We start from the raw sequence: 133,141 nt of genomic DNA on the forward strand, positions 1-133,141 counted from the left end.
AGTTCAACGGCATTACAAGTGATACAGTGAAAAGTATATAGATGACGCTAGGGGCCCGTGTCATGTTTCAGTCCCTGTTTACAACGCAAACCATCGTTCTTATTTTGAATTATGACAATCATGCAAAAGAGTACCATACTGTCAAATTTTCTATCTCTTTCATTTTGAGCGTGACGTCAATGATTAGTAATATTACTTTCAATATATTTAAAATTTAGATTTTAATGAGGCCATTTCGAACGGTGTTTATGATAGATATCATGTTGACAATCAATCTCCTGACCGTCTCGCTCATACCAATCCTATCCTATATTTGAACGAGTGCGACCGAAACAGTTGAGTATTATTGAAGATTTTTGAATGTCTAAAATCTTATTGGTACTTAGTTGTCGAAAACCCGCTTTTTCCATAAAGTGTTGGCGCGACGTCAAATGGGTGATAGGCGTACGAGCAAGTACGCGTTGGATGGTCGACTACTATGCGCAGCGGTTTTTACGCGTACTTACGGTGACACACAATCGAAAAAGGTGGTCGAGCCATAAGTACGCATACCTGCTCGTATCGTACGTTTATCACCCACTTCAGACTGCGTTTCGATCGGCGTTTAGCGTCAATGATTATCAGCTCGGCTTCATGGCTTTACGAACCTTAGCTCGGACCATCGAATATGAAACTTATAAACTTCTTTATACACAAGGGTATAAAGAAGTTTATAACCAGGTGCTCCATGACACCATTGCACCAATCTGTCGCCAGCACCACTACACTTCAACGGCCAAGTCACACAACATCCATACTAATATTATAAATGGGAAAGTGTGTGTGTCTGTTTGTTTGTCCATCTTTCACGGCAAAACGGAGCGACGTATTGACGTGATTTTTTAAGTGGAGATAGTTGACTGGATGGAAAGTGACATAGGCTACTTTTTGTCTCTTTTTATATCCCCCCACTTCCTTAGAATGGAGGATGGAAGTGTGTGGAAAGATTTTCGAATTTAACGCGAGCGAAGCCGCGGCAAAGGCTAGTTAACTATAATAATAAAGAAATCGCAGTAAGGAACTTTATGTAGATTTCATTACTTTTTAGAGATAAACAAGCAGCTCCATCGAGACGGCTATTTTTTACAGAATGTTTTTGGTGGGATATACATAGGCATAGGTATATAACACTAACAAGGTATCTATTGTCTTAGTCCGTTTTCACATTATCCGATCCGATATCGGATGTCGGAAGGATTTAAATGGAAAAAATCCAAGTCAGCGCCTGTAATGTATGGGGTATCAGTCCTACATCCGATATCGGATCGGATAATGTGAAAACGCATTTAGTCTCATTAATTATTACTTATATCAGAGTTTCACTAATTATTTCCTTTTATTCATTTATTATCTCAGTTTAGGTTTATACGAGTACCAAACGAGTATAGTATACGAGTAGAAAATATATTACCAAAACAATACAAACTATCATTAATTTATTATAAAAACGTAATCCAAAGTGCCACACCTGGCGGCCTAACTATCGGCGTTGTGTCCAAGACGAAGCCTGACCGACGAAGCTAGCAAGTCTCTCTACATGTTAGCTGAAATACTGTCAAACCATTCACTGTGATTACTCAGATTATTATTAAGCAAAATGATCTTCGAATGAACTTTCTGGACAATTGAGATGCATGGGCGCAGTCGAAACCAGCTCGCCCCTTCAGCCGTGTCCCGTTGAAAATCGGAAAGATTCTTTTCCTTAGCACATTAAATTTAATGTTTACAAATTGGATTCGCCTTCTGTCACCTAAACTGGTAATTTTATGTATGAGGTCATTGGTCATACAATTATTAATTTATACAGTTATTAATTCTGTATCTCTACTCGCATTGCTGCTGCGATTCTAAAATATTTAATATCCATATATTATGAATATTCAATAAATCATACAATGACATTTGTGATGTGACATGGATGTCAGATGTCACTGGATGTCACATCTGTTGGCACAATGATTGCGTTTTGTTGAACGTATTTGAGCTCAACATATAGGTTTATTATCACTAAGTATATTATATTAATGAACAACGAAACGGATGTGACATTTTCCTAGTCCACCAACGTCATCTAGTCATTTTATTTGGCAATAGTTAGACAACATGCGAACAAACTTAGCCAGCGAAGCGATCACAACTACGTAGTTGTGTGTTGTATTTTTTGGTCGGCCTCGACGTCGAGGCCGACCAAAAAATATAATTTGTAAAAATTATGTTTTGATCCAATATTTTGATATTAAAATAAAGTTTTTTGATAGTTATTCATAGTATAATATAAAAACAAGTAAACATATGTGTGAAAATATGTTTTTTTCCACTCCCGGGTTACGAAACAACGCCATCTAGTTTTAAAGCAAAAACTAAGCTTTTTTCAGGGGTACGCTTTTTTGTATGGGCTATATCAGTCTAGTATTAAATGGTCCTTGCTGGTGACTGAACAATTTTTACTATGGAACCAACCCCGAGTTCGGGATTTATTTATAAACTAGTATTAGGTGCTGCTCACACTTGATAGATCTTTTTTTTTTACATACCTATTGAAATATATTCATTCACTATAGAGTTAACAAATACTACAGATATTGTTTATTCGAATTGGCTTCCCACGCGCGCCTGATTTTAATCTAGCAAAATGATATGGATTTAAATTGGTTTTGATACTACTTACCGTGATTTGCGCACATCTCACCCACGGAGTGAAAGTCGTAGGTGGGAGTCATTTGTTGCACCAGCTAGCGTCAGGGATGTGGCGTTTAAAGTCGATTCGATCAGCCCAATTCGAACCACCATAGTCGATTTACATCAAAAATTGGCTCTACATACGGTATAGATCGGATATAGAGCAATTTTTTAACGTAGGTACATTCAGTGCCAAGCGACGCGCTGGTGGCCTAGCGGCAAGAGCGTGTGACTTTTAATCCGGAGGTCGCAGGTTCAAGCCCGGCTCGTGCCAATGAGTTTTTCGGAACTTATGGTTATGTGCAAAATGTCATTTGATATTGGCCAGTCGCTTTTCGGTGAAGGCAAACATCGCGAGGAAACCGGACTAATCCCAATAAGGCCTAGTTAATAGCCCTTCGAGTTGGAAGTTCAGATGGCAGTCGCTTTCGTAAAACTTGTGCCTACGCCAAATCTTGGGATTCGTTGTCAAAGCGGACCCCAGGCTCCCAAGAGCCGTGGCGAATGCCAGGATAACGCAAGGAGGATGATGATGATTCAGTGCCAGCGACGCTCTACGTGAATAGCCGATAATATAAAACACAGAATACATATTAGTACAATAATAGGGAGAAATCAGGATATGCATATGTGGCGATGAACGCCACGGGCAGAGAACCCGATATCGGGTCAGTGGCACTGAATTGAATGTGTTAAACATCGAACCAGACAAAGTTTTATCATCAACATCATCAATAATACATAAGAATTACTAATATGCGGACTACACCGTAGCACTTCGTTGTGAAGCTTTCCATTTAACATTTTGAACGCACTTTGGATAATTTATTAGATATACAGTGAAGCTTGATGTCGAGTGGAGCTTGTATTCGATAAGGGCCCATTTACACGGTGCGAGAAATAGAAACCAATTTTAGTTACATTGCGGACTTTTCAGGTTACAATGTGCTCACTACTCAGCACACTAATTAAAACTGGAATGCATCTAATAGGTAATTAAATCGCATTGCAAGTTCTCTAACCACGTATATGGTGGGGTCTACGCTAGCAAGGGTGAAATAAATGTAGGCAATATTATAAATAAAGAATATTTATTTTTCTATAAACACATTATTCCTTTTATATCTTCATTGGCTCACATCATATAAATCGCGGATCGCATTGGGCTTTCGTCAACGAAGTCGTGTGCGTGGATGGAAAAGAGTTCAGCGGAGAACCGCGGGGCGACGCGAGACGAACCGCCCAGCGCGCGCGGGTCCTTAGCTAAACATTTGTGCATTAGGTTTTTGGTATTATTTTAATCTCTAAATCACATTTGGACACTAATATACATGTATAACTACGTTCAACAAGTGTCAATATTGAGCAGTACGAGGTGGGCCGCGGATAGACGCGGCGCGCAGCCTGCGTCACGCGGGCCCGTAGACGCAGTCGCCGCGGCGAGCGGTGGCGGGCGTCTCCTCGCCGGGCAGCACGGCGGCGCGGCGCCACTGGTCGCGCACGCGCTCCACGTGCCTCAGCACGCGCACCACGTTCATGCCGGCCAGCTTGCGCACGTCCTCCTCGCTCCACGCCGGGTCGCGCAGCAGCTCGGCCAGCAGGTGCGGGTACCGCGACACGTCCTCCAGCCCCTCGGGCGGCGCGTCGATGCCGTCGTACCCCGCGCCCAGCCCCACGTGCTCGACGCCCGCCACGCTCCGCACGTGATTTATATGCGCCACGACGTCTTCCACTGTCGCTCGCTCACCACACGTCACCAGTTTCGCATAGAAATTAATCATAACCACTCCACCGTTCTCGGCGATTTTCCGCAGTAAATCATCTGGGACGTTTCTTGTCGAATTGCACAACGCTGCCGCTCCCGAGTGAGAAAACACAACAGGCGCTTTTGATGTCTCCAGAGCGTCTCGAGCTGTTTCTTCGCCCGCATGGGATAAATCGACGATCATACCCAGCCTATTCATTTCGCGTACTACAGCTTTACCGAATTCGGTAAGTCCACCTGATGTGCCAGCGGCTCGAGCCCACCGTGTATCGCACGTATGAGTTACGGTTAAATATCGAGCTCCGAGTTGATAAAAGGCGCGGAGAACAGCTAGAGAATCGCCAAGCGCGTGTCCGCCTTCTACACCAATTAAGGAAGCTATCCGTCCTTCTCGATGTGCTTCCAGCAATTCCGTGGCATCAGTAACAAGGGCGAGGTGAGCACCATTCATCTCCACAATGCGCTTGATGACATCCATCTGCTCGAGAGCGAGTTGCACAGCATCTCGATCTCGCGCACCGCACGGCACGTACGCCGACCAAAACTGAGCGCCGACCTGCCCGAGCCTCAGGCGCGGAATGTCCGTATGCGACCAGCGCGACCGCGCCCACGGCTCCAGGCCTTCAAGTCCAGCGCTTAAATTAAAATCACCAATTTTGTTATGCAAAAATTTCCGGACATTCCAAGCTAAGTCGTTATGACCGTCGACGAGTGGTGAGTCACGCAGCATACGACGTATGGTGGTCATTCTCTGCTCAGGAGTGGCACGGCCACCACCGCCCAGCGCGAGCGGTAGCGCCAAGGCGGCGCCGAGCGCGGCCAGCACCACCAGCGCCGCTAGCGCGATGCGCCAGCGCGGGCGCCGCGGCGTGGGCTTCTCGTCGGAGCTGCCCGAGGCCGAGGCGGAGAGCGAGTCCGGCGCCCAGCGCCCGCACCGCTCCGCGACGTCTGGTAACGGACCGGAGAATGTCATGCCCTCCGGAACTGCCGCCTGAAACAAACAAAAACATAATCATATCACTTTTCGTCGCGAGAAAACGCGAGATTTAATTAATTTAATTTGTGCGAATTAAGCAGACAGGGAGGCTCTTAATTTCTAACCTTGTATCATTTATCTTCATCAAGTCTTACAAATTGCTTAATTCTGTAGGCAGCTTTGTTAGCATATTACTATTTTACATACACGACTCATTATGGTTCTTGTGCTTTCGTTCCGCGGCACGGTTCCTGATTAAATGTAATCTCGCTTACGTACGTTGACAATGGGTTGGAATAACTGACATAAGTAATGATATGAAATAGGTATTTAAGGTACAGCGGGACAAATCCCGACTAGGGGGCAAATGTAAGTGATCCATTTTGTCCACGTTTTACAATGTTTTCATTGTTAAATAGAGCCTCTACCGGTTTATGTATGGTAGGCGTGTTCAGTGGATATATGTAGAACTCAACATCATAGGGTAATAATGGTAAAAATGGATTAGTTATAGTTGCCTGAAATTGCCAAAATCTGAATTAGTTCCAAGATAATTATAATATAATATTAATTTGTATATTTTCTAAATTAAAGAATTTAAAAAATATTAATATCGCTCGCAGACGTTTCTGCATGATAAAAACTGATTTGTATAATTAATTTACAAGTGAATCTTTTGTGTATTATGAGACAAAACAAAATTAGAGCTCCTGGTCGTGACCGTGTTTCGTGTACCCGTAGCCGAATCTCCGTTGCCGTGTTACTCGGCAACGGAGATCCGCTCCGTTTGCTCCGTGTGATTCGGCTACGTGTAATTAAGATACGTAGCTACGTGTACACGGAGATACATATCTTATTTATACGTAGATCGGATCCAGTCGTGACCGTGACGTTTAGTTAAGTGTAGATTTTATGCGTGTCACTAAGACCCCCGAATGTAATGCAAGGGGCGAGTTTTTAATTTCAGTTTCCATATTTTTGCATTTTAAATAAAGTTTTAAGAGTGATCAAAAATAATAAGATGCAAATATTATCATCATCATCATCATCATATCAGCCGAAAGACGTCCACTGCTGGACATAGGCCTCCCCCAAAGATTGCCACAATGACCTGTCCTGCGCCACCCGCATCCAGCGGACTCCTGCGACCTTCACCAGGTCATCAGTCCACCTTGTTGGGGGCCTACCCACGCTTCGCCTTCCGGTACGCGGTCGCCACTCGAGAACCTTTCCGCCCCAACGGCCATCGGTTCTACGTGCAAATATTATTTTGGAGGCAAAAATAATAGACCAGTACAAATTGTAAAAGATGTGTATCAAAAGAATTCGCGTATAATCAACATATAAAAAAATAGGTAAAATTCTAATTTTCATTCACATGACACAGACTATAATTAATCAACTTTTTTTTAAATAATCTAACATGTACAGTCAGCGTCTTATAGTTGGTAGTATCCGAAGTAGTCAAATAGTTTGTTATTTTTGCTTTCACTTAACTTCACAAACAATAGGAACACATGGTACTTAATAACAGGTAAATCCCAAAGCCTTGAAGGTAATTATTATCAATGGCCCGCAAACTATTGTTTGTTATCTTTATCTGCACGTGCAACTATTTCTTAGTATTTTCACCGACGAAAGACGGTTGTCCAGCCAGTAATAATATTTATGAACAGTGTATATTATTATTTCACTTAAAATACTTTTAAATTGTTGCATTGGTCTACCTGTAGCATTTCTTACTAGGGAGTAAATATTAATTAGAGATATTAATATATTTATTTGGATGGACTTTCATATTCATCGACATCCCCAAGTAGGTACCTAGTACCTACCTGAGGTGCGATTTTTGATTCTCATCGGGTGGCTTATTTCGTACTAAATAGTCATCGGCTGCATACAAAACAAGGCACCGGTGAGATTCAAAAATCCCACCAATACCACCTCTGGTTTTTTTGTACAAACTCATAATGTCTGGTTATCAGAGAACAGAATAATACCAATATGTAATTACTTAAAAAAACATCTGGAATCAAATCAATGCAAAGACCACGAGTATAACACATAATGCGAAGGGTCCGTTCGACACTTACAAGCTCTCTTTCAACAACCGAGCGGAGCGGAGCCGAAGCCGAGATTCGCGGGAACGTAGCCGAATCCAGAAACGGATACGTATCTTTGACGTGACCGTGTAGTACGGGATCTTAGCACCGCCGGTACTAAGGCTACGTAGCTACGGTTCCGCGTGTAACACGTATATCACAAGCCCTAAACAAAATATTGTTATATTTGGCACTCAGTGTTCGCTGAAACTGGTATTTCGGTAATCAATATCTGTCAAAACACGAAGTACCTAAACAACAATTGCTTCTCATTTCGGGTTTTTACCAATCGGCATGGGTAAAAACCTAAGATTTACCTTTGTAATAGGTTATTTAATAAGATCAAAAAATGCTACCTTTGCTATGAATAGCCCGCAGACCCGTAGCACCACTAACACCAGTACAATTCCAGTGATATAATTAATTAAAATTGATCCAGATTCCCTATCCCTATCACTCGCATGTCAAAAATAGCATTTCTCACAGGTTTTAGAATGACGATATAGAGCGCTCGATTTTTTTATAAATAGTACCCATATAACAATAATTTGCCCCATAACTCCCATAAGGTATACATAACGTAACCAGTTTCCCTTTTTACTCAATATGTCGGTAAAGTTAATGTTGAAACCATTGAAACCACTGATGTCATATATACCATAGATTAAGCAAACGTATCTAATTACCTAAAGCCTGACAAGATTTTATTTGACCCTGAAACAGTGTCGCTACAAACCGCTTTCTTATGGCAATAATGTACCGACGTCATATGTAATGGGGACATCGTATACTGGTTACCCGTTAATATTTATAGAAAATTCAAACATGGTTTTAGAGGATCAAAATTTAGTAAGCAAAATTTTAAGTCTACTGGCTACTTCGTTTCGCACAGCCTAAAATCCATGAATTTTGTACCTTAATCGAAGTTGTCGAGGTTTATTTTCTTTTTGCTTGGGACCTTGTTCTGTACTGGTGGCAATTATGGAACGACCTCCTTAATTCTATAAATATTTTTCACGGCAGAGCTACAGACACCTTAAAAAAGAACTAAAAATATATTAGCCTAAACGCGAAACCAACTAATCAATACAGGAGAACCGCACTATAAACCGTCAGTACCGGACGTGTCAACAACCGATTTCAGAACATTGGTATCGAAATGCTGTGAAATTCTTCATCCTTTTTTGTTGTGCGTAATTTATCACGTTCAGTATAATTATTTTCACTTTTATTATTATTATTTTGGGCAAAATCGCGACGAAACCGTTAGAAAATTAAAAATATTTACTTCTCGTTTACATCACTGACATTCGATGACTTTCGATGACGGGTGTCAAATAGCAATCCTTGCCAGTAAAAGAAATTAGTTCAGTTAAAAATCCACAACGCGGTGAGGGTCAAATAAAAACTTGTTAAGTAGGCTATACTTAGCGTGTCAAATGAACTCAGTAAAATCCTCTGAGTTGTCCGTCTTTAATCGCAGCTTGCAGCGTTCGGGCGTCAATGTTTGTAAGTTGAAGTCAACACAAACGTTAAAAATGCCTTGTTGCTGAGACATATTTAACATCACAGGCAAGGCAAGTGACAACTTCAGTACACAATCTGACACGCTCGGCCCCTATACAAATAAATGAACTTGTTTCTTCGATCTAAATCTAGTTCTGTTGTTGAAACCGTAACCCAACTGTACCGAAACCATGTCGTAACCGAAAGTAGAAGTTCGTTTGGTCATCACTGGTTCTCTATCCTCCACTGAAGCACCTATCTAATTACCTACGTCGGTACATAAGCCGGCTTTATTACGGGACCGGCGAGAAAAAATATACCCCAAAAAAGCAATATCACTCCCTCCATTCACGTTACAAAGCCAATGGAAAAGCAGCCTTATGCTACAAAAAGACAACATTGACTAGGAAGCCGATTTGAACATATTCTGCTCTTTGGTCTTGATAAGGAGCAACAAGAAAAATACCTATATAGAGGTAAATACAATAAAATACTCATTGCACACATCCATAAAAATAATAGATACAGGTTATTTTTTTAATGTAGAGGCGGTCTTTCTCGTTCAGAAGGGATCTCTATCAGACAACCATTAAGTAGAGAAAATTATTTAAAATTAGACCAGCAGGCGTAGCACACTAGTTCGATAAAAAGTTTATCACATCGGTGCATCCCTATCGCACTTACGTATATTTAATGCGAAAAGGACTGCTTGACGTTTTATCAATTTTATCATTTATCGGGCGCCCATCATGCTTGCCTGCAAGGACACATATAATATGAGGTACATTTTTAGATATTTATATATTAATTTAGAGGCGTTATAAAATTATGTTGACAATCAAGATAGTCATAATGATAATGATATTGGTAAGCGATCGAGATTTACTGGAAGGAATAACAGCATAAGATAAATATTTATTTGTAAATATTCATTTTAAGTTACTATATGTATAAATAAACAAATACCATTGACAACATTAAATAAAAAAAGATCAATCTGTTCCCTGTAATCATGAAAGAGCGGAATTCTTCATAGTAAAACTCAAACTGTCAAAGGGATTGACCTAACTGTTTTATCGACTTATCGATGTTACGGAATAATATCGCATTAGGTATCCATAATCAACTTAAAAGATTATTCTGTAACATTTGACCTTTTTGATAAGCAACTTGCATCTCCATATTAAAGTAAATCATGTCAGCGTTACATATGTCATTTATGTCACTTGAGTTTTCGTATAGAAAATTTAAAATAAAAGTATTTTCTGTTTTATTCTTTGCTATTATACTAAAATAGAGTGGCGGTCAGCTAATTAGGGACACCGTTAATTTGTTTGTTTGTATATCCAAAAGCCTGATTTCATTACTTTAACTTTGTTTCGTTAAGTGACAAATATTTATCGATAAGTCGATAAAACAGTTAGGTCATGCCCTTTGACAGTTTGATTTTTGCTATGAAGAATTCCGCTCTTAATCATCTCTACTTAAGTACATTAGCACATCTTTATCTACTATCTATGTCAATACCAATATCAACAAGAAATCAATACGAAACCAATTTAAAAAGTTCGAATGCCGCTTTAATCTCGCTTCTTAAGTCCACGCTTGAACATAAAAGGTATTGGAAAAAGTTGCAATTCTTATCAAGCGTGACAATAATTTACCGCGCGTTCAATTATGCAGAAGGCACAGCACGGGGTAGGAAGGTGGCGACAGGAGAGGGGGGGTGGGGGGGGGGGGAGCAGGGGCGAGCGGCCCGAATAGCCTCTGACCCATTTACAGAGGAACTGGCTCAGTCACTGGGACTTCAGTATCCTATTAGGCCCTCATTACACTGCTCATATTTTGTACTTAGTGACTATTAAATTATTCCGGGTGGGAATGTCACGTAAAAAGCGCTACGAGTGTCATAATGACGCACTTTGAAGTTTGGTATTATGCGAAGCAATCTTTTTTAATTCCTGGTTCATAATTTACGAGGGCTGAAATGTTGTTTGGAAGCGAATTAAAATCATACCGTAAATTTATCCGGTCATATTTTTTAATAATATTCACGTTTAATTTTATATTACGTACCTATTACCTACCGTCGTGCGGAAAATGTAATTACGACGCATTTCACGTCACAGGGATAAGATAAGATACCATCCTGTCAATATCAAAAGTAGCATTTTTTCTGAAAAAAAAAAATACAAATTTGGACACTGTCATATCGATATATAAGTTGTCAAATCTTATATGAGTATAAATCAAATCGGGCCTTGTACTCGTATCTACATACCTATTATTTTTAACCCCCGACGCAAAAACGAAGGGGTGTTATAAGTTTGACGTGTCTGTCTGTGTATGTCTGTCTGTCTGTCTGTCTGTCTGTTTGTCTGTCTGTCTGTCTGTGTGTGTGTCTGTCTGTGGCATCGTAGCTCTCGAACGGATGAACCGATTTTGATTTAGTTTTTTTTGTCTGAAAGCTGAGTTAGTCGGGAGTGTTCTTAGCCATGTTTCATGAAAATCGGTCCACTAGGTCGCTATCGGGAGTTTTTCAAAATTTTAATTTTGTGGTTAGGTTATATACTTTAGATTTGATTCATTAATAAACACAAAATTACATTTTTGAAAACACCCCCGACCGCGACATAGTGGACCGATTTTCATGAAACATGGCTAAGAACACTCCCGACTAATTCATCTTTCTAACATAAAAAACAAAATCTAAATCGGTTCATCCGTTTGGGAGCTACCATGCCACAGACAGACACACACACACAGACAGACAGACAGACAGACAGACACGTCAAACTTATAACACCCCGTCGTTCTTGCGTCGGGGGTTAAAAAACGGTTTCGTCACTTAGTTACTGTTACTGATGATCATCAAAATTCTAAGGATAGGTACTTCCTAAAGTCCAAGAAACCTGAAATGTAGTAAGTACCTATATAGGATTAGTACAGCTCACCTCGAAATCAAAAAATCCTTGTAGCTTTTCACCTATACGCGTTTCGCCGCGATCTCAAAATTTCTGAACAGTATTTTTTTCTTGTAGTATGATTTTTGGTCGCCAATTACAATGGTCTATAAAATTTACTTATACATATTTTATATTCCTGCCTTTCTTCACTGTAGTCGCTTTTCACCTCAATATATATTTGTTTGTTAATGCGTTATTAGATATCGTGATATTTCCTTCATTTATCGTAGTTTTTTTTTCAGATTTAAAATAAAAGTCTAAAGTCTATTCGAGAGAAACATACACTGAAATACAAACTAAGCTTCAAACGCTCTAATGATATCCAAAGTAACGTGTTTAAAATGTAGCGATTTTCAGAGGCAATATTGACTAAGAAAAGTGTAAACGGACCTAAGTTGATTGCGCTCGCGCCCGCTCGCCAGCATAGCAATGCCTTGACCTATAAACTTGTGCTGCTGCAGGGAAAATTTTATCAGGCACATATTGTGAGGAAAACTGCACATGAACGTAAGGCGAATAGGATTGTAAAGTCACCCTGTTATCGGTTTAAATATATCGATATTACTTATTTTATTTATGCGATACCTAATATGTAAACGTATTATTGTAGTGGAGGACAACGTACGTATATTTCCAAATAAACACTTATTCAGTAGGTAAGTCACAATTATTATTTTTTACTCAGCTTAGCATCTCAAACAATCATTCTTTGTTCCGAGCAATCAATGTAAACATTACACAATACATACCTACTTGGATTCTGGTTGACCCTTTTCCTCATTTTAAAAATAGAGTAGAAGCTTACGTTCTCGAGGCATCATTAAAAACATTTGCATTTACGTATGATAGAGGAAATTAGTAAATAGGTAGCTCATAGTATACAAGTGTCCTAAAACGTTTCGGTAAAACTCTCGATGTGCTTGTTCCTCTTCTGTAGATTTTTCATTGCTAAGTTACTATTTACGGGCATTAGAAGCGGTGCTAGTAATAATATAAAAAGCCGCGAAGACATTGGGTCGGGTATAATAGCAGTAAAGTTAGTAGTTAAGTACTGTATTGCGATATAGAGGCACGGACGTGCCGCGAGTACGGTACCGCGCCACTAACTTTTGATTTGGAATGCCTCGGGGCCACTGGACGTTTGAAGTTAATAACTGGGCTAACATGGGAACTTGCTTACTCTACTAATTCTACAATACGTACATATAAATTGAACATAAAATTGGTAGCAACAAAAAACATTACGGTTTCAATGTACTTTTTGTTGCGGAAATTTGAAAAGGAAACCAAAAAAAATAATTTTTAACCAAAATTTATGGGATAAAAGTGATATGAGTACAAATCCATTCGTTTTGGTGAAATAATGGACAAAATTTAATGAATGACTGTGTTTTTTTTATTCAATTTTATGCAATAAATATGCATTAAAACGGTTATAGCGTATAATAAATTACAAGTTTCGTTTACACATACATATTTTGATTAAAATGTATGCAAAATATGTACATTAAAACGGCTATAAGAAATTAAAATATTAGTTTATTTTATTATTGGAATAGATATTAAATTGATTCAGTGTAAACAGGTCCTAACCTTACCCACTACACGGGAACATGCTGGCACATAAGCAATATGTGGAGTCGGGTAGGTACACACTCGTAGCGCATAGCCGACAGAACTAGTACCTACACGGTGTCCGTGCTTTCACGTCGGGGCGACACAGACGTCGATGCCTGTCAGAATTAACCACACACTAGGGTTGCTCAAGCAACTAACGCTTTGGAGATCAGAATAGATACCGGATAGTATGTCATATATAGTTGACCGGGGAATATGATAGCTGAGTTTAAACAAGGTGATTTAATAATTCGAGATAGGCATTCATCCAAATACTAATATTATAAATGGGAAAGTGTGTGTGTCTGTTTGTTTGTCCGTCGTTCACGGCAAAACGGAGCGACGAATTGACGTGATTTTATAAGTGGAGTTAGTTGAAGGGATGGAGAAGTGACATGTTACTATTTGTCTCTTTGTGACCCCCCCCCCCACTTCTCAAAAATGGGGGGTGGAAGTTTGTATGAAGCATTCAGCAGTTTTCGAGTTTGGCAGTTTTAACGCGAGCGAAGCCGCGGCCAAAAGCTAGTAATTTATAAGAGAGCTTTAAAAGTACGACACGACTGGCCGCTTTGTCGGCTTAAGCTCCAAATTTTCGATGAAATTACTGACGTTTTCAAATAGATGACTCACTGCTTGTATGTAGAGTCAATATTTGAAATAGGTATGTAAACACACTTTAGAGAAAGAGTTATTAGAAGAATGAAAACTACAAAAGATACGTATAATGGATTTTAATTTTGTCCATAAATAAATCGACTTGGTATGCTAATTCCGCGCTCTGATGATCTGCTTTGTCGAGTGCGGAGTACAGGCATGACCGCGACGTTAATTGCCGTCGCGGTGATTAACGACTTCATACGAACTATAGTGTGCTTTTAGAATTGTAGTTCATGATTTAACAACATTGCGGTTAATAGCGTAATTTAAATTCACTAGGTCATTGTGTCATAATGCAATTTCCCTGTTCATCATCAACATTCACAAATAATTAAAATAACTGCAGTTTACTAAAATATGACCCAGTTGTCATAACTCGGTCAATATATTTGATGATGATGACTATTTTAAAATTTAAATGACACTACGCACAGTACAGCTGTCAAACATATCAAACAGCTCGTAAAATTATCTAATTATATCATTTATAAGTAAGGTAAGCTTTTGACATAATAATATTTTAAGTAGGTTAGCAACATCGGGAGACTCTGATTTGGCACGCGCAACTAGAACAATTGATGTTGATGCTTTGTACCCGATCGATGTTAATGTTGTTGTTTATGTTCGCCCAGACAGCTGCCTCCTGGAGCTGTGCGGTGACATAAATTCACCCTATGTTATCACCCGCGGGGAACAGCTGTCAAATCCGCTCAATGCTTATGAGATTATCTCGGTCGCTAACAATTAGGTAAGCAAATTAACAAAACCCTATCGGGAATCAACCTGCCGTAATTAAATGGCCAATATTTCTACGACGGACTTATGCAAGTAGAACAATATCCTAATAGCTCGCCCCTTCAACAAAACGAAAGTCGTATAATGGCATTTAGAATGGCTATACCGGTCCCATAAAGGGAGAGTTAAAGTGGTGAGCAGGTCCCGGGCGCTTCCAGGTCGGGCGAGGAAAGTTGTGAAAACATTGCGGCTCGCCGGGCGGAGGCAGCGGAGCGCAGGGGCGGGGCTGCATCGATTCGCTGCATGCCAGACACCGGGCTCAGCTCACGGCTGCTGCTGCCCCCACGGCCGGCATAATGTTGCGTGAAATTTGCGCCCCCATTGTTACCTTACAACTAGCCATCCGACCGCAGACGAGCGCTTTTATAGAACGCGGACCCCGATGCTCCATGGAGCGAACTCCTATTGATGTTGTGAATCACGCGGCGCGCCACGTAAAGGGAACTGTGTTTACGGCCTCTACATTTAAGCGTGGGAAACCCTTCATTATCTGCACTCGTACATTTTTCGACGAGGGCACACAGTTAATGGCTTTAGCAGCGCGCAATGAAGCTATAAATCACGTTTAATACCACGACTCATAAACGCCGCAGTCCCGAGCGGCCAGCGAGTACTGATACGAAACAGAAACAACAACAAAGTCCCAACCCTCCGACCCGAATTAAAAGTTATCAAAGTATTCGATATAATACCTTCTATATTACAGTTAAAAACCCGATACTTTATACTTTTACCGATAGGATGGATTTAAAAATAGTACATTGCATAGAAATATTCTGATAGCGAAAACATTTTCGTAAACTGCTATAAATAATTACTTTGAAAAATTGTGCTATAAAAAATCATTTTTAGGGTTCCGTACCAAAAAGGTACAAAAGGAACCCTTATGGCGACGCTCTGTCCGTCTGTCTGTCTGTCTGTCACATTTCTAAATATCTCGAGAACTACTTATGCTATCGACTTGAAATTTGGAATATATATGAACATCGTGAACCTTTACAATCTGAAAGTTTTTTTTATTTTATTTATTAATATTAACTATAGAAAATGGCCAAAATGAAAGGGGGGCAAACTATAAATGTAAAGTTACTAGGTCAAGTGGGGTATCCTTAGAAAGAGCTCAAACTGTACATATCAAAACAAAACTATTTTTTATATTTTTTAGTGTGGAAAAAAAAACGTTTTTTCAAGGACTATGTAAAAACACTAATATTATAAATGGGAAAGTGTGTGTGTCTGTGTGTTTGTCCGTCTTTCACGGCAAAACGGAGCGACGAATTGACGTAATTTTTTAAGTGGGGATAGTTGGAGGGTTGGAGAGTGACATAGGCTACTTTTTGTCTCTTTCTAACGCGAACGAAGCCGCGGGAAAAAGCTAGTTTAAAAATAAAGAGGTCACTTTGTGAACATATTAGTTTCATAACATTACAATCTTATTATATGGCGCAGTCGGTAGGATGCGGAGCTATCTCGTAGTGTAAAATAGAGTATTTTAATCCTTTAAATCAATACACTGATTCAAAGGGCCTGGCCGGACTGCCATGGTAAAATCGCCCCTGGCTAAATATGAAATATTGATATGCAGGATTATTCGTATTGTTACTACATGTACTACTACTGGATATTATGCCTCAAACTGTTTCCGTTTACGAAAAAAATTAAAAAAAAGAAATTTTGTTTTTTATTTTTTTCTTGAAAACCGCGTATCCGATTGACTTGTTCTTTGGATATTTTATAGATATATTAGGGATGCATCAATTTAAAAAAAATTAACTTCCTGACTTTTTGTTAAGTACATTTTTTTTTATTTATGTTTTAAATATTTTTTTTTACCACATACGAGTTAGCGACACCTACTATATTTTCATATAATAATCGCCATTTTATACCCTATTACATATATTTTTATCAAAAATATTAGTTTGGATCAAGAATGTCAAAATAAGTTATTTATATATTACTAGTATTACCCTTTAGTACTTTGCTTCTGGAAAGTGATGTATGAAAATTTTGGAATAATTAATGGAAGATTTTTTTTAAATTGGGATATGTAGATTATAGGCCGAAGTTATTTTTCATAAATCCTCCCCACCCCTCCCCCTCTGCGTCACCCCTCTACCCCACTTAAAGAGCCGAAAATGCGATTTTTCTCGATTTCTGACAAAACCAAAATTGCAGAAAGGAGCAACTTTCGTGACGGATTGCGCGAAAACTATAAGTGCTAGCACTAAAGTGTTTATGAGAGATTTGTAGTAAATTCATTAAGGATTACTTCGTTCCTACACGCTTTTTCTGTATCTTCATCGGTTTTGTCAGAAATCGAGAAAAATCGCATTTTCGGCTCTTTAAGGGGGGGTAGAGGAGTGACGCAGAGGGGGGAGGGGTGGGGAGGGTTGATGAAAAATAACTTCGGCCTATAATCTACATATCCCAATTTAAAAAAAATCTTCCATTAATTATGCCAAAATTTTCATACATCACTTTCCAGGAGCAACGTACTAAAGGGTAGTAATATATAAATAACTTATTTTGACATTGTTGATCCAAACTAATATTTTTGATAAAAATATATGTAATAGAGTATAAAATGGCGATTATTATATGAAAATATAGTAGGTGTCGCTAACTCGTATGTGGTAAAAAAAAAATATTTAAAACATAAATTTAAAAAAAAATGTACTTAACAAAAAGTCAGGAAGTTAATTTTTTTTTAATTGATGTATCCCTAATATATCTATAAAATATCCAAAGAACAAGTCAATCGGATACGCGGTTTTAAAGAAAAAAATAAAAAACAAAATTTCTTTTTTTTAATTTTTTTCGTAAACGGAAATAGTTTGAGGCATAATATCCAGTAGTAGTACATGTAGTAACAATACGAATAATCCTGCATATCAATATTTCATATTTAGCCAGGGGCGATTTTACCATGGCAGTTCGGCCAGGCCCTTTATTAGTGAATGGGTATTTAATATACGTACAGTTTTCACTTTAGGAATGTTGACTGCGTATCTGTCGTAATCCCTCGTAATTGAGTGTATTTTAGAGTAGCTTTACAAGGCCATATAATGTACTAAGATATCCCTAATCGGCGATGCACATACTCGCTCGTACTACATCTGTGTAGAATTTGAAGCGCGTAGATGATCCTGTTGGCGTGGCTGTTAGCGGCAAGCTGTAATAGTATACGAGTCAGTCCCCAAAAAGGATATACAAATTGAAGATCTGACAAAACAACAGTTTTTAAACAGTTTTCCTTATTATTTCGAAGCATGTAAAATATATTTTTATCAGTGCAGATTGGAATAAGTTAAGCGTATATTTTGCTTGTATGAATGTTTTAGATTCAATAGTACGTTCCGTATAGCCAGAGAATTAGAAAATAACAAAAGATTACACCTGGTGCCGATATTATACACGGTGAAACATGAAGAAACATATTCCTGGTTTTAACCTAAAATGTCATGTAAACTTTTCTGAATTTGGGGACTTTTCTACCCATAGATGTCAAAAAAGACAGGTAATAAATTGAAAAAGTAAAATAGAAGAAAATAATGATAGGGTTCTTTTTAAAGTGTCGATTTTACAAATAACATTTAATTTTCAAGTAAAACTACATAGGTACGTACTTACGAAAAAAATGTTTACCTAAACTCTTATAACATTTTTTCCTTTTTACACCGTGTATAATGGTTACATGTAGTTCTTCAAATTTAAATACTGCCAATAAAACTTTTCACTTTATGATATAACCTAAACCATCCCTTCTTAATTTGAATTGTATAGATTTTCGGGGCTAGCTCTGCGTCTATAAGCTTTACTAGCTATCTTATTGCCTTATTCCCGTCGTCTTAATATTGCGGAAATATGCTGTGATATAAAACGGTGGATCCAAGGATTATTTAATATTGGAAACATCTTATTTAGGTAGTGTTTTCCGTCTTACCTAACTTTACGTCAACTTGAATTGAGCAGAGTTGAACATTTTCTAACATTTTTATAATTTGTCATAGCAAATGCCATAAGTGGGTATTTATGGCAACTAATTGGTGAGGAAAATATTCTAGCCATCTGATCAGAAAAAGTTTAATATCTACGAATATTGAACTAAAGTGATTCGATAACTTGGGAACAATATAAAATGGGTACAAAGCTAGTCGCTCTCCATCACAGCGCACAGCAGGTCTTTTCCGGCTTGAAATATAAAACTGTCATAGCACTCGAAGGCAGAAACGACAGTATTTGATATTTGGGATTTGGAAGTATTGAGTGAGGTGGTAAAAGTATTGCAAATATGCTTGACTTGATATTATAGTGCCTTCTGTTAGCTCGATAGTGACTCATGAAATAAAACTATTGATTATATCGCGTAAGTATAATGCATTTACAAAACATCCCGACGTTTCGAACACTTTACAGCGTGCGAGGTCAACGGGTGTCTGAGAAAAAATTACAATGTACAAAAATTACCCGCATACGAGTAGGTAATTAATATTAATGAACCATAAGTTTCTAGGGTATCATCTACAATATTATGTTACACAACGAAGGCCCTAAAAATATCCGATACTACTACTTCCAGAGCCATAAAAACGTGTTTATGTGTGTGTTGAGTAAAACACTATTGCAGGCGACTGAACCTACAATAGTTATACTTATCATATCAGGCTTGTTAGAAAATTTTGATCAAACGGGAAGTAGATTCGATTGCCATCTTTAAAAAATGTACATATGAAGCCAATTCTGTGTAATCAGGTAACAGTTAGGTACGATGAAAGCCTAATGACGACATAATTGCTCGTTCAGACTTGAGTTCCCGCAGCAATATACCGCTTAAGGCAGCGGCGTCCCTTGGGCCCGCTTCATAAAGAATGTATCGTTATAGTCGTCCTTTTGTGGAAGATGCACCTCAACATTGATATATTGCTGACAGAGAGGGATTAGATTATCTTTGCTGCTCTGTAGAAAACAGAGATAAAGATACGGTAAATATGGTGAAATTATTGCGTTAAATACTTCCCTGTTCTACTTAACGCGGATTAAGATCTGTATGTTGTGAGCATAATAAAGGAAACGCAGATTATGACTGTTTATTGTTAAAACAACAAAATCACTTCCCCGCTTGGTTGTGGTGGCGAAATGAGCGTGTGAATATTTGGTAATATACTTACGAGTAAATATTATGAAGATTTAACTTAAGCTTTACTTAACTGACTACTGTTAGATACGTTGTTTTTTTCAAGGGGGCTTTTATAATCTGGTTTTTGGAAATGTAAAACCAACAACACTAAACAAAAAAACGTGTTCAAAACGCTGTTAGAAAACCGTAAGCCAACCTAATAATATTCCATTGACTTAAGTAATATACCTACGCTAGGGCTCCGGGCTATTTTAATATTGACACGGTACAACGTGGCTTTTTGGCAAACCTTTTTAGATGACCGATTTTTTCAACTAGGTCATCCCTTAAAATTAGATGGTCCACACTGCCCCCACTGATGAGCACACGGTTGCTTTAATGTTCAACAAAGATAGCTCAGATCGATAACTCGACAGGGCTCCGCTACATCTGAAAATGGCAGCCTGACAACCAAAAGAGAAAATTCCCATGTCAAGGACCGCTCGCCGGCCTGTGCACAAACAGACACGGCAATATTTGGCATCAAGTTTGCCCTGATACCTAAGTACCTTCCTACATCGAAAGAAACTCATAAAAAAGCTCCGAGGAAAATATTTGTTAAAGAAGGCGCACTGCGAGCACCGTTTACCCGCCGTGATTAAGGAAGAGATATCTAATGTTTTCCTTCCTCGCGTACCTACGAGAGTGCTTAAAGTTTCCTCTACACTAACTTAATTGATTGGAGTTCTAAAAAGCCCCCTGGCACTTTGACGTTATCTGCGTATTTTTTCGTAATTCAATTCACTTTGACATTAATCATTGTCAAATAGGCTTAAGTACTATTATTTTGGTCATCGTGTAGAGCTCCTGTACTTGTTATAATGTAATATGATATTTAGTAGATTTGACATTTATAGTATTTTTTCTACTCCCGTAGTGTTGTTATTCGTCATTTAGTGCATAGATCTTTAAAACCCTACATAAAAGATGCCAGCCCCCGGCCAGCGCCCCACGCACCCAAGCAAACGTTATAGCTCTTAAAGCATTGTTAGGAAGCCTTTAATGGATATAGCGTGGGTGCGCGGGTGCCGGCCGAAAGGCTAGCGGCGGCTCGGGGAGTGCAGGAAAAATACAGGAAATAGTGAGAATTTCACGAAAGTTACTCTAGAAAACTATTAAAAAGTAAGTGCATGGTCGTAGAAAAAGTATTAAGTATATGCAACGTTGTTTAACTGAGTTTTGAATTTGTGAATTTTCGGCTTCACCTCAAATTGTTACTCACGCCACTCGTAAAAGACCTCACTTAAACGCCAGTTGCATAAAATACTATAAATCAATAAAGTTTGCTATACCAAATTGAGCTGAGAATATATTAATAATGAGAATTTAACGGTATCATTCAAGTTTATCGATCTTTCGCTGTTTTTCTGTAATTACGAATTAAATAATCGTACCCACTAACCTTGACATTTAATTTGATTGATATAGAGATAGAGATAGCTCGAGATATTTATTTTGCTTCCAAGTACACAATTATTATGGTAACATGGACCCTAGTAGGGTATTGCAAAAACGGGTATTGCAAAAAAGTAGGGTATTGTTTTGCAATGTAATTCATATATTTTTTTATGTTTATGTTAAACTCATTTTATTGTTGTTAATTGTGATATTTTATGTGTGTACCATTTGTAAATTGTATCATACAAGTTGGTCGAAATAAAGTAATTTAATTTGCAAAATTTAGGTAAACATACCTTCGCAAGAAAAAAGTTAATCAGTGGTTTGTGTAGATCCACGCCCTAGGTCTGCACATATACCTACATAGATGTTGATTTTGGGTAAAAGCGACTCTAACTTTTATCTGTTTGCCTCCAGTTACATCACTAAACGAAAACTCGATTCATTTAACTGTTATCCCGAAACTTTTATCTTACCATAAGGTAGATTACGAAATGTCTTATGCCTCAACTTAGGAGGAGATAAAATAACAGAACAAAAAACAACCTAAAATATTTGCTGAAACTTCAATGTAAAATATTTACTTGTAAGCAACATAGAACACCAAACTTTGTAATAAATATACTTATTGGCAGTTATTAATTAATTCCTTTAATAACTTTCAGTAACCTGAAATAGTGTTACGGAGTGGCAGAAAGTACGACACGTGGCATGAATATAGCTTTAATTGACGTTTATAAGAATAAATAGAAATGGAATTAAGCCGAGGAGGTAATGTCGTCCCTCCCCCCCCCCCTCCTATTTCAAGCTGGTGTAAGGAATGTCTTATATTATCTATAATATATATGTTATCCGTACCTACTCCAGTTTTACTAAACAATTTCTTTTTCATTTTTTTATCATTTTCATTTTCATCTTCATTCATTTCAATTTCTTCTCGTCCCAAAAATAAACTTTTTCTTTTGCACTTCCCATATATCACACATTTAAATGTAGCCGTGCAAGCACGTATATATAGAAAGTCTAAGGGGTCCGGGTCATGAACTCAACCGGATAAAAAGAGGTCTCGAACGTTTAATTAATAATGATGCAAAAAAAAAGAGACTACTTCGTTATAAAACTATATTTAATCGTTTTCTTCTTAAAATTAGTTGATTGACAATATCATTAGCGTTATTATCGCGGCAGCTATTTCCCTATGGATAGACATAAGGGCTGGCCCCGTGAGGCGCTCTTGTCACGTCCTATTACGCAAAAATGTTTTTAACCTTTTTAAGGTTAAAAAACTTCTTTCAGTAGTTTCTGTTGATACTGGCAAAGTGGGCAGTATCAATGAGGCCTTATTCCTAAAGACGAGCGTTTTTTGCAAAATAGAACCTTTTTCATTCAAAATTATAAAGAAACTATAAATGATTATTAAAAAAATCATAATGTTCCTAAAAGTACATATCTTAAGCTAGAAAGTCAATTGGTACTACTTTAAAATATGTCTTTTTATACTTCCGAAAAATCAGTTTTTTCGGAAGACGTTTTCAAATTTCGTAGTGGAATAGCTCGTTTAGAATCGTGATTGTGCTGTTAAAAATGTTATTTGGGGTAATAAATGATCACAATCCTATTTGTTATATCCTGTACGAGTTAGCTAATACTTTGACATTTTAAGATTTACTTGAAATTGTGGATAAATAACCTTCCGTATCCTCCCCATTTTTTCGATAAAAAGAGGTTTACATTATGTATTTTTCCTGCGATTCCTGCATTTTTTGTAACTCTTAAATAATATTATCCTAAACTAGAACTTCTTATTGACCTATAAGAAAAAAATCATACATATAAGACATACCTTTCTGTCGATAGATATGTTTTTAAAACACCTAAAATTCGAATAAAAGACACTGTGCTAACGTTTCTTTTGCCCTATACACCCAGGTGTATAGGCGCCCAGTCCCGTAGCGAGTAAAGGGCGCTTAACCCGCCCGACTCATAAAATTTTCAATTCTAAAAAAAAAAAAAAAAAAAAAGACGAGCCCGCTCAGTCTGCGCCGAGCGCTCGAAGACAACGGACCTGCGTTTGATCGTCCGGCGCACCTAGCTTTCGTAAGCAGCGCGATAGTTCCGAGAAGTGCCGTAAACTGCGACTAAACAAATCTTGATCCTTTTTACACCTTATGCAATTTTAGCATTCGACATGCTTTTCATATGATTTTGGATTTTAAGTTATACGTGAAGTTTGTTGAGAGTTTGAATTATTATTATATTTTGGGACCAGGATGAGGTTCTGGTTCTCATGATGATGGAGTCAGGCAGAAGATGTTCAACAGAACTGCTATTCTACTTATCATAACTCCACCATGTTTGGGCTCATTAGATTTGGGCTGATGAGCACCATCGATCTAGATGAGGTCCAAGGTCTCATGATGGAGTCAGGAGGTGGTCAACAGAACTGCTATTCTCCTCATCATAACCCCATCATGTTTGGGCTCATTAGATTTGGGCTGACGAGCACCATCGAACTAGATGAGGTCCAAGGTCTCATGACGGGGTCAGGAGGTGGCCAACAGAACTGCTATTCTCCTCATCATAACCCCATCATGTTCGGGCTCATTAGATTTGGGCTGACGAGCACCATCGAACTAGATGAGGTCCAAGGTCTCATGATGGAGTCAGGAGGTGGTCAACAGAACTGCTATTCTCCTCATCATAACCCCATCATGTTTGGGCTCATTAGATTTGGGCTGACGAGCACTATCGAACTAGATGAGGTCCAGGGTCTCATGATGGAGTCAGGAGGTGGTCAACAGAACTGCTGCTATTCTCCTCATCATAACCCCATCATGTTTGGGCTCATTAGATTTGGGCTGACGAGCACCATCGAACTAGATGAGGTCCAAGGTCTCATGACGGGGTCAGGAGGTGGCCAACAGAACTGCTATTCTCCTCTTCATAACCCCATCATGTTCGGGCTCATTAGATTTGGGCTGACGAGCACCATCGAACTAGATGAGGTCCAAGGTCTCATGATGGAGTCAGGAGGTGGTCAACAGAACTGCTATTCTCCTCATCATAACCCCATCATGTTTGGGCTCATTAGATTTGGGCTGACGAGCACTATCGAACTAGATGAGGTCCAGGGTCTCATGATGGAGTCAGGAGGTGGTCAACAGAACTGCTGCTATTCTCCTCATCATAACCCCATCATGTTTGGGCTCATTAGATTTGGGCTGACGAGCACCATCGAACTAGATGAGGTCCAAGGTCTCATGACGGGGTCAGGAGGTGGCCAACAGAACTGCTATTCTCCTCATCATAACCCCATCATGTTTGAGCTCATTAGATTTGGGCTGACGAGCACCATCGAACTAGATGAGGTCCAGGGTCTCATGATGGAGTCAGGAGGTGGCCAACAGAACTGCTATTCTCCTCATCATAACCCCATCATGTTCGGGCTCATTAGATTTGGGCTGACGAGCACCATCGAACTAGACGAGGTCCAAGTTCTCATGATGGAGTCAGGAGGTGGTCAACAGAACTACTATTCTCCTCATCATAACCCCATCATGTTTGGGCTCATTATAAATATTATGTGGAAGGTCGTTAATAATAATAAATGTTTTATTAGGGTACCCCTACATGTAAAGAGGGGGCAGATATTTTTTTTTATCTACTACTTTTTTTTTATCTGTATTCATATACATTCAATAATTTTTTTTTAATCGGTCCAGTAACAACGGAGATATCGAGGAACAAACATAAAAAAATGAAAAAAATAAATAAACATACAGACGAATTGAGAACCTCGCCTCAAATCTCTCAGATTTGAGGCGACGGTTAAAAAGTGACACATCATGAGCAGTTCCAATGCACCAAATGTCACTGTTCTGGACGTAAGTGCATGCTGTTCTTATAAAAATATGAAAGTCACTATAACTGTGATAATTTCCGAAAATATTAATATTATCAAAAAACGATCTTAGTAAACCCTTATTCATTTTTAAATACCTATCCAAAAATATATCACACGTTGGGGTTGGAATGAAAAAAAAATCAGCTCCACTTTACATGTAGGGGGGGGGTACCCTAATAAAACATTTTTTTCCATTTTTTATTTTTGCACTTTGTTGACGTGATTGATATACATATTGTTACTAAATTTCAGCTTTCTAGTGCTTACGGTTACTGAGATTATCCGCGGACGGACGGACGGACGGACGGACGGACGGACGGACGGATGGACAGACAGACATGACGAAACTATAAGAGTTCCTAGTTGACTACGGAACCCTAAAAAACAGAAATCACTATTAAACTATTCTCTAATTTCAAGTTCCTAACTAAAATTTTCCTAATAAAAAAAAAACAAATTGATCCCGCTACAAACTTTCATCCCCTTTTTCCCTCTACTAGGGGTGTAAATTTTCATAATCGATTCTTATCTCTTCGAAATTTTGTTAATGCAATCTATATAAATTTCGACTTTCTAGCTTTCGTAGTTTCGGCTCAGCGGTGTTGGTTGTTGAATCAATCAATTAGGAAACCTGAATTTATATATGTACATGTAGATTAATACTATACTTTTACTACATTCATATACCTTATTTACTACTACCATACCATGAATATGAAATTAAATAAAGAGTCCCCATATAAAATTGAAAATTATGTTATTAGCAATTTAATTCAAAACTATCAAGATTATTCGTGTCTGCGTTGAAACGCGCGTTGAGTTGCCGGTGCTCGCGTACCGAGCGCCAACGCCATCTATCGATGGCCGTTTCGTGAAATTGATGAGCGCTCTAAGGAATAAGGGGTCTTAATAGCAACTTTCTTGTAGTATGGAGCGAGATGTAAATCAAACAGCTGATGGCGTATGACTGGTTTATTAACTATCGTGCATTTACCCAAGTACCCACATTATGTTTATAAGTATACCCACTACATCTTCCTTCTTATACAATGAATAAATACAGGTCTTTGACCTTTACTGTTAAACTCTCATGCAATGTACAAACTATCGTGTATTAAAATTAACATTACAATATAGTTTGATAATGACACTAAAGAATATGATAGAACATCTTTCATTATCTATTATCTTCTCCCTTCTTTAAAATTCGTATATTATCAATGGTACATATTTATTTCTAATTAGGTGGTATTATTTATACACATGTAGTACTTCTAGTACCTACTTCCATTAGTGTTCAGAAATGTTACAAATAAAATCAATTTTTTATGAAAAAAAAATACCCAATAAAGTGTAAAAGCAATGTTAGGGACACAATGAAATTAATACAATAGTTATAGTACTAAACCATTAAACAAATTATTGGATTTTATAGGTGTTTGACTGTGCTTATTCTTACAGAATAATGTTCATAAATTATTTTAATAAAAAGTGATTAGTATTAAACAGTATTTTTATCTATAGTATACCAAATTATATACCAGATATAATGAGCATATATTGATTGAAATTAAATATACACATAAATTAGACTATGAGACATAATGTAAAAAAAAATCTTTGACATACATAGGTACCTCACATTTATAAACATTAGGTACCTACAATGTAAAAAATTAATGAATTAATATCGCTGAGGCGGTTGTACCACTCTGCCACTTCGAGTTACATAATACCTATCAGCTGAAGTCGATGGTTGCAGGTGGGGCCTGGCGCTCGCGACGCCGGCTGTCGGTCCCCCAGCGCCCTGAAACTGGTCCCAGTCTAAATAACCTCGTGTACGGCCAGTGTTAGGTGGACTACGAGTCACTGATTCGCTGGTCGTATTTGGAATTGGAACCTTAATTATGTGCTGACGGTTCCTTCTATAAACTCCCCCGTCGTTAGTCCGTAGCCAGTATGAACGACCGTCTTGAGCTTGGTCAATTATTTGGGACTTTACCCACTCCTTATTTTGTTTCACGCGTACTGTATCATTAGGATTTAATTTTGGCAGGGCCCTTGTCCCGCGATCATAATCAGATTTATATTTATTTATTCTGGATGATCGTTCGTCTTTAAATAAACTACGATCAATTGCGCGGGGTGTCAATAACGCATCTGTTACAGGTAATCGTGTTTTTAAACTTCTACTCATTAATAATTGAGCTGGAGAGTAAGTTTCTCCTGTCACAGGAGAATTTCTGAAATTCAGAAGACTTAGGTACCAATCACCCCCAGTCTCATATGCTTTTATCATTAATCCCTTTATCGTGCGCACATTTCGCTCTGCGAGACCGTTAGATCTCGCGTACAATGGTGAACTGGTGACGTGAGCAAATTCCCATTGTTTACTAAACTCTTTAAATTCCATAGACGTAAATTGTGTCCCATTGTCGGTGACAAATTTTTCTGGTATCCCATGACGACTAAATATTTGTTTAAGTGATGTAATTACACTACCACTTTGTAAGTTACTTAAATAGCTGATTTCAACAAATTTAGAGAAATAATCTACCACCAGTAAAAACTGTTTGCCTCTAAACTCAAAAATGTCACCCGCAAGCACCTGCCACGGGCGCTCGGGCACCTCGTGCGGCTGCAGGGACTCGCGCGCGGGCGCCGCGCGGTGCCGCTGACACGTCTCGCACGCCAGCACGGCGCGCTGCACGTCCCGCGCCATGCCCGGCCACCACATCACGCCGCGCGCGCGCCGCTGACACTTGTCTACGCCCAGGTGTCCCTCATGAACTCGACGCACCATCTCTTTGCGCAACGATGCTGGTATCACAATTCTATCATTTCTAAATAAAATACCATTTACATCGTGAAGCTCACCATGCACTTCCCAGTAAGGCTTCACGATGTCCTTGACCTCTCTTTTGTTATCGGGCCACCCATTATGATAGTATTCGCAAATCGCCATCAATACGGGGTCTCTCATAGTCTCATCCTTTATTTTACCAAGCATTTCGGGTGTCGCCTCCACATTATTATATAACATGTTGACGTGTACAACCACATCTTTGCACACGTCACTATCGACGCCTGCCTCGCTAGGCGCTCTCGACAAAGTGTCCGCAATAAACATCTCCTTTCCGGGCTTGTAGCGGAGATCAATATTATAATGCTGCAATTTTAAAAGCATACGCTGCAGGCGCGCCGGTGTTTCATTGAGTGGTTTTTTCATGATAGCTTCCAGCGGCTTGTGGTCACTTTCAACAATAATAATACCATGCCCATAAATGTATTGGTGAAATCGAGTGCACCCAAAAACCACCGCAAGTAACTCCTTTTCTATCTGTGCCCAGCGCGTCTCCGCAGGCGTGAGCGTGCGCGCCGCATACGCAACGGGCCGCCCGCCCTGCATCAGACACGCGCCAAGGCCACGTGAACTTGCGTCTACCGATACACACACCGGTTTATGTGGTGTATAGTATGCTAATACTGGACTATTACTAATTTTTGACTTTAATTCTTCGAACGTTTTGTCATGAATATGGAGCCACTCAAATTGAACATTTTTTGCTAATAGACTGCGCAACGGAGCCGATATGTCTGAGTAGTGTGGAATAAATCTCGACAAATAATTAGTAACTCCTAGGAACCGCTCAAGGTCTTTTTTATCAGTTGGTTTCGGCAAGTTAATTATTGCTTTCACCCGACTATTGTCTGGTTTCATACCCTCAGTATTGAAACTGTGGCCTAGGAAAACAATTTCGGCCACTTTAAATACACATTTATTTTTATTAAATTTCACCCCATTTAGCGAAGCCCGTCTCATAACCTCTTGTAATCGATAATCGTGTTCCTGCTCAGTTTTTCCCCAGATCAAAAGGTCATCACAATAAACCTCTACCCCTTCCATTTTAAATATTTTTGACATCTCATTGTGAAAAATCTCAGGTGCGCAATTAATTCCGAACGGCATCCTAATATACCTAAATCTACCCTCAGGAGTTGAAAACGTACAAAGCTTAGAGCTTTCATCATCCAAACGTAACATCCAAAAGCCATTTTTTGCATCACATTTTGAGAAAAACTTGGCTCCCGCGAGATTACTAGTTATCTCTTCCAGAGTGGGAAGCAAAAAATGACTCCGTTTTACTGCTTTGTTTAAATGTTTAGGATCCAAACATATACGGAGTCTATTATCCGGTTTTTCCACTACCACTATGTTTGAGACCCAGTCCGTGGGCCCATCCTCCCTTACAATCACACCCAACTTGACCATATTATCGAGTTCTTCCTTTAAACGAGGACGCAGCTTTATTGGTATTTTCCGCGAACATGCAACCACCGGCGTTACAGCCTTATCTAATTCTATTTTACACACCGTTGGCAAACAACCTATACCTTCGAAAACTGACTCATCAATATTAACTGCACTAATTTTCAGACTACTATCACTGGTTGATACTTTCTTCAATAAAAAATTGCATTCTTGACATGCGTTTAATCGTAGTAAGTAATTAAATTACATGATTTTGGTTAAAATTAAGAAGGACGCAAGTACGTGCGAGCGCGTCAGTGTCGTATGCATTCTGGAGATGCAGCAATGGCCGTTGTCCTCTAAGAGGCGGGGAGGACATCCGAACAATCCCGAACATGCCCCCCGGCGTTGAAAGGGTTGACTTTCAACTCGTCGTCAGCTGTAGGCAACGGGCAGATGCGGTTGAAGCCACGGCGTATCACTCCTCTGGCGGTGTTGATATCCGCGACCCTGGCGATTCCGTCGCTTCCTGGATAAATCTCAGTGATGCGCCCCAGTCGCCATTTCATCGGCGGGAGTCCATCTTCTTTAATGAGGACTAATGACCCCTTTTTCAGTTGCTGGCCCTTTGAAGTGCGCCACTTGGTGCGTTGTTGAAGTTCGTTAATGTACTCTTTGTGCCACCTGGCCCAAAAGTGCTGGCGTAACTGCTCCAGCCGTTCAAAACGAGTGAGACGGTTTTGGTTCATGTCCACAAGCATAGGTGAAGGCAAAGCAGTCATCGGTCGTCCTACCAAAAAGTGCCCCGGAGTTAAAGGTCTCATGTCATGTGGGTCAGTTGATAATGGGGATAAGGGACGCGAATTAAGTATGGCCTCAATTTGGACTAAAACGGTATAAAGGTCTTCAAAAACTAAGTGTGCGTTCCCTAAAACCCGATGCAAATGGGCTTTTATACATTTTATATTGGCTTCCCATAAACCGGCCATATGAGCAGCGTAAGCAGGTATGAATTTGAAATCTATACGCTCATTAGACATTTCATCAGTTATGGAATTAGCATTATCATTGAGGAACTTATAAAGCTCATTTCGTGCTCCCACGAACTGAGTTCCGTTGTCGGAGTATAAGGTAGCAGGTTTAGATCGTCTAGCAATGAATCGACGCAGCGTAGCTAGAAAGGAGTCTTTGCATAAAGAACTGACGAGTTCAAGATGAACGCATTTGGTGGTGAAACAGATAAATATGACGATATACACCTTTTCTAACCTGCTTCCACGACCTCTCTTATTAAGTGCTAATATAGGACCAGCGTAATCCATTCCTGTAGTCTGGAATGGATAGCCAGGCTGAAGGCGCTGCTCAGGTAAATTACCCATCATCGGACGGGCTGCTTGTGCGTTAAGACGAAAGCAACGCTGGCAATTATGGACAATAGATCGAGCCAAATTACGGCCTCCGATAGGCCAAAATTCTTCATGAATTGAAGTCAGCAAATTTTGAGCTCCTGTGTGCATTAAACGTATATGTTCGAACCGAAATATTAGCTTAGTTAGAATATGTTTGGCTACGAGTAAGATAGGATATTTCTTTTCGAATGTGAAATTGCTGTTTTTAAGTCTACCACCTACTCTAAGTAGACCCTTTTCGTCAATAAATGGGCTCAAAGATAACAGTTTATTTTTTGGAGGTAATGCTTTACCCTTTACTAAAATATCATACTCATCAAATGATTCCATTTGGGACAATTTTATCAATGAATCGAGTGCACATTGTTTTTCAGACAAGGACAAAGTGCCTTTTACTTTAACTTTATTTTTGCAGTTGGCAATGAAACGTTGTACATATGCCATGATATTTTTAAGTTTACGCAGGCTCGAGAAACGTGCAAACGGAAACAATTCGTTTTGTTTGACAGTGACTGACGTCACATTTGATCGCACTTCTGGCAATTCCGATTGGCCCTGATCAAAAGACTTATTAGGCCACGAATCTTCAGATTCTAGCAAGAATTTGGGTCCACTGAACCAAAAGTCTAACTTGTCACTTTGTGCAGCACTGACACCTCTACTCAATAAATCCGCAGGGTTGCATGCAGTGGGCACATGACGCCAGAAATGTGATTTGGTCGTCTCTTGTATGTCGGCTACGCGATTTTTAACAAATGACTTTAGTCTGTTAGGCGGCGTTTTAAGCCAGCCTAAGACCACAGCTGAGTCTGTCCACAGAAAACAACTGTCTACGTGTAGCCGCGTGGTTCGCAGAACCTTTTCCAAGAGCTTAGCAGCCACCAAAGAGCCGCAAAGTTCAAGACGCGGGATCGTTACTGCCTTTATTGGCGCAACGCGCGTTTTGGAACACAGAAGACGAACCCTTACGTTACCGAACGAATCTACAGACCTAACGTAAACGCAAGCGCCATAGGCATCTTTCGATGCATCGCAAAAAACGTGTAGTTGTATGTTGTTTGCGTTTTCGCACATCACGTGCCGTGGTATCTTGAGTTTCTGCAGGTGGCTTAAGTCGAGTACAAACTTAAGCCAGGACTTGACGATGTCTGAAGGTAACGGGCTATCCCAACTCACTTTGAGTAACCAGAGCTTCTGGAGAATGACTTTCCCGACAATAATGAAAATACTTAATAGCCCAAGAGGGTCAAAAACTTGAGATATAGTGGATAGGATCACTCTCTTGGTGACATCTGGAGTGGGATCAGTCTTAATGTCGAATTGTAGAACATCGTCTGATGGAGACCAACTTAGGCCCAAAGTTTTCGATTGTTCGTGCTCGCTCAAATCAACGCTACTACTGTCAGTAGCATCGCTACATGTTGGAAGGTTCGATCGGAATTTTCTTAGATTAAAACAACCCGACGCCAGTTCCCTTGAAATCTGAGCACGAAGTTCTAAGAGACTCTCGGCAGTCTCTTGCCCCGTCAACAGATCGTCGACATAGCAGTCTTCACTAATGACCTTTCGCACCAGTTCATTATCACATTCGTCCGCAATTTGCTTAAGGCAACGAACAGACAAGAACGGGGCTGAGGCTGTGCCATATGTGACTGTGTTTAAAGCATACGTCTGGAGGGGCTTAGAAGGATCGTCACGCCAAATTATTTGCTGCAGGTGACGTTGATTTTCATTGACGAGCACCTGTCTGTACATTTTTTCAATGTCACCTGCCATGACATAGCGGTGTTGCCGAAATCGTAGAAGTATAGAAAGCAAGTCACTTTGTATTGTGGGCCCGACCATCTGGATGTCGTTAAAGGACAAGCCGGAGCTGGTCGGTGCACTTGCATTAAAAACGACCCGAAGCTTCGTCGTGGTGCTCTGCTCACGCAACACGCCATGATGTGGCGTGAAATACGAATTTTCATGAGGATTATTTATGTCACTTAACGTCATGTGACCTAATGATAAATATTCCTTCATGAAATTAACATACATGTGCCTTAATGTAGGCTGGTTCATCAGCCGGCGTTCTAGCGCTAAGAAACACGACTTGGCCCGTTCGAACGAATTGCCAAGTTCGGATTCATTGGCTTTCAGAGGAATCCCTACTGAGAATCTACCGTCTTCTTGGCGTGACATGTTTTCTTTAAAGTGTTGTTCACACAACTCTTCCTCAGTAGAATATATCTGTTCCTTAACGGCTGGAACTTCCTCGATTTGCCAGAACTTAGAAAGCTGATCTTGAATTTCATCGAATTTCGTGAAATTGCACAAAATTTTGGCGGACGTTCGGCGTCCTGTAGGCCCAGAAACGATATAACCGAACACCGTTTCTATAAGAAGTGGGCAACCTTTGCCTATCTTGATTTTATCTCTACCTATTAGATCCCAAAATATATCCACGCCAAGTAAAATGTCGTAACTTGACAGATTAAAGAATTCTGGGTCTGCTAATGTAATTCCCGAAGGGATATTTAGTGTGCTCACATTAAAGACTTCATCATGAGATGAAGATATGACTGGCGACACTAAGAATTTAATGCTTGCTTTGAATGAATTGATTCTGGACTGTATTATAGCTTCGCATTCCCTTTTTACCACAGAAACCTGGTCATGAAAGCCAGTTATTGTCGATTCGATATGCTCAGATTGCAGACCTAATGACTGGTAAAGTGACTCTGTCATGAAGCAAGATTCACTGCCTGAATCTAACATGGCCTTAACTTCATGAGGTCTACCATGAACATCTACAACCTGAATTAACGCTGTGGCAAGGAGAGCTCGACGATTCGAACTCGAAGATTGTTTGTTAATTGTTGACATGGTCGTGATAACGTCATTAGCCGCACTTGACTCTGCCTGAACTGCAGCAGGCTCAGCGCGCGGTGCCGGGGTGCTCGAAGCTGCCGTGATCGGCGCCGCACCGGAGGTGGCGCTCGACTCCCTATGCAATAAAGAATTGTGTTTGCTGCCGCACCGTCGGCACGGACCGAGTCTACATGCGCGTACATTATGACCTGCCCTTAAACAGTTGCTGCACAATTTCATCCGTCCTACAAACTGTTCCCTAGCATCAATTTCTAACTGAGCAAATTGGTTGCATAAATATAAGGGATGATCACCTCTACAGTGTGGACAGTTATATTTTTTAAAGGCAGGCTTCACAACTGCAGCTAAGCCACGAACATGTCTATTTGTAGCCTTCGATGACGAGTCTTGTTTATAATGACTTGCATTTTTGCTTAATTCGATAGTCTCTAATATGTCTGCCCTATTTTTAAGAAATTTTGTAAATATTTCTAATGTAATTTTTTCGTGTGTAACCTTGTGCTCCTCCCATTCGCGAAGTGTGAGAGAATCTAATTTTGTGCATATAATGTACACAATAAGTGTGTCCCAATTCGCTACTGGTTCGCCTAAAATCTGTAACGCGCGTAAGTTTTTATTGCATGAATCGACAACCCTACGTATTGATGACGCAGACTCCTTTTTTATGACCTCTTCATCAAAAATTGCCTTTACGTGGTTCTGCACTAATAGCCTAGTATTGTCAAAGCGTTCGCACAAAGATTTCCACGCCAAAGTATAATTAGAAGCAGAAAACTCTAACGCATGTATGATTTGAGCAGCGCCTCCCTCCAAGGAAGCCCGTAAATAATGGAATTTTTGAATGTCGCTAATGTTTTTATTCGAATGTATAAGAGAGGTATAAACGTCGCGGAATTCAAGCCAACTTTCGTAATCACCGCTGTATTTAGGTATTTGAATGGTGGGTAACTTAACCCCAGCAACGCCTTTATGTACCTGTTTCACCGACGCCACGTCATCATCACTCTCGCCAGCCGAAGAGTAGAAAGTTTCAGAAGCATTATTTGCACGTCTGCCGGACCTTTTATTACCTTTAAATGCGTTAGAAATCTCTTGGGCCCTGGCCAGCACAGCAAAATATTGAGATTCAAAATCTGACCTTTGAGTTGTTTGCGTCTGAACTTCTCCCTCCGTGAGAGACAGGCACTCGATGCCGGTCTGAACCTCCTCGAACTCCGCAAACATCGATTCAATGTTAGACATACGTAGTTTTAATTCCAAAACCTCAACTTCACTGCAAAGCAAAACATCCTTAAAAGCATCTACATACGTTACAAATTTCGTTAAACGACCTTTATAAACTCCCCGTTTTTTTACCAGCTCGGCTAATCGTGCCATTGTGTTTATAAGAAATAATTACGAATTTAGTGTTAATTATGAATTCAAATTTGTATTTATAAAGTTACAAGTTGTTACAATTATTAATATTTACTGACACTATGGTCCAATAGTACGTAAATTAACTTCAAAATTAATGAAATACCTAATTCGCAATAATAATTTAATATTTTATATACCAATATAAACAAATTGATGTTTAAATATAAGATAATTCCATATATTTGATCTAATTCGCACTAGTCGAACTAATCAAACCAATAAATTTATACGAAATAATAATTTAATATGAAATAAACCCATTTGCATTTCAATATGTACAATATTGAAAGAAAAGGCAAATATAATTGATTGAATATGTTAATTAATTGACACGAAACCAATAATTGAAGTAGGAAATTTCCGAGCATATGAAATTAAATAAATAAATTGAAAAAACGGGTATAAATATATCAGCTAACCAGAATGCAAGTAGGTACTCACTGCCTTTTGTACGAATTCCTTATCGCTGAGCGCCCGGCGGCCGCTCGGTTAAGATGAGTAATTAAGTAGTTATAATTTTTAAATTTGAACTTGAAATATTACGAAAACTGTTTGATCCTTAATGCGGTTTATTCTTGAATTCGATTAAGGGGACTTTAATCTACACGTTTAATAACAAAATAACCATAAAAAGGCAGCAATTTGGGCACAAAGTTAAAATACCTAAAGGGGCAAACAAAATGTATCGGACTCACTCTGACCGCTCGCTTGTTGCTAAGTGGATTTTCCTTGTAATCACTGGCTCACTTTACACCGTCACGTCACCGATTCTGGGGCAATCCATAAAGAGATCTTCTTCTTAATGCTTAATGATGTGGCAGAAGATCCTGGTGGCTCCAAATCTTAAGGCATGACGTCCGGGTCGACAGGATCAGAAATTATGGTTGATACTTTCTTCAATAAAAAATTGCATTCTTGACATGCGTTTAATCGTAGTAAGTAATTAAATTACATGATTTTGGTTAAAATTAAGAAGGACGCAAGTACGTGCGAGCGCGTCAGTGTCGTATGCATTCTGGAGATGCAGCAATGGCCGTTGTCCTCTAAGAGGCGGGGAGGACATCCGAACAATCCCGAACAATCACTCTTAGTCGAATCACTAGTTCGGGCTATAAGATTCAAATTAATACATGTCTTCAACCCTAGCAAATTATTACAATTTACTCGCAAAACATAAACCTTTTGTATTATTTTCCTGTTATTACATACCAAGGACGCATTAAAATAACCTGCTAACGGTAAACTTTGTTTGTCGATTTGTCTTAGTACAGTGTTACATTGCCTTAAATTTTGCGTATTAAAACCTGCCTTTATGTATGCATTTAATGACATTACCGTAACGGCCGCGCCACTGTCCAATTTAAAATTGATATCCACCCCGTCTACATTAATCATTTCAATCCACGACTCGGTACACTCGGCCGCATCAATATCAATATTGTACAAAATAAGCTCACCAAAGTCCTCGCTTACGTCACCGTCCTCGTCACCGCCATCACCGCTGACCATCTCACGGACCTGCGGCTGCACAGGTCGCACACGACAGCACTTCGCGAAATGTCCAACCTTATCGCACCGATAACACGAAATTCCCGACGCCGGACACCGGTCACTAACACTATGCCTTAAATCACATTTGTTGCATACATTATTGAAGTAGTACTGTCGTGACGCCTGACGTTGAGACGCTCCGCGCCCCTGTCCGCCACGGGCGCCGCGGCCGCCGCGCCACCGGCCCCGCGCCGCGGGCGCACCCGCCGCTCGCGCGCCATCGCGCCACAAGCGCTCAATCGCGCCACCGCCGCTTGTCGCGGGCTGCACGCTGCAGCCTACCGCTTGCTGACCCGCTCGTTCTGCCGCTCGACACCAAGTCACCGCCTCTTCTAAACCTAACGACGTTTTCGCCAGCAGCTTTTCCTTCATTTGTACGTCTTTTAAACCACGTATAAGTTGCGTTAATATTAGGCTATTTTTCAAACTGTCAAAACTACAATTTTTGCTTTTCACTTTTAACACCCCTAAAAACTTATCAAAAGTCATGTCATTTTGATACGTCTCAAAAAACATATGTGTTTCATAATTGACGTTTTTTAGAGGATCACAATAATCACTAAATTTTTTGCACAAAACGTCATAACTAGATTTTTCCGATTCGGCAACATCTAACTCCTCATAGATTTCCCGGCCATATTTTCCTATGACATGCATAAATAATGCGCATTTCTCTGCGTCGGTAACCGATGCCTTGTCTGAGGCAATCAAGAAATAGTCAAACGACATTTTCCATTCACGCCAATTGGTAGCCATATTGCCTTCCTGTTGCAACGGCGCTGGCTGCTGAATTGCCGCGTACACGCCGACCTTTTTGTCACCCATTCTTATATACTTTACTCGACGTTAGTCTCGCAAACAATAAATACACAATATAATCACTTTTATGCACCAAAACACACTTTAAAACCACACCTGACACCATGTAGTATGGAGCGAGATGTAAATCAAACAGCTGATGGCGTATGACTGGTTTATTAACTATCGTGCATTTACCCAAGTACCCACATTATGTTTATAAGTATACCCACTACGAAGGAAAGAAATTTGGATCACACTGGTCGATGGCCCCAATAGCAGGTCTAGGTTTTTTTTTCAGGCTCCAGGCTTTCAGCACCAATGACTCGGATCTAACTCGGATATCAAATGTTCCAAGTAAGGATAATATACGTTTCGCCGGTAGTACATCTCCGAACATTATTGCGATGGGTTCGGCGACCAGTTGTACGAGGTGCCACTAGTTCACCGCCAGGGGGCCGATTTTTGAGTCTCACTTTCACTAAAAGTGATGAATTTAAAGAACATGTCAAACAATTTTCGAAACAGTTTAAATTAGATTGTCATACCGCTAAACGTAATTATTTAAGCAAGAAAATTAAAAGTAGTTCCGATATAATTAAAGCAACGTGGAAAGTAATTAACGTGGAGACTGGTCGATCAAAGCAAAGAACAAATGAACTGAAATTAAAAATTGATGGCAAAATTGTAGATTCCAATTTAGAAGTAGCAACAGAATTTGAAAAGTTCTTCACTGATATACCAGTTTCCACAACTAGGCACTTAAATTCATCACCTGCATCTGCCGTTACATTGTTAGAAGATAATGTCACAGAATGTAGTAGAGACCTTGTATTTGAACATGTTAGTACCTCAGATATAATTAAGGCATTTCAATCAATTAATGTTAAAAAACTTGTGACCTTTGGGGAGTCTCTGTCCATGGTGTTAAATCTTTAATAGAAATTGTAGCGCCTGACTTGGTAGTTATCTTTAATAACAGTGTTGATTGTGGTGAGTTTCCTGATCTTATGAAACACAGTAAAATCATTCCATTATTTAAATCTGGTAGCACATCCGACCCCACTAATTTTAGACCGATATCAGTGTTACCGACATTCAGCAAAATTTTTGAAAAGTTAGTGTTATTTCAGCTATTGCAACATTTTAACATCAATAATCTAATGCACAATAAACAATTTGGTTTTACACGGGGTCGCTCAACAACCGACGCTGGTGTTGAGCTAATCAAACAGATTTTCGATGCCTGGGAGGAGTCACAGGATGCCTTGGGTATCTTCTGTGATTTATCTAAGGCTTTCGATTGCGTCTGTCATGAAACACTGATCAGGAAATTGCACTACTATGGAGTGAGAGGATCGGCACTGAATTTAGTCAAATCTTACTTACACGATAGAATACAAAGGGTCGACGTGAATGGACAGCGCTCACCGGGGTCACTAGTCTCTATGGGTGTACCGCAGGGATCAATATTGGGGCCTTTCCTGTTCCTTATCTACATTATTGACCTGCCATATCTTGTAAAGACCCACCATGATATAGTATTGTTTGCAGATGATACTTCCCTTATTTTCAAAGTCAAACGTCAGCAACAAACTTGTGAAAATGTAAACAATGCTATTTCCGAAGTAGTTAATTGGTTTAGTGTTAATAACTTATTGTTAAATGAGAAAAAGACTAAATGTATTAAGTTTGTAACGAGTAATGCTAAAAATGAACAAGCAAGTGTCGTTGTGAAGGATGAGGAATTGGAACTGGTAGATAGTACAGTTTTTCTTGGCATAACTTTAGATTCTAAACTTCAGTGGGGTCCCCATATTGCTACCCTCTCGAATAGACTGAGCTCTGCAGCATTTGCAGTGAGCAAGATCCGTCAGTTAACAGACGTGGAAACAGCTCGATTAGTTTATTTTAGTTACTTTCACAGCATTATGTCATATGGTATTTTACTATGGGGCAGTGCTTCAGAGATAAATACCATATTTGTTCTGCAGAAGAGGGCTATTCGAGCAATATACAAAATGAACCATAGAGACTCACTTAGAGATAAGTTTAAGGACATTAATATAATGACAGTGCATTGTCAATATATTTATGAGAATATTATGTATGTACATAAAAACATTTGTAAATTTAAGAAAAACTGTGATGTACATAATATAAACACTAGAAATAAGCATAAGCTTGCAGTGCCCTTCACTCGGCTCCATAAAATTAAAAAATCATCACTGAACTGTCTTTTAATCGATTTAAACATTATGTAAAGCGTATACTGATCTCTAAAGCCTACTATAGCACACAAGACTACATGAATGATGAAACACTGTGGGATACAAGTATTGCTGAAAACCATTAATTATATAGCTTATTAATGATGATATTGATAATTCAATGTATTTTTACACAATTTTTTTGACATTTAGAATTTATTCTAGAAGTTTTTATACTAGTATTTTTTTATACAATTTAGATTGATATCATTTTATTAAATCAATGTAGTTTTAAAACAATATTGTTTATTGCACCAATAAATTGCTCTGATATTTAGAATAAGATGAATATTGTACACTGTTGACAATTTAAAAGTGCTTATTGTAAGCCTATTTGAATAAAGAATATTTTGATTGATTGATTGAATACTGGTTGAAAACGGTGAATTGCCTATTATTTTCAGTGACAATTTTCTGAATTCGAACGCCGTGAGACTCAAAAATCGGCCCCCTGGGCATAAATTTTCGGCGCACTTGGGAAGAAGATTCACTACGTAATAGCAGGGGCGGCTCACTCTGCGATTCTATCGCCGCGCTACAAGTACATGCTGGCGGCCGCGAGTTCGCGGCCTACTCAGGGGTGGCGCGCGTTCTCACGGAACGCACGCTCACACTTTTTATTGTTACTTTACGTCGCGAGTTTTTACTAAGGTTTATATGCGATGTCGGCGTGTTGAATGGCTAATAATGCTTAGTTAAATGTCATCATGAATAAATAAGACAATTTCACACATCTACTAATGATTAAGTCCCACGGAAAAGTTCAATAAGTCTTGTGATGTTAGGGATTAAACAAAAATATATAAATACTGTATATTATATACCAAGAGAAAATTATATACCTAAGAATTAAATATGATATAGTATAACATTTTATCTGATTGTTAATTCGTTTTAATCTATAGGCAACCCTATCCTCCGTAGCTGCGCACGTGCGGCTCGTTTCTTTGTTAGAATTTTGTAGGCATAAAGGCGGCATTTCGTGAACATCAGAGTAGTGGGTCTTCTGTACTTGTACTATTATATATTCTGTGGTAATAGGAAAAAGTCGCGAGCGTAGCGAGCGCGAAATTTTTTTCATAGTAATGCCGTAATTTGAAGATTAACGCAATACAAAATTTATGGATTTCATCAGACAGAGTGCGAAAGGGACAAATGGTTGAACTTTCGTAGTCGAACCCTAGTATAGTTACGTGTGGCTGAACGTGGATATCATGTACATAAAATAACAAACAAAATGGGGCACTATAGTGGCCAAGTCAGGAAAGCAGATTCGGAATTTGTCCTAACTAAAAGAGCAGATAATTATAAATAGTAAGTGCGATTTTTTTTCCTATTGACTCGATTAATTAAGACAACCCGCCAGCGGCGAATCCGCGAACTTTCAAGCTTTTATCGTCTGCACTCTGCAGAGCTGCGGTCTTTGACACATTTTGGGGTATTTTGATTTCACAGGGCGCCTATGTTCATCACTATTATTTTTATAATAATGCTTAAGAGTTAATTAAGAGATTAACTGCGGACTCGATCGTCACCGTCGGGACGCCCATTTCGGTATTTTGTCACTAAGTGATCTGAGTGCTTTGAAATTCGCTCACCATCTGCTGCGACTCACAAAATTGCGCCTCCCTGAGACGTTTTGCGTCTTTGGCTTTATGAGGAACTCCGCTTTGGACTATCGGGTAGACTCATATACCCGATTTTGCATTTGTATAGCGACGTAACTTTGCCATTCGCCGCACAATGTGGTTCGTCAAGGGCTAGAATCCTCCCTTTACGGCGCCCTAGCAACAGCGCCCTTATGAATGGCAATATGGTGCAACTTTTCACTTAATCTGAATTACAAATCTAGATTTTTAATAGGTGGATTAATTTCCGAATCCTCTGGCCATTTTGTGATATGTGCGCGCCCACGCAACGTATAATTTTTTGTATGGATTTTTCCACATTCTCGATTTTGGCGCCCCCTTACCATGTGGCGCCTAGAGCGGCCGCTCCACTCGCTCTACCCTTAATCCGGCCCTGCCTAAGGGGGGGGTTTGAACCCCCTGAACCCCCCCCTTATATACGTCCTTGTAGCCGTGGACGGATCTCTAAATCATTATGTATGAGTCCCGAGACGAGCGGCTTGATGTTTCACAAGACGTTAAAGTGTTTCTGCGGACGGTCAAATCTTCGGTAAGGTTGTTTTTTAAGACTAGGTTTTTTTCTAAAGTAGGTAGTTATTATTTTTTACTGCAATGGTAAGGCTCCTAATATGATAAAATGATAATGCATACTCTGATTCACTTTTGGAAGATCAAAGTTACATTACTTTTGTAATGTAGGTACACAATTTTAAACTTTCAGGAACCTCAATCATGTGCTATATTTCAAAGACATGACATGACTTAGGAAAAATATTAGTATTGTGGTTATTAGTTATTACCCATGTTTTCCTTATACTTCATGAATAGTTATTTGTTATACAAGGTGGCAAAGTTGTATTTTAACGCCGAGTGTGGAATTGAAAGACGAGCAAGTGAAAGGATTCTATAGTTGAACCACGAGCGAAGCGAGTGGTTCGAGAATAGAATCCTGAACTTGCGAGTTTTTTAACACACGAGAAGTAAAATACATTTGCACCCGAGTGTAACACAAAACTTTTCCCCTCACTATAGCGAGGAAACTACAACGCAAAAATTGCGTTTATCACTGCTTCCAGTAGTTCCGCAGGTGGTAAATCATCTTTATAACTGTATTCACCTACTTTTATCATTTTTAAACCAGTTAATTTGACTTTATTCAAGGTCAAATTACTTTACCCACTAGTGGATAAAATGCGTTTTTACCCGCTGGTATTAAAGGACAAAACACGTGTTTCCGAGCTAGTGAGGGGAAAAGTATTTATCTATGAAAGTATACATACTCATGTCGTCTCCTAGTACTCAACTGTTAAAGTAGTCCCAAACATTTCAAATTTTATTTACTTTTAATCAACATAAATATGATTCAAAGTGAATCAATAACATGACCATATTCGTATTTTACGAGTATTAAGTTTTCATTCGGCCTCGATACGTTCCATTTCATATTTCTCAGCTAGTAACCAATTCAAATCGGAGCTATTGAGTGAGCTCACACTCCCACCTCTATAAAACCAAATAGCCGATAGAGATAAAGTGCAAGCGATCAAATGAAACGGTAGTCAGAATAAATAGTGAATAGAGGGTACAAACGAAGGCGGGCATGAAAGGAGGTAAAGGTATCAATTTTTGACGAGGAAAATAAGAAAGGTCGATACAATCTCGACGGTGGAAATGCGCTTTCAATGCTCAGCCAGTTCTGACACATGAATCACGCGATATTTATTTTCAATTTACAGAGTGGGGCCTGTAACAAAAGCAAAAAATTAAACTGTAGGCTATTCTCCTTATACTGATCAACATTTGTTCAGCGACTTTTAAAAATAACTTGTATTTTGATTTTTATCACCCTTGAAAGTTTTTTCTAAGAGGTAATGTATTGCGAATTCTGTTAAGTGTAAAGTGTGACTGACAACGTCAATGACAACAATAATGGCGTCCATTGAAGCTAATATTTATTTTGTATGAAAAGTTAGAAAATTAGAGACTTCATGATTTTGTAAAGTCGCTAAACAAATGTTGGTCAGTTTAAGGAGTACAGCCTACAGTTTAATTTTTTGCTTTTGTTACAGGCCCCACCCTGTATATGTAGTGAATGGGTTTTATAACGTTTCGTAACAGTTTTGTGTACCTATAATAACATTTTCATCACATTTTTCTGTTTAAAGGTATCATTGCGTCTACGTGTACTGAAGCATAATGTACTATTTTAGTCCCAAGGGAATAATGGATTTAGTTTTAAAAATTAATACAATCCGTACAATACTTCAGGCAAAGGATGTTTCAATCTGCCAAGGATTTTTATTGCACAACCAAAATTTTACTATTAAGCTATAAAATATATTATACGGTATGAAATATGAATTTTATTTATGTTTTACAATTATTTCAGTGTGTTTTGCATTGATTTCGTAAAATTTAACTCAGATAAATTGTTATAATTTACAATCTGACAATATGCTCTCTACTCGCGCTTGACCGCGTGCGTACGCGAGGCACCCACCGTTGCCTAGCAACGGAGAGTACAACAGATATTTAAATGAAATAAGTACAATTTTACTTTAATTATATGATTTATATACTTTTTTGAACGTTGCATTTAATTTATATGCAGTATTTTCGTGTTTGTTTTCGTTCAAAAAGTGTTTGTTATCAAAAACAATGGATTTAATATGAATAATCTGATGTAGATCAAGATACACTACTGGTCGCAACGCCGCCGGTTGAAGGTTTTGCCTTATGACTGTTTCCTCTGTATTTTTCTCTCAAATGTGATGAAAAACATTGTGTGTAACTCGGGGAGTATGAATATTACTAACTCGAGTCTTTAAATCGCTCCGGCAAGCCGTCGCGATTTAACTTACTCTCGTTAGTAATATTCAACTTCCTGCCCTTGTTGCACAATGTACTATACTGGTCTCCTATCATATTCGTAGTTAAATACTCTCCTACGATGCAGAAATCTCGAAATCACATCTGGTTCCGACTTTTTAAATTTAAAGGATACTAGCTTTTACCCGCAGCTTCGCTCGGGTTAAATTCGCAATTTTGAAATGCTCCATACAAACTTCCACCCCCCATTTTAGGGGTTAGAAAGAAACAAAAGTAGCCTATGTCACTCTCCATCGCTTCAACTATCTCCAATTAAAAAATCACGTCAATTCGTTGCTCCGTTTTGCCGTGAAAGACGGACAAACAAACAGACACACACACACTTTCCCATTTATAATATTAGTATGGATTTCACCAATAAAAATACCTCTCATGTGTACAGAGTGCGCACTACCTACTTCCCGTGGTTATTGTAAAAGTCGATTGTCGGAGGATTGTAGAAGTCGACCGTTTGTGGTATCGGCGATGGGCTAGTAACCTATCACTACAATATCACAATTTTGGTTCCTTTCAACGGTGTTAATTGATAAGAGTTTACACTTGAGTAGTAAATGTGTACCTACTAAAGCAGTTTCGTATGCTTTGCCTACTTCTTTTGTATGTATGTATATATGTAACATTATCTAGGTAAACGAACCTTATTGTCGATGACGCTTATGGCGTTATGAGCGACGTTCGTGTACAAATACGACGCCGCGTGACGTAAGCGCCATCGACAATAAGGTCTCTTTACCCAGATAACGTCACATATGTGTGACTATAGAATAAGTCTGGAATTAATATTAACATTCCAAGCTTGTCTCATTGTGCTAAAGTAATAATCCATCAACGAGTAGACTACAGCGAGTTAGTCGCTCCGCTCTAAAATATTACCTGCGCACAGTAAATTGTCACACAAAGCGCAGTGTATCGCGCACTCTCACGCCATCGCCATCGCCACTGCAGCCGTTTATGCACGTTTTATCACCTTGTCACATTAGTTTCGCGGCCCGCATTATATCACCCGGGAATTTCCTTAATATCCCGAAAATGTGTTGAAAATGCTTTTAGTGCTATAAAATTGAGTGCCAGCTGAATTGAGATGTAAAGAGCAACGCGTCCTGGAATGAGCTCTCGTGTGAGAAATTTTATTGCTCGGCCTAACAGTCCCGAATAAAACGCCGGCTAAAGGGAGACTCATGTTTCAATACGGACTAAACGAGTGTCAGTTAACTTTTCTCACACAGTCATTAATATGTGCAATACAAGCATGTCGGTCATTTTTCCTCATAAAAATTATGTAAGGTGCATTAGGGTAATTCCGAATGACAGAAATGCTCTGGTAATTCCGAAAGGGGAATCTTGATATGATGGAAATAATGGTGATTTTTGTGCGACTTTCGAAATTAGACGACTTTCGGAATTACCCTAATGCACCTTATTTTAACTAGAAGTAAGGATGTGAAAAATTGTCCGCCAAAACATCTTAAATAGGCTTTTGCAGTACCTAGATTATTTAATAACAATTTTGAAATTACCGTGTGGTGACGGGTTAAGGATTTCACCACCCCCTTTCTTCCCGTGGATGTCGTAGAAGTCGCTGTGGGATTTGGCGTAGGCGAGAGGCTGGCAACCTGTCACTGCAAATGTCACAATTTGGATTTCTTTCAACCCCTTTTTGACAAGAGTGGCACTGAAACTTAGTAGTTCATGTGCTCTGCCTACCCCTTTATGGGATACAGGCGTGATTATATGTATGGATGTATGTAATTTTGAAATCACTTATCCAACATGTCATGCTTAAAATGACAGATAAATAAGATTTCTGACTTTGTTTTATGAAGGGTTGGGTTCCTAAAGCACAGCACCGTCTGTTTTTAAAATCTCGTGATTACTTTTATCGTAAAATATTTTTTTCTATTCTGCAGCGAATTTAGGTTAAATCAACGGTTCCTATTTGTGCATTTAGCGAGTCAGTCATGGGGGAAACGTGACACAGAGGCTGATTGATTTATGTTCATACATCTATATCGACTGGCTGCGAATACGGGCAGGGGTCTACGGGTGTGCGTAGATTTTTGTGGATTTATTGGGGTACCTACTTATACCTATGACTGGAATTGTCTACTTGCGAAATATGCCCAAATTGCCCAATATACTGTAACTATTAACTAAAAGAGCCCAAATTCACTTTCCATTCCATGTATGTTCTTATTTTCTTTACATATACTAAGAGAGAAAGAGGCAGGATCCAGTGCCGGCCCGTGCGCGCGATCAGAGTAGAGCAAGTTTGAGTTTCAGCGCTCAAAGTAAAAGTTATCCATTATTTATTAAATATTAAATTATACACAAAACCATATAAACTAGTAATACCTAAAACAATAACATGAAAACTAAAGTAAACCTATGAATAAAATTAAACCTATAAATAAAACTAAATAACAAACTAAAACTTACCTACAAAAATACCCCTGTTATAAAAAGAAAACCCCTTCTAATAGGTCGGACTGCGGCATGGACCCCATGACGCTGGCGGCGTTTCCTCTTTGTATCGCCAGTGAGATACGTTGACAGAGGTACGCGCCAGCCCTGGGGTCCCCTGTGGTGTCGACCAGCCGTGCCTTCGGTTTCCAAGTGCTTTGAACTTTTCTCATCATCACGCTTACGCTCCTTTGACTCATACAAAATTGCGCCTCTCTTTACGATTTTGGCGCCCCTTTACCATTTGGCGCCTAGAGCGGCCGCTCCACTCGCTTTACCCTTAATCCGGCCCTGACAGGATCCATCGAAAAAAAAAATAGATTATTTTAACAATTACAAATTTAAATTGGCGGATATTAAGCCAGTTGTATCAGGCCAGAATATAGCAGCTAAATCAGACTACGACTTTAAAAATGTTTAAAAATATATTCAGTAAAATACGTGGCATACGTGCATTTTATAAATATAATACTTATAAATTTCGAACACTCATACTCGTAACTTAAAACTTGTAAATAATGGAAGTTTGAGGAAAACAGACCGAAGGAACCGAAAAAGAATACAATTGTCGTAGCAGTTCGACGTCTACGGCGTAGCAGCGGCGTAGCACTTCCGCGACTACATATGGCAGCTCGTAGCACTCCCGCCGAGGGCTAAAAATGGGCTCCATTCTCGTACCCCAATTCGATTGGATTCAATTTATTATTTTGAATTGGTCGACCTTATTATTATTTCTTGATTTGTTTACCTATAGTTAGTTCGAAATTTCAGTTATTTTTGATTAGTAGATATTTAGAAATTATCAATTATGTATTGTAATAATAAATTATTCCTTTATATTTAGTTGCTTTGTAGGCCTAAAAATAAGAATTCCTTTGGCAGGATTGGTCCTAAGGACTTAAGGATGGACTTAACTAAGAATGTTTGATATATTTTTAGGGGGTGAATCCCAAGCATTCTTTGATTTATCATTAAAGCTAGTTTTGTATCGCTGTCGTAAAGTTGAGGATGCTGAATTCATTCTTGGGATAATAAAAATATGTTAAATTTATAAAAATAACTTTTTTTAAATCTTTTTTACGCTTACGCTCACGCTACTCTAAAATTTTATAAAAATATACTTTAGTGCCTAGCAGTGGCGGCGCGTGAATATATTTGGAAGGCAACACAGAGCAAAAAATAAAAACCGGCCAAGAGCGTGTCGGGTCACGCTCAGTGTAGGGTTCCGTAGTTTTCCGTATTTTTCACAAAAACTACTGAACCTATCAAGTTCAAAACAATCTTCCTAGAAAGTCTTTATAAAGTTCTACTTTTATGATTTTTTTCATATTTTTTAAACATATGGTTCAAAAGTTAGACGCCTTTAACTACCTTTTTTTTCCTTTAGGAGCGATTATTTCCGAAAATATTAATATTATCAAAAAACGATCTTAGTAAACCCTTATTCATTTTTAAATACCTATCCAACAATATATCACACGTTGGGGTTGGAATGAAAAAAAAATATCAGCCCCCACTTTACATGTAGGGGGGGTACCCTAACAAAACATTTCTTTTCCATTTTTTATTTTTGCACTTTGTTGGCGTGATTGATATACATATTGGTATCAAATTTCAGCTTTCTAGTGCCTACGGTTACTGAGATTATCCGCGGACGGACGGACGGACGGACGGACAGGCAGACATGCCGAAACTATAAGGGTTCCTAGTTGACTACGGAACCCTAAAAAACGCAACCTACCTATATTAGGTACCTTAGGCGCCTATCCAAGTGCATTTATCATACAGTCCGCTATGAAAGCGCTTAAAAAAGCCATCTCTCCGCTTATAACTTATATTTACTCGCGTGACATTTCTTTATTTCGAATGTTTGCGTCGAAAAACGTGTTGATTCATTTAGTAAGTAATCTATTATACAACAGTCAAAATGAATTAACGTTGCCATTACTAAACAAACCAAAGAAAGTCCTAACTATCTCTTAAAAACAGGTAGTATCTAACCTTGAAACTCTGGCTTGCACTGTCACTAAAACACGACACCGAAACACTCCAAATCATTTAAATTTCACTGATATATTGCACGTAATGAGCAAGTTAATAAAAAAACTGAGAGAATAACACAAAACATTTGAAAGCACACGAAGCCTCGGTAACAAGCGGGACGCAAGTGTTGCAGTGATATTATTCCATTTTCACCCACGAATTTAAAAACCTTTTCATACAAACAAAGTATATCTGATGAAGAAACGTTCATTACCACATTACTAAACTTATATTAAATAAGATTCTCGGTTTTTTAATAGAAACTATCAATATTTAAAGGCTTTTATTTAAAACAAATATATGTGCGATAACAAAATAAAATTTTACCCATTAATACATTTTTTTTTTTTTTTAAATACATTTATAATTTTAGTATGGCAATATTTAGCATGCAATTATTACACTGTAATATCAATCTTATTTGTTTCACTCGAAGCTTTAAATTCAAATGAACAAGTGCGAGCCATCGAATGTTGTGCGCTTGGCTGTCTATGTGTTCCCAAATGGCGGTCACCCTTCTCTGTCATCTCAATCCTGCTATGAGTAGAGTAAAAGAGATAGTTGCGCCCAAATTACGTACATAGGAGTTCGCGATAGACAAACACTCACACGCGCGGACTTTGTGAATGTGTATGTGCGTGTTTTCAAATATAAACCTTATAACGCATTGTTTACGGTTTGTATTCAAATGAATAACTCGATTAGAAGCCGAGTTGCTTTGGAGTTTAGTTGAGCGACTTGAGCGGGCTGTTTTTATCAGCGTGTGCGTGATTTTTGTATCTGTGTGGAGTGACCATGAATGAATATGAAAGCTTAGGCATAAGTAGCTTCACTTCGCGTTCGCGCGCCCGATAATTTTAGGTACATATTTGAATTTAAGCAAATGGTGATATTATTTGTGAGGCAATACGTAATGTTTTAATTATAACTATTATAAGTATATTTTTTTATTTCAATGGTGGTTTGTAACTTTGGTATTTGTTGCGGAACATCTAGGGCAACTCGGTGGGAATTGGATTGTATGAGCGCGCCGCCACTGGTGCCTAGGATTAAGGTTTTTAATAAGCAGGTGGAAATTTGTATGGATGATCAATAACGGCTGAACTGATTTAGATGGTTATTGAGTTTTATTGGCGAGGAAAATATCCCTTTAAAATTGAAAAGAAAGGTACAGGTTTGTATGGGTAAATAATTAATAAATGAACCAATTTAGAAGAAAATGTACGTCACCATCTTAAATTGACTTATAAATGCCACGACTTGATTTAGGGACTAATTTAAATAGTTATCACCTTAAACACCGTTGACCATAAACCCCCACAACACCAAACGCTTTAGCCAAATAGCAGACCACAGCGTGACATCACATGTCATTCTAACCAATCCAATTTCAACTGCATCCTAGTAATTTGAGAATGTAGCCCTTGAACTCGGAATGCGGTTTACACGCTTTTAGCACTTGCGAAACTGAGATGTAGGGCGTTAGCCAATGAGCTATTTTAATGGCCGCCCTACATTCACGACATATGGCATTGTGAGTAGACGGCTGTAAGCACAAGTTCATTTATTTTTATAGGGGCCTGGCGTGTCACATTTTATACTGACATTGTTTCTTACCTGCAGGCCTAACACATGATGGCCGCGAGAGTATGTCGCCGCGAGATAGACTACCTGTCCTTATGTCATTAATACAATTAGACAAAGACGTGTCATCTATCTCGCGGCGACATACTCCCGCGGCCATCATGTGCTAGGCCTACTGTGATAGGAAATGTGTCTTGAGTGTTTTTGCAATTGATTATCACGTAACGAGGCATTTTTTATGTTTTCAAAATTTGACGCCCTAAGTGCGTTTTCACATTATCCGATCCGATATCGGATGTCGGAAGGATTTCAATGGAAAAAATCCAAGATGGCGCCTGTAATGTATGGGATATCGGTCCGACATCCGATATCGGATCGGATAATGTGAAAACGCACTAAAGCTACAAGCTGTGAGCAACAGACGGACTAGCTGTAAGTTCACATTTTTGACACATGACAGCGTCCACAAAACGTAAATTGGCGCGACCTAATGAAATTTTAAATAAAATCCTGTAATAATATTTTAAAACGTCAAGTACTTAAAAACAATATATCGCTTACTTTAAACATAATCTAACACATGTTACATTTTTGAGGATCTTCTTTACTGAGTATTTTACGATATTAATTTATCACGCAGGATTGACTTATTATGTCATTTCTTTGTCATCTTTCATTTTTATTTTTAAACTAGTGCTGTGGCAGAGTCTGTCACAGGTCTGTCATTTCGATTCAAATGACATTTCAGTAAGTTGATAGAAATCGTATATAATAAGTATTTATCGAAGCAATTCTAACAAACATAATCACAATTAGTTCGCGTTAGATTAGTACCTTTAGACCTCCCACATGGCTATAATTATGCTCTCTTTATCGTCAAAGATCAGCTCACATTCAAAACATAATAATTTTCAAAATATTCAATTGAATTTAAGACTGCTGAAGGATTTTCACAGAAGTGGAAATAATTTAAAACATAGCACGTTATTCTGCACTAATAACCCAGCAACCAAATAGCCATTTAGCTTCTTAACTTATTAACAAGACGCCCCCTCAGCAAACTCGCTGCTAATTCTAAGTAAGTATCCCTGTTTATTTAATTACACACGAGACAGTTGAAATGAGTAACGCCTAACGGGAAACGTTTTCGGCTCATTTATTATGTGGTGTCATTAACGAGCAGCCAACTTGGACAGGGACAATCGGTAAATTATTATAAGTAGCTCTGGCTACTAGGTACAGTCGAGCTCACGAACATCTTTACGACCCAAAATCACAACACCTTATAAAACAAAGTCTCCCGTCGCGTCTGTCTGTGTGCCTGTGTGTGTGTGTATATGTGTTCGCGATAAACTCAAAACTACTGAATGGATTTTCGTACAATGTTCACCTATGAATAGAATGGATCTTGAGAAAGATTTAAAAAGCTTTTAAGCTTTTTAGGGTTCCGTAGTCAACTAGGAACCCTTATAGTTTCGCCATGTCTGTCTGTCCGTCCGTCCGTCCGTCCGTCCGTCCGTCCGTCCGTCCGCGGATAATCTCAGTAACCGTTAACACTAGAAAGCTGAAATTTGGTACCAATATGTATATCAATCACGCCAACAAAGTGCAAAAATAAAAATTGGAAAAAAATGTTTTATTAGGGTAAATAAAAACCCCCCCTACATGTAAATTGGGGACTGATATTTTTTTTCATTCCAACCCCAACGTGTTATATATTGTTGGATGAATAAAAATGAATAAGGGTTTACTAAAACCGTTTTTTGATAATATTAATATTTTCGGAAATAATCGCTCCTAAAGGAAAAAAAAGTGTGTCCCCCCCCTCTAACTTTTGAACCATATGTTTAAAAAATATGGAAAAAATCACAAAAGTAAAACTTTATAAAGACTTTCTAGGAAAATTGTTTTGAACTTGATAGGTTCAGTAGTTTTTGAGAAAAATACGGAAAACTACGGAACCCTACACTGAGCGTGGCCCGACACGCTCTTGGCCGGTTTTTTATCTTGTCTACGATAAAGTCCGAGATGGCGTTAGTCTATCTTTTACGGATAACTCATCATTTTCATAGACATATACCTACTAGACGTGTGCGCCGATCACAAAACGATCGGCGGCGGCGTTTACCAAAAAATCGGCGGCGGCGGCGTATTTTCGGCGTGAAATCGGCGTTACCTTGATTTTATATTTCTTATTTAAAAATCGTTTATTTGTTATTATTCTTTAATTTTTTATCAATACAGGTGTACTATGTATACTTTTATATTAATTATGAGTTTAAATAACACATGTAAATAAACACGGGATAGGAAAAATAACTTATTAAATACCTTTTTGACCAATTTTGGCTTCAATTAAAGGATTCCTTCTCTAAATGATCATGAATCTACAAGCGACTCTTTATTTCATCATCATCATTTCAGCCATTAATCGCCCACTGCTGAGCATAGGCCTCCCTTCGTGTACGCAACTTATCCCGGTCCTGGGCTAATCTCATCCAGAAGTGCTCTGCAGTTTTTCGAATGTCACCCACCCAAAGAGCCAACGGATGCCAGGTGCTTCTTACATCCGATAGCGGCCACCATTCGGTCAACATTTTGGTCCAGCTGCCATCACTCTGCCTGGCAACATGCCCCGCCCAATTCCATTTGTGGTTTGGAAATGACGTCACCCACGTCCCGCACCTTGGTGCGGCGTCGGATCTCGATATTCCTCACTCGATCTTGAAGCTTAATGCCGAGTATGGTGTGCTCCATCGCTCTCTGTGCTACCCGTATCTTATGCACAGCATTTTTAATGAGCGTCCATGTCTCGGCACTGTATGTCATGGTGGGCAGGACACACTGGTTAAAGAGACGAGTATTCAAGCATTGTGGAATTTGTGGAACATATAAACGTATTGTTTGACCGTCTCCAGATTTTCGGCTCCAACCGGTATGATAGAATTCGAATCTCCAGTGATGTTCGACATAACCTTGGTCTTGGACATATTCATCTTGAGACCTACCTTTAAAGAAGCATGGAATAGACTTTGGAGATCATCCAGGGACTCGGCAAACAAAACAATATCGTCGGCGAATCTTAAGTGAGACAAGAAGATACCATGGATGTTGATACCGGTTCTGCCCCATTCAAGCATTTTTATGACATCTTCCAGGAATGCCGTAAAAAGCTTGGGTGAAATATTGTCTCCTTGTCGCACGCCCCTTTTGATGGGAATCGGTTCGCTTGTTTTATGGAGACGAACTTGCATGGTTGCCGAGCTGTATAGCTCCTGAAGCCGATCAACATAGCGCGCATCTACAGAACAGCGATGAAGAGCGTCAAATACGGCCCAATGCTCGACACTGTCGAAAGCCTTCTCATAATCGACGAAGGCCATGCACAAGGGCCGATTGTATTCGTGACATTTTTCCATCAACTGTTTTGCCGCGTGAAAGTGATCAACTGTTGAATATCCGCTTCGGAAGCCAGCCTGCTCGGGTGGCTGGCATTCGTCGACTTTGTATTCGTTGACTTGTAAATTGGGCCTCTCAATTACGTTTACCATTGGCGGGAGCGCTGTGAGAGGATTCATCAAAATAACAGCGACTATCTGATTTGCAGCATGTTAGTAGCTGGGTGATGTTATTATATAATTATTATAACCCTAAGGGCTATCAGCAATCCAGCATGAATGCAGTCTGAACTGAACATTTAATTTCAACCTTTATGCTTGTAGGAGTTGTAGGTTATTGTAGGTATATGCCAGAAAGCTGCTGAACCATGCTAATCTCTAAAATGGGTGATAGACGTACGAGCAAGTACGCGTATTTAAAGATTTCAAAAGGGTCGGATCGTGTACGACTGACACACAATCTATAAAGGTCCTCGCGCCATAAGTACACGTACTTGCTCGTACGTCTATCACCCGCTTTATAATACCTATAAAAAAAAGAAAGTCACAACCTTACAACAAAGCTGATTTTTATGAGGTTGGGACTGCGCTGAAAAAGAGGTCGTTACATCGGTGACCTCTTAGAAGCACACAACTTCAGCACAATTACAAGAATTCTATCGTTATCACTGTCGAGGGAAAAAGAGCTTTACTGAACTATGCTGAACGTCCGGCATATAATTCTTGGCGATTTGAGTTGGACGCAGACAGTTTATTAGTTAGGAAATGCGGTTCTGTTTTTGCGTCTTGGACCACTGAATAATTTTCCATGTGCTATACCTACGATACGTACAGGAAATGTTTGCCGAATGCACTTAGATCGACAGGCCAAAGTAGCAACTGAATGGTTACCGCAGCTTAGCCGGGGCAGAGGCAGACCAAAAAAGGAGATAGCAGGACGACATGACTGGCAGGAGCGGGCATCAAATCGTGATGAGGGGAGGGAGGAAGAAGAGGCGTTTGCCCAGCAGTGGGACACATATTAGGCTACTTAAAAACACGATACGACCAAATGAGTTTGGCATTTGTCACTGATTGAAATCACAGAGAATGGAATGAAAAGATTCATTTCCTGCAGAACCAGATCTGCAACGAAATTAGGATCATGCAAAATGAAGCAAACCTGGGTTACCTGGGGGAGTAAGCTGCAGAAAACAAACGCCTGCTATTCAATCAGCTGATTTACAGTCTTACACACAGCGGCTATAAGCAATTTGCCGCCGCGGTGGTGGGCAATAGGTATTTTAGAACGGGCAATATTTCAAGGAACCATGAAACCTTGAATATATTACACACCCAAATAAAAATACAGTAGAAGATCCAACAGGGAAAGTTCTTGGCTCTCCACATATAATATTCTCGTAGATACTGGATACTATAAACAATTGTATCAAGTCCTATGCCAGGTCAAAGTCATCACAAATCTCCCCACATATCCGGTTTTGCTTGCCATTATAACTTCATATTTCGGCGGTTCCTCATCTTTCTTAGTGCTCAATATAGGATATTTTAATAAAAGTAAAGTATATATATTGGAAATTGTAACAAATATTGCATGAAAGGTCCAAAAACGTAATCGAATACGAATAGTTTGAGCAGTTTATTAACCATCAAGGTCACGCCGATTTATAATCGGCGGCGGCGGCGTGGTCAAAATCGCCGGCGGCGGCGGCGCGCCGGCGCGGCGCACACGTCTAATACCTACACGGCTTTATTGTCACTGTCTTAGAGACCTGTAATTAATTATATATTTAGTATTTATTTTGGTGAAGATGTTTGTGAACTCGACCGTATCTAGTTTAAGTCGGGGAATAAAATACACGATGTAATCAGCATCTGTTTACGCTAATATTAAAAGTGATAAAGCGATATGAATAAATTTGAGTTAAGGCGAGGCGTAAAATTAATCTAAACACGGGCGCTGTATTATTCACTGCCTCGCGCTGCTCCGTGATGAGCTCTTAACGTACCGACGACATTTGTAATGGAAAGATGAACCTTCTTTGAAAAAATGTGTATTTTGTATTGTATATTAGATACCACCTCCAACGCACCTCCAACACCTCTGGTGTTTCGGGTGTCCATGGGCGGCGGTGATCGCTTACCATCAGGCGACCTGTCTGCTCGTTTGCCTCCTATCCCATAAAAAAAAACTATCTGTGATCATTTCTTGCGTACAGTCGACCAAAAATGTGGTTTACCACCTTACAGTTGAGGTTCGTTAGAACGTCATGAGACAAAAAGGTCTATTTCCCCTTGCAATAATATGATGTCAGTGACAATTGCTCTCTCTATATATGATACTTATGTCATGCCATGTGTCAAGTCAACCTTAGCGATCGTTAGAGCTCGCAGAAACTTTTGTCAAAAGTGGTAGATCACTTTCTTGGCCGACTGTACCTAACCCTGTATAGCCGATGGTGTTGAATATGACATTTAAAAAATTTATTGATTCAACATCTAATGTACCTTCATCTATCTATCTAATGTACCTTCCTAATATTAAAAAATAGACGCAAAAGTTACCAACGTGTACCTACATCATAGAGACGTTTACGAGTGTTTTTAACAGTAAAGTGAAACGCTTCACCATTTTACTGGGACCTCTCAACATAAGTGGACCTAAAGTCGTCACGAGGTCCAATTAAACTGGCCCATTAAGGGCAGGTGCGAACGTCGTAAGTGTCGGTACCTAACGCATAACGTGAACCTCATTTTTTCAAAAAGCTGATGTAATTATTCTTCCTACCTTTGCCGCACTTTTGCGGTATTAGGTATGCATACGAGTAAGTAGTTAAAACAGAGAGAGAAAATCGCCTATTGAAAGCTAGTCCCTACGTAGGTACCTACTTGTGGTCATAAGGTTATATGAATTTGCTAACTACTTATAATTTGCGGGACCAAATTTTCTATACATGGTCACAATGTTCATAACTATTCCAAATTTCAAGTCAATAGCATAAGTAGTTCTCGAAATATTTAGTAATGTGACAGACAGACAGACGGACAGAGCGGCACCATAAGGGTTCCTTTTGTACGGAACCCTAAAAAGAATAAATAAAAATATCGTATTAGGTCCTTTTTTACCAGGCTGTGTTATACAGGTGCTGGTAACAGGTAGGTAAGATACTTAGTTAGATATTTACGCCTTTTTAGATATTTTTTATTACAATAATTCAAATGCAATAGGTAAATACTCATTTCGTAAAAATATTGTTGCTCCTATTTTATTTTGCTAATAGAATCCTTATTTTTATTTTGATACGGCTCTACAGAGTGGGGCCTGTAACAAAGGCGAAGAATTGAACTCTAGGCTATTCTCCTTATACTGATCAACATTTGTTCGGCGACTTTTAAAAATAACTTGTATTTTGATTTTTATCACCCTTGAAAGTTTTTTCTAAGAGGTAATGTATTGCGAATTCTGTTAAGTCTAAAGTGTGACAGACAACGTCAATGACAACAATAATGGCGTACATTGAAGCTAATATTTATTTTGTATGAAAAATTAAAAATTTAAAGACTTCAAAATTTTTAAAAGTCACTGAACAAATGTTGATCAGTATAAGGAGAATAGCCTACAGTTCAATTCTTCGCCTTTGTTACAGGCCCCACTCTGTATAGCCATTAATCTAAGTATATTTCACATCCCAGATACTAACGTTAATTATTCGAGTACCAATTGACTACCTATATACACAGTATACACACTACACAACCATCCTGATTTTATGATTCCGAAATAATTGATTGGAAAAATTAGAAGAATGGAAATATCAGTGTATGAATATCAAAACAAGTGTAAGAAATCTGAAATACTTATATTACCCTGTTATTGACCTGACACCTACCTACTGTACTCATATGCAGTAAAGCAACGCAGTCAGTACGGCACCTATACACCCGAGTTCATTGACATGTAGTTATTTAGTATTCAACAGCTCCGCATGTTTATTAAATACATAAAATATGCTTTATTGAGAAGTTTCATGTTAATAGAGACTAAATTTAATTTGGAAAAAGAATATGGATAAAGTAAGAATGTATACTGAATTAATTATTAGTAATATTTACATTAAATGGTTAGGTACTCAAAAAGAAGGGTCTATTTACATAATATGGATAGGTCTTGGAATTACGAATGGGTGAAGAATGAATGAAGAGTATGTAACTCTACTTAATTTAAAGAAGGTCTTTAGGACATATGAATCATGCCAAAAAACAAAGAAACATGTAATTGTTAGTGAGCGAGATGGATGCGTACAGTAAAAACAAGACAGCGTGAAGACGGCCCCTATCGGGCCGCTGCAGGTGGTGGCATGCGGACGGTGAGCACATCGAGCACACGTACGTGGGCGTGCGGCGAGGTGATCGCGCGGCACAGGCAGGCGTGCGCCGCCGGCGCCACCTGGTAGTCCATATAGTTCCCGTAGCCCATGTGGTCGCACGTGCACGAGCAGTTCTCGATGTGGTGCCGCAGCTCCAGCTCCACTTCCCAGGGAGGCTCCATGAGGCCTCCGCGCGCCGCGAATGCGGACCCGGGCCGGGCGCGGGCCGCACCTGCGCGCCGGCACCTGCCCCGCCGCCCGCCGCCCGGCGCCACACAGCATACACGACCACTAGCGGAGGCTCGCGCGGGCCTCGGGCGAGCGCCGGGCCCGGCCACCGGCGGCCACGGAGCGCGGAGGCGCGGCGCGCGCGGCTAGTCGGGGGCGGCGCGCATAGCGGAGCGGCCGGCTGCCGGCAGGGGAATGCCGCGAGCCCGGCCGAACGCCGAGTCCGCGCGCCCGGGCGGCCCGGCCGCGCCGGCGCCCCGAGCTCCACGTGACAGCCCCGCGCGCCGCGACCAGCCCCGGGCCCTCCGCAATGCCTCGCGGCCTGCGACCTGCGGCCCGAGACACCGCCACCGCCGCCGCCGTCACAGTCGTCGTCACCTATACAAACACCGCAACATTTATTTACCGACACATCGAATTGAGCATCATACCATACAAAACATATATTATGTAAATGCGAGTAATAAACTTTAACGAGCAACGCACAACTGTTCTGTTTGTATTACGTTTAATGATGATCTGTTATCATCACGTTATACTTGTAATGTTTGTAAAACATGTGTCTTTATTGTTTAATTATTAGTATGAACACATATCGCAAGGCAAATACATTTTTTTACATTTTTAGGGTTGCGTACCAAAAAGGTACAAAAGGAACCCTTATGGCGACGCTCTGTCCGTCTGTCTGTCTGTCTGTCACGTTTCTAAATATCTCGAGAACTACTTATGCTATAGGAATAGTTATGAACATTGTTAACCTCACACAATTAAGTTAACAAATGGAAAGTATTTTTTTTTTATTTATTAATATTAATTACAGAAAATGGCCTAATGAAAGGGGGGCAAACTGTAAATTTCAAGTAACTAGGTCAAGTGGGGTATCGTTAGAAAGAGCTCAAACTGTACATATCAAAACTATTTTTTATAATTTTTTGGTTGTGGAAAAAAAATGTTTTTTGAAGGAAAATGTAAAAAAAACCGTTTTATTTTATAAAAAACCTTTCAGATTTACATTTTCAATTTCAACGCCCTTGCGGGTCCCAGATTTCTATACATTTTCGGTAACAAAAAAGGAAGGTTTAATACAATCTACATGGGACATTTTGGGAAACCTAGTGGATCTTGCTCAGCATCATGGACTCTATCAGCCTACCAATTTTTATCAAAATCGGAGACGTGATCCAAATGTACAAACTTAACGGGAATTGCACATCCCATAAAAATCATCTTCCATACTAGCTCGCGCGCATTAGTTTACTCAATTTGCCGATAGATGTCACTGTACGTTGAACGCTCATTTCCTACATCGCGTTTTTCCTGATATAATAAGGTCGGTTTAGGAGCGTCCTTGCGACATGTCGTAAGTCGTAAACTATTGAAGTCGAAGTCTTGATTTTATTTGGACGTTGTCTAACAATAAAATTGTATATTAAAATATTACTTGTTATGTGGGAAATTGAGTTCTATGAATTTTTAGGATTCAACTATTGAAAGTTTGTACGGAACCCTCGGTGAGCGAGCCCGACTCGCACTTGACCGATTTTTTTTTATTACATTTATTGTATTAGTGTAGGTACCTACTTACTTAAAATATCCATAATCTAATCCAGGGTTTTCGAGATGTTACGAACAAATTACAAACTTTTTCTTATAAAAGCTCGTAAATTTTCATTTCTGTTATGAAAATACACCGATTGATATCTCTAGAGTATAAACTTCCGGGTTGGGAAGATATCATTCATTTATCCCTCAAAGATTTATGTGAATAGGCTGTAATATTGTAACGACATTATTTCCCAGTTTATGTTAGGGAATGACGAGAATCCGCATCGGGAGCTTTCCCCAGTTTTGCGTAAAAAATCTGTCTTCGTTCGTTGTATGTAGGTATATAGTAATAACGTCAACACATTTTATTGGTCAATAGTGGATTTTCTGTGACGGCAATGGTTTACGAATAGTATCATCTCGACTCGAGTGCAAAAATAGGAAATTAAAGCAACGAGTGTACTTAAAGGAAAGGGCATAAATATGTAATACTTATGTAGGCAATTTATTTAAACTTTGTACTTTCCCACAATACACGTGCAAAACTGTGAATGGATGTTCAGCGATTTGAAATTTATAATAATGTCTTCTTCAAAAACGTAACGTAAATTTTACCTACTCGTATATATCGTACCAAGAGCTAATACTTTGACGTATCTTACTTAACATTATCTTATAAAGTTCAAATCGGGCGTTAAGTAGGTATATTACAGTAATTGGCATGTGTGAGCCGATTCGATCTTATTTAGAAGATCGCTCAAATTGATTACTGATGCCACGTAATCAACGTAGTCGTGCGTGGCATGCGCCAGAATCATCAAGTTAATCGGCAACACCGTAACAAATCCGTAATAAAATCCGTAAATGCAAGCTCACTAAACCACTAGGTAACTCTTTAAGATTAGCTTAAGTACTTAGCTGTTTATCCTACAAACGAAAACTCTCTTCTAATCAAAAATCAATGTGACCACATTTACACTACAATCCAAAGTTAAATGCAAATGCCGTGCTGCGGTTTAGTTGCCAAGCCGAGGCGATTTACGACGACTTACCTAACTAGTCCGGAGACACACAAGTTACGAATACCTAGCGACTTGGATCAGATCCCGGCATTACGTAGGTATAAGGGGCGGGTACGTTCCGAAACTAGGGTTTGAGATCCGGATATCCGGATATCCGAATTATCCGGATATCCGTTGAATTTGAGATCCGGATCCGAGATCTCATAGGATCCGGATAAAACGGATAATACGGATCCGTTAAATATGGGTGCCAGAAAGAATTTTCGAATGAAATTTATGAATTATTTCCTGTATTCTGTCGCCTTAAATGTTTATTCACATTTATATGGTTCCCCGCGACACAGGCACAGCCTAGTGCGAGGACCCCTGGAAATGTAGAAACCTAACTCTGTTAATAAACTTTCTTTTCTTTTTTCTTTTATAATAATTCAAATACTCCAGAATATCAAGCTAGGTTAGGTTTGGTACATTACGCCATGCGATGAATGCATAAAACTATATGTTAACAAACTAAACCAAATGAGCAGTAAACCTTTTTTTAAAACTGCTTTCGTTTCTAACTGGATGCATCCCGCAGGAATAACGATAAATTATTATTTTTCTATAACGCAGAAACGTTTGCCATGGATGTTTTTAAGCTTAATGATGAATTAGAGATCATGGAAGTAATTTATATAATTATATGCGTAATTATTTTATAAGCTGGATCCAGATTTTTTCAATTTTTTTTGTATTTAATAAGATGGGAGGCAAATTAGCAGACAGGTCGCCTGATGGTAAGCGTTCACTCCCTCCTGTGGACACCAAAACACCAGAAGGATTGGAGGTGAGCTGCCAGCCTTAGAGCTTCACTGAAAAGCGACTGGCAAATATCAAATGACATTTTGCACATAAGTTCTGAAAAACTATTGAAAATGGTACATGATAACTAAATATAATTATATTATTTTATCTTTTTTCCTATATTTGCAATTACGCGTGGATGTATTTATTGGCTGTGATTACGGATAGACTCCCCAGTAAAACGGGGGTATTAGTGAACAACACTAAATTACCCTGCATTAGCTTATGTATGTTAAACAAAACTATTGGCCTACTGTTTAATGTTATATGCTGTACTGTACAATGGGAGTGACATTAATTGTGTCGCTTAACTTCAAACGGGTAAATCCATTCTGCTTTTTTTGTATAATCATCCTTAAAACCGAAACAATTTACGCGAGTTTGAAGTTAAACGACATAATTGTATGTTAAAAGTTCGTCTAAAAAGTTAATGAAGCAATAATAGCCTATATTTATGTCGTTTTGTGAGTTTAAATTATTCTATTTCGGTAACAACAGCTTTGATTTGACGAAACCCCTATAAAAAGTGACCTTTTCAACACGGATCCGTTTTATCCGAAATATCCGGATATCCGGATCCGGCAAATCTTAAGATCCGAAATATCCGGATCCGAAAAATCTGCGGATATTGCAAACCCTATCCGAAACTAACGCACAGGTTGAAGCAATATCCGGCAATGTGGAGTTGTGTACCTCTAGGTACAGTGACAACCAAAACATGTAGATAGTGACAACAAAAGGAACCAAATATATTGCAAGGCACCTTTGTTACCATAGCTTTAAGGTCTATTTGGTGGCTAATGATAATTATATTGATGGCGAATGAAATGAATCCTTTTCTTAGTTGCAAAATCAACATACCCTAACACAGAAACGTAGAGTTTTTACAAACTTTTGATTTTGTGCATAACCTCGCCGTTAAACTTTGATTTGGCGAAATTGTAGTAGTAAGCATCTTTGTAGTGTTATAAGAAATAAATAAAAAAAAAATGTCCATTAAGAACAACTTAGATAAAAGATATCGCGAAAAAATCTTTAAAATCGAGGTTCCGCTCTCGACTATTTCCTCCTTCAAAACTTAATCAATCGGAACGAAATTTGAGAATCTGAATAACAATGAAATAATCTGTGTCAGACCGTTTAGTTTCTTTGGGTAATTGTTACCAATCTTGAGTATCACACCTTTTTTTGCGCCATAATGAAAAAGGCCGTTTTTGGAAATTTTTGATGGGCGTCTTTAAAAATAAGAATATCAAAAAAATCAAAACGGTCCGACGCAGATAAAAATAATAATAATCTGCGTTGAAAAAATCATTGCTCTATCTTCAAAAACCAGGGAGGAAATAGTCGAGAGCGTTTGTATGGAGAATTGACCCCTCCTGTATCGTCTTAAGTAAATTCCACAAACGTCATTTCGGTCACTTTAAAAAAGATAATAAATATTATACGAATTTTAAATAAAAGAGCCCCCTTTTCGTGATCGTTATAACTATTCTATCAGAAAAATATAGTATTTGCCTATCTTCTAAAAACTTTACCTACCCAATTGTGTTCAGGGTTCTTAGCATTGTTTCAATCAGTAGTATTATACAGGGTGTCCCAAGACATGAAGGGAAAGTACCTTAAATATTGTATATCCCTATATAATTTATTTAATATTTTGATGAAAGAAGACTTTATTTTATTTTTAAAAGAGACATTCTGCATTTTGAGATTTTCTAAAAATACTTAGTTGATTGGTAATGTTTTAAAGTATAGGTAAGAACTTTTCATTTGTTATTTTTCTGTCTACTAAGATGTTATTAATTAACTATGTACAAATCAAATCAGCATATGTAGGTAAATGATATCAATGCTCTGTATGCAGGTAAGGAAATACTTGCTAAAATCGATTTTAAATCAATAGGTAGGTACCAGTGGCGGGGCGTGAAAATTTTCGTTGGTAAAGCCGGAGGGGTTTTTGGAATCTGTTTTGTATGGACTTCTACAGATACTAGAAAATTTTAGGGAACCCGTTGGGAATCGAGTTGTATCGACGCTCCGCCACTGGTAGGTACTCGTATAAGGTACGAGGACAGGTACCTACAAGTAATTTGATAAACTAAAACAAATACCTAATTTAAAGTTAAGTAGATTTTGTTCTTAGTAACTAAACGTTAACTTCGAGCTTTGGTTAGATCAGAGGTCACCATGCGCCTAATAACAAAGGCATGCCAAATAAATACGAGATCGATAGCTATAATTGCCAAATATATATCAAGTTTGAGTGGTCGGTCTACTCTCAACGCTAGAGACCGATTGTGTGTGAAGCAACGTTTGACGTTCATTGCGCGATGACACGCACTCTCCCCCATACATGATTAGGCCGCATGAAACGTATGCAAAAATGTGAATATAAGCAATGTAGAACGAGCTGCGGTATTTCAATAAACAAGAGCAGAGTAGCTCTAAGAGGAGGGATGGAGCAAAGAGGCTGGATGCGTGCGCACCCCGAGACTCGAAGCGCGCGGCAGTCGGCATGCGGCGAGCGCGGAGTGTCACGGGGCCCTTGCGGAGGGCCCACCCTGCCTCAGGGGCCACCTGGAACGTCCAGGTACACACTGAACCGTTTCATGTCTGCTAGCATGTAAATCCACACTTCCACCTGAAATCCTTTCCAAACTACTCTAACGAAGTCTAATGTTACAAATGCAAACCTGCTCTCAGGAGATCCTTTGTTGTCAATTTAATTTTCTTAAGTGAGGTATATTTTCAGCGAAGTTTTGAATGTTTCTTGTGAAAATGGTAATGAAAGTGATTTTTATTTTGCTAAACACGTCAAATTATCCACCTACTTAAAAAAAAAGCATTATACATATATGTCTGCAATATTTGACTAATTCGATATAGGGTACAGTAACTACCTATTACTCGTAGGCCTAGTTTGATTATAGAATTTGCTCGAGGAGGTACTTATCAACTAAGGTACTTAGAGTTGTTGTAGGTACACGTAAGCATAAACATCCTAAGTAAAAACAATTCTGCATGTAAACTTTCAAGTCTAAAATCCACGCATAACACCGAAGACCCAAGAGCTTCTAGCTCATTAAGTTGTTTGAGTAGCTCATCATCAAACCGACACTGACTCAACAGTTGTCCTAAACTTGTTGCGCACGCAGTTCTTGAATACGTTAAGATATCATCGAGGATGAATGGAAATGCTGTCGTTTTGTGTTCGATTCATAAACAAGTACCTATCTAAAGCCTATTCGCTGCGTCCCTGGTACCTATTTTAAGCCATTCAAACTTACTGTTTAATTCTGTTTAACAGTAAGACATTTCAAAAAGTATTTAAGATTAATCATCTTCATGTCATAAAATTGTCTGCTTATTCATATACACATCTTGTATTTTATTGGAATACAAAGAAAAAATTAAATGCAATGTGTAATTTAGAGATGGGCCGAATATTCGGTAAATATTCGGTATTCGGCATATTCGGCAAGTTTTTCAATGTTCGTATTCGGCCGAATAATTCGGTTGCTTTGCCGAATATTTACCGAATAAACAAAGTAAAAAAATAATGAATATCTTACGTATTCCTTTGGATAATAAGGTCTTATTTTAGTAGCTTTCTAAGGAACTACTAAAAAGAAATAATTGCCTATGCGTCAAAATACAAATACAAAGTTGAAAAACCCGTAGTTTAAGAGTTGAGAAGAGTTTAGAGTTGTTTTGACTAAGTTTTAGTTAAATCCACTAAATCGTAACAATAACAACATATGTAGTTCTACTAACATATGTAACCATCATCAATAATTTAATAGTTATTTCTTAACATCCGCTTTCTAAATATGGCGTAACCGAATATTCGGCCGAATGTTCGGTTCGGTAAGAGCTGAACCGAATGTTCGGCCGAATATTCGTATTCGGCAAAGTACAGCATATTCGGCCCATCTCTAGTGTAATTAGAGCAGAGCTAAATAACTGTATACATATTGGTGACTACAGTACGCAGTAAAAGAAAAACATCTTTTTAGGGTTCCGTAGTCAACTAGGAACCCTTATAGTTTCGCCATGTCTGTCTGTCCGTCCGTCCGTCCGTCCGTCCGTCCGTCCGTCCGTCCGTCCGCGGATAATCTCAGTAACCGTAAGCACTAGAAAGCTGAAATTTGGTACCAATATGTATATCAATCACGCCAACAAAGTGCAAGAATAAAAAATGGATTTTTTTTTTATTAGGGTACCCCCCCCTACATGTGAAGTGGGGGCTGATATTTTTTTCATTCCAACTCCAACGTGTGATATATTGTTGGATAGGTATTTAAAAATGAATAAGGGTTTACTAAGATCGTTTTTTGATAATATTAATATTTTCGGAAATAATCGCTTCTAAAGGAAAAAAAAGGTGCGTCCCCCACCCCCCTCTAACTTTTGAACCATATGTTTAAAAAATATGAAAAAAATCACAAAAGTAGAACTTTATAAAGACTTTCTAGGAAAATTGTTTTCAACTTGATAGGTTCAGTAGTTTTTGAGAAAAATACGAAAAACTACGGAACCCTACACTGAGCGTGGCCCGACACGCTCTTGGCCGGTTTTTGTTTATGAATGATGTGCCTTTCCCCCATTTCACAGCCTTTAGAGGTTAAAATAATGCCTAAGATTCTTAAAAATGTTGTTCGTGTGTGTGTGGATTGAGTGAGCACCTTACGAAAATAAAAAAAAATATGCTGATCATTTAGTAAAAGTTCTAAAACAATTGTAAAACGAATCTCTGAATTTGTAAAAAGATAAATCAAAAGATACAGCCATTAACATGTGCTCACTCAGTTCTCACAAACTACCAACGAAAACAGTGAATATATTCATTTAACATATAATATTTATATACTAACATTTAGTAAAAAATAGGCCAACCTACCTCTATAAATATTAGATCACCTAGTGACGTATTAAATTTTTTACAAATAGTTTCTTATGCTCACTCAATCCACACACTTTTGAAAAGCCGAATTTTGATGAAAAACATAAGATTTAGACCGCTATTATATGTGTATAGTTTAGTAAAAGTGAAATGGGAATTTGTAAAATACAAAACGAACCACTAACGTGTCAGGTTTTTTATAATAAATTTTTGTAAGTGCTCACTCAGTCCACACGTTTTGAGAAAGTTAAAAATGTAAATATCTTACGATTTGTAGCACCTAAGACACTCGAAAGTACTTCAACATTTAGTAAAAATTTTTACTAAATATCCACCATCTAATATTTTATATTCGTTGTCTGGTTTTAAAGATAATCAGACATAACTTTTCTCATACAAATGTATCAAGTACGGTGACCACACTATGTCGGCTCCTGATTTTCCCCACCTTCCCATTGTCATATTGAGATTGGGGAGTTTCGTTCAATTTTGATAATAGTTTACCGGATTTGTAAGTGGGAGCGAGAAAAGAATAACTATTTCTCGCTCCTACTTACAAATCCGGTACGCTCATCTGTTAGCGCGATTAGATTACCAGGTTCTGGTTTCTTACTAGTGAAGTATTATATTCTTTGTTTCTTACCAATTATTATTCATGTCCTTTTTAATGCATGCATGTCGATATGGTTATTATCCTGACGTCGATAAAAATTACACAATACACATCATCACTAGGCCAAGAACATAACCTAAAAACAGTTTGCAGATGGAGAATTAATATGGTATTAGTTTAATATTATCAAAATTGAACGAACGAAACTCCCCAATCTCAATATGACAATGGGAAGGTGGGGAAAATCAGGAGCCGACATAGTGTGGTCACCCTACTTGATACATTTGTATGAGAAAAGTTATGTCTGAATATCTTTAAAACCAGACAACGAATATAAAATATTAGATGGTGGATATTTAGTAAAAATTTTTACTAAATGTTGAAGTACTTTCGAGTGTCTTAGGTGCTACAAATCGTAAGATATTTACATTTTTAACTTTCTCAAAACGTGTGGACTGAGTGAGCACTTACAAAAATTTATTATAAAAAAACCTGACACGTTAGTGGTTCGTTTTGTATTTTACAAATTCCCATTTCACTTTTACTAAACTATACACATATAATAGCGGTCTAAATCTTATGTTTTTCATCAAAATTCGGCTTTTCAAAAGTGTGTGGATTGAGTGAGCATAAGAAACTATTTGTAAAAAATTTAATACGTCACTAGGTGATCTAATATTTATAGAGGTAGGTTGGCCTATTTTTTACTAAATGTTAGTATATAAATATTATATGTTAAATGAATATATTCACTGTTTTCGTTGGTAGTTTGTGAGAACTGAGTGAGCACATGTTAATGGCTGTATCTTTTGATTTATCTTTTTACAAATTCAGAGATTCGTTTTACAATTGTTTTAGAACTTTTACTAAATGATCAGCATATTTTTTTTTATTTTCGTAAGGTGCTCACTCAATCCACACACACACACATGTTGTTCTACTGTTCAGTTGTTTTTTATTTAAGTACGTTTGATTTTCATGAATCATTAGTATACTATTTTCTAACCAAATATTTTTGCAATAACTTAAAAGCAAAGTCTTCTTTAAATAGCTTAAAAGCAAGTTTAACATCTACTTTTTTTAGGTGGTCCGCGGTAAAATGAGCTCGCAGTGTCTATGGCACGCGTGTCGCGCGCTTTCCGCGGGGCTGCTGTTGATGCTGCTTGGTGCAGCCATGGCCGTCATAGGTAAGACTCTTTGATCACAATGGTGATATGGCAATTCGAGCCTCTTTGTAATGGTTACATCGCCGAACACCTCTACCGACGTAGTTTTCGGGAATATCAAAATTGTGGGCCTTTTTAAGCACTGGTCCCACCAAGAGAAAGCGAGCGATTTGTAGCTCATAGCAGGGGTGGCTCACTCCGCGATTCTATCGCTGCGCTACAAGTACATCCTGGCGGCCGCGATTTCGCGGCCTACTCAGGGGTGGCGCGCGTTCTCAAGGAATGCACGTTCGCGCTTTCTACTGTTACTTTACGTCGCGAGTTTTTTTAAGGTTCAGATGCGATGTACGCGTGTGGAATAGCTAATAATACTTAGTTAAATAGAAAAATAAATACCATAGGACATTCTTCCACAGATCTACTACTGATTAAGTCCCACGGAAAGTTCAATAAGGCTTGTAATGTTAGAACTTGAACAATAATATATGAAGACAGTATTTATGCCTAGAAAGTACCCAAGACTTGAATATAATAGTATAACATTTTATGTGAGTGTTAATTCGTTTTAATCCATAGGTAAAACCCTATCGCCGGACGCCGCGGCTCGTTTCTTTGTAAGAATTTTGTAGGTATTTAAAGGCAATACGAGAACATCAAAGCAGTGGGCCTTCTGTACTTGTACTATTCATAATTCATAATTCTTTATTTGCGATAGATATAGTGTTTACAGATCTTAGTCAAACATATAGTTTCATATATCTAGACTTAAATAAGTCATGCAAATTTTACATTTTTTAGCTTACTTGCTAATACTAACTACTTAACTTAAAGCTACTTACTTACATTATTAAAATATTCGGTGGTAATACTATAAAAACATTTCTGGACTAGCCAACTAAATAGTTGTCCCCTAAATTTTTTGACTGGCAGATCTCTTAACGGCTCTGGTAAATGATTAAATATCTTAATACACACCGCATAACAATTTATTCTGTGCTCATAGCTCGGCTACGAGCTATAACAGCCTATAACTCGACCGCGCTGTCATCGCATATCTTTTAATAACACGGGAGCGACTATCTTTTGTTCGTTTTTATAGCCGGTTACTCGCTTTTGATGGGACCAGTGCCTAAGACCCACTAGAATGTCACTCAGTATAACTCGATATACATACCAAATAAAAAGTACCACATTGTCGCAAGTCATGAGAACAAAATGTGCTCTTATCTTTATACGAATTTCCTTTGGCTTGAGAATTGCAACCATGTCACATAATTATCATTGTTTACGTCAGGCTGTAAAAATAAGCGATCTGCAATATGAGCCTAAGTCCGTTTTCACATTATCCGATCCGATATCGGATGTTGGAAGGATTTCAAGATGGCGCCTGTAATGTATGGGATATCGGTCCGCCATCCGATATCGGATCAGATAATGTGAAAACGCACTAATGGTCACGGTAACGAGGCACTTTTTATATGAGCCACATTTTTCTGAGCATCCTGGAAAAGTTTAATAACACGATATGAATGACCTGAAAAGCTCCTATTTAGTTAATGGTGGTTCTCCAACCGTCGGCCCTACGAGTAAAAAATACGTTATCATTAATTAGTTTGACACGATGCAACTGAGGGAAACAAAATAAGAAATTCGTCTAGAAATAAGATTTTTTAGTTACTATTACATAATACTCTTTGTTTAAGAGATATTAAAACAAATTACGAATAGTTACGCGATCGTGAAATTTCCCGTTTCAAGTTTAGCCTAATCTTTCGTTTATTTATATTATTCCAGCTTCCCGCGCCCTTTTGATCATTTCGTTTTATAAGATACATATGTAAGCAATGAATCCTATAGTAGTAGACTGCAATACTCATAAACAAACTAGCACATTCTAACTATTAACCGCACCGCGTTCACAAATTAGACAGACAACCGGAATCGCAACACTTCGGCGTTGTCCCACAAACGTGACGAGGGGGTACTTCCTGCCGGTGAGCGGGTTCCGGCGCTGACACTTCCGGCTTGCTGCTTCCGCCCGCCATGATGCACACATACGAGCGTTTTAATTAGTAATGCGTCGTGATAGCTGGAGTTATGTTTGCTTCATCTCGACGCGCGGATGACGTTTTAATTACGATTTGCATATATGATTATTGTAGGTCAACACGTTAACCGCAGTATCAAATGGAAATAATAAGACATTAAATTGTTGATTCTAATTTACTGTAGATATGTGACGTAATATTGCGTAAAAAAAAATTGAAGTAATCTTTTTTATTTTTCATTCTCTTTGCACTGCGACCAACGAAAATGGTCTCAAGGGTTAACCCTTCATTTTATATGGACTTTGACAGATGACAGACCACTAACCCTGAGTTAAGTGGTTGGTGCAAGTGGGCCTTAGTAGTAGTAGTAGTAGTAAGTCTCGATGAAATATCAAAAATACTCCAAATTACTTCATAAATATCCTATGATTAGTGTTTTTAATAAAGTCTAATGGTGGATACCTATTATTTGTTATAGGGTACTACGCTGACACACTGTCCGTAGATCAAGAGGTTCGCGGCAACGCCACCATATCAGTAAAGGACGAGGCGAGGGGCTTCCATCTCAACAATCTATCGTACGCCGGGCCCATCGTCATGGGGTTCGGAGGTCAGTATCATGTTACAAGGTTCCATGCTGACACAATGTCTGTGGTCTCTGTAGACCAGGTGAGTGGCAACCGAAGGACTCGGCAGTCAGCATAATTCAGTGCCTAAAGTGTCGTTTCTTCAAACACAAACGTTACTTTTCACAGACCGACTATGATAATACTTGTCTACGAAGTGCTACGACGCCGTAGCACTCGTAGCACGTAGCGCGTAGTCGCATACTTAAACATTATAATAATATTTTATTAACGCATTTCTAGCTCCAGGCACACATTACTACTGTAATAAACAATACGTTACCGCAATAAATGCGTAGCGTTAAGGTAGAAATACCTGTAAGGTACAGGGGGGGGGGGGGGGGAATCCCGACTGGGGGGCAAATGTACAAACAGATCTATTTCTTCCATGTTTTTAATGTTTGCATTATTAAATAGAGTATCCACCGGTTAGGTATGGTAGGTAGGCGTGTTCAGTGGATACGAGTACATAACATTTAACATTTATTTACTCAAAGAAAATTACACAGTATGACAGTATATAAAACTAGCACCGTGAATTCTAATAAACATTACAACAAGTAACAACAAATTAAATATTAAACAGCAAAATTAAACATAACATAACATACTAAATATACTAAATAACAGATGAATGCCTAGCATCCAATCTCACACAAAACCTCAGGCATTCGTCACGTATAAACGCCCATCTGCTCGCAAGAATATCAACGTTAGGAGCCACGTCCAAAAACTCATTCACCATTTGTAGAGCACGAACAAGCGGTGACTTGCGGCGAGACACGGTCCATGCAGCCGGCACCGCCAGTAAGGGGTACCTACGTTCACAAAAGGCATATTTCGTCACAGGGGGAACAAATAGACGTACCAGCTAGGATACTAAAACCGGGCAATCTGAATCCCCCTTCAAAATACCACATGCAACAGACATCAGCACGAAATTACGCCTAACTTCTAACGAGAAGAAACCCAACGTCCCCAAAAGGAATTTTGTAGGGTACAAGAATGGGAATAATATCCGTACATTTTTTTTATAAAAGACACGTAAAAATGTTTTTTGGATTTTTTCGAGCAGCAAGATATAGGACGCTTCATGGGGATTCCAAACGGCTGAGGCTGCCTCTAGCTTACTTACATGTAGAACTCAACATCATAGTGTATAATAATGGAAAAAAAATATTAGTTACAATTGCCCCCCAGTCGAAATTTGCCCCGCTGTACCTTACAATATGAATATATGTCATATTTACGAAGTGTGAATCACACAATAGAAACACTAGTCAAATCTAAGGCATTGTTCGCAAAGATGCCTATCTATTGTCGCGAATGCATACTTGTATTGTGTTGTTATTTTAGTAACCAGGTCAACGTACGGTCGAGGTAGGGAGAATACTTTTGTTGTGAGGAGGATAAACTACGCTAACAATTTCTTCACTTTCGAATTCAAATCTGAATTTGACTTTATCGGGGGTTGATAAATAACACATTTAATTCTTACCCAATCCTATGACTAAATACGTACCGTCAACCGAAGTGAAAAGGGATGGATAGCCTAGGTGAACGGATCAAAACTTAAATAACATAGATTTAACGGACAATTTCTTAAATGATACCGACAGATAACAATAGACAGATAAGAAGAGATCAGTAGTTACGTTATAATTTGTGACGTTATTTGGGTAAAAATACCTTATTGTCGGTGGCGCTTACGTCCCTCGGCGTCGTATTTGTATACGAACATCGCCCTTAACGTCGTAAGCGCCATCGACAATAAGGTCCCTTTTCCCAGATAACGTCACATTACTGTAAGAAATTATTAAGAATCTGTCGGGTAAATCATATTTTAAGCACTGTTATTCACCCCAGCCGACTCTATTCAGCACGGTATCTGAATATTATATGAATCTTGTTTTTAATTGTACCTACATAGACATAGACATGTGGGATTCCCTGCTAATATTATGAAATCAGTCACTTCATAATAACTCACTGATATTGTCGGCAGGTTTCATAGTAGTGGCAGCATGCGTGATGACGTTCGAGGCCCGCGACAGCGCGGCGAAGGTGACGCCGGCGCGGCCGCAGGCGCTGCCCCGGCCCGTGCCGCGGCGCGGCCCGTGTGCGCCCGCGCGCATCGACCATCTCGGCGTTTACCGCCTGCCACACGTGCTGCCGCTACCGCACTCCCTACCCCTCGCACCCGTCTTCAGGCATCGCCCGCCGCATTCCGCTAGGTACGGCACTTTGATCATTGCAGCGTAATCTTTTTTCCTATAGAACATATTTATTATCTTTGAATTAAAGGTACCATAAGCTTTTCCGTTCTATAGAATAAATGGAAATCACCCAGCAAATTACGGTATTCGCTTTTTCTCAACGTCTGTGTATAAAATGCGTAAAAAATACTTCTTTATTCATCATCACGAGGTGTTTGTACAAAACAAGTGCCTAAACAGCGAACTGCGCAATTTATACATAGACTTACAAAGCAAATTTGCTACAGTCCATAATCATGGAGAGACCCAAACTTTTGTTGCTCATCCGTAATATCCGTATTGAAGTCAGCAGCAAACTCATGCCTGTCCAAAGATCTGAATGTATTGACTAATTTCTTAACCTCTCGTATGCTTAGGAGCAGATCTGCTCCATATTGTTTCAACTTTAACATGTAGTTATTATGACTAATATATTAATGACAATTTTTTGACAGACGCATACGAAAGGTTAATATTAAAATATTTCTAACGGGCTTAACATGATTTACCTAACCCAACGTCTAAATATACTAAGTACCTATACCTACGTGAACACGTCAAAACTGACAAAATACATACAGATCTTCGTTCCTTTCCTGCTCCGTACCACGTAGAGCATATAACCCGTCATAGTAGGTAGCGTGTATGTGGCACAGAACCGCCGAGAAAAAGGGGCGTGCCCGGTTCGGGTCGGCGCCGGACCTGCGCGGCGGCGGCGCGCGCGCCGTTCCCATCTCGGCGCTGCGCCGGCCGCTGCGCCGGTACGCGCTGTCCGTCGACGAGCCGCCGCACTCCGCCGTCAGGTACCTTCCATTTTATTGTAACTATCTGCCACACGTTTGTCTCCAAACCGCGGTGGTTGAAAGTTCAAATCAAATTCAGTTGTTCAAATTATATTATTACACTGTCCAGCACAGGTACTTTTAACCGACTCGTTCTCGACCCATATTTGAGTAACAGAAAGATTGATAATGTTTATAATACCTATAAACAAAATAAATATTATTTGCTGATATTTTCAGTGGGTTACCTGGTTACAATCCTATTAGCACAAGATTAGCATTTGATACGTACTAATACTGCAATAATGTTATAATTGATTAAATATTCATATCTGCATGGACTTCTCCTAACCCTCATCCTCCATTTCTCTTTATTTAGGCTTTGTAAAAATTTAAGCAATTCACTCCCTGACTCTAAATGGCTTTGTGAAAGAAATTTTGAACACAGATTTATTTTGCGAGCCACTACACTACGTTTTGAATAGCACATTATGTAAAATGTAAAAAAAAAAAAACATGGGTCCGTGTCAGGGTGTGAATCGCATTCTACGCATTTTCCATGCATCTCTTGCTTATAGCTTTAATTAGATGCTACCTGTGCCTACGTCATATTTTGCTATGCAACTTTCAAGTTTCAGTAAAAAATAATTACTTAAGTAGGCATACACCGACATTTGAATAAATGAAACTGTAAAACTTACAAAGATACTTAGCATGTGAGTGTTAATAAACATTATAGAAGCACAGTGCATGTAAGTTTATGAGTGCTGGGTATCTAAATTCTCTTTACGTTCTGGTAAAAATATATAAGATTTTTAATTAAAAAAAAAAACGCATTTAGCATATCAAAATACGGAAAAAGAAGTAGATCCGACTGATACAACACGGTACTGTAGACGCAAAATACTAAAATTGGTAAATTTTCTGTAGTTACGTTAATTGTAGCTATTAATGTGTGAATACATTGATTAGTGCGAGCGCCGCGGAGTCAGAGTGCGGGTCGCAGTCGTCGCTTGCGCTGGACCTGCACGCGAGCGGCGCGTGCGCCGGCGTGACGCTGCGCGTGCGCGACAACACGCGCCGCCGCCCGCTCGCGCGGCAACAGCGCCTGCGGGAGGACGCCGGTCACAGTGAGTCTATGTGTTATGAATTATGAAGAATAACTAGTAAGAGTAAGGCCGTTTTCACATTATCCGATCCGATATCGGATGTAGGAAGAATGTAAAATGTAAGATTTATGCGCTTCCAGGTCTTTATTTATGTATTTAATAGATCATTATTATTAAAAAACGATATAATACGCAAAAATTGCGGATTTAATGCAGATGGCACTCTCCTACAACAGTTTTTGTCCGAGGCACCATCGAACTGCCGATATCGGCAGGACGCTTCCGACATTTTTGGCATGCCGGACCCCCCCGCCAGCTGTCGGCCGATAATAGTTGTGTGTGTGCGTATATAATGTAGGTATACGTTTGTAGTAGTGTGCGTGACAAAAATGGCGTCTATTAAACAGCTGCTGTTAATGATGAATTTCTGTTGAAAAAAAAAAAAAGATTGTAATTCATCGGTCCGAATTGCGGATACTAATTTTTTCATCTTTTGGTAGATATAGTTAAATGTAAAATTACAAATATTTATTTTACTTGCCACTCTTGAGTATTTTTATGCTCGTTATTTTAATTTTACAATAAAATATTTGAAATTATAGTGCTTATAATTATTAAATATAAAACATTTTAAAAATATTTTTTGATACAAAATCATTCTTCATTGATTTGGAACAATGCGTTTTATCGGACCGACATCCGACACTATCGGAAGCGCTTATCGGATGTAGGATGTCGGTCCGACACCCGATATCGGATCGGATAATGTGAAAACGGCCTAAGGCTCTGTCAGACTTCAACCACTGTTATTACAAGACCTGATACCGTGATACAATAAATTAGAAATATTTTTTGCACAAACCTGGCAGGCAAGCATGGCCTCGCGATAAAACATCAGACCGTCCCTATCATACTTACAAATAGTGCCAGATGTTTTATCATTTATCACGCGACCAATTTTTGTACGCCGTATACCTACACACCATAATTGTGAATATAAAATTCTTAGGACTACACATCACTCAGGTGTTGATTTCACAAGATGCCAGAAAATGTTGTTGGTGCTCAAAATGTGCATGAACCTGCTGAAAAAAATGTATTTTGATATTGTTACAGCTCCGGGAGAAAGTGCTCTAAATGTCAACGTGTTAGAAGATCCATTAACAAAGTAAGATTTTTTCTCAGAAAGAAAAAACACGAATAACATATACTTATGTATTAAGTAATAATTAATACATAAGTACAGTAGAGTCCGGCGGTACAGCGGACCCTGGCGCTAGGCCGGGAAAACGCTAGGTTGAAGAAGACAGTAGAGTCCGGTTATAACGACGCTCAAGGGACCGCTAATATTACGTCGTACTAACCGCACGTTGTACAAAACTAACTTTCTTTTTTTTTGTTTAACTTACCTACATCACTATTACTAATACATTTCAATGAATAGGTTTATTTAGATGGCATTATAAGACTTTGTTTTCTATCGTGAGTTGTTTGGTCAGAACAAGTCATTTTAGGTACGCGTGCTCACTCATCACCGGCAATTACTATTATCATAAATCGTAATAATAAAAAGTCATATTCCTCGGACCTAGAGTTACCTGAGAATTCCGGCAATTGAACTTTGATAATAAATAAATAAATATATGTATGTATGTAAGTGACCGGTCTGGCTCAGTCGGTAGTGACCCTGCCTGCTGAGCCGCGGTCCTGGGTTCGAATCCCGGTAAGGACATTTATTTGTGTGATGGGCACAGATATTTTTTCCTGAGTCATGGATGTTTTCTATGTATATAAAATTATGTATTTATCTATTTAAGTATGTATATCATCGCTTAGCACCCATAATACAAGCTTTGCTTAGTTTGGAGCTAAGTTGATCTGTGTAAGGTGTCCCCATCAATGTTAATATTAAGTAAAGAATAAAGCTAGTTTATACGCAATAGAAAAATAAAAAGTGTGTTTTAATTAGCTTATAAGATTAGACCCGAGGCGAACCAATAGTGAAAACTATTAAAACCACTGCTCCAAAAATTCACATGGCCACAATTTCATGTTGCTACTTGTATAAGTAGGCAAGACAGGGGGCTGTGCGCGGGGCGGAAATAGCTTTGTTTCCTCAATTTACTCCGGCCAAGTGCGAGTCGGGCTCGCGCACAAAGGGTTCCGTAGCAGCAAATATAATAAACCAATAACTTAACCAAAATTACAGTTAAATCAACCTATCTCAAAAACTATAAGAGATACTTTGATCAAACCAAAAATCGTTGAAAGAGTTAATTAGCATGCATCACCTCTATTTTTTTTAGAATTTTATACCCCGTAGTTATAAAAATAGAGGGGGGGGGACATACTTTTTACGACTTTGAGAGCTGATATCTCAAAAACCGTTCACTTTAAGAAAAATGTTTTTTAGAAAACTTTATATCATTTTAAAAGACCTTTCCATTGATACCCCACACGGGTATGTACATCGAAAAAAAAAATTTTCATCCCTCAGTTACATGTATGGGGGCCCCACCCCCAATTCTTTTTTTTTTACTATTTAGTGTCATAATTTTGTAGCGGTTCATACAACACATATTCCCATCAAATTTCATCACTGTAGTACTTATAGTTTCCGAGTAAATCGGCTGTGACAGACGGACAGACGGACAGACGGACAGACGGACAGACGGACATGACGAAACTATAAGGGTTCCGTTTTTGCCATTTTGGCTACGGAACCCTAAAAACGTCGTCGCACGTCGTTGTAACCGGACTGGATTTTGTGTAAAATTACGTCGTAGAAAGCGGTTGGTCGTTAAAACCGGAGTCGTTATAAACGGATGTACTTTCATACTATCACATATGAAAACCATACGAAGTAAACATCCGTGCTTACATCGTTGTAAGCGGTCGGGCGTTATATGCGAAGTCGTACTAACCGGACTCTACTGTATTTGATAACAATTTTTACATATTATAACCCGCAAATAATCAATTCATATGGTATCCATTATTTCAGAATGAATGAATCGGAGGAAATTAGTGAACCTGACGTTACTCGCCTGTCAGTGGAAGTGGAGACCCGGGCGAGCAGCGCGCCGCTGCCTTCGCAGCCGTCGCCACCGCCGTCGCCGCGGCTCGTGGTGACGCCGTGCCCGCTGTCGCCCGGCGACACCACCATCACCATCGAGCCCGAGGCCGAGCCCCCGCCCGACCAATGAGACCTGACCCCGTCTCGCAGCGCCGAGACCGTCGACACCTCTGACACTACCGCCTCGAGCGAACCTTGTTGATATTTTTTTAAGAGTTATACAATCATTTAAACTTTATTGTACTTACATCATTTACACGGTTTTCGATGTGCCCCTACGATGTGAAGGCAGATTTTCTATTGCATAGAGGTGTGTTTGTGGCTGTTTACGACTGTTGAATGTTGATAGCGGCGGGAGGACCGCCGCGCCGGTGCGTCGCCGCTGCCTGTGTACGTAGAATTGTGTGTTAGTTTCAGAAACCTACAGTAGAAACTCGTACATTGGCTGTTTTACATTAAGACTACTTGGTAATATATTAAAAATAGTAATAACCCTGATGTGAAACAATTTAACATGGATATATTGTTATGTATGTACGAGTATAACGTACACGATTATCACGATACATTTATATAGGTACTTCATTTCATCATAAAGTTAATTTTATGAGGTCTTTTATTATTGTCGTCTTATTAGCAATATACTTAGTAAATATGCTATTAATTTTACTGATTGACATCATTTTTACTTAGATAAAATACTGATAATTAAATATATATTATAAAAAGACTGATAAGCGAATTTCATAAATATCAAAGCTAATAAAACATATTAAAATGATAAAAATTTCATTACCAACATAATAACATTATACTAAACTAATTCCCAATGAATCTAAATATAATGAAATATTCGCGAGTCAAGGTATAATATAGATTTCTTTTTTCAGTTTTCAGGGGCCTACTGCGTCAACTGCTTTAATTTTGCTGAATAAGGGCCAGTTGCATCAACCACATTTGACAGACACATCATCGTCACGCAGCAGACGTCTATGGAACTTCCCATACAATAAAATTTAACGAACGCTTTAACGGCGACAGACGGTTTGGTGCAACCGACCCTAAATCTTATTAAAATGTGATAATACGATTGTTAATCGTAGATAGGAGTGGATACGGTAGTAAACTTGATTTGAAGTTTTATATAAATATTTACACGTAATGAGATCTTGTTCATAGGTTGACACCGTAGTAATCTAAGAATAATATTTTAGCCTGGCTGTCATCGTCACCTAACCTGTCTTTCGTCGGGCTTATTATTTATTACGTACCTACTTATATTTTTATACGTAGGTACATAATACATAGTTACCTCCGGTCAACCTTAATTTCATCAAGAGTAAATACCTATTAATTGTTTTATTAGGTTCCTACCTAGTTCACAAACCATTCATGTTGTTAAAATATTACTTACCTACTTTATTGCTATTTTTTACGAATATGTAAGTTGTTGGATCTTTGAAAAGGATCTTCATGTTGCTTTGGTGACAATTAGTGTATGATGTGTTAAGAGTCTAAAGTACGCTCAATTGACATGTAAAACAACGACAATTACAATATAATATATTTTTAAAAGTATATATTTATCCAATGTAAGTCGAAAACAGAATAGCGGCTTACAACCCTCGATGTCTCTAATTTTCTTCATAACGAGCATTAACTATTCATGAATTTTCAGACACAGTTATTGTATGTATAATAATCATAAATATCATAATAGACGTGTGTACCTACCCTAAATCTTTCACAGCTTTTCCCTAAGAGCCACTGGCACCACCCGCTTAACTACCTTGCCCACTAACCTTGAGTTAAGCGGGTGGTGCAAGTGGCCCTAAGCGTAGTTGCCATTTTGTGAAGATAACTAATCCAGGGGAACTAAGAAGAAAAACAAACTATTGCCAATGTCCTTTCTATAAAATCTTTCGTCCAATATTTCTAAATTAGGCTAGAAGAAAATATAATCTGTGTGGTAGTGGTTATTAATAACACAATATTTATTCACCCAAAATTCAAATTGAAATCGGATTCTAACTGTAGTAATTGTTTACCGAGACTTCGCATATGGCCTATGAAATTGATGTTATGGGAATTATGGGATTAATACTTGGGGTGATGTTGAATATTCCGTATGCCGGGTATGCATTACTTACATAAATAAAACCTTAATCTTCGGAGTTTTTACAAAGTATACTGGATTGTTTAGGAAGCTAGTATGTACATGAAAACGTAATTAGACGTAGTTAAATAATTCTATGTGTTAATTAAATGTTGTCTACCCTAACGACGGAGGTCGTTATCTGACTGATCAGCCAATTCGTAAATTGGTCACTTTTATACAACTTAGAATGTTTTGTATCGATGGTAATTGTACAAAAGTCTTACGTATAGGAAACTGTAATATGTACTCAATCCAAATGGTTGTTGTGATGTCTATTAAAATTGTTGAATATATACATTTGATTTATTTATATTATTGACATGAACATAATTATAAAAGAAACTAAAACTATATTATTTAAATTTATTATAAGGTCGCAACGCTTACGAAAGTCGCATAAAAATCACCATTATTTCCATCATATCAAGATTCCCCTTTCGGAATTACCAGAACATTTCTATCATTCGGAATTACCCTAATGCACCTTACTTCCTTAATTGTGTTACTTGAGTAAGTACTTGAAATGGTGCCTACGTACTTCCCTACAAAATTATTTTGCAAAAAAATATAACAAAGACTTAAAAATAATATTATAATGATACCTGCTTAACGAGTTCTGTTCAGATTCTTTTTGTTGTTTGTGATTAATTAATATTTTCAAGAAATAAAGAAATATTGGCGCTTTTCCTTAGTTTTGAAAAGTTTCCGGAGTTCGGACGATCGTGACGATATCCTAAGTAGAAATTAACTTTTTCTATATGATTCATTATAAGTAGTAGGTACATACATGATTTGTGCTAAATACGGCTTCAGTTCAGAAGCTCTAATCTTTGATTTCGTTCGAATCGTCGCCTTTTCAGCACAAATCTGTGTCAGTGTCGCGCAAAACCTCAGTTAATCCGGTTGCGTGGATAATCTGTGAATCCGTTGCAATCCCATTAGTTGTTGATATAAAAGTTGAATGCGCATCAGATCGGCAGCAGTCAGTCAGTGGGGTCTGAGGACTACCGAGGGCTGCTCACAGGATGATTGCGACACAAGCCATGGACAACCAGACGGAGAGGAGTGAATACGGCGCGTACTTCGCGCCGCTTAGGTAATAGACATCAACGAGCCACTCATGTGCATAATATTATCATGATTTTTATTAATAAATAATTGGCATCAAAATTTGCTGATGTCGTGATGTCTCCGCCACATTTTAACCGAAACTTGACAGGTAAACTACTTAATTTGCGCTATCCTGGGGTTCTTCACGGTTCATGGAAGCCCTCAATCTGCTCGACAGCAAATCCCAAGAATTTTCGTCAGCACTTAGTCTTGACGATAGTTACTGTTATCAGCGTGCGTAGCCGAATGGCATTTCTCCGACGCCAAACGAAAAGGAAACGCCGCGCCAGTTAGTCTGGCTCTGTCGCGCCAATACGCACGAGCGATAGAGATAGATATCTATCTACTAGCGTTTCGTTTCGTGAGCGTTTCGTGAGCATTTGTGCCATTCGACAACGCACCCTGACCTTACTTAATATGTTAAGCTTAGCCTTGTTTCCTCCTCCTTCACCTTTCTCCTTCACAGAAAATCGAAAATCGTCAAAACAGAATTTCGGTGTATTCATAAAATTGTCTTGACCGTCCCTCGGGTCCAGGTCAAACGGCATCGACGGCGTCGAGATGCTCGGCGCCGGGCTGACGGGCGCGGACCTGGCCGCGGTGCCCGAGCACTGGCTCTCGTACCCCGCGCCCCCCGCCGCCGCACACACCGCGCTCTGCCTGCTCTACATCTTCCTCACCGCCGCTGCTCTCATTGGGAACGGTCTCGTCATCTTCATATTCTCCACGTAAGTACGCTATCTCCCTCTGTCTCTTTTTCTCGCTCTCTCGGGCGCCAAACTGGCCGCAGTGCCAAAAAAACCGATGCTTCTGATATGTAATTAATTGCTTGTTTTAAGTACTCCTCTAGGTAGGTATACATATATGTAGGTAATACTCAGCGTTAAATTAGCTAAAATTACACTTATATCAGCACCTACCTAAAGAGTGCTAACTAGAAAATGTTTTTTCCCCTCACTAGCTCGGAAACACGTGTTTTGTCCTTTAATACCAGCGGGTAAAAACGCATTTTATCCACTAGTGGGCAAAGTAATTTGACCTTGAATAAAGTCAAATTAACTGCTTTAAAATTGATAAAAGTGGGTGAATCTAGTAATAAAGATGATTTACCACCTGTGGAACTACTGGAAGCAGTGATAAACGCATTTTTAGCGTTGTAGTTTCCTCGCTATAGTGAGGGGAAAAGTTTTGTGTTACACTCGGGTGCAAATGTATTTTACTTCTCGTGTGTTAAAAAACTCACAAGTTCAGGATTCTATTCTCGAAGCACTCGCTTCGCTCGTGGTTCAACTATAGAATCCTTTCACTTGCTCGTTTTTCAATTCCACACTCGGCGTTAAAATACAACTTTGCCCCCTTGTATAACAAATAACTATTACTAGCTCATTACATTCCAATTACCATCTTTTTGTTTTCAGAACGAAAAGTCTTCGCACGCCCAGCAACCTTTTGATATTACAGCTGTCGATATTCGACTTCATAATGATGGCGAAAGCACCTATATTCATTTACAACAGTGCCATGAGAGGCTTCGCGCTAGGGGAGCTCGGGTGCCAAATATTTGCTCTAATGGGCGCCTACAGTGGAATCGGGGCTTCAATGACCAACGCTGTCATCGCCTTCGATAGGTAAGAAAATGTGTTTAATAATTTCTGTTACTAATTAGAATCACGTTCAGTGACATCACACTGTTATTCTCTATATTATTATTTATTTATTATTTATTAACCAGGCAGGCAATTGTAACAACTGATAGTTGCCTGTATCCAACTGTTCTTCCTACATCCGATATCGGATCGGATAATGTGAAAACGGCCTTAATATGTGTTCTTTAAATTTTTAAATACCTAGTTATCTAGTCGGTTCTTAAACTGGTTGACATTCAGTGCTGAGGTCACGTCTTATGGTAATTTGTTCCATGTTTTGACCAAGCAGTTGCTGAGAAAATGTTTGCGCGGGTTGTTTTTAGACAGTTCAGCTATTACGAGTAGTTTGTACTGGTGACCTCGCAGACGGGTATTATTGTTGCGCTTACATGTACAGGTCTTGAAACTGTAGAGTCGTGTTCAGATATGTTTTTGTACGTATATGTAATTATGTAACTAAACTGACTTCGTTGTTCAGTCATATTCCAGGATTGTTGAGCCATGTAGGGTTCTGGCTAAATTGGATAATGCATATTATAAGTATTGAACAACCAATGTAAGTAGAACCCTAAATTACTCAGCAATCCCGGAACGTGGTGGTTCAATGACTCGTTTGCTAGAATGGAGACCTGCGTCTAGTGAATTGATTGCATCTAGTGATTGTTTTGCAGACATTCAACCATAACACGACCTTTAGACGGCCGTCTATCGAAAGGGAAGGTGCTTCTGCTGATGGCGTTGGTTTGGATCTACTGCACGCCATGGGCTCTACTGCCGCTGCTTAAAATCTGGGGCCGATTTGTGCCAGGTAGATACCTATTTTCTTAACTGCTTAATTATACCTAGCAATACTAAGGTGCAACTAACAACTTAACAAATTTATTCAACATTTATAAAACTAACTGCCGTACTCGAAGAATGCTTCTAAGATATTAGTAAGATTTCACTGCGATATGAATCTGTCAGACTGTCAGTGTCAAAAATGTTCGAGTTTGGATATCGAAACGTCAATACGTTTCTTTAAACAAAAACCTTGTTATGACACTGAATTATCCGATCCATATCGTATACAGATCCAAAATTTTGCAAAACTTTAGTTCAAATTGAGCCGTGAGGTTGGTAAGCTGCGAATTGCTTGAAAGCTTAGCTGCGTGCTTCTTTTCTGCAAGAAACGGGCAAAAAGATTAATCTAATACATACAATTAAAATTATAATCCTAGTCTTTCTATGAAACGTCTATGGATCTGACTTAAGTAGGTAGTAGAAATTTAATGAAGACGTAATTTTTTAATTGCACTTACCTACATACTTGCTTGCAGAGGGCTACCTAACGTCCTGCACGTTCGACTACCTGACCAACACATTTGACACGAAGCTGTTTGTGGGCTGCATTTTCACATGCAGCTATGTATTCCCCATGTCTGCCATCGTCTACTTCTACAGTGGCATTGTCAAGCAAGTCTTCGCGCATGAGGCTGCTTTAAGGTACCTATGTCACTATGAAGCCAATCTATAATTAGTGAGAAAATATTAACATTACACTTTGTCTAATTTATTATGATGTGTTGTATTTTATTTTTCCCCGCACCAACCTATCGCTGCAATGTCACAATTTCGTTTTCTTTAGACTACCCCATAAATGCTAAGAGTGGCACTAAAACTTGATCAGTTTCATATACTCTGCTTACCCGTTTTGGGTATATACAGACATCCATAATATGGATATATTATATACTTTATACTTTATATACTTATACATACTAATATTATAAATGGGAAAGTGTGTGTGTCTGTTTGTGTGTCCGCCTTTCACGGCAAAACGGAGCGACGTATTGACGTGATTTTTTAAGTGGAGATAGTTGAAGGGATGGAGAGTGACATAGGCTACTTTTTGCCTCTTTCTAACCCCCCACTTTCCTAAAATCAGGGGTGAAAGTTTGTATGGAGTATTCCGCAATTTTAGAATTTAACGCGAGTGGATCCGCGGGCAAAAGCTAGTTAGTTTATAAATGTATGTTATTTCAGAGCACAGGCCAAGAAGATGAACGTAGAATCCCTGCGATCGAACCAGCAAGCTAACGCCGAGTCCGCCGAAATCCGGATAGCCAAAGCTGCCCTCACAGTGTGCTTCCTCTTCGTCGCCTCGTGGACGCCGTACGGCATCATGTCGCTTATCGGCGCGTTCGGGAACCAAGACTTGCTGACACCTGGGGTAAGACATTTCTAATTCAAAGCCTGAACTCTAATGCTATGCAGCGGTTAAGTGTTCTAAATTTACTACACCCGTATGACGTTTTAGAAGACATCTAATTAGGCAAAGAGGATCGAGTATTATAGAGAGTTACTGTCAAAGTAAAATGTGTAATCACAGTGCATAGACTGCCGTCTCTCGACACAGGCTTGAAACTTTTGTTCCTCAGTTTTGACAATTTGGCCCATATTGTTAGCTTGATATGTGTTAAAATGTCAAATATTAATATTAGCGCCATCTAGCCGAGCGTTCCCCAAAGGTGTAACGCCATCTAGGCCACCGTACCTTTTTCTCTAGGGCTTTGAGGTACGTTTTTTTCTTAGACTTTATCCGTCTATACGGAGTTACATAATATGTCTTTGAATTAGGTAAATAAATCAAACAAATAAAACATGATAAAACTAATACTACTACTTAAAACTAAATACCTAACCTACTTATAAATAAAATTGGCCTAAATCGCCGTCAATGGTCAAGGTACTCAGAAGGCTGGCAGCATTTCCACGCTGTATAGCGATACTTATACGTTGCGCGAAATACTGGCCAGCCCTCTCGTCGCCTGAGGTCTCTATTAGGCCTGATTTAGACGGCGTGCAAACTCGCATGCGATTTTGGTTACATTGCGGGATGTTGAGGTTACAAACAATTTTGCACAGCCATCAAATACCGCAATGTAATAAAACTCGTATGCGAGTTCTCGTACCATCTAAATGGGCCCTTAGGCGAGACGACAAATCTTTATTCAAAAGACGGGCAATGGGCCCCCATGGCCCCAAGGTCTCAACGCCAAACGCCGCAAATATGTAGCTGGTTCCTAGGGTATTATATTTGCGGCGTTTGATGCTTTCGGCTGAGGATGCCGCAACGCCAGCATCAACGCTGGTGACCGGGAGCACTTACATAGTTACTGATACCAAAGAGTATGGAGATTAGAAATATAAGGAGCGAAAGCTTTAACACTTTCGCAACCAGGCTAATTTCGAACAATACCCCAGAAACCGACAGTACCCGATAGTCGGGCAAGCGGCGGACGCTCAGGGCTGTGCCAAGTAACTTTCGTATACGTGCATAAAATGAAAGAGTGCGTAGCACAATGTCGAAAATCAAATGTTCTAAGTACGAAATTCCGAAAGACATGACATCGAAAATCAAAATTGCTAATGTACGAAATTCCTAAATTCAACAGTGAAGTTAACTCCTCTTCGCGTAATTGTGGCTGAGAGTTGTGCTCATCAACTACTGCATCCTCGCCGAATATATTTATTAAGTCTCGCTCAATGTCATCAGGACCACGAGCATTCGCCATCGTCGTAGTAGAAACAACCAAATTAATTATCAATTCCAATCAGAGGCAAAACCACAAAGTCCAGTAAGAAAGCAGAAGTCACAGTTGTCCAGAAACAAGCCGATAGTCGTCAAAATAAAAATTAACACAACACAACAACGTCCAAAGCACATCACAAACCATTACGGAATGGCTCGGATTGCAAATTTTACACCGTGACCGGTGTGAAAAACCCGAGTCGCAAACTTCAAATAGATAAGGGATGGTAAACAACATCTTGTAACTAAACCTCCGCTCACCTTTACTTATTTACTTACTTACTTGACTAACCATTAGTATAACTAACCCCCCTTTAAATATACCCCGTAAATTTGGACTTGTGATCGTCTAGCGTGAATAAGTAGAACCCTTCGATGTGAACCGCGATAACCCAGATCCTTTAATGAGTATCAGCTGTATTTTTGACTAATATTAAAATTTTATTTATTTATATTTTAAAGAAGAATAAAGGTTATTGTAGCACAATAATATAGTGTTATAGAAGAGTATTTTATCAGATTTAGGCCTAGAAAGTTATGAGTGAGAAAATTAATGACGTAATGAAGAAATTTTTAGAAAAGAAGTTAGTGAGTGAAACTTACATGAAATAAATATTAAAAAATATTTTAGAAAACATCGGCTACGCTCTATTTTCGATTCCGGTTTGGGGTGAGAACTTGCGATACCGTCTGGAATCCTTAGGCCCAATCAAACCACATTATCGGGCATCCTAAGCAAGTAAGCCTGAAGGGCTATCTATCTACAAACTAACCCCTTTTTTATTTTGTTTCTTTTCACTAGCTAAACCCCCCTTTTCCCCAATACTGCTAATAGACCATAACTTCTCGATCCTTCTAATGTATCATCAAGGCTCCGAGTAGTTGCTACCACTGAGAACGAAGTAAATAAGTCTAGTAACTCCTTGAAGCTTTTGACTTGTCATCAGTGGACGGCGCTCGCATGCCACTGGGCCCTATAACAAACCTATGCTTTTTATTCCAAAGTATAGTTTGTTTCCCTAACCAACTTGATAGAATTTACCTTGAAAAACTAGTTAGCAACACTCACTGGCTCGATGCTACATGAAGAATCAGAAATTGCTACCACAATTATTAATTTCACTCAAATAAATTAAGTAATAAGAGATTTTATAAATTACCAGTTTTACCACATATTTTAAGATAGTAAACACCACATTTAAAGTCCATTTAAACCATATAAATAGTAGTAGTTAAATTATTTCTCCACAATACACATTGACCAATTATAATTTAAGACCAATCATAACAGAACTCTACTTTCATAGAAATAGTGTGTGACTTTACCCTATTCCTATCGTTTTCCCTATTCTAGCATATCTGAAACACAGACCGTCACTTACCATAGATCTTGTGTTCAAAATATGCACAAGTGTATCCCTACCATAAGCTGTACAGTTCAGCCAGCGAAGCTGAGATAGGCAACCTATAGGCTTGTGTTCTTATCCCCCCCTCTGCTTTTGCCCGCGGGCTAGGGTAGCAGAGAGTAGATCGCCCTATCCGTGTATATATCCAGTATTCTAGGACACACCAGTACCAGCCACATGAGAGACCCAGCTGCGATCAACTTTACTTAGATGTGGATCGATCACAACCGAAATCCCCAGCGACCAACGCCAGCATGGACCAGAACACCGAGTAAATAAATATATATATATATAGGACCCCAGCCTCAAATACTGCCGACTTCTGTGAGCAAGGATTACTCCTAATGTCTTTCGTCAATCGTGAAAGTCCTCACTTCCATCTAACAGTTGGACTCTTTGAGACCGGTGAGAAAATACGCTTTTGTAAGTATAAAAAAAGCGCCCAAGCCCTCCACTTGGAACAAAAAGACCCCTAAACGCCTCTTATTTGACACCGTAAGGGAAGAAGCGCCTAGCCGGACAACAGTCTGTCACAAACAATGATCTGGCTTATAACTTTCACAAAATAACCCCATAGAAAATTACTAAATTCAATTTTACTGACCAACTAAACAAACGAATGAAGTTTCCTTTACGTGCTATAATCTAAGCTTAGTTTTGCAAGAATTACTCCCTACAAAACCAAACACAGACTTATCTCCAAGCACCAGCCATACATCGACCCAGTCTTTGTATTGCTTGACGGCACTCATGAAACAAAGCACAGAAAACTTCACTATACACATCAATTTAAATGTAACACCACACTATAAATAGAACACTAAAATAACCCCACAACTGACAGTAAAGCAATTCCACTACAGGTCTAAGTTCAACTGTACGACGATATTGTCCCCGCACAATCAAACAGAGACACAATTTCAAAGTTTACAATCACTTAGAATAATTTCCAAGTAAAAACAAACAGAGAAATAATAGCAGAACAACTTCACTCACCAGTATAACACACGAAAGCCAGAGACACTGTTAGTCTTGTAGATATTTTAAGAATGACGCGCGTCGGCTCGCTCCGACCCTTTTATAGATTCTAATTGAGACATAATTGGGACACAACTGGGACATAACTGGGACATACTTGGGACATAATTGGGACTTGGGACATAACTGGGACATACTTGGGACATAATTGGGACACAACTGGGACATAATTGGGACTTGGGACATACTTGGGACATAATTGGGACACAACTGGGACATACCTGGGACATAACAGGGACATACTTGGGACATGATTGGGACTTGGGACATAACTGGGACAGACTTGGGACATAATTGGGACACAACTGGGACATAACTGGGACATACCTGGGACATAACTGGGACATACTTGGGACATAATTGGGACTTGGGACATAACTGGGACATAATTGGGACACAACTGGGACATACCTGGGACTTGGGACATAATTGGGACATACCTGGGACATAATTGGGACTTGGGACATAACTGGGACTTGGGACATAACTGGGACATAATTGGGACACAACTGGGACATACCTGGGACTTGGGACATAATTGGGACATACCTGGGACATAATTGGGACTTGGGACATAATTGGGACACAACTGGGACATACCTGGGACATAATTGGGACTTGGGACATAATTGGGACTCATATAAGAAAAAGATCATAAGTGCTTTGTTTACTAAGTCATATGCCCTACGCAATAAAGTTCACGATCATCACGCGGATGTTTGCTTATTAACACGTGCAGATTGCAGCTGTTTTAGAGAGAGACAGAGCTATTGGTATTGATACCTATGTAGTCCAATAGTGGAGTGTGCCGTAAATATTTTTACGTAAATATTAATTTGTGAAAGACTGTTTAAATCAATTTAGTAAGTGACTTCGCAATGAAAGATCTCATTTGTTACTTAAATGATATACTCAAGGAGTATAATAATCAATATTAGTGATTATTACCTCTCTGACTTGTAATTGGAACCAAGACGCAATATCGGAACGCCATACGTTTGACAGATCAGATTGTTAGTGTCAACAATCCATCCATGTGAATATAGTTTGTAAATAAGTTTTTTCCAATAAGTTGTGCATCGAATTATAGTGATTTCTATGACTGATGACGTAACTAAACATGTGATTAACCATCACAGATATTATTTGTTAAAATATTCAATGAAATCCCGAAGGAAATATGCACCAAAAAGTTGGTCAAGGAAAAGTTGATTCGCCGTAAGTTTTATATGTTATAACGAGTCCATTTCCTCGTCACAGACGCTTGTTCTGTTACAATCTCCAGGGTTAAGTGTATGATCACAGTAACTACATTCTTTTGTCAAAGAAATTGCGACCTTATGGTATGTGTACTAGCGTACTAATTATCGTAACTATTCAAAGCTACTTGTTACGTTTTGCTTCCACGCAGTTGCAGTGCAGTGCTGTTTTATGACTGACCTATTGTCTTTTTCTGAGAACTGCCGCTTAGAAATTAGAAAGTTGCATTAGGTTCTTAGTTGAATTTCTTGGTTTATTTTTCTCCGAATTTTGTTTCACTAAAATCATCCTATGAGTACCTACTCTATCACTGTTAAATATTCGTAAACACAAATTAGGTTGTACGATTTACGAAAATTCTAACTCCTATTGATACATACCCGTGTATGCGATTTAACGTAACCAACTAATAAGAATTATTATTTTGTAATCGCATTAGGTAAAGTAAATAAAAATACAAAGTGAATTAATAAATATAATAATCAACTGTACTAACTTTTCGACCACATAAGTACATTATAAATATTATAATCAGAAGACAGTCAGTGGCAGCCCTGAGGTAGCGAAGATGCAAAGCTTGCCCGACTATCGGGTACGTTGGCGTCGCGTGAAGGTTTATAGCTCTTGCTCGACTATCGGGTATGCCGGCATCTGAGTAAAGTTTACGAGTACCCGATTGTCGGGTACGCGGTGTCCAATGTGTTAAGTATCAGATGTGCATATATAAAATCATAGATAGGTGGCGCTGCAATCGCTGCTGCATAAGGGTTTGACAATCTCTTAGCCTTCTCGGTAGTGACCCCGCCTACGGAGCAAGAGGTCCCGGGTTCAAATCCTGATGATACCTTTTTTATTTTTTTCTACTAATATTTTTCTTGAATTATTTTATTTTTTTCTTGTCCAAAAATATTTTATTTTGTTACAACTTTTCGAAATTTCATTCGCAAGACTTACAACATTACCTAAGAATCCTAAGATGGGGCAAACAATGTAAAAGGGCTTAAGTTAACATTTGTATGAATAAAACAATTAATAAATACAAATAAAATACACAAAAAGAAAATTAATGTATAAAAAAAAACAAAAAGCAAAAAGATCACTGTCAGAATCGAACCCATGAACATCTGCGTACGAAGCCAGCGCACTACCACGGGACTACGTCTTGACTTGCTCAGTCTGACGAAATCAGCCTAGAGAAAAGAACGTCTAAATGTCATGTCACATCGCTGATCATTGAGCGAGACATGCGCTCCAAGCGGAGAGATTTGTAACTGCAATTACAAGGCCTCAGCCGGTCATTTTTGCGATTGTTGTACTTCGACAGATGTTCCTCCTTTATACCTCTATTCTCCCTGCCAAAGAGGATAGAGTATTAAAGAGAATTACTGTCAAAGTAAAATATGTAATCACAGTGCATAGACTGCCATCTCTCGACACAGGCTTAAAACTTTTGAACCTCAGTAATGACAATTACTTATCTCAATTACATCTAGTTATATTTGCTGATACCAAAGACCTATATAACTTCGTAAAGACCGATAAAGTCTAAGAAAAAAACGTACCCCAAAACCATACAGAAAAAGGTACGGTGAGCTAGATGGCGATACACCTTTGGGGTACGCTCGACTAGATAGCGCTAATATTAATGTTTGACATTTTAAAACATATCAAGCTAAGAATATGGGCCAAATTGTCAAAACTGAGGTTCAAAAGTTTTAAGCCGGTGTCGAGAGATGGCAGTCTATGCACTGTGATTACACATTTTACTTTGACAGTCATTCTCTATAATACTTGATCCTCTTTGCTGATACTTACTCATTCTCCCACTGTAGGTACATAATCTTGCAGATATTTAATATCATGAAACAATGATTACACTATTACTGCATACCTAAATTATGTCCTTTAATATCCTAATTTAATTTAGGCAATATTTTTTACCAAATTACAGGTGACAATGATTCCCGCTGTGGCGTGTAAAGCTGTCGCGTGCATAGATCCCTGGGTTTACGCCATCAGCCATCCAAAATACAGGTATGTATAATATGTTTTCTAACACTATGTGATCAGCCACATATTACGTCACAGTATAATTGGGGGGTCATACTGCTTTAGTTATACTTCCGTGGGTCATACTAAATGTGACAATCCATATACATGGTGAACAGGGGTTCAAAAAATCGAAATTTTGTGCGACTTAATATGTGGATAGCCCCTAGGATTGGTTTATAAAAACAAATTAATATACCTATTATTTTATTAATATTATAAATTGAATGCGAAAGTTACTCTGTCTATCATGTAACTGTATGACTTTTATTAATACCACTCGGTGGTGAACAAGCATACAGCCTGCCTGATATGATAGTAAACGGTCACCTACCCGGTCTACAACTCCGAGTCCGAGGTGTTAAATGCGCATTGACGACCCTTTAAAAACCTATATTTATTTTGTTTTCGTACAGGCAAGAACTCCAGCGCCGCATGCCTTGGCTACAAATCAACGAGCCCGACGACACGGCGTCCACGGCCACCACGAACACTTCTGCACCACCTCCTGCTTCTGCTTAGCCTAATTAAGAAATAATCTACTTGATAAAGATGAGATAACATTTTCGTTTAATCGTCTGACCGCGGTCTTTACACCAGGGGTTTCCAAAAAGCATATCGCGGTCCAGAACCGGAGCGCTGTCCTATTTAATGAGGACCGCGTTTTGATGTGCTGCCGCGCCGTCCGGGTCGCGGTGGTAATTTTTTTAATCGGACCCCTTTATACCTCTTAATCGGGGACCCCTACCTTACATTATAACCTGTTGCTCGAATAGCGCAAAAAGTTTATAATATAAATCATAGTTTGATTTTGTACATAAGTAAATCATAACTATTTTCTACACATGATTTGAAGAAAAAATCAAACAGGCTACTTATTTAATAATTTACATAGGTACCTAAGTAGTTAATAGAAACATTCGAAACCTTATTTATTTAACCTAATTTTTTTTTTCGGAATGGTAGAGCATTTAAGTGACCCTGGCTAACACCGATGGATAACTGATTATAATGACTATAGCGATTTTAAAAGGACTTCGAAAGGAAAACGTATGTGCCTATAATTAAAAAATGTGTATCATTATTTTAGTATTTGCAAACTTGCCACAGATTGTGCCAGTAATCTAAGTTTATTAATAAATACATATATTTGAGGTACAATGTGGTAAAAATGTGGTTTCATTTAATATATAAATCTAACATTATTTAGGTTTTGATGTGCCAAGAGAGGAAAATGGGAACTACTGTAACTAAATCTCCGCTCACCTTACTTATTTACTTACTTACTTGACTAACCAACAGTATAGTTAACCCCCCTTTAAATATACCCTATAAATTTGGCCTTGTGATCGTCTAGCGTGAATAAGTAGAACCCTTCGATGTGAACCGCGATAACCTAGATCCTTTAATGAGTATCAGCTGTATTTTTGACTAATATTTAAAATTTTATTTATTTATATTTTAAAGAAAAATAAAGATTATTGTAGCCTAAAAATATAGTGTTATAGAAGAGTATTTTATCAGATTTAGGCCTAGAAAGTTATGAGTAAGAAAATTAATGACGTAATGGGGAAATTTTTAGTATAGAAGTTAGTGAGTGAAATATACATGAAATAAATATTAAAAAATATTTTGGTAATCATCGGCTACGCTCTATTTTCGATTCCGGTTTGGGGTGAGAACTTGCGATACCGTCTGGAATCCTTAGGCCCAATAAAAACCACATTATCGGGCATCCTAAGCAAGTAAGCCTGAAGGGCTATCTATCTAAAAACTAACCCCCTTTTTGTTTTGTTTCTTTTTCCCTAGCTAAACCCCCCTTTTCCCCAATACTGCTAATAGACCATAACTTCTCGATCTTTCTAATGTTTTAACGAAACACCGAGCAGTCAAACTTTTCTAAGCTTTTGACTTTCCATCAGTGGACGGCGCTCGCATGCCACTGGGCCCTATAACAAACCTATACTTTTTATTCCAAAGAATAGTTTGTTTCCCTAACCAACTTGATAGAATTTACCTTGAAAAACCAGTTAGCAACACTAAGTGTCCCGCAGCCACACCGAAAAATCAGAAATTGCTACCACAATTATTAATTTCACTCAGATAAATTAAGTAATAAGATATTTTATAAATTACCAGTTTTACCACATATTTTAAAATAGTAAACACCACATTTAAAGTCAATTTAAACCATATATATAGTAGTAGTTAAATTATTTCTCCACAATACACGTTGACCAATTATATTCCAAGACCAATCATAAAAGAACTCTACTTTCATAGAAATAGTGTGTGACTTTACCCTAGTCCTATCGTTTTCCCTACTCTAGCATATCTGAAACAAAGACCATCACTTACCATTGATCTAATGTTCAGAATATGCACAAGTGTATCCCTACTATAAGCTGTACAGTTCAGCCAGCGAAGCTGAGATAAGCAACCTATAGGCTTGTGTTGGTCAGACCCCCCCCCCCCTCTGCTTTTGCCCGCAGGCTAGGGTAGCAGAGAGTAGATCGCCCTATCCGTGTATATATCCAGTATTCTAGGACACACCAGTACCATCCAAATGAGAGACCCAGCTGCGATCAACTTTACTTAGATGTGGATCGATCACAACCGAAATCCCCAGCGACCAACGCCAGCATGGACTAGAGCACCGAGTAAATAAATATAAATATATATAGGACCCCAGCCTCAAATACTGCCGACTTCAGTGAGCAAGGATTACTCCTAATGTCTTTCGTCAATCGTAAAAGTCCTCACTTCCATCTAACAGTTGGACTCTTTGAGACCGGTGAGAAAATACGCTTTTGTAAGTATAAAAAATCGTCCAAGCCTCCACTTGGAACAAAAAGACCCCTAAACGCCTTATGTTTAACAGCCGCAAGGTATAAAGCGCTTAGCCGGACAACAGTCTGTCACAAACAATGATCTGGCTTATAACTTTCACAAAATAACCCCATAGAAAATTACTAAATTCAATTTTACTGACTAACTAAACAAACGAGTGAAGTTTTCTTTACGTGCTATAATCTAAGCTTAGTTTTGCAAGAATTACTCCCTACAAAACCAAACACAGACTTATCTCCAAGCACCAGCCATACATCGACCCAGTCTTTGTATTGCTTGACGGCACTCAAGAAACAAAGCACAAAAAACTTCACTATACACATTAATTTAAATGTAACACTACACTATAAATAGAACACTAAAATAACCCCACAACTGACGGTAAAGCAATTCCACCACAGGTCTAAATTCAACTGTACGACGATATTGTCCCCGCACAATCAAACAGAGACACAATTTCAAAGTTTACAATCACTTAGAATAATTTCCAAGTAAAAACAAACAGAGAAATAATAGCAGAACAACTTCACTCACCAGTATAACACACAAAAGCCAGAGACACTGTTAGTCTTGTGGATATTTTAAGAATGCCCCGCGTCAGCTCGCTCCGACCCTTTTATAGCCTTTAATCCAGACATAATACGGACTGCAGACGTTTTGCAGACATAAGTTTTCTGTTATATGGTGAAACTCTATTACTATTAGTAGCGAGCCAAGCCAATATACAGTGCATGTACACCTGTATAGGTAGAATCTTGGAGATTCGAATATAAAATATTGTACCTAACACCTAATAATGTAAACCCAATATTCACATGCAAATAAATCATTCATTCATTCATTCATTCATTCATTCATTCATACCGCGGACTGCAGATGTTTTGCAGACACAATGCAGATGTTTTACAGACATAACGCGGACTGCAGACGTTTTGCAGACACAATACAGATGTTTTGCAGACATAACGCGGACTGCAGACGTTTTGCAGACCCAATGCAGACGTTTTACAGACATAACGCGGACTGCAGACGTTTTGCAGACACAATACAGACGTTTTGCAGACATAACGCGGACTGCAGACGTTTTGCAGACACAATATCGACAGAAAGCCATTAACTTGCGCACATAAGAAAAAGATCATAACTGTTTTGTTTACTAAGCCGTATGCCTTAGGCATTATTGTCCAAGACAGCTCAGCACGTACGTTTTTGCTTCTCAATAGTAACACCTGCATGACTGCACGTGTTTTAGAGAGAGACAGAGCTATTGATATTGATGCCTATCTAGTTCAATAGTGGAGCATTCCGTAAATCGATAAATATTTTTACGTAAATATTATTTTGTGAAAGATTGTTTAAATCAATTTAATAAGTAACTTCGCAATAAAAGATTACATTTGTTCCTAATTATTACATTGAATGATATATTCAGGAAGTATAATAATCAATATTAGTGATTATTACCTATCTGACTTGTAATTGGAACCAAGACGCAATATCGGAACGCCATTCGTCTGACAGAGCAGATTGTTAATGTCAACAATCCATCCATGTGAATATAGTTTGTAAATAAGCTTTTTCCAATAAGTTGTTCAACGAATAATAGTGAATTTTATGAGTGGTGACGTAACTAAACATGTGATAAACCATCACAGATATTATTTGTTAAAATATTCAATGAAATCCCGAAGGAAATATGCACCAAAAAGTTAGCCAAGAAAAAGTTGATTTGCCGTAAGTCTTATATGTAATAACGAGTCCATTTCCTCGTCATAGACGCTTGTTCTGTTACACTACGACGGAGAGAACATGTATTAAATCAACGAGCTTTAACCCCTGGTTCACTATACTTAAATCATTGCAAACTACTCATAAAATAACCCATTTCAAGGAAATAGTACTTAACGATACAAGTGCGGAAAAGAGGAAGTACGAAACAATAACGAAACGTGGCGATAAATCTAATTAACTACATGAGTAACGAATTACCTCTTATGTCGGTTTATTGCCACTCGTTTCGTACTTCCTCTTTTTCGCATTTGTATCGAAATTACTATTATTCTGATGCAAAAAAGGGCCACTTGCACCAACCACGTAACTCAGGGTTAGTGGGCTGTCATCTGTCAAATTCCATACACAATGGTGGGTTAACCCTCCATTTTCGTTGGTGCAAGTAACCCTAATAGTACTAAAACACGACCACACGATCCACATCAAAGAATATAATAATACTCACTAGATCCACACACTATCCCTTAGAGAAAAAACTCGTTCTCTCTCTCACTTACATGAAAAGTTTCATGATCAAGGTGCGGTGCGGTCGTGTGTTAGCTACTTAATGTCTCTAATTACATTACAAAATATTAATTAGAGTAAAAGAGGAACATTAACCAAATTCAATTATTTTTTAATTTACAGCACAATCGAGGTCGAGAATAAGAAAAAGAAACCGGCCAAGAGCGTGTCGGGCCACGCTCAGTGTAGGGTTCCGTAGTTTTCCGTATTTTTCTCAAAAACTACTGAACCTATCAAGTTCAAAACAATTTTCCTAGAAAGTATTTATAAAGTTCAACTTTTGTGATTTTTTTCATATTTTTTAAACATATGGTTCAAAAGTTAGAGGGGGGGGGACGCACTTTTTTTTCCTTTAGGAGCAATTATTTCCGAAAATATTAATATTATCAAAAAACGATCTTAGTAAACCCTTATTCATTTTTAAATACCTATCCAACAATATATCACACGTTGGGGTTGGAATGAAAAAAAATATCAGCCCCCACTTTACATGTAGGGGGGGTACCCTAATAAAACATTTTTTTCCATTTTTTATTTTTGCACTTTGTTGGCGTGATTGATGTACATATTGGTACCAAATTTCAGCTTTCTAGTGCTAACGGTTACTGAGATTATCCGCGGACGGACGGACGGACGGACGGACGGACAGACAGACATGGCGAAACTATAAGGGTTCCTAGTTGACTACGGAACCCTAAAAATCTTTCTCTCGCTCGCTCACGTATCGAAGAATGTTGGTTTGGTTGGCGCTGACTGTTCATGTGTTAGCACTCGCTCGTTAGCGCTATTCTATTCTGAACGCAAACTGTCAATGTCACTTGTCAACACATGAACTCAGTGTACAATTACAATAGCGTAAATACGCTGTTTGTGATGGGTTCTATGAATATTAACAAAATATTATAAACCTGTGGTTTATGCCATCTAAATTCTTGATAAACATAATAATAAGATTACTCTGTCAATATGGATAAGCTGACAGTGATATCAGGGACTCTGTTTATGGCAGCTGATGTGTTTGCAATAGTTAGCCTTGCCATGCCAGACTGGATAATTACTGATGTTGGAGGTAAAAAATTGATATTCACATTGTACTTTGCGTCTACAATAACAGTAACCTTGGAGGTTGGAACTATCATTTTGCTATGTGTTATTTCTTAGTTGATTCTTATTGGAAATTATAATCAACAATTTTTTACAGGGGATACTCGACTGGGGCTCATGTGGTCCTGTATTACTCTATATAACAGGCCACAAGTATGCTTCACTCCAGACCTACAACCTGAATGGCTTCTAGCCCTCATTTGCATCTTTATTGGATGTATATGCATTACAACAACTGTGATACTCTTGGCATCAAGTCACTTTGACCGTAATGTTATCCCATATGCAAGATGGGTCGGCTTTGCTGCAAGTAAGTATATGTTTATTATATATCTTTGTACTTCTCTTCAGAAAATATATGACTTTAAATCCTAAATGTGAAAAGATATTAATTTACCAGCCTAATTTTGATTTGTTTTCTGGTCTAAACTCAACATGTACTTTGTCATGACCACCCTTTTAATTTCAACTTTTTGGATTTTTGACAATTACATCAGAATTTTTTGACAGTACTTGAAAGGTTTGATAAGCTTTTAGCATTTACCATCATGAACTGAGTTATGACCAGTATAGTAAATTCCATGTATCCTTATAAATATATACATAATACTTGAACTGTCTTTACTTTCAGTGGTAGTTTTCTGCTTGGCTGCAGTAATATTTCCAATGGGATTTCATGTTGATGAGATCGGAGGCCAGCCATACCAACTACCAAACAGCCATCAAGTGGGAATATCTTACATATTATTTGTTCTCTCTCTGTGGATAACAGTAATATCAGAGCTCTTTGCTGGCAAAGTGTGTCTGCCCCATTTCTAAGCATATATCAGTGTTAATAATGGTAATTACATTCCAATTACTTTTGAAGGCCTCTTTAAGTGGCTCATTTTTGCAGCATTTACACTATGTTAGTTAATGTGGCTGCCACACTTATCACAGACAAGTCTAAGTTTCCAAGTAGACAATACTGTTTGCTTGTTATAACTAGACTGTGATGATACAATGTGAAAACTTGCTGCTCCATAGAGAAAGGCTAAAGATGTAGGTATACATTAATAACTTACCACAAGTACCATGCTGAAACATATACTAGACAAAGATTGAAGTAGCAGTGTGAGCTAGGAGCAGCTAATTCCAAAACACTATTCGACCATTATATGAGTGTATGAGATCTGACTTTCAGTATTGAGATCTGATTATAATAGTTTTAATTTTATGTATGACTCTAGCAGTAGGTGTTAATGTTTTTGTATTATATTGAAAATGTAATTATGTTTGAATAATTACCTAAAGTAAAACCTACTTAGCTTGTAAATTATGAATAATTGGTAATGGGGTAGGTAATGATAAATAGGCTTATCTATTGACAAGTAAATCTTGTCACCAAAAAAGGCGGCAAATTTGGAAAATGTAGGGGCAAAGGCACGTAGAGAATTTGATTTTCGCGCCTTTCTGTTAGAGACAAGATTTGCTTATCTGTCTATAAATACCAAACCAACCAACACATTACAACTGATGCAGTTTTGAAATGCTAATGAATTTTGCTAAATTTTTTGTATCAAATACTTCAGGCTTCATCATAGGCAAGATACTGGTTTGGTGTCATCCATTAATCCAAGGTTTTGGAATTCCTCCTCCAATATCACACAAGGAGAAGGCTCCTGAATATGTACTATCTCACTGTGCATGAGACTTTTCTTCAAAATCAGCTTGATTTGACTACCTAACATAATTTCTATTTAAAGAATCCGCTCCCTTATCGCAAGTATTGAATGCGATGCTCAATACAGCCCGTGTGTGTGAGAACTGTGTCGCGAGCTTATGGACGTTTACCTTTATGGCCGCTGTACACATGGGGCCAATGGTTGGGCCAACCCGTGGAGCAGCCCCTTGGCCGAGATAAGAGTTGCTGTTTACACATTGGTGAACCAATCACTTGGCATTGGCCCTTTATGAAAGATGGACGTAGAATGGAAAAGGCTAGGTAATTCTAGGTCATTTACGTTGTCAGCAAAATTTAATTAATATAATAATAACCTCGTGATAAAATTAAATTATCTGAAATATTAAACATTTTTTGAATATTCTGATAAACACATTTATCTTTTTTAGGCAGTACATTAAACAATTGCAAGGGTGTTGTATTTCCTAAAACCAACACTATTATTGGCATAGATATACTTATTATTTTCGTAAATCTTTCACTACTGTCCTCTCTGACGGCTGACGACAAACTGAATGGGGCGCCAAAGTGTGAACGCAGTTGGCCATTGGCGCCAAGATCCTTTGATGTGTGGACAAAAAACCGACACCAGTCGGTTGGCCGGCCAGCGCTGGCGCCAACTGCCATCGTACGGCCAAGTTTAGTAGCCCTTTACACGCTTGGCCAAGGGGTTGGTCTAACCGTTGGCCCCATCATTTGTTAGTCGTATACCTCGAAATCAAAAAATCCTTGTAGCTTTTCACCTATTCGCGTTTTGCCGCGGTAGCGTATTTTGTTGTAGCGTGTAATATCGGTGGTATATTTTGGGGCCGTCCATAAATTACGTCATTCTAAATTAGGGGGGGGGGGTTTGGTCTGCGGATGACGGTAAATGATTGATGGGGGGGGGGGTGTTTCGAAATTGACGTCATTCTTATTTATAGTTTATTTTTCACGTACAAAAAGATTATTTCTAAAAAGAAATTTCTTCCAGCACACCTAGTAAGTGAGACTGCAAATGTGAGAGGCGGCTAAGGCGCATACAATACTAAAATAACTCATAATAAACATACATAAGTAATGCAACATAGATGTACACAAATACAGTAATAACTACAGATAAAATACTCTAACAATAATATTACATATAATACTAGCTGCCCGCCCCGGCTTCGCCCGTGGTACTTAAATGTATTATACATATAAACCTTCTTTAAGAATCAGTCTATCTATTTAAAAAAACCGCATCAAAATCCGTTGCGTAGTTTTAAAGATCTAAGCATACATAGGGACAGACAGCGAAAGCGACTTTGTTTTATACTATGTATTTATATTATATTATAAGTAGTTATATTATATCAATGATTATTGCCAAAGTAAAAATAATCAAAGATGATTCTATAACCAAGTGTTTTAATCATATAATACCCTATTTTTCTCAAATCTGCAATGTTTTATTTTGTCAAACTGGTAATGACGTCAATTTTGGGAGAAGGGGGGGGGGGTCATTAAGATATGACGATAGGATGATTATAGGGGGGGGGGGGGGGTCTAAAATCTGAAAAAATCGATGACGTAATTTATGGACAGCCCCTTTGGCACTCGCATATATTTTTAATAGATTTTTACAACGGTAGCAAATTTTGATGTAGCATTATTATTTATTATCAATAGCCTATTTAGTTAACCGCATTTATTTTCAATAGATTTTTATAACAATAGCAGATTTTTATGTAGCGTTTATCACTAATAGCCTATTCAGTTAGCCGCCAATATTTTTAGTCGTCGCGTTTTACCTGGTCAATGGACATATATCAACATCCACAGTTGCATTAGTAATATTTTATTAGTAATATATTTTGGTAATATCAGTGATATGCACAACGAGGCTATTTAACCATGAGAGAAACTACAAATGCGAAAAAATGCATTTACAAATAATTGATAATTTTTAAGAAAAAAAAAACCGCCGCCTTTGGGGTTCTGGTGAAAGCTACTTGCGAATGTTGGATTATGTAGAAATGTGTAGGTATTTTTTTTAAACTGCTTTTAATGCTTTAATTATTTGATGGCAACGAAAATCAATATACGTATACCGTTAAGGTTTGAGGAGTTTCCTGAATTCCTCATGAATCCGATTATAAGAAATCGAAGCTTGACAAAATTTGACTAGACAACTCAATATGCTTAACAAACATAACTAAATAAATGTTACTGTTCTGAACTTAAATGCATACTGTTCTTATAAAAATACCAAAGTCACTATAAGTGTGGCGTTCAAATTTGAGGAGTTCCGTTCTGACCATCATCAGCACATCCACTGCACCAAATGTCACTGTTCTGGACGTAAGGGCATGCTGTTCTTATAAAAATACCAAAGTCACTATAAGCGTGCCGTTCAGATTTGAGGAGTTCCGTTCTGACCATCATCAGCAGTTCCACTGCACCAAATGTCACTGTTCCGTACGTAAATGTATGCTGTTCCTTTAAAAACACAAAAATCACCATATGTATGCCTTTCAGATTTGAGGAGTTCCCTCGATTTCTCCAGGATCCCATCATCAGAACTGGGTTCTGAGAAAAATGGGACCAATCTAATCTGTATGCATATACTATCAATCAAAAATAATATTTCAAAATGGGTCCAGTAACGACGGAGATATCGAGGAACAAACATTAAAAAAATAAAAACATACAGACGAATTGAGAACCCCTTCCTTTGAGATTTGAGGCGGCGGTTAACAAAACTATCTAATAACGCATTACAAACAAATATTTATTGAGGTGAAAAACGACTACGGTGAAGCAAGGCGAGAAAATAAATAGTGTGATACTATACAGCACGACCCCGGATGATTTTATTAATTCTGATGCGGTACAAATTCACGAAAAAAAATGTACTTTTTTGTACTGACGTTTAAAAAAAATGTACCCTTATGATTTTGGAGTTTCGACATAGGGCCCGTGGTCGTGCTAGGTAGGTACTCCCTGGCACGACCACACTATATTTAATGAGATTTTAAATTTCTGTTGCAGTACAAATTCACGAAAAAAAATGTACTTTTTTGTACTTACCTTTTAAAAAAAAATACCCTCATGGTTTCGGAGTTTTGACATGGGGTGTGGTCGTGCTAGATAGGTGGTACTTCATGGCACGACCACACTATATTTATGTTTAATTTGATGGTGAAATGAATACTAAACAAGTGTTTTGAAATTGTACTATGTAAATTACTTCAAAAACTTAGTGCGGTCGTGCCAGGGAGTACCTATCTAGCACGACCACAACCCATGTCGAAACTCCGAAACCATGAGGGTACTTTTTATAAAAAGGTAAGTACAGAAAAGTACATTTTTTTTCGTGAATTTGTACCACTACAGAAATTAAAAAAATCATTAAATATAGTGTGGTCGTGCCAGGAAGTACCACCTATCTAGCACAACCACACCCCATGTCAAAACTCCGAAACCATGAGGGTATTTTTTTTTTAAAAGGTAAGTACAAAAAAGTACATTTTTTTTCGTGAATTTGTACTGCAACAGAAATTTAAAATCTCATTAAATATAGTGTGGTCGTGCCAGGGAGTACCTACCTAGCACGACCACGGGCCCTATGTCGAAACTCCAAAATCATAAGGGTACATTTTTTTTAAACGTCAGTACAAAAAAGTACATTTTTTTTCGTGAATTTGTACCGCATCAGAATTAATAAAATCATCCGTGGTCGTGCTGTATAGTATCACACAATAAATATACTATATATTTTATACACCATTGTAATTGGCGACCAAAAATAATACTACAAGAAAAAAATCCTGTTCAGAGATTTTGAGATCGCGGCGAAACGCGAATAGGTGAAAGCAGCTACAAGGATTTTTGATTTCGAGGTATACGACTAACAAATGGCCCCATGTGTACAGCGGCCTTTAAATTGAATACCTACGTTTTTTTAAACCTTGCATAATCGGGTTACCTGAAAAACTTGTTAAATCGCTCATAACGGCTCATAGTCTATGTTAGCAACGATTTTGATAGCTCTGTTGAGTTAGGTAAACATTTATAATTCCACTAGCTTTTGCCCACGGCTTCGCACACGTTAGAAAGAGACAAAACGTACCCTATGTCACTCTCCATCCCTTCAACTATCTCCACTTAAAAAATCACGTCAATTCGTCGCTCCGTTTGGCCGTATAAGACGGACAAACAAACAGACACACACACTTTCCCATTTCTAATATTAAGTATGGATTCTACGATGTTTGGTATAAAATAATTATTGTACTGGGTAAGGCTGTCATAATCGCTGCCAACTTAGCTTAACCACTCCGATGTCTCCGATGAGAAAATCACCGCATGAGTTGCGTTCTCACGCGCGTCTTCTGGACGCAAGCGAGACCATAATTCATCACGTATGATATAATATCTGCCATGCGGGTGGTAATATTTGCTGCCATTTTTAGGCAGTAATAATTGTATTGTCTTTGTGTCTGTTGATGGCCGATGGTAATATCCGCAATATCATGAAACATGATAAGCATTCTCAGGGTCGACGCGTGGCTCCAGTTTCAGGACAATAATTTGCGCTTCGGGCATTATCTTTTATTTTATTGGTTGAATGTAACCAACAAAACATTTACAGGAACTTTACGATCGGCCACCGACATATATATATATTTACACGAGAGCGATACGGTCTTAACCGGTATTTCCTGGAAAAACCTGAACTGGTCCGTAGGTACCTCGATAGATCTGGCCATCTTTGGTATTTTTGTCTAATGATGCTCCCGATGGCGCACTGTCCCTGACACACCATGTTATATAATATTTATAGCAGCCCAGTGTGGGAGCACCATTAGATAGGTTTTTGTTCCGTCCCACTGGAAGGTTAAGAACTATTGCACTAGTTACATAAGCTGTACTAATAATTTATAGTTAAAAAATAAAATACTATTTAAAACGAATCATGTATTATAAACACATAAATATGACGACAATCAGATTTCATGCATTGTATTATTTTTACAAAAAAAAATCAAAAGTGGAATGGAGCATAAAAATTTACATTATTTACAAAAAACTTGAGGACAAAACAATACAACACATAGTCCTTGTATTATTAACATGAAAAGTCTTTGCTTTTAAAAGTCACTCATCAGCACTGTATTGTTTGCATTCAGACACCAAAACTTCCCGGGAACAACAATATCTTGAATCTTCGTAGCGATGTGTAGGTCCTTGTCTTCAATCTTGAGATCTCTGCTGTATAACTGTATATGTATGAGTTGTTTTGCCGCCTCATCCTAGTAAAGCTGATCAAAATTAAGGTGAATAACATGATTCAGGATTACATCCGCCGTGCTGAACTCCTTCGCCAGGTAGTGGGTATGGACTACATCACCACGCAGGAGCACGCTATCAGTACAGGACGGCTATCAAAAACAAAATGTTATATACTCGCTACAGTTTGAAAGCTAGACTTGCAATCTATTTGAGTCTGATCGCAGTCAGTGTAAATGAGAGAAAATTGATTCAAGAACTCAAAGGCCTTTGAACTCGACTCAAACGCCAGCTCCCGAACGATGAAATCCACAGGAACACTTTGTCTGTAGCTGCACATATAAGAAAACATAAATTTAACAACAAACCAGCTTGGCTGGCGAGTTCGAAGTAATGGTTTTTTATATGAAATGTAACGGATACAGTGGCGAGGCTTTGACAGTCCTTTTCCACTGAGATGGCGATGAAAGGAGATGAAGAATCATCTAATAGCATCGGTTGTAATCCACAGCTCTTCTCCACTCTGCTGGATCCCAACCAATGACATGAGTTGATATCTCTCATTCTCGCTTGTCTCCCGCCTCAGTGCAAAGGCGACCGTCATCGAGTAACCAGTATAATAAACTATGTAATCATCACGGGGTTTTAGAAAAAAGATTATCAATATTGTCATCATCATAATTATAATGAACAGCTGGTCTTTGCTTGAACCATGCCACTATACCCATTGACGTGACATACATTTACAGTTAAATAACACATCGTGGGGCATCTTCTACTTCCAGATAGCGTATCACGTACCTAAATGATTAAGCAACGCATAAGTTTTGTAGTACGGTACATAAAAAGGTTTGATCAAACAAGAGGGTTTCTAGTTACCTCGAAAAGATGTGAGCGTCAGGACCCCTGGTGAGCGTCAGGACCCCTAGACCACTACAGATATTTGATGTTTAGTACATACTAAAATTTAGTACCTATTGATGCTATTTGGTACCTGAGTACATATATTTGGTACCTCCACTGATATCGAAAAATCGAGCGAATGGAAAATGGAAATGGAAAACTAGTGTAATTACACTAATTACTTTTATATTTCGACTATATTAATGCCACTAGTCAGTAGTAGAGATGATGTGCGAGTGCCTAAAACTAAATTCCTATTTAAGTTGACGCGCGCAGGAGGGCAGGCGGATTTGCCTCTATACTTTTGACAGGCGCTATATACTTTAACGGCACGGCCGGGCTCACAACTTTAAATTCCGTCATAACTTTTTTCTGGTACGCCAAAAAAATTTGAAAAAAATATATTGACAGGTAGTAAATATTGACTAAGATATCAATTAGTAGTGTTGTCTAGAACTATGTAAACCAAAAATGGTCCAGACATCCTGACGTCAGAATGTCTGGCCACTTTATTCGCTCGATTTTTCGATATCAGTGGAGGTACCAAATAGTATCAAATAGGTACTAAATTTTAGTATGTACTAAACAACAAATATCTGTAGTGGTCCAGGGGTCCTGACGCTCACCGAAAAGATAGTGATTGAAAGTACTCAACTAGCCGTTCCCATAAAAACCGGCCAAGTGCGAGTCGGGCTCGCGCACAAAGGGTTCCGTAGCAGCAAATATAATAAACTTATTATGTCAATTTATACACCTGCCAAAATTACAGTTAAATCAACCTATCTCAAAAACTATAAGAGATACTTTGATCAAACCAAAAATCGTTGAAAGAGTTAATTAGCATGCATCACCTCTATTTTTTTTAGAATTTTATACCCCGTAGTTATAAAAATAGAGGGGGGGGGACATACTTTTTACGACTTTGAGAGCTGATATCTCAAAAACCGTTCACTTTAAGAAAAATGTTTTTTAGAAAACTTTATATCATTTTAAAAGACCTTTCCATTGATACCCCACACGGGTATGTACATCGAAAAAAAATTTTCATCCCTCAGTTACATGTATGGGGGCCCCACCCCCAATTCTTTTTTTTACTATTTAGTGTCATAATTTTGTAGCGGTTCATACAACACATATTCCCATCAAATTTCATCACTGTAGTACTTATAGTTTCCGAGTAAATCGGCTGTGACAGACGGACAGACGGACAGACGGACAGACGGACAGACGGACATGACGAAACTATAAGGGTTCCGTTTTTGCCATTTTGGCTACGGAACCCTAAAAAAGGGTTTATTTATAACTGGTGGGAATAAATAAGACAGTCTCGAGAAACTATAAGCAGATATTATCAACGCATTATCTGCCAAGCATCGAAATCTTGCCGCAGCCGACACCTATGAAATCCAATAGTCAAACGCTATATATCATCTCAAAAACCCTCAGAGGATACCGAACCGTTCTATGGAATCTGTGTAGGTACCGCTCCACGGCGTATTATTCAACCGTAGGTATAGGTATGTCTACAGTTGTATTGTCTTTATTTCCGTTCACGAAGGTAATCCCCTCATCTACTTTAAAACAGTAAACCGTTTGTACAGTGAACAAGGAGTGGGCATTCGTGAATCATTTAGCAAAACAAAGATTTTTAGTTACCTAGAGTTGTGATGTTCTTGATAACCGTGTAGGTTTTGTATGAGGAATGCCCATAGTAAACAAAGAACAGCACAATTCTACTTTTTCTAGCATTCAGTAAGAAACCCTTTACGTTACTAAGCAATAACGTGAAAAGGTTTTGTCTTTAATACATTTTTAAGATAATAAAACACCATAACCCGTCCGGTTCAGTCTGTGCATAAAATAGGTACCATAAATACAATAAATTTCCACTTAATTAATCAATGTTTTCATATCTATGGTACTTTTCTATCATTTCAGCATGGACTGAAAGACAAGTAACGTGGTTTTATTTATCTTAATTTCGAATACCTAAAAGTATAGATGATAAGACGATGGAATCTTCAAAATCCAGAATATAATAGATTATTCATGCTGCAAATATATAAAAGAGCGTTGGAAGATCCAACCAAAAATAATAAAATTGATGAGTCATCATGCATATGATGTTATGTAACTTATGTAGTATCTTGTCATATACCTATCCCGTCAAACAAAAATCTACATCTGCAGGGTTAGCACATGATTGCCGCGAGAGTATGTCGCCGCGAGATAGACTACCCGTCCTTATGTCATTAATACAGTTAGAAGAAGACGTGTCATCTATCTCGCGGCGACATACTCTCGCGGCCATCATGTGCTAGGCCTGCTGATTACCTATTCCCATTTACACCTAATGCTCAATCAAACTGATCGAACATCAATGGTCGCAGTTTACAATATCAAAATGTGGTAAATTTTAAGAAAAATAGGTATTTTAAGCATAGCAACTGTATTAGCAAACGACGTACATAGTATATCTTTCAAGCGCGGATCCAGCTTCGTGCCCAGGGGGTCACGTGGTAAAGGCCCGGGGCCCCAGGGGAGGGTCACGTGGTCTATTTGTATGGCCAACTTAGGCTCCAGGGGGGGGTCATGACCCCCATGACCCCCCCCCCCCGGATCCGCGCATGATATCTTTGCAACACTGGCATTTCAAATATTATAAACTGAAAATACTTGTATTATATTATTACGGCAACATTTGTGAAAACTGAGTCTATCATCTCTATTTCTTTTTTATCATACTTTATTTCGAGATTGTTGTTACAAAAATAGTTTACTCGAAAGCTGTCCATTAAAATATGTAATTGAAATGGCTGCGTTATACAAACTTGATGAACCTTTCAGGTTCCGGTTTGGTTCGGATAATACGTATTGTATGGGCAAAGTTGCTGGTAAAATCTTGGTCATGTTTATTGAAAATAGATCAGGATAAATTTGATGCATGTTTTACCAATGAAAAGTGCTAAATGAGCAATTAATTTAAAATCAATATACATGACATGATACCTATGAAGTACATATTATGTTTATTAGTAAGTATCATTTATTCTTAACTTATATTCTTAACAAAGCAAGTCTAATAAGACAATTTAGTTTTGACATCCCAAGATGTATGATGATGAGGATGATTGATGTTACTATTAGTACAGCATACCGTCAACTGCAGGGAAAAGTGAGTCTCCCCCTACATAGAATTTTGCGTGCAAAGATACTAAGCAAATATATTACCCACTACTGACTGTAGGCAGTCTACAGACGAAGGCTCTGTAGGTATAGGTGCGTTCAAAACGAGCGAATTAGAATATATGAGATTATTTAATATACAAGCTAGCAAAACCAAAACTTGTTTCTAATTTAACTGTTACAGAATGCGGTGTCAGTGTTTGATCACACTATGATGATAAATTACTAAATGGTGATGAGAGAAGCATTTAGAAAAAAAGGGCGTACATATGGCCATTTCCTCAACAGATTTGTGTTCTGACTAAGACCTAATGAAATAAAGTTCATGGGACAGATTCATATTCAGCTGACATATTTCATCAAATTAGTTCATTGCTGATTCATAGAGAGTAGTATTAGGTACTAACAATTACAGATGTAGCGCAGAAGATATTCCTTCGTATTTTTTCGGAAACATTCATATTTTGTCATGCTAGTTCAGACAGTACTGAAATAGCACGACACGTTTGTACGTTTCCGTAAGAATACGAAGGAAAATCTTTTCGCACTACTTATGTACTTCAGATCTCTTATTTGAAATATTACTATAAACACTTTTTTAGAAATGCTCTGATAAGTTTTAGGTCATGTCATATGCAGGGCCGGATTGAGAGTAGAGCGAGTGGAGCGGCGGCTCTAGGCGCCGAATGGTAAGGGGGGCGCCAAAATCGTCATTACGTGGGCGCACACATAGCCTAAATTGGCGGGAGGAGCCGGGATCGAATTTTATTTAGCTGTTTAAAGTCTAGATTTGTGATTCTGATTAAGTATCTGAAAAGTTGCACCACAATACCAAAATGTACAACAATCATAAGGTGGGAGCTGTTGCTAGGGCGCCGTGAAAGATGATTTTAATAGCTTTTGACGAACCACATTGTTGCGAGGCCGAGCGACAAAGACGCCGCTATCCAACCTACAGCGGAGACAATCCAAAGCGGAGTCCACCTTAAAGCCAGAGGCGCAAAACGTCTCGGAGAGGTGCAATTTTGTATGAATCAAAGGAGCGTAAGCGTGATGATGAACGAACTTTAATCACTAGGAAACCGAAGTGCACATGGCAAACCACCAATGCCCATTATGGCATCCCGACGCTGACTACCGAGTTACTGTGGCCTAATTAACTGTTATAAAAATTAAACTGATGACGAAATAAAAGGCCTATAAATCGGGAATGTAAGCACACTGAAGTCTAAATTCCCCAAAATATGCCAAAGGCCGAACAACATGAGAGCATAATTAAAATATTTAATTCCAAGCTTTGCAGTTTTGCAACTGCAATCGAACTTCTCGATTTTTCAATGTCTGTCCAAGTTGGCCTTTGCCGCGATTAGGTTTTGTCTCCCATGTCTTGCCTTGGCCCTGAAATGAAGCTCAATTCCGACTGTTATCAGTTTCGCAGGAAAGCTTTAGCCTCGCGTAGGTACGTGTGGCCTATGAAAGACAGGGGCTTCCCATCCCAGGGGTAGATCCCAGATCCCCATCAATAATAGAAAAAAATTTCGCGCTCGCATCGCTCGCGTTAATATAACCATTTTAATTAATTAAATGTTTGTGAGGTGTCAGACGGATAAAGCGAATCTATAATGATGGCGTTTTGGCTTCGGACCCCAAAAAAGTTTAAACAAGGGGGCGCCAAAACTGTACCTCGCTCTACCCTGATCGAGTGCGCGGGCCGGCGCTGGTCATATGACACACAATACATAAATAAATATTTAACCATGCAAGGATAGAAAAATAAGCAGAGATATCCCACCTGTTACCACAAAGTTGTTGCCGCTAGTATCAATTCCCTGCAATATCCACCATTTCACTTTGATGGCAATGGTAAAACTATCTCTGCTGTTACAAGCAGCAACACTTTGGTGGCAACATGTGCAAATAATACACTGAAAATGAAATGATAGTGCAACCACACCAACCAAAATATTTAAAATATACGATAAAACATACGACTTGATGATGTATTTGAGATACTGCTTCCTTTCTCTCTCCACAAACCAGTCCATGAGGTACCCAGCCATCAGAGGTGCTGTTTTGTACAGTAGGAAGAACTTGTGTAGGTTTCCAGTGGCCCATGCACATCTGGTTTCTAATGCATGTTTAATACATTCGTGCACCCTGTCCTCCTTTGAGAGAAACTGGAATATTGTAGTTAAATCTGCAACAAAAAGTTTAGACAATGTAATTTTTTTATGATTTATACATTTTAACTTCTATAAAGAGTCACAGATTGTAAGTCACTAACCTAATGTGTTCTTAGTGAAAATGTAATACAATATCCTGTATGCTGTGAATTCAGCAGCATTATTTCTACAGTTTGGTAATTCACTGTAGAGCATTTTAAGTTGTGTTTGGCACTGATTAAATTCTTCACCCTTTTCTAATGCTATCCTTGCATGTGTCTCATACACTTCAACTGTGAATCCATCTCTTACTCCTTGTACCTGAAAATAACAAATGTAATTAAATATCTGTATAAGTATGCATAATAGACATTTAAGATCTCTTGAGGTATAAATACTTACTGTTAAATCCTGTCTTATTGATTTCAATTGATCACAAGCATATCTGTAGTCCTGTTTTTCTATCCACCGCTCCTTCACATTTTTTAAAGAAGTCCTTAAAACTGATACTGGTCTCACTTCACAGGCCTCGGGTGCTTTTGTTAATCTCAGGAATGATTTCTCAATATCCGTGCAGGTCCCCACAATATGCATGTCATTGACTTCATAATCTCCTTCATTGTCCTGGATGATGGATCGGTTGACAGAAGGCTCTGCTCTCCTAGAACTTACCTGTACAGAGCTAGCAATGGATGGCACACTAGCATTACCAAACCTTTCAGCCCTTTTAAGAAGTTTTTCAGCATTCACTTGAACATCTTCAACAAGAAATTGACCACAAGCTTGTTTCTTTTTTTGATTTTTATTATTTTTTTCTTGTTTCTTATGATCAAATGACAACCTATCTTTAATTTTTTGGCGAGATTTACCCTTATAGTTCCTTTTTTCTTCTACCTCATCACCTGATGCAGAAGATGTGCTGAAATAAAATATATTGTGAGAAACTTTACAAATAATTAGAAATAACAAAATAGTTAAATGGTATATTTTTTTACCTGTGTCTTTTCCTAGATGGACTCCTAGATCTGGACCTACTCCTAGAATGTTGTCGCCGCCTTCTTTGAGGCGAATTTTTATGACCCGAAAAACGTCCCCCAAGCTAGATTTGCCCTTTGTTGGTTCAGGTACATTTTCAAGTTTTTGGTAAAGTGATAATGTACCATGAACCGGCTTTACAGACAAGTTATTGCGTTCGCTGTGCACACTAGGAATTGGCTCTTCATCCCAATTCCTTGACCAAATCTCATCTTTATTAGCTGCTGCTGTGATACGGCCCTTCAAGCAAATATCTATTTGATCACGGTCAAGACCAGATTTACATTTTTCATAACACCTTTTGATATATCTTTCAAGGCTTTCTGGCCATGTTCCAGCTGAAGACTGACAAATGGAAGAAGATTTTAAAAGATCTGTTGTTTCTGATACATCCTTTTGATCAGGTGCCTGATGTTTAAATGGTTCACAATGATTTTGTGGTTCACCTACTGGCTCAGGGATGTCATCAGTGAGAAGTGGAGGGGGCATAGGAATATCAAATGGTGGAGGTGGTGGCGGCTTTGGAGTATCTGGTGGAGGACAAGGTGGTAGTGGGGGAGGATGGTCTGGCAGAGGAGGTAGCATTGAATTCGAAAAAGCATCAACACTATCGTTATTTAATCTATTATCCTTCTTCCGTTTTTTCTTGGAACCTCCATTGTTACCCAGGAGGGGATTTTCATTAGGAGGGATGGGTGCAGTTTTCCGGTGACCGTTCAGGTTAAACCTGATAGGAGATTGATTGAAGAAAGGACGACTTGTGTCAAGAGGCGACATGCCCAACAAAGGAGTTGGTTGGGCAGGTGACTTGGGTTGAAATTGCTGCTGACGGCCAAAATCCGGCTTCACGTCGTTATTTTGTTGAAACTGGTGGACTGCATTATTAGCCATGCCCGGATTATGACCCATCTGATTGAAGTATTGGTTGTAATAAGGCGGGTACATGCCACCATGGTAACCATTGTATTGCTGATACAGACCATACATCCAAGGATTATGATTTGGTGGCATACCATTCATAGTTTGTATAGGAGGATCATTTGAAGTATTCTCAGCCATCTCGTAAGATAATCTAATTCATGTGGTTAAATTCACAGACGAATGACGATACAATAATCTTCAAGCACTTTACACAAAATGGCGACAGATTACTTAACTTAAAACGAACGTACAAAGAATTGACGGAAGCGAATAACGAATTTACCAGTGATCGCTCGGATCTTCTTGCGACGTAATAAAATTCCAACAATCCTTTTCAGGTACACAATTTTCAAACAAATATATTTTTAAGTATTTTAACTCACTGCCCTAAATTACGTTTCAAACTCACGAATGAAATTGAACGAATGAACGGAATGGAATGGAATGAAATGTTTTTTTTTTTTTGGGATTTTATGGCCTGGTTTTGAATGAGATGAGACGTAAGGCTCCGCGCACACGGGCGACAAAGTTGCTCGGCGACTTTCGTATTTGTATGAAAAGTTGCGTCGCCTCGTGTGCGCACCTTCATACTAGCCCATAGACCGAGCGATGGAGACAAAACAGTTTTGTCTCCCGTCTGTGGGGGGCCTAATGAAGTCACAGACCTATTAAGGCCACTGTACACATGGGGCCAACCCTTGGAGCAGCCCCTTGGCCAAGATAAGAGTCTTTGGCTCCCCACAGACAGTCTTAAAAATTCATAATCTTAAAAAAAACTTGTATGCAATCTGACAGTTCAGATCTGTCAGTGTCTTGTCAGTGTCAGTTTGAACTGTCAGATTGCATACAAGTTTTTTTTAAGATTATGAATGTAGTAAACCTCTTTATTTATATCCTTATTTATTGTCAACTGCCTATTTAAAATTGTCATTCACATACGTCATGTTTTGCTAATTAAAACCTATGATATGGGTTTTGCTTATTATTTCAATTTAATTAGCAAACAAAACGACTTTTAAGCATGGATAAATACTTACGCCCGGAACGGTTTGAAGGGGATCCATCAAAAAGCACCGCTACCACAGAATGGAAGCATTGGAAGAAAACCTTTAACAACTTCCTTGCGGTGCAAGTTCTTACATCCGATCCGGTAAAATTAAACATACTAATTAACCACTTATCTCCGAATATCTATGACTTTGTAAGCGAGTGCCAGACGTTTGAACAAGCGATTGACGTACTAGATGGTATTTTTATCAAACCCCAAAGTTTTTACTGGATTATATTTGGCCGGGGTGAATGTAGTAAACCTCTTTATTTATATCCTTATTTATTGTCAACTGCCTATTTAAAATTGTCATTCACATACGTCATGTTTTGCTAATTAAAACCTATGATATGGGTTTTGCTTATTATTTCAATGAATTTTTAAGACTGTCTGTGGGGAGCCTTTGTTTACACATTGGTGAACCAATCACTTGGCATTGGCCCTTTATAAAATATGGACGTAGAACGGAAAAGGCTAGGTAATTCTAGGTCATTTACGTTGTCAGCAAAATTTAATTAATAAATAATAACCTCGTGATAAAATTAAATTATCTGAAATATTAACATTTTTTTTGAATATTCTGATAAGCACATTTATCTTTTTTACATTAAACAATTGCAAGGGTGTTGTATTTCCTAAAATCAACACTATTATTGGCATAGATAAACTTATTATTTTTGTAAATCTTTCACTACTGTCCTCTCTGACGGCTGACGACAAACTGAATGGGGCGCCAACGTGTGAACGCATTGGCGCCAAGATCCTTTGATGTGTGGACAAAAAACCGACACCAGTCGGTTGGCCGGCCAGCGCTGGCGCCAACTGCCAACGTACGGCCAAGTAGCCCTCTACACGCTTGGCCAAGGGGTTGGTCGAAGGGTTAGCCTCCCCACAGACGAGTCTTAATTTTCATAATCTTAAAAAAAACTTGTATGCAATCTGACAGTTCAAACTGACACTGACAGATTTGAACTGTCAGATTGCATACAAGTTTTTTTTAAGATTATGAATTTTTAAGACTGTCTGTGGGGAGCCTTAGATAGATAGATAAATAACTTTATTCGTATCCACAACACAACATACGGGTTGGTCCATGTGTACAGCGGGCTTTTAAGGGTGCGCGCCCACGGGCATCAAAGTTGCTCGGCGACTTACGTGTTTGTATGAAAAGTTGCGTCGCTTCGTGAGCACCCTCGAAGGCTCCGCGCACACGGGCGATAAAGTTGCTCGGCGACTTTCGTATTTTTTTTTTTTTTTTTTTTTTCAATTTATTTGGGACAACAAACAGTAACACACAGGGCTCTAATAGAGAATTACAGTGTTAACAATAGTAAGGTGTGAGACCAACAACATTGTCCACCGATTACTAGATTTAACTTAAATCTAAAGTATACAGCGCAAGGTAACAATGATATTGAATTAAAGGTACTTAACAATGGAAATAGTACAAAGGTTTGTGAATACAGTAACGCACTAACACAATTTTATTAACAAATATAGGTACGTAACACGTAAAATGTAGATAAGAAATTACAAAACAAACGACTGCATTATCAACAATTTTGAGGACAAGTAAGAATGGTAGTAAGTACATAATAGTATGGTCTATTGGAGTGACTTTCAATTTTGTTTATTATTGAGTAATTTAATTAAGTTGTTTTTAGGGTTCCGTAGTCAACTAGGAACCCTTATAGTTTCGCCATGTCTGTCTGTCCGTCCGTCCGTCCGTCCGTCCGTCCGTCCGTCCGTCCGTCCGTCCGTCCGTCCGTCCGTCCGTCCGTCCGTCCGTCCGTCCGTCCGTCCGTCCGTCCGTCCGTCCGTCCGTCCGCGGATAATCTCAGTAACCGTAAGCACTAGAAAGCTGAAATTTGGTACCAATATGTATATCAATCACGCCAACAAAGTGCAAAAATAAAAAATGGAAAAAAATGTTTTATTAGGGTACCCCCCCTACATGTAAAGTCGGGGCTGATATTTTTTTTCATTCCAACCCCAACGTGTGATATATTGTTGGATAGGTATTTAAAAATGAATAAGGGTTTACTAAGATCGTTTTTTGATAATATTAATATTTTCGGAAATAATCGCTCCTAAAGGAAAAAAGTGCGTCCCCCCTCTAACTTTTGAAGCATATGTTTAAAAAATATGAAAAAAATCACAAAAGTAGAACTTTATAAAGACTTTCTAGGAAAATTGTTTTGAACTTGATAGGTTTAGTAGTTTTTGAGAAAAATACGGAAAACTACGGAACCCTACACTGAGCGTGGCCCGACACGCTCTTGGCCGGTTTTTTTATATACATTGTCTGACATCATGAAAATGTCAATTTCATTGAAATGTAAGTTATATGATTTGACCATCCTGTAAAGGGGATCACGCTCCCCGGCGCGGGTTCGACAGCGCGCATCTGCGAACAGTTGGTGCATGCGAGCAGCGCGCTGTCGTGCCCGCGTCGGCACGCGGTAGCTGAGAGCCCCACTCAGGCTGGGACAGTCGAATTTACTATGACAAAGGTTATATAGGACCATTGCGTCTAGAAGGAGGCGACGGTTTTGTAGGTTGAGTAATTTGTACGTATCGAGAAGCTGCTGGTAGCTTAGACGAGAACGGTAACAACGGTAATGCATGGCACGCAAGAATTTCTTTTGAACAATCTCTATTGAGTTTTTGTACTTATCATAGAAAGGGTTCCATATCGACACAGCATATTCTAGTTGAGACCTAACCAAAGACTTATATAAATGTAGGTAGGTTGATGGTTGCTTAAAATCCATTCCAAGACGCATGATAAATCCGTACATTTTGAATGCTTTACCAATGATATAGTTGATATGAAAATCTAGATGAAGCTTTGAGTCCAGGTGGATACCAAGATCTTTTATTACCGAAACATTTTCGAGAGTCGATCCGCTAAGGGTATAGGAAGTGGGAAATGGGTTAAGTTTCTTGGTAAAAGTAATTAGTTTGCATTTAGGTAAGCTAAAAGAAAGTTTATTTATATGACAGTAATCACTGAGACGGTTTAAATCACTTTGAAATTTTAAGCGGTCTTCTTCGTTTTCGACAGTGTGGTAAATTTTAAGATCATCAGCGTAAAGTAAAAAATTGCAAAATTTAAAGCAGCTGTCTATGTCGTTAATAAATAAAATGAATAACAAGGGTCCTAATATAGAGCCTTGTGGAACTCCAGAGGTTACATTGACACATCTCGACTCATATCCGTTGACTGCCACTTTTTGTGTACGGTTAGTAATGTAGGATCTAAACCATCTCCACAAATTACCTCGTATTCCGTTGAAATATATTTTTTCTAATAGGATTTTGTGATCTACTCTATCAAATGCTTTACAGAAGTCTGTATATACACTATCAATGCGTGAATTCAGGTCTATACTTCTGAAAAGGTAAGAGGTGTAAATGATTAAATTAGTCGTTGTAGATCTTTTCTTGACAAAACCGTGTTGTTGCGGTAGGATAATGTTGTGTAAACTTGGATACAGAGCATCGTGAACCAGTTTTTCGAAAAGTTTAGATAAAATAGGAAGGAGGGAAATAGGCCTATAATTTTTTACATCTCTCTTGGAACCTCCTTTGTGGACAGGTACAACTCTTGCAATTTTCCAAATGTCAGGAAATGTGCCTTCTTTAAGGCAACTGTTAAAAATTTGATAGAGAGGTTGTGAAATGTTATCAGCAATATTTTTAATGAAAATTGGAGGGATATTATCGGATCCTGAGCCTTTTGATGTATCCACTGTTTTCAGAGCAAGTTTGACAAGATGGATTGGTATATGAACGTCATTAATGTGAACATTGGACGGGCTGCTTCTTAATTCGTTAAGATCTAGGTCAGGGGGAATAGTAGACGAAGTGAAAACAGATTGGAAATATTCAGAAAATAAGTTACACACCTCGGCGGGATCACTGGCTGTTACGCTGTTATAAGAGACTGTGCACACGGGCAACTGTTGCCGGCGACATTTTTGTCGCGACCATGGCCTAGTATGAAAGTGCGCACACGAGGCGACGCAACTTTTCATACAAATACCAAAGTCGCCGAGCAACTGTTGCCCCCGTGGGCACGCACCCTAAATAAAGTTGTGATAAGAACGAATGAACAAGAATGTCGATGGTGAATGAAGCTAGGAACACACTACGCGGACGTCCGTCGTAAATCGACCGCGGATGGGAATCTGGACAATGGAAATACACATAACCGTGCAAACTATCGGTCGACGGACGCGGACGTGGCCTTGAGCGCACGGACGTCCGATCGAAATCTGGCTCTCTGGATGTTTTGTTCCGTGCACACTGATAGGTCGCGGTCGCGGTCGGTTTACGACGGACGTCCGCGTAGTGTGTTCCTTGCTTGATGACTACGTTAGGGTTCTACAGACATTACAACAAATCACATGCGATTATTGGTGACGTTTGTTTCATTGTTTCAAACTTTTTTTACTACGAAATGTCAATATTGTCAATAACAAATTTGGGGGGTGTCTACCTTTTCTACTCAAGTACTCACAGTCAGCATATAAAATAATTAAAACAATACTGATAAAACACAGAATAAAGAGTGCATTGATGTTTGAATGATTACATTATTTACTTTAAGTCTTAATATGTGATTAGATATACAAAAATGTAATCCATTTAAACAGTCAGAATCTTGGATTTTGACTTTACCCGGTAATATAAACAAAGTCAGTCTAGTGGTCTTGTTAAAATGGATTTATTGAAAACTCCTTCAGTTCAATCTTTGTTAGACTCCGATTTGGAATCAGTCGGAAGTTTACAATATATGGACTTTGAAGAGGTATGATGTTATACAATGTATTTTATTAAATAGACTAACTTAACTGTTAACCCTGTTCGACCTGATGAACATGACCAGTGACCCTTTTTTTTTTCAAATCAGAATCATTAAAACTTGATCGCCGAGGAGGGTTGACCTCTTGCTTGACGACCATGACTATAATTGAAGAGATTAAATCATAAATAAAGGATATAATTTTATGCACATAATGTACAATTTACAGGTTATTCAAATATTTTTGTTGTTATCTAAAGATCATAATTATTTATTTACAGTTAGATGAAGTTGAGTATGCTTTGCCAACAAGTGAGGCCCCCACCCTGGCAGAGGTTCTGTCCGCTGAGGATGAAGGTGAAGAAAAATACCGTTCAAACCTGTTGAGGAGCCTACCAGCTGCTCAGCCGTGCAAATAGACTTTCTACAGGCAGTTTCCCAACAAATAATACAAGCTCAGGTATACATACCATTGTTGCACAAAACAATATCATATTTCTGATGGCCATAGTACCAAATGGCAAATCAGTAATATATACAGTCACATCCGGAATCAAGAAAATGTTACCAGGAATAACAAAGAAAAAAATAGTCATGAGTATATATTATGTTAATAAAATGATAATGATAAGTAAGATATTGCAATTACAATCCATGTGATAATTTTAAAGGAGATATGAAACAATTTAGATATGTAATAATCACAAGAAAAGTATTATTATTATTGCTATAAAATGCCATGTTTTACGAAATACCAACAATTTAAATTTACTAGCAATTCGTAAAATTTCATTGAATACACACTTAATACATTTATTATACATTTGAACAAACCATGCAAGTATTGCACCACTCATGGCTAATTTATTGATATTCCCTAATTCAACCGTTATTGAAACTAGCACTGCTTTAAATGTGGTAACATTTGTGTGTACTCACCTGTTAATTTTGTAGCCAACTTTAATAGGTGCAAAGAAAGGATTATCTTATCAAATAACCAGTAAATCATACAACACAGGAATTTTTAAAATCCCATTTCTCTTCAGGAAAGGTCATCAGCAGGTGCTGCTACAGCCCTCAGTGTTGGCGCGCACGGAAAATTAACTGTTGGCACAGCTCATGGTCACCTACTGACTTTTTTTGACCAAACATTGCGATGGGTGTGTGATTCCAACATAGACCGTGGCGCCGTCTCATGCATAGCTTACAATCAAGATAGCACACGTCTCCTGGCCGGTTATGCGAGAGGTCTCATTTGCCAGTATGATAGCATTCAAGGAGTTGTTTTAAGACGCGTAACGTTGGGGGGTGAGATTTGGGGGACGCTACGGGTCACATGGGCTGGAATGTCTGGATTAGCGCTGGATACGGGTGGATCCGTGTGGCTCATTAAATTCTCTCGTCCTCTCGGCGTGCGATCCGCGCGCTCGTCTTGTTTATTCTCTGGCGCCCGAGGAGAAGTAGTGGCCATGGCAGCTCGCGATGCCCGCATCCTAGCATTGGCGACTCTCTCTCGAGTGATTATTGTAGCCGGCGGCCGCGCGGCCGGCGTCCGGCTCGGCGGCCCGCCCGACACGCTGCCAGTATTAGCGTGGAGCGACACAGATGAACGCATATTAGTTTGCGGACGAGCGAAAACGCTACAATGGCTCGCAGTAAGCGTCACCGGATCCTCCATATTGCTTCGACCCGTGCACCGCGTGGAGCTAAAGAGTTCTCCACTGTGGCTGGGCTGGCTCGGCGGAAATCTTGCAATATTTGACGCGGATGAGAATCTGAGACTGTGGGGCGACGATTACGATAAGCCACTGGATTTGTCGCAAATCGAACCGGTCTACGCGTCTGCATTTTTTAAGGTAAAGTAATTAATACTTGATATTTAGATTGTATCTTCGTAACTATTGTTTTTAACACGGCAAATTATTTAGGGTCTTTGGACGGACGGGCGCGTGTCCCGCGCCATGTGCATGGCGGGAGGCAGCGCGCTGGGCGGCGCGTGCGTGGCGGAGGGCTCGCTGTCGCTACTGGGGCGGCGCGGCGTGGTGCGCGTGCGCGCGCGCGACGTGCTGGCGCGCGCGCAGGCCTCCATGTCGTCGGGCCGCCACGCGCAGGCACTGCGACTGCTGTGCTCGGCGCAGGGACCGGACGCTGCGGCGCTGGCTAAATTATTCGTTATCAACATCTCTGAAAGACCGCATTTATTGAGTAACAAGGTGTTAGCAGATCTGGCCACCAAACTGTGCTTAAAATTTAACTTGGGGTAAGATATTTTTGTAAGTCTCAGAATACACAAATAAATATTAGTATATAGCAGCCCACTTTTCTGGTTTGGACGACGCTGCTTGAGGTTGTCGTTTGTTGGGTACAATTAACAACTGATCTAATATCCGGATACTTAGCGTATAACCTGAGCTACTGCTACCGAAGCAAGGAGGAAAAGGCGGCCTTGTAGCTATATATAATAAGTGTAGTATACATTTCAAAGTAAACAGAAATCAAGTACTTAGATAAATTTTATTATTTTTATTTTTACTTTCAGGGAAGAGCTTTGGTCTTGCCTGTGGGAGCAATGTGCGGGGGAGAAAGTGTTCGTGGAAGCGTTAGGGGAAGCGGCGGTTCGCGGCGAACTGTACGATGCAGCACCATCGCCAGATTGCTCACAGGTAAAATTGTACTCACAGTAATTTTACTTGTAGGTAATGTATTGTTGGTAGTGCATAAATAATGGCCTCTCCATGCTTATTACACCACGGATTACATCTGTAATGGTAAATACACAAAAAAACATGGTTCCAGCCTGATTTACTTAAAAACTTTATTTGCCACATAATTTAGAATCTTGTGATAGGGTTAATTTTGCCTAATTTCAGACAGTCTTATGTTTTAGCAAAAATTAGGCTGAAGGCTGAACATAAGTATAAGATTAATTCAATAACAATGATATCGATGATCCCGGGCGCGTACGGACCTCTGTAAAGTACCTATTGAGCGAGCGGCCGTCGACCGGTACTAAATTTTTCCCATTACTAGAACCTAAACGGAACGTGAGGCACGCCTCAGTTCCTGAAATAACTCCAAAATCACGATTGTCCACAGGAGCTGATAGAGCGGCTGGCGGAGTGCGATCCGGGGCTCGTGGAGCGCGTGGTGGCCTCGCTGCCGCTCACCTCGCTCGACCCGCACCGCTCCAGCGTGTTCACCCGCGACAAGGGGCTCTGGCGCGGCGTCGGCGCCATCGCGGCGGCTTTAGGTGCGATACTATATAATATACCTAGGCTGCATGGGTTTTAGTGTCACGCGGACCGTCCGCGCGGAGCGATCCGCACTTGACTAATACGTGTTAACTTCAGGGAGCGTTTTAGAGTGGCGGGGACGGGTCCGCGCGGATGACAACTTCAACTCCATACAAATTGGTCGCGCGGATCGCTCCGCGCGGACTGTCCGCGTGACACTAAAACCAGCCCTACAGTGCCGTATATCGCAAATTCGCGATCCACATCAGCTATTCGGACAAGTTTTGTTCTATATAATTTGATACTAGGTAAGTACCTTATGCTATGCTGAGACCGGTTAAGGCATCTGTTCTAAAACCCTTATATATTCCAGGTGGTTCTAGCGGCGCGATGAAGGAGCTAGTCGGGTACGTGGACGCGTCGTGCGGTGGCGGGGCGGAGTGTCGCTGCGCGGGCGGCGCGCTGCTGCTGGCGGCGGCGGACGCGCTGGGCGGCCGCGGCGCCGGCGGCCGCGCGCTGCCCGACCACCAGCGGCCCTCGGCCAGGCACGACGCGCTGCACGCGCTCTTAGCAGAGGTCAGCACGAGTATCATAACTGGCCCAGTAGATTGCAGGTTCTAGCAGCGCGATGAAGCACCTAGTAGGTTACGTGGACGCGTCGTGCTCGAAATTGGGCCGAGTGCCACTACTGGCGGCGGCGGATACGGTCGTACGCCGTACGACGTACGGTCATTTCAGTGACGAAATCGAACGGTCGGGATTTAAAAAAAAATATCCTTCAACGACACACAGTTCACGGCTTTGTCTTCGGCTCGCAATTGGAGCTTTGTTATCTTCGTTACATTGTTTCAACAAGTTTAATTCATAGTTACAAATCACAAAAAATATCAAATCACTTGATGGACTTGTCTGTATTAATATGTGTAATAATTCTCCTATAACATTTATTTATGTAATTTAAAAAAAAAAAATTGGTTGTCTGTAAAGTCGGTTTACGGACGGTAGTTTAACGTGATAACGTCAAACATTACAGTAGTATAGACAGGGGCGGTCAGAGTATAGCAAAAGGGGCCCGATTCTGGGACTTTTTTCACGTTTTTAGGGTTCCGTAGTCAACTAGGAACCCTTATAGATTCGCCATGTCTGTCTGTCCGTCCGTCCGTCCGTCCGTCCGTCCGCGGATAATCTCAGTAACCGTTAGCACTAGAAAGCTGAAATTTGGTACCAATATGTATATCAATCACGCCAACAAAGTGCAAAAATAAAGTTTTTAGGGTTCCGTAGTCAACTAGGAACCCTTATAGATTCGCCATGTCTGTCTGTCCGTCCGTCCGTCCGTCCGCGGATAATCTCAGTAACCGTTAGCACTAGAAAGCTGAAATTTGGTACCAATATGTATATCAATCACGCCAACAAAGTGCAAAAATAAAAAATGGAAAAAAATGTTTTATTAGGGTACTCCCCCTACATGTAAAGTGGGGCTGATTTTTTTTTCATTCCAACCCCAACGTGTGATATATTGTTGGATAGGTATTTAAAAATGAATAAGGGTTTACTAATATCGTTTTTTGATAATATTAATATTTTCGGAAATAATCGCTCCTAAAAGAAAAAAAGTGCGTCCCCCCCCCCTCTAACTTTTGAACCATATGTTTAAAAAATATGAAAAAAATCACAAAAGTAGAACTTTATAAAGACTTTCTAGGAAAATTGTTTTGAACTTGATAGGTTCAGTAGTTTTTGAGAAAAATTCGGAAATCTACGGAACCCTACACTGAGCGTGGCCCGACACGCTCTTGGCCGGTTTTTTATTTATTTATTTATTAAAAATACACAAAAGTTAACAGTATTTCACCAAAGCACTTATGTGGTAATATAATTATGTACATGTTAAATTGACATAAATAAAAGCAAACACACTTAAAAGTTAAACTATGGTTATTACATTAATCACCTAAGGAGTGTAGAGTCTATGAACCTTAAGAGTTTTCTGTAAAACACACCAACACTATCAGCAAATATGTCAATATCGTCTGTCTCCAACATGATGCGGTTAAGAGCAGCTCGGGCTCGAGCGGTGCGCCGGCCGCCGCGAACAGGCGCCGCCGCCGCCGCGCCGGCACCGCGCCCGGCATGCCAACCACCACATTCGCTCTTGGCACTTGCAGCCCCATTCTCTCAAGCACGGATGCGTCATCTACTCTATGGTGAAACAGTTGGCGGTAATGCATAATATGCAGCAGTTTCCGTCTGGTTTCTAGAGTTTGAAGACCAACCATTCCTGTTACGAATAGAGATATATATGGGTAATATCCGTACAGTCGTTTGTAAATGTGCCTACAGAACTTCCTCTGCACTCTTTCTAGTGATTTGCCAATAACTTTTGGGAATACTGGTGTGAGTAGATAGATAAAAAACCTATAACACAATTATCAGAAGTGAATACTTACAATCTTTCCTCAAAGCTCTTCGCTCCATCCATTTACCGCAATGATGGCAATGTTTGCCAAAGCAGACCAGATTTGGCTATGAAAAAACATACGTATATATATTATAATCCTTAAAAAATATATGTTTTACTATAATAGAAAGTAATATTGCAACTACTTACAATTTTTGGCATTGTATGACCATTTCAATTTTCAAATAAAACCTTAGACCTATATACTCGTATAGGGACCCGACATGTTGTTCTATGCCATAGATTTATATATATTAAGCTAGATTGAGTTGTTAAGCCAAAAACTTTTACTAGTCTGACAAGAACGCCTTTCTGCACCGGTGATAAAGTTCAATTTAGTATGGCAAAAAAGTGTGAGCTCAGTCCCTATTGTACCATGTTTAGCGGCCCAAATGTCATTGTCAGTGAGTTCCAAAGACAGGGGACAGCGGAATCACATTTTTTGCCATACTAAATTGAACCTTATTACTGAGACAAAAAGGTGACCGTTTTCGCTATTCTGAACTATCGAAAACGGTCCACATGAAGGGCATTGTTTGGGCTGGTGTCCCTCTCGCACGTGTGGCCAGTGTTAATGAGCCATAATAGTAGTATTTTTATATATATATATTACCTGACTTTATAACTTCTTATATTATTTTAGTGTTATATTCAAACTAGGGTTTCGATATATTTCAAAGAATTGGAAAATAATTACAATGTAATTACAATGTAATTATTTTGATGCCAATAAATCAAAGATTTGTATAATTAAAAACGACGTTCACTGAATAATGTTGACATTGTCAGTAAGTGCGAGAGGGACACCAGCCCAAACAATGACCTCTCATGTGGACACACTTTTTGACCTAACTACACAATCTAGTTTAATAATTCTAAATCTATGATGAGTTCAGACTTTTTACAGAACATATCCCGTTCTGTAAAAAGTCGTTTAAATTAAAATAATTAATTTTGTAAAGCTGAGTTTAGACATGCAAGTTATTGCTGCAAGTTTTGAGACAGAAGTATATGCTAGAAAGAGATGCAGATATTTGCCACTCACTCTTACCTATAGTTGCGTCTCAAAACTTGCAGCAATAACTTGCTGGTCTAAACTCAGCTTAACGAGAACAACACACGGGCGCGCCATCTGTCCCAGCTGTGGTGCTTTACTCAGGCCACACACTATAACCATACCGAGCGCATCGATCAGCCGCTTAGTTCCAACGCGCGCCAATAGATGGCGCTAAAGCTATATTGCGAAACGGGACAATGACGTCATCTTTTTCGTGCATGCTGCCCGTAGTAACGAGTTATTAGACGTTATCACGTCAAAATGTATGTTCGTAGACGGAGCGCGGCGGGCGCTCGCCGCTGCACGTGCTGTGCGCGCACGACGCGCGCGCGTGCGTGCGGCTGCTGGAGCAGAGCGCGCGCGAGCCGCCCTTCGCCGGCCCGCTCGGCAAGCAGAACCGGCTGCGCGTCGCCAGGGCGCTGCTCGCCGTCGCGCACCAGTTGCAGGTATCATATGAATCTTAAAATGCCAATGATGGTACGTGGCGGTGGCGAGGTAAGCGCAATAATCAATTTTCTTTCAGGAACCTGAGGAACGGGCTGAGATTCTGGAATTTATCACCGGGCAACTGAGCACGGGCGCGCTGCCGAGCGACCGCGAGGTGCTCGCGGGCGCCAAGGAGCTGGCGGCGTGCACGGCGGGCGAGCGCTCCGACCGCGCCTGGCTCGCGCTGCTGCTGCGCGCGCCCGCCGCGCCCGCCGTGTCGCTGCCCGGCGCGCCCGCCGCCCCCGCGCCCGCGCCCGCCCCCGCGCCCGCGCCGCGCCCGCAGCTGGCCGCGCACCGCGCCGCCGCCGCCGCCGCCACGCGCCCGCGCGTGCTGTGGCGCCTCGACGTCTTGCTCGACAATCACGCCGAGGCTCTGCCGAGATTTTTCGAGATCGAGAGCCCTTCCGCCGCCGACGTCGACGAGCTCTTCGAGTATCTCGCCTCGCGAACGGAGGTCGACTGCGTCGGCGCTAAGAAGCAGATGGAGGACTACCTTTCGAAGCTTATCGAGCTCCGCCCGCGAGCCGCGGCCGCTCTGATGACCGACCGGTTCTCCGATATTCTGTCGACCACTCTGAGCGCTTTAGACGCCGATCGCGCGTTCGAGTTCGCGGACTGCCTCCTCGAGGCGGGGCGCCTGCACGGCGAGACCGCTGCGGCCCATTTTCGCAACCTGTGCGCCCGGCGACCCGCCGCCGCCGGGGCCTTCTTAGAAAAAAATCCGGGCACACTACGTCCGGAGGAGGCGCTCGCGATCGTCCGCGAGACGGGGGCGCGGGAAGCGGAGCCGGCGTGTCTCGAGGCCACGGGGGACCCCGAGGCCGCCCTGGACGTCCTGCTGAGTCTCGTCTCCGACGCCGAGGGTGAGGCGGAGGCGGCCTGGCTGAGGCGAGCGTGCGAGCTGTGCGCGAGAGTCGCGCCGAGCGTGCCCGCGGAGACCGCGGGCGGTATGTGGGCGCGGCTGCTGCGACGCGCCGAGAGCATGCCGCCAGCGCTGCTTCTAGAAGCGGCGGCGTACCTGCCCCGGAGCAGCTGGCGGCGCGCGTGTGCGCGGCGCCGCGGGTGGCGCAGGCGGCGCTGGGCGCGGCGCGCGGGCAGCTGGGCGCGTGGGAGTGCGCGGCGCGAGTGGCCGCGCGGGAGACGCACGAGGCGCTGGCGCGCGCGCTGACGGCGGCGCGGCGCGGCGTGGCGGTGCGCGGCCGCTGCGCGCGCTGCGGGCGGGAGCTGGGCGCGGCGGACGGCGCGTGCCGTACGACACACTGCGCGCGCGCGTGCCACGTGTCGTGCGACGCGGGCGGCGCGTGCGACGTGTGCGGCGCGCGCGTGCCGGACGCGGTGGTATCGCTGGCGCCGCCGCGCGCGCCACAGCCTGCGCTCGCGCCGCAGGACCACAGCCTACAGTTAGTCGCGCCGCCTAGACCTGATCTAGAAGGGATAGTCTGAACGCAATAAACGTATAATAAGGCCGGCAACGTACCTCCAACACCTCTGGTGTTTCTGGTGTCCATGGGCGGCAGTGATCGCTTACCATCAGGCGACCTGTCTGCTCGTTTGCCTCCTATCCTATAAAAAAAAAAGAGAAAAAAACGTATATACCTATATGTGTAGGTACTGTGTGTAGAAATAGATATAGATAGGAGTTGAATTTTGATAGTGGGTGCTTGGCTGCTACGCGAAAACGGTCTTCAAAGGTCTTCCGATTGGTGTTTACATATTTTAGATAAAACATACAGGTGCGAGAGAAATATATGTCGTTTTGTAATAACAAGACTATCATGAGACACTGACATATTAAACATTTAAAATCGGGTCACTCACGTAATTGTCAAAGATCGTGCACGTCGATCGTTTTAAATGAGTGACCCGATTTTACATGTTTTAAATGTCATTGTTTCTTACTTAAAGTACACCGGGCATTTTCTGTACATTGATAGCGTGAAATTTCGCCTTACCTATTATCGTTTTTGACTAAAAAATACCTATCTGTATTCAATTTTGAACCTTCTTCCCCAAGTTTCGATATGTATAGATATTTATAGACATGACTGTACAAGAACCCCAATTAGAAAAAACTTTTCTCATTTTTTTTATGCCATAGGAGACAAACTGCCGGTGCCGCCCATGGACACCCGAAACACCAAAAGTGTTGGAGATGCATACAATTTGTATGAAACAAAGACTTTTTTATACCAATCGATTCCATTCCTAGCCAATACATTCCTAGGGGTCAATTTACGATGACGTACCTAATGTTAGGTACTTTTTACTGAAAGGCCACAAATTGAAAACATTTTCCTATGGGAAAACGTGAAATTTTTATTCATTTTTTGATCCTGGAGAAGAATAGGATCGATTGGCATTAAATAAAATAAATAAATAAATATTATAGGAGATTCTTACACAGATTGACTAAGGCCCACGGTAAGGTCGGTAAGCTCAAGAAAGCTTGTGTTGTGGGTACTTAGACAACGATATATATATATATATATAATATATATACTTATATACATAGAAAACATCCATGACTCAGGAACAAATATCTGTGCTCATCACACAAATAAATGCCCTTACCGGGATTCGAACCCGGGACCGCGGCGTAGCAGGCAGGGTCACTACCGACTGCGCCAGACCGGTCGTCAAAAAATAAGTGTCATACTTTCTAGCGGGTACATGGTGTCGTAACTCGTACGGAATCTAAACTCTTGATGTGAGTTAGGATTCCGTAACCATGTCACCAGTCACCAATAGAAAGTTTGACACAAAAATAACCTTTTTTTCGCACCCTGTATGTTTTTAAAAAAATCTGCTACTGTATACCGTCTTCATATAGGCAGTTTTCACGTAGCAGCAAGGGACTTCATAGCTGCTCTTACCTACTGACCCACTATCAAAACAGATCATTTGTGGAACCCTTATAAGCGTGTTGGCCTGTTGGGCCAACCCGACCAAGTACATTGTCATTAGTAGGTATTTGTCGAAAAATCGAAGAACGGGCAGTATTTTATTTATTTTCATGACGAGGTTCTTGCCCTCAGCCAAAGCGCAAATTAGTGGAAATCAAGGATGATTTGTTATACATATACAATTAGTGGAAATCAAGGATGATTTGTTATACATATACCCCCTTATTCACACACTAAAGTTATGAAATCGATAAAGTTCGTTTGTCCCTTTCTATCACACCAATACGTCGGAACGGGACAAGCGAACTTTGTCGGCTTGATAACTTTAGTGTACGTTTATGAATAAGGGGGATAGGATTCACAATCTTCATACTAAGAATCGTACCTCATTTTTTTAGCGCCACCTATCATAACTAACATATACTATCATAACTACACTGATGATGCCTACAAATTTATTATTTTTTTCAAAATGTGTATTGACGTGATATCATGATATTAAAATAAAGAAGCTTGTTCTTATAAAAAATAAAAATACCCAAAAATATTTGGGGAAAATATGGTTTTGGCCACTTCCAGGCTGCTAAACAGCGCCATCTAGTTTTAAGCCTAAAAGGATCATAGGTACATTTCAGGGGTACGCTTTTTTGTATGGGCTTTGTCTGTCCCGGTATTATATCGTCCTTGGTGGCAGTGTGGAAATAGTACCTACCGGGCTATAAATAATAAATATATTCGGCAATTCTACCCTAAACCGCTGTTAAACCTCGGATTTATAGGAAGTGTCCTTTATGTATAGTAGGTAGGTAGGTAGGTACTTGGTAGTACTACTTACATATTTATTCTGTGGTCTTACCAGGAGATGGCACTGATTTTGATTCGTTATCGACTGCGTTACTTTCATTAATTCATTATCAATGGAAATGCAGTCATTTGAATTGACGCTAGCATTTGGCCTCGTCAAAGCCAGCCAGGCAAGTATGGTCGCGCGATAAGTCACGCCAGCAGGGCTAGCACATGATTGCCGCGAGAGTATGTCGCCGCGAGATAAGACTACCCGTCCTTATGTCGTTAGTACAGTTAGAAGAAGACGTGTCATCTCGCGGCCATCATGTGCTAGGCCTACTGGTGAAGGTAAAGATGTGATAAAAAGACTTCATGTTATATATTTACCACGCATTGAAAGGTATATTATACGTATACACATTTACGTTAGGTATTTGTAGATCAGTGTCTGCGGCAGGCAAAATATGCCACTTTGTCGCTTGCGATAAAGATGCGTTGACTAGTTATTCGTATGAAGAGACAAGCTGGTCCTTAGAGCTGAGCAACAAAGTGGGATGTATTGACGGCCTGGGAAACATGTAACATACTTTTCACCACACCAACTGTTAAAGGCTTATTTTGCTATTCGAAAACAGATAGCAAAATTGCATTTTACCTATAAATGATGATTTTAAATCATAAATATTCAATAAATTGATGGATTTGATTTAATTTGATGTTTTATAGTCAGTATTTTGTTCGTGTTGGTATGGTGAACATTTTTGTGTTTCACTCGGTGGCAAAGTTTGTTTAACCTTCGTGCCTTGAAACCCTCGCAACGCTCAAGATTCCACTTTTTGAACCACTCGCTACGCTCGCGGTTCAGTATTGGAATCTTTCGCTTGCTCGGGTATCAATATTGGCACGTGCGGTTAAACAACTACCTACTTTGCCCCCTTGTAAAACGAATAACTATTATAATATTGTTATTTCAAATAGTGTAAAAGAACTTACGCTATCATCAATGTAATTGACACTTAATTAAATATTGTACACATGATTAGCTGTTTTTCTTTGACACAGGTTTTATACTTGTTTATCATTTATCAAATAATGCTACCTATCAGTAGAGCTATATTTATCTCTACAATCTGCCTAGACTACAACCGATTTGGCACAAGCTGGCCTAAGATCGATCGGTGGGAATGATGGTGATGAGTTTTGCGTGTGGGGTTATATCTACTAAACAGGACACAAAATAATGAAACTACTTTCTATTGAACTATTTATATTTAGAAATAATAGACATACTTGAAAACATGCACCGGTCACGTCAAAGTAGGACACGCACTCGGGATACTTACACATTCATATCTTATTAATACACTTATTTTTATGAAATATTGAACTCTTAAATGCACCCATATAAATAAAAAGTGTACCTATGTAAAAATCAGAACTTTGCCTGCCTTGCCATATGAAAATTATTAGTGAATATGACAATTGAGCAAAATGTATTATTTTTACTTTATTGCTAACAATCTGTAGGCTTCATGGTTTAACAAGATCAATATAAGCCTTTTTCATTTACAGTTTTGTCTGCATGAACAAACAAGAAAATGCAAATATTTTACACAATACATAAATGCTATATTTATCAGAAATGTTCGTAATTTTGCACAAATATCACTTTAGACATCTCTTTATCCCAAAAAACTTTGAAATTGTAACATAAATAACACTAGGTACACATAGGTACTTAAAACTTCGACATATCCATATAATATCAATAAAATAAACACTCCATATGTGTGATATGATACATATTAATTTGTGTCATAAAAGTGGCAGCCACTACAAGTACCGCACGCAAGCACTGCACGCACAATTTAAGTAAAATACATACATAGCAATTAGGTACCTGCAGAACAAACAATATTCTAGTAAAATATGTATGT

At 39.2% G+C, this 133,141-nt stretch overlaps 6 protein-coding genes and 1 long non-coding RNA gene across 8 annotated transcripts; 4 read left to right on the forward strand and 3 right to left on the reverse strand.

The window, feature by feature from the left end:
- Window positions 1-3,792: 3,792 nt before the first annotated feature.
- LOC125232229 (dipeptidase 1-like) lies at window positions 3,793-58,945 on the reverse strand. Its single transcript, XM_048137870.1, has 2 exons — window positions 58,549-58,945; window positions 3,793-5,474 (listed from the first exon to the last, which is right to left on the reverse strand). The coding sequence occupies exons 1-2, from the start codon at window positions 58,705-58,707 to the stop codon at window positions 4,128-4,130; spliced, it is 1,506 nt and encodes a 501-aa protein (XP_047993827.1). The 5' UTR covers window positions 58,708-58,945; the 3' UTR covers window positions 3,793-4,127.
- A 5,731-nt stretch (window positions 58,946-64,676) lies between these two features.
- Window positions 64,677-81,195, forward strand: LOC125232230. Of its 2 annotated transcripts, XM_048137871.1 has the most exons (8): window positions 64,677-64,756; window positions 68,767-68,869; window positions 71,375-71,506; window positions 73,528-73,756; window positions 74,434-74,580; window positions 75,532-75,689; window positions 76,785-76,836; window positions 78,673-81,195. In XM_048137871.1, exons 1-8 carry the CDS (start codon window positions 64,682-64,684, stop codon window positions 78,872-78,874), a joined length of 1,098 nt encoding a protein of 365 aa, XP_047993828.1. In that variant the 5' UTR covers window positions 64,677-64,681; the 3' UTR covers window positions 78,875-81,195. The 2 variants fall into 2 exon arrangements, with proteins under 2 accessions (XP_047993828.1, XP_047993830.1); XM_048137873.1 differs by lacking the exon at window positions 74,434-74,580.
- Window positions 81,196-81,868: 673 nt separating this feature from the next.
- On the forward strand, window positions 81,869-94,157 carry LOC125231562 (opsin-2-like). The gene is made up of 8 exons (XM_048137019.1): window positions 81,869-81,998; window positions 82,549-82,740; window positions 83,431-83,640; window positions 84,330-84,466; window positions 84,978-85,143; window positions 85,684-85,870; window positions 92,888-92,970; window positions 93,402-94,157. Exons 1-8 carry the CDS (start codon window positions 81,928-81,930, stop codon window positions 93,505-93,507), a joined length of 1,152 nt encoding a protein of 383 aa, XP_047992976.1. The 5' UTR covers window positions 81,869-81,927; the 3' UTR covers window positions 93,508-94,157.
- Window positions 94,158-98,927: 4,770 nt separating this feature from the next.
- LOC125231698 (uncharacterized protein C16orf52 homolog A) lies at window positions 98,928-101,758 on the forward strand. Its single transcript, XM_048137230.1, has 3 exons — window positions 98,928-99,199; window positions 99,332-99,544; window positions 99,866-101,758. Exons 1-3 carry the CDS (start codon window positions 99,097-99,099, stop codon window positions 100,051-100,053), a joined length of 504 nt encoding a protein of 167 aa, XP_047993187.1. The 5' UTR covers window positions 98,928-99,096; the 3' UTR covers window positions 100,054-101,758.
- Window positions 101,759-105,886: 4,128 nt separating this feature from the next.
- On the reverse strand, window positions 105,887-114,838 carry LOC125232169 (leukocyte receptor cluster member 8 homolog). The gene is given in 6 exon segments (XM_048137800.1): window positions 105,887-106,545; window positions 112,292-112,499; window positions 112,587-112,785; window positions 112,867-113,383; window positions 113,460-113,553; window positions 113,556-114,838. Coding segments are annotated over 6 exon segments (2,184 nt in total). The 5' UTR covers window positions 114,559-114,838; the 3' UTR covers window positions 105,887-106,382.
- A 5,071-nt stretch (window positions 114,839-119,909) lies between these two features.
- On the forward strand, window positions 119,910-129,984 carry LOC125232168 (vacuolar protein sorting-associated protein 8 homolog). Its single transcript, XM_048137799.1, is given in 11 exon segments — window positions 119,910-120,284; window positions 120,560-120,658; window positions 120,661-120,738; window positions 121,325-122,134; window positions 122,207-122,538; window positions 122,818-122,941; window positions 123,375-123,528; window positions 123,885-124,087; window positions 127,305-127,475; window positions 127,553-128,537; window positions 128,540-129,984. Coding segments are annotated over 11 exon segments (3,465 nt in total). The 5' UTR covers window positions 119,910-120,194; the 3' UTR covers window positions 128,959-129,984.
- LOC125232170 lies at window positions 125,761-126,156 on the reverse strand. Its single transcript, XR_007177717.1, has 3 exons — window positions 126,123-126,156; window positions 125,962-126,037; window positions 125,761-125,792 (listed from the first exon to the last, which is right to left on the reverse strand). It is a non-coding gene; the product is annotated as an uncharacterized LOC125232170 (long non-coding RNA).
- Window positions 129,985-133,141: the final 3,157 nt, after the last annotated feature.

Source organism: Leguminivora glycinivorella, chromosome 12 (genome assembly GCF_023078275.1).
Source record: "Leguminivora glycinivorella isolate SPB_JAAS2020 chromosome 12, LegGlyc_1.1, whole genome shotgun sequence".
Lineage (NCBI taxonomy): Eukaryota > Metazoa > Arthropoda > Insecta > Lepidoptera > Tortricidae > Leguminivora > Leguminivora glycinivorella.

Excerpts from the sequence above, each read along its gene's own strand:
- LOC125232229 (XM_048137870.1), bottom strand. The coding sequence starts at position 58,707 with ATGGAGCCTCCCTGGGAAGTGGAGCTGGAGCTGCGGCACCACATCGAG. Across the intron at positions 5,475-58,548 it reads TCACCTCGCCGCACGCCCAC|GCGGCAGTTCCGGAGGGCAT; the intron begins GTACGTGTGCTC and ends TGTTTGTTTCAG.
- LOC125232230 (XM_048137871.1), top strand. The coding sequence starts at position 64,682 with ATGCGGCGAGCGCGGAGTGTCACGGGGCCCTTGCGGAGGGCCCACCCT. Across the intron at positions 64,757-68,766 it reads GGGCCACCTGGAACGTCCAG|GTGGTCCGCGGTAAAATGAG; the intron begins GTACACACTGAA and ends TACTTTTTTTAG. Across the intron at positions 73,757-74,433 it reads CGCCCGCCGCATTCCGCTAG|AACCGCCGAGAAAAAGGGGC; the intron begins GTACGGCACTTT and ends TATGTGGCACAG.
- LOC125231562 (XM_048137019.1), top strand. The coding sequence starts at position 81,928 with ATGATTGCGACACAAGCCATGGACAACCAGACGGAGAGGAGTGAATAC. Across the intron at positions 81,999-82,548 it reads GCGTACTTCGCGCCGCTTAG|GTCAAACGGCATCGACGGCG; the intron begins GTAATAGACATC and ends CCTCGGGTCCAG. Across the intron at positions 82,741-83,430 it reads GTCATCTTCATATTCTCCAC|AACGAAAAGTCTTCGCACGC; the intron begins GTAAGTACGCTA and ends TTTTGTTTTCAG.
- LOC125231698 (XM_048137230.1), top strand. The coding sequence starts at position 99,097 with ATGGATAAGCTGACAGTGATATCAGGGACTCTGTTTATGGCAGCTGAT. Across the intron at positions 99,200-99,331 it reads GATAATTACTGATGTTGGAG|GGGATACTCGACTGGGGCTC; the intron begins GTAAAAAATTGA and ends AATTTTTTACAG. Across the intron at positions 99,545-99,865 it reads ATGGGTCGGCTTTGCTGCAA|TGGTAGTTTTCTGCTTGGCT; the intron begins GTAAGTATATGT and ends CTTTACTTTCAG.